Source organism: Homo sapiens, chromosome 2 (genome assembly GCF_000001405.40).
Source record: "Homo sapiens chromosome 2, GRCh38.p14 Primary Assembly".
Taxonomy (NCBI): Eukaryota; Metazoa; Chordata; class Mammalia; order Primates; family Hominidae; genus Homo; species Homo sapiens.
The window spans coordinates 7,784,319-7,906,214 of NC_000002.12; the positions used below are offsets into that span (position 1 = coordinate 7,784,319).

At 41.2% G+C, this 121,896-nt stretch overlaps 4 long non-coding RNA genes across 4 annotated transcripts, besides 7 other annotated features; 1 reads left to right on the forward strand and 3 right to left on the reverse strand.

Moving 5' to 3' along the window:
- Positions 1–12,779: 12,779 nt before the first annotated feature.
- LOC105373408 (uncharacterized) lies at positions 12,780–79,122 on the reverse strand. The gene is made up of 4 exons (XR_922750.1): positions 79,030–79,122; positions 44,038–44,218; positions 40,170–40,306; positions 12,780–12,946 (listed from the first exon to the last, which is right to left on the reverse strand). It is a non-coding gene; the product is annotated as an uncharacterized LOC105373408 (long non-coding RNA).
- Positions 56,855–57,043: a silencer, noted in NCBI's record as "fragment chr2:7981304-7981492 (GRCh37/hg19 assembly coordinates)". NCBI's record gives its function as "represses an EF-1alpha promoter that drives an FKBP-Casp9 reporter gene in an ReSE screen in K562 erythroleukemia cells {active_cell/tissue: K562}" and the evidence as "EXISTENCE:reporter gene assay evidence [ECO:0000049][PMID:32094911]".
- A 3,941-nt stretch (positions 79,123–83,063) lies between the features above and the next one.
- Positions 83,064–84,996, reverse strand: LOC101929861 (uncharacterized). The gene is made up of 4 exons (XR_922753.3): positions 84,793–84,996; positions 83,670–83,867; positions 83,425–83,499; positions 83,064–83,313 (listed from the first exon to the last, which is right to left on the reverse strand). It is a non-coding gene; the product is annotated as an uncharacterized LOC101929861 (long non-coding RNA).
- Positions 88,066–88,579: an enhancer, noted in NCBI's record as "OCT4-NANOG-H3K27ac hESC enhancer chr2:8012515-8013028 (GRCh37/hg19 assembly coordinates)". NCBI's record gives its function as "activates a minimal SCP1, AML or CMV promoter by ChIP-STARR-seq in naive and primed H9 embryonic stem cells {active_cell/tissue: H9 hESC(naive and primed)}" and the evidence as "EXISTENCE:reporter gene assay evidence [ECO:0000049][PMID:30033119]".
- Positions 88,580–89,093: an enhancer, noted in NCBI's record as "OCT4-NANOG-H3K27ac hESC enhancer chr2:8013029-8013542 (GRCh37/hg19 assembly coordinates)". NCBI's record gives its function as "activates a minimal SCP1, AML or CMV promoter by ChIP-STARR-seq in naive H9 embryonic stem cells {active_cell/tissue: H9 hESC(naive)}" and the evidence as "EXISTENCE:reporter gene assay evidence [ECO:0000049][PMID:30033119]".
- Positions 89,094–89,607: an enhancer, noted in NCBI's record as "H3K27ac hESC enhancer chr2:8013543-8014056 (GRCh37/hg19 assembly coordinates)". NCBI's record gives its function as "activates a minimal SCP1, AML or CMV promoter by ChIP-STARR-seq in primed H9 embryonic stem cells {active_cell/tissue: H9 hESC(primed)}" and the evidence as "EXISTENCE:reporter gene assay evidence [ECO:0000049][PMID:30033119]".
- Positions 93,724–94,238: an enhancer, noted in NCBI's record as "OCT4-NANOG-H3K27ac-H3K4me1 hESC enhancer chr2:8018173-8018687 (GRCh37/hg19 assembly coordinates)". NCBI's record gives its function as "activates a minimal SCP1, AML or CMV promoter by ChIP-STARR-seq in primed H9 embryonic stem cells {active_cell/tissue: H9 hESC(primed)}" and the evidence as "EXISTENCE:reporter gene assay evidence [ECO:0000049][PMID:30033119]".
- Positions 94,239–94,752: an enhancer, noted in NCBI's record as "OCT4-NANOG-H3K27ac-H3K4me1 hESC enhancer chr2:8018688-8019201 (GRCh37/hg19 assembly coordinates)". NCBI's record gives its function as "activates a minimal SCP1, AML or CMV promoter by ChIP-STARR-seq in primed H9 embryonic stem cells {active_cell/tissue: H9 hESC(primed)}" and the evidence as "EXISTENCE:reporter gene assay evidence [ECO:0000049][PMID:30033119]".
- Positions 94,753–95,267: an enhancer, noted in NCBI's record as "OCT4-NANOG-H3K27ac hESC enhancer chr2:8019202-8019716 (GRCh37/hg19 assembly coordinates)". NCBI's record gives its function as "activates a minimal SCP1, AML or CMV promoter by ChIP-STARR-seq in naive H9 embryonic stem cells {active_cell/tissue: H9 hESC(naive)}" and the evidence as "EXISTENCE:reporter gene assay evidence [ECO:0000049][PMID:30033119]".
- Positions 95,144–107,950, forward strand: LOC105373409 (uncharacterized). The gene is made up of 3 exons (XR_922752.2): positions 95,144–97,207; positions 99,114–99,241; positions 106,955–107,950. It is a non-coding gene; the product is annotated as an uncharacterized LOC105373409 (long non-coding RNA).
- On the reverse strand, positions 102,449–115,337 carry LOC101929551 (uncharacterized). Its single transcript, NR_110256.1, has 6 exons — positions 115,288–115,337; positions 113,291–113,464; positions 111,747–111,854; positions 105,168–105,241; positions 103,457–103,491; positions 102,449–102,744 (listed from the first exon to the last, which is right to left on the reverse strand). It is a non-coding gene; the product is annotated as an uncharacterized LOC101929551 (long non-coding RNA).
- Between the last annotated feature and the right edge of the window lie 6,559 nt (positions 115,338–121,896).

Genomic DNA, 121,896 nt, shown 5'->3' on the forward strand with positions numbered 1-121,896 from the left:
ACACTCCTAATGTAGGTCAACTTATCCATCTTTTCATAGGTAGTTTTAGTAAATTAAAAAGTTTGAAAAGTTTAAATACTTGGTTGTGAATCAAAATGAAAAACGTGAATCAGAAAAAGTGAATTCAAAAATTATACATTTTTCTAATTTTTAGTATAACCTAGATTTAAAGTAAAAAAGCTATTACTTATAGTTTCTATACCTATTCAATATCTATGAACCATGTACCCAAGATGGAGAGAGTCTAGCCAAATACTTCCCTCCCCTCTCAAAATTCAGTTGACTTTTTAAACGAGGTATTTATTAAACCACCTCCAGCTGTTTGTCTTGACGCCAGCATTCTGCCACTCCGGTGTCTATGAAAAAGAACTGCAGCCCCTCTGCCCTGTGTGTTTAGATTGGTAGTCCTTGGCTCTCAGGCTTCCCTCCAGGTCCTCACTCTTTACTTGCTCTCATGTTATTTCTCATCTGCAGATTCTGAAATTTTGGCTTTTTTCTTGAATATCTGCACTGTTTTTCCCTTTAGATATAATGATAGTCATTTCCCCAGCTTTGATCCTTGGTGCCCCAGAGATGTATCTTAACATTCTGTTTGTTCCTACTCTGCTGTTATATATAATCTTTAGTGGATACTGCTGTTGACTTTCCAGCTTGTAATTTAGTTTTCTTCTGATGCAAGGTAAGTTAGAGAATTGAATTCAGATCACATTGTGGGAATGATATTTTTTGGGTGACTGTTGAATTCATAAATTGCAAAGGCCACCATCCTAGGGTTCACGTTTGTTGGAGGATATATGGCAGGTAAGTAAGTTGAGGTTAAATCATGAATTTCAAGCCAGGGACTTTTAGGTTTTCTATTCTAAGAGAAGTGGAAGCTATTCCACAAATTTCATAGACTCTATGATGATCAGATTGGCAGAGGTATATCATCCTAGATGTATCAGGTTCTGCTTGGATGTGTGGGGTATGTGAGATCTTGGAGCATTGGGGTATAACCTGAATTTGGGGAGAAATCAAAGCAAGCTTGAACTCTCAACTTTATTGTCAAATAAATAAAAATTAAAATTAAAAAACGAGTAATTGCCCGGCATGGTGGCTCACGCCTGTAATCCCAGCACTTTCGGAGGCCAAGGAGGGTGGATCACTTGAGGTTGGAAGTTTGAGACCAGTCTGACCAACATGGAGAAACACCGTCTCTACTAAAAATACAAAATTAGCTGGGCATGGTGGCACATGCCTGTAATCCCAGCTACTTGGGAGGCTGATGCAGGAGAATCGCTTGAACCTGGGAGGCAGAGGTTGCGGTGAGCCGGGATCGCACTATTGCACTCCAGCCTGGCAATAAGAGTGAAACTCCATCTCAAAAAAAAAAAAAAAAAAAAAAAGTAATTGAGCCCTTTGAGCCCTTTACCCAGTGAAGAAAGAGCAGAGTTGCTCATTCCCTTTGGCTTCTCTTGAAAGAAAAGGTGAGTAGCACAGTTATTTCTTCATAATCTCTTTAAAGGGCTACTTGTAAGTACATTTCAAGTAGCACAATAGTGATGAGCCGACGCTGTGTATTACAATCTGCTTTTACTTACTACAACCGAGTCCCTCAGTCCAGTTGCACAATGCCAGCCACTTCAGCTTTCCCATATGCAAATACGATTCAGGAGCTCCCTCTGCAATGGGATCAAGTAAAAGAAAACATTTTTTACAGTTAAAAGAAAGCAATTTATATAACCAGGAATTGAAGATGCTTTAAAATTTTAATAGTAAGTAGGAATAATACTAATTTCTTAAGAAAAAGTAGGACAGGCCAGGAGCGGTGGCTCACGCCTGTAATCCCAGCACTTAGGGATGCCAAGGCAGGTGGATCACCTGAGGTCAGGAGTTTGATACCAGCTTGGCCAATATGGCGAAACCCTGTCTCTACTAAAACAAAACAAAATAAAATACAAAAATTAGCTGGGCGTGGTGTCAGAAGCCTGTAATCCCAGATTCTCAGGAGGCTGAGGCAGGAGAATGGCTTGAACCTGGGAGGCAGAGGTTGCAATGAACTGAGGTCACGCCATTGCACTCCAGCCTGGGTGACAAGAGAGAAACTCAGTCTCAAAAAAAAAAAAAAAAAAGAAAAAAGAAAAGAAAAGAAAAGAAAAAGTAGGATTAATTCACTATTTATGTTTCAAGTGCTATTCTAAGGACTTTATAAACAGCCTCTCTAATTCCACAATAGTCCCAATAGGTAGTTGTTATTATTCCCATTTTATAGATGAGAAAGCTGAGTTCTGAGGATCATTACATAGTGGCTGTGGCAGGTGAGATCCAGCCACATTGAGCTTGAAACAGGGTTGTGATACTGAATCTGCCTTCCTCGTGGTTCAGCAGATGGAATCCTTTATTTAGAGTGGAAAGAAACAATTGTCATCTTTAGGCATCAGTCTGTATGAAATTAATATTTCCCACCTCCCTCTTCTCATCTGTAAAGTGGGGACTAGGGAACATCTTCAGCTTATTTCCCAAATTCTCGTTAAGGACCACCTGAGGGAGGATAAACAGCAGAATGAAAATAGCAAAACACAACATGACATCTTGGAGCTCTGTTCTAGCTGATCCACAAACATTCCACGACACTTGAGATCTGCTGCTGACTTGAGTGAGCGGATATCTTCAGGAAATAATTAGCCCTTCCCAGTAACAAAAGAGTAGGTAGGGCTCTGGAGTTTGGGCACCCAAACACAGAACACTGGGACTAGAAGGTTTTGTGAAGAATTGAAAAAAGAAGTTATCATTTATGGTATTTTAAATCTTTCTTTTTAATCAACATACATGTAATATTTTTCCAAAGTCAGGTTTCTCTTCAGATTGGTGGTGGTATTTACCATTTCTCTTATTTTTATTTATTTATTTATTTTGAGATGGAGTCTCGCTCTGTCGCCAGGCTGGAGTGTAGTGGCACAATCTCTGCTCACTAAAACCTCCCCCTCCTGAGTTCAGGCTACTCTCCTGCCTCAGCCTCCCGAGTAGCTGGGACTACAGGTGCGCACCACCATGCCCAGCTAATTTTTGTATTTTTAGTAGAGGCAGGATTTCACCATGTTGGCCAGGATGGTCTCGATCTCTTGATCTCGTGATCCTCCTGTCTCGGCCTCCCAAAGTGCTGGGATTACAGGCATGAGCCACCACACCCGGCCGTCAGCCATATTTACCATTTCTAATCTACGACGTAAGTAATCTCCATAAACCACTCTACCTCACGTATGTTAGTGAGGCCCCATACACTGAACATTGTCCATCAATTGTTTCTCTATTTGCTGTTAAACATTTTAATAGGGTCTTCTCAAAACATAACAAGATGCTTTGATATTTTTGTTTGTTCTTAAAATTAGGAAATATGAAGAAAGAAAAGAACTGAAGTGAGCTACCTTGGGGCCTTAGAGGGAAGGCCAGCAGTATTGTCAACCCATTTGGTTCTGCCAAATCATGATGAAAGTAATGGCCCAACCCGGCTGAGAGTAAGCCCCTGTGTTTCTCTGCAGCAGATGACTGAGAAGCAGCCAGGCTGGTCCCCATTCTGAGCTGCAGCCCAGCCTGCTCCTGTTCACTTCCTCTGTCGTTCTGGGAGGTTTGTCAGCTTGCACCTCTTCAGCTCCTTCATGCTGACATCATGTTGGAAAAGCCACTTTACTTCTTAGAGATTCAAATAACCCAAGCCTTGCTTGACTTGCTTCTCAGGACAACAGAATAGACACCAATCAGAAACTCCATGGCAGTGTGAACTGTTTTTACCTTCCAGGCCCTGCCTTTCTCTGCTGGCTGTCTTCATCGGGATCACACCAGAACTTCTAGCTTATCACATCTTTGCTTGACTAACTTCAATTCATCCTCTAAGACTTAGCTCAGGTATGACCTGCCCTGGGAAGCTCCTTTGAGACCCTCACTGCCCTCCCAGGGCCATATGCTGATTTTCTCTATGACAATTTTACATTAAAGCCGTGTGCCCATTTTGCCTACTAAACTTGGAGCTTGTTTTGCAGAGGGAAATTCCCTAATGATCTTAATGGTACTCTCTGTTAGCCTGAAGCCTGGTATCCTGTAGACATTGATTCTTATAATAATATTGATGAATGAATAAACAAATGAGAAATTGTGAAGATGGGGCATTATCTTTCTAATGATCATCACTGTATTTGGTGTAACCATTCATATTCATTTAATGCCAAGATATAGTAGCAAGTGCAAAGGTATACTGCCAACTGTGTGAAATGCTATTGATAGATACTTCTGCTGAAACCATGTACATTATATGCTAATAAAATAAACTAAAATATGTCTTGTGTTCCTCTAAGTGCTTTGCAAATATCAACTCATGTAACCTTCATACAACCCTATGTGGTATATGCTATTATTAACCTCAATTTTCAGATGGAGAAACAGGTATAGAGAGTTAAACACCTAGTTCAAGACCGAAGAGCTACAAAGAAGACAGAATTGGAGTTCAGACAGTCTTTGCTCAGGGTACGTTCTCTGCCCAGGCAGGGCGGGCATTCCTAGTGGGTCCTTCTCCCTTGCCTCTTTGAGGTGACTCACACCCTCTTTGGAGCAATTGCCTGATTTTATTGAAAGTGTCCATTTTCATTTTGGCTTGGTCTAGTAGACCGTGAATTCTTTAAGAAAGGTCATATTTCCCCACATCTTTCAGAATTCCTGGCACGTAACGGGTGCTGATTTTTGTTTGTTTTTTGTTTAATGAGTAGACGATCAAAGATTCATTGAGTTGTGGAATCATCACATACCTCTGGAAGAAGCTGAGAGAAAATTTTGCGAGTTGCAAATGCCAGCTTAAGTGTTCAAATTGGTGCTTCCCAGCTTCACCACAGGGATGTCCTGTGTCCAGTGAGATAAGAAAAGTAGTTCAACAGAAAGTGACCCTCTTGTTAAATGTTTATGAAATGTAAAACATGGTAGTAATGGTCCTCTTTTACATCAGCTAAATAAATTATGTTCTTGGTCCACCCACCAGTGGACTTTTATGTCTTGGTTTCCTAACTACAAATTAATTCTGAGTAACATCTTCACTCAAACTTCCTGATAAAATAATCATATGCAATATAAAGGGGCCTTGAATTTTCCCTTAAGATTATAATTTCAAAGTCATTCTAGAATTGAGAGGAAAGAGAAGGGAAAGAGGGAGAAAAGAACCAAATAGCTATTTCAGTAAAGAGCACTTTCCTGGCTTTGGAGAGAATACAACAAAGGAGTAATCCTGCAATGGGTGAATACAACAAGCACAAAAGTTACAGTCTATGGACTCAGTCTGTAGGTGAAGACTGTGGTAATGTAGGAGGCTACATCGGTGATCCAGGCTGGCTTTTCCAAAGCCTGCTTGTGAAGATATTGGATTCCAAAACCTGAAAGATATTAGAGTCTCCTAAAGCTTTGCTCTGCCTGAGGCTTGCATTCCCCTGTGAACTCAGAATTTAGTGAATTTAAATCCACATGGACTTTAGGAGGCTTTGAGCTAGGATGAAACATGGACTGTCATTTTGAAGGTTTTTGCAGATATATTAATTTATCCTGAACTGCAGATGCAGGCACATTCAAGAGGCCTAACCTGTCTATCTCATCCAATTAGGGACCAAAGTGTATTGGAGTTCACATAATTCAGTCTCCCATCTCTATGTAGATACTTCCCAAACCACCCAAGGCTGAATGTAAAAAAGTCAGTTGGCAGTGAAGGATAAGACTACATCCTCTCTCCTGGAGCCTTTTCCATGTTCTTTCAGAACCTCATGGCTATGCTGCAATCACCTTATTTAACTCTTAAGTGGTAAGCAAGTGTCCTTAAAACAGGCCCAATCTGGGCCAGGCATGGTGGCTCACACCTGTAATCCCAGCACTTTGGGAGGTCAAGGCAGGAGGATCACGAGGTCAGGAGATCGAGACCATCCTGGCTAACATGGTGAAACCCCGTCTCTACTAAAAATACAAAAAAAAAAAAAAAAAATCAGCTGGGTGCAGTGGCAGGCGCCTGTAGTCCCAGCTACTCGGGAGGCTGAGGCAGGAGAATGGCGTGAACCCAGGAGGCGGAGGTTGCAGTGAGCCGAGATCACGCCACTGCACTCCAGCCTGGGCTACAGAGCTAGACTCTGTCTCAAAAACAAACAAATAAGCAAAAACAAAACAAAACAAAACAAAACAAAACAAAACAAAAAAAATAGGCCCAATCTGAGTCCACACCCTTCCCTGACATTTCCTTCCAGGATAACTGTATTCCCATCTCTCCAAATCTGCTGTCTTTATTTCTTCTTAATCCTTCCCCAGATTTACTCTTTACCTGATGCAAGCAGGAAAATTTAGAAAAATGATATTTTCCAAAATATGTATCTCTCTAATTAAAAATGTGGTAGTAAGGTCAGTTTGGTAAATATTTGTGGAGTTCCAACTCTGTGTCCGACAGTAGAAGAATACGAAGAATAACAAGTCACAGCCACTGCATGAAGCGTAAAGACATTAAACCAAACATACAGAAACAACTGCAATGTAAATAAGAACTCTAAAGGTTCTAATGGGAGAGAACTCATACACTTAGGCCTGTGTTCCCCAAGGCATGCTCCATGTATCTTCTGCATCAGACTCATCTGAATGTTATTGAAATGGACGTTTTGAGAGTCTACTCCAGACCTGTGGAATCAGAATCTCTACAGGCAGGACTTGGAATTCTTTACTTTAATCAACACCCACAAAACCAAACGTTTTGTTCTCTGAATGACTCAAGAGAGTCAGAGATCTGCTTGGAGGCAGTAGAATTAAAGATGGTTGCAATTTCAAAAATAAGAAATGCAAGAAAGGGATTTTGTGCAGAAGGAGCAGTAAGGCACCGCCGGGCGCGGTTGCTCACGCCTGTAATCCCAGCACTTTGGGAGGCCGAGGCGGGCGGATCACGAGGTCAGGAGATCGAGACCATCCTGGCTAACATGGTGAAACCCCATCTCTACTAAAAAATACAAAAAATTAGCCGGGCGTTGTGGCGGGCGCCTGTAGTCCCAGCTACTCCGCAGGCTGAGGCAGGAGAATGGCCCGAACCCGGGAGGCGGAGCTTGGAGGCACCGAAAAAAAGCCTTGGGAAGCATCCTGGGAAGGAATGCACTTTGGCTGGAACATACTGTATGTGAAGATGAGCCGGGCAAGATGAGCCGGAACGTGACATTGGGTCTTCTGCCCTAAGACTATTACTTGTTTGAAGACTGCTAAAGGGCAGACTGCACTTCTGTTAAGTTTGGTTACGACTCTAATCTCATGAGGATATTTAATTTATTTTTCACTTCAATTGGTTTCTTAGCATGATATTATGGTATAGTGAAAACAACTTCAGTTTTTTATTTCTGATTTTGTTTTCCTTAAACCAGCATTGATGTAAATTCTAGCCCCATCACGTATTAGCTTTATGATCTCATGCTAAATCAGAGCCTCAGTTTGTGCACCAACCAAATGGACATAACAACAACCAGTTGTCTTTAGGGATTAGCAGTAATGCACAGTAGTGACCTGGGATATAAGAAGCACTCAATAAAGGGAAGCTATCATTGAAGAATTATTGAACTTTTAGGACATCGGGAAAGAAGCTTGGTTTTTCCTGACCTCTCCTTGGATCTAGCAAATCACCTTACGATTTTTATCTTCAGATTCAACTGTCTACCTGGTGTATTTACGATCTCACTGAATTTCAACTTCTGAAACTCTTTTAAAGCCATGTCAGCCAGGGACAGCGTTGAGTCCTTGTGTTAGGATGGCCTGGTGCCAAGGCAAATGTTTAAGCTTGGCTGAGGGCTTGACAAGTTGCATTCAATGAATGTTCTACGTTTTAAAGAAAATGAAAACCCAGGAGCTTTTTTGGGAACAGAGGGTTGGCTTCTCAGCTGGTGGATAATAACCACACAGGTGCACTGCCTCCCAGTGACGCGGGGTGAACATTTGACCCATAGAGCCTGGTGAAGCCATCCCTGGGAAAGCCTGAAGCAAGTGCAGCTCTGAGTGTGTGCAGCTCTGTTTGACTTGGCTGCAGTCCCCACAAACCTGGTGGGGGGTATAGCCCAGAGGAAAACAGCCTTGACACTGACTCTGGTCACTGCCATGCTCTGGGCCACCTGTGGGTTTCACAACCCACTTTCCCTTGCCCACAGCATCCCAGCCAGTTAGTGTGTATTCCCAGAAAAGAAAGATCCCATTGCTCTCTTGCTCCAATGCTCAGTATCTGCCCAGGGTCGACGCCTAAAGGCACTCACCTGTGTACACCTCTGAGCACAGGCGCTGGGCCAGCTGCACCATCAGAAATCTTTGTTGATTCTGAGTCTCTCTCCTATTTCCAAGCATCAATAAATATACAAGTTCTATTGCAATGGGGAAGAAACTAATGTTCAGTAAGCACCTGCCTCCAGCCAGGTGCTTTCACAAGCAGTACTTTGTTTAATCTTCTAAGCAACTGTATAAGAAAGGTGTTAATATATTTATTTGATAAAGATGGTGAGGTTTCGAAGTCTTAAGTAACTTGAAAATGAGACATCAGAGGAGAAAAGATTTGGACTCAGCATTCTGACCCTGAGTTCATGATCTTTGCCTTCACTATGCTGCCTCAATATGTTCTAGAAAGAGCAGTGGGTCAGGGGAGGAGAAATCTGGATTCTAGCCCAAGTTCTCAAATTGGCTAGAGACGAATCGCTCCCTCTATTTCAATGTCTCTGACCCTATTTATAAATGGAGGGTATGGACAAGCTCCCTCTAGGGCTCTTCCAATTTTAATGTATATTTTGGGCTTGCATATCAACCCCTGGGACAAAATATGGGTGTTGGGTATTCTTTGCTTCTGTTAGTCCCTGCCAAAAAAACTCCGTGTGTGTTCTGAGAGACCAGTGGAGAAGCGGTCTAGATGTCATTGCACTGTGGGCTCCATGGTTAGGGAGGACTTTAAGATATGGTGGGCTCTTTTCAGCCCCAATACAGACAGCACAGCCTCTAGTAAAGGTTGTTTACACAACAGGAAGAAGCAGCAACACTCCTATGCCTCCAAGGACAAGAACAAGGGTAGACACTTGATAGACTTCAGAGTGGGCCAGGCCCTGTTGTGGGCTTTTTACGTCTGTTGGCCTCCTTCACCTTTACAACCAAAAGAGTTGGTTTTCCAATTTTGCACATATGTTGAAAAACCGAGGCACAGACATGTCCCACACACAGCTCACAGAGGAGGAGCCAGGCGTTGTACCCTGTTAGTTGCTCTAACCATGACATTATATGTGGTATTTTGACAAAGGCAGGCATGTGGAAACTGCCCATTCAGAAACTTGCTCTATATTTTGAAAAAGGAATAAAATGAATGGTGATTGTGCAGCTGGGGCTCGGTGGCCACCCCACCTATGTCATTTCATTTAATTCTCACAGCACCACTTCATTTAGTTGGCATCTTGGTGAAATCATGGCTGAGAAGTTGGAAAAGATCTGTTTTCAGGGAGCAGAGGTTTTACTGCTGTGGACTTTCTGAACACACATCCTGTGCTCTCCCAGCCACCAGCCTGCTTGAATGGGACAGAATCCCTGGGTCACCCTCTCTTTCTGTCCGGTGACAACCTTCCCTGTTTCTTTATGGGATTCGAAGGTAGGAACGGATTGATCTGTATCACAGTCTTCAGGACTCATTCTTATTTGGGGAGGAACTTCAAATACAGGATGGGAATAAAGGACGTTAGAAAGAATCCTACGGAGCATAACATTTTTAACTATGGATTTGCTTATTTCTCTGCATATCCCTGTCTCCATTAATCCACATGGATTTGAGTGCAGGAAACATCTTTCGTTTCTGCCCTCCAGACCCTAGTGTAGGTCACTGCACAAAGCCAATGGTCCCATCTCCCTTTCTCCTGCTCTGTGAGCAGGTGCTGTGGCTCCCCAGGGTGCAGGTGAGAGGCTGCACAGGAACGCGCGTTCCACTGCCTGCTGGGAGCCGAGAATCTGCATTCTTACATCCAAGACCCATCAGAACAGAGCTGATTATCTTTGCCCAAAAGACCACTGGGAAAACTTCAGAGGTGAAGGATCAGTATAATTGGCTGTTTTAAAATGTATTAAGGTACCAAAAAAGGTGGATTAACTCCGTTTCTGAGCATACATTCAGACAGCATTTTGGCTTGGATTTTATTTATGGAATCATCATCTTACTAATAAAACCAGATTGATTGAACGCAATCACAGCTTGTATTTTCAAGGTAATCACTTCAGAGGGACAGAAAGACAGGGAACACAGTTTGGGGAGAGGGAGAAAGAGGAAGGAAGATGAAGAGGAAGAAAGAGAGAATGTTGCAAAATAGGAACTCACTTCACAGTATTCCTGACTTTCCTCCCCAGGTGCAGAAGAAGCCACACATGCCTGGTGTTCAAACCTATTTTTAGCCATGGTTTTTAACTTTGTAGCCTCATTCCATGTAATCACATGTGTCTCTAACCTCTACTTACTTACCCAAATGTATGAGAATCTGTTCAAAGAAGTACAATTTAATCTCATTTGAAGATTAGGCAATTGCCAAATTGTTTCAACCTGGTTGAGAATGACAACCAGATCTTCTGGGCTGTTTGGACCCCCTTAAAATTATATACCAAGTTTAATCAGAAATCATTCACCTTCTTCTTAAATCATCGGGACATTTTTTGAAAATGGAACGTGCCCAGCATTAGAGTTGAAACAAAGCCCTTGTGTTGTTTGTTGATTTAAGGAAGCACAGCATACTTTTGGAAGTTATTTGAACACAGGTGCACAGGGAACCCGGCAGCTTCCATGCACCTTTTGGCTCCATCCCAGGTCCTGTGTCAGCAAGGCCTGTGGCCTGCCCAACACATGAGGAAGCTTCTGATTTTAGTGAAATATGGATGTTGAGACGAGTTTGGGGTAGGTGTTTCCTAGAATGCCAAGGATGATGATGAAAGATCAGCTTACTTAAAAATGCATGATTTCATCCCATAGATATGGAAACCCAAGATGGCAGAAAAGAGAAAGCTTAATGGTGTGTGTGTGTGTGTGTGTGTGTGTGTGTGTGTGTGTGTGTTTGTGTGTGTTTCCCCAGAAATAGACACAAGATAGAAACAGCGTGTATGAAGCTGGGTTAAGGCTCTGTACCTAAAGAGTCACTGAGTTGGAAGGGATGTTATAGACTCTAATTCAGAGGCTTCTAGATGCCAGCCCAGGAATTAATAACAAACAGACTGCTTAGCAACAGCCTGGCTTGCTTCTTGAAAAGTCATATTCCTAGGTCCCATTTCAGACTTGAGGAATTAGAATCTCTAAGAAGCCACTTGAGGATCAATGGGTTCTGAAGAGCTCCCCAGGTTCCTCTAATGCATAACGTGGTTTAGATACTCTTTATTTAAATCTCTTACCTTATAAATGAAAAAAGTGAGATGCTGAGACATTGGCAAAAGTCACTCAAGGCCACCCATCTGGTGAGCAGGGAGCCCTCTTATGATCCAAGTCTCCCCATTCCTGTTGCAGTTTTCAGAAAGGTTGGAGAGGACACGTGTGTGACGTTGGCTTGACTCAGGTTTCACTTTGAAACCCTTTTGTTTTTTTTTAAAAAAAGGAACCTCTTCTCTTTTGGCAGGCTGCCTTCGCTTCCCCTACAAATAATTCTGTCTTTCAAACAAAGCTAAGCTTTTCTAAAGCTTAGAAAATCCATCCTAATCACAGTGTAGTTTCCCTCTTGTAAGTTTTATGAAAAGCTTAAGCCATTTTCTTCTTGCTGGGCTGTGGAAAAGGGAAGTTGTCTCATACCTCCTAGTCATTGTGAAATAGCCAATGGAGTAGTTTTGTGGGCATTAATCCTTTCCATTTATTTCAGTTGTCTAAAAATGTAAAGAATGTTTATTATGACCTAGGGCAGGGGTTGACAAATTCGTTCTGGAAAGGGTGGGTGGTAAATATCTTGCTGGCCATGTGGTCTCTCTCACAACTACTCAGTCCTGCCATTGACATGTCGCCAGGGACAGATAGCCTGTACAAAAGCGAGTGTGACAATGTTGCAATAAAACTTTATTGACAAAATCAGCTGATCTTTTGAGAGAACACAATCCAACTCACAACAGGGTCCCTGATTCTCCTTTTGCTGTTATCTACACAAGACCTGAGGACACTCAGAAGACCCGGCACCTTCCACCCCACTCCTCACCCACCCAAACCTACAATCTGGCTTGGGAATGTCATGGGGGAAACCCCAGCATGGGGTTTGCCAGAGGTCCTTACCAGAGGAGGTCCGGTAAGTTCCAGTTCTGGAACTCAGTAAGGGAGAGCATAAACAGGCTAGGCTATCCAAATGGAAGAGTCCACAAACCCAGTGAGGGAGGTGACTGAACCTTAGACAAGGCCATGACACCCACAGATCAGGAACCTGCTCATCAGGTGAGGAAATGCAGACCCTCTGTGGCTCGTTTGGAGGATGTTCTTGTAGAGCTAGGTCCACTCACCCGTCAAAAGTGCAACACTTACCTGTTAAAGGGTGTTGCTTCATACTTGACCACACCTTAATATGCACATGCAACTGTTACCATGAAAGGGCTCTGTGACATTCTTATGGATCAGAAGCAAAGAAAACAATATGTTTGATTGAGTTCCAGATTTCCACTGTTTATAATATGTAATGAACATGATTGTACATAGATTTCGAAAAACAATCAAACAATACATTTCATCGGTTTCCAAATTTTCCACTGTTTATAACATGTAATGAATATAATCTTACATAGATTTTGAAAAATAGTGTGACTGTTCCTTAGGATAAATTCCTAGAATCGAATTGGATTCAGAATGGGAGACATCCACATACCAAGCACCAGAAGCCACAACCTCTGAAGGAAGCATGGACTAGTTGAAAAATATGAGACAGCCACGGAGGCATCCAGCAACCTACACAGCTTCACCGTTTGCTTGGATCTGAAACAGAATGGCAGACGTTGGTTTGGAGATTGGGAAGCAGAGAATTAGAGGAGGAAGTCAGAGTTAAAGTCTTTGAATATTTCACTGGGGGTGGGTAGGATTCTCCAGTCAAGATAAGAAAATTGTTAGAACAAAGATAATTTAAAAAAAAAAAAGATTAGAAAAAGAAAAAGAAACCTGCCAGAAAAATTAAGTTTCTCTTAATTTCTGACAATTCTAGTGGTTTTGGACAGGGTTTTGGAGACGGAGTTCTGTACACATCAGAAAAAGGGGGAGCTTGGCCAACAACTGTTACGATGAATGGGCTCCATGATATTCTTACGGATCAGAAGCAAACAAAACAATATGTTTGATTGGTTTCCAAATTTTCCACTGTTTATAATATGTAAAGAATATGATTTTACATAGATTTTGAAAAACTGTGACTGTTCCTTAGAATAAATTCCTAGAATATAATTGCTGATTCACATAGCATGAATATCCTAAAATAAGTATAATAGGTATTGTATATTTGCATTTTAAAGATTTTCAAAAATGTATGCTCCAATAACAGTACCTGAGGAACTCTATTTTTTGATCCTCTACTCAAATCATTTATACCCATCATTTCTGAAATTTTCTTAATTTAAACTTCTTAGAACAGAGGAAATTTCTTTTTGATTTGCTTTTTGTTTATTGGCACTTCCAATTTTAAGTATTGTATCTTTACATCTTTGACTACTTTCAATGGGTTGCTTATTTCTTTTTTATTTTGTTGGTATTTTACATAGAAGGTAAATAAATCATCCTCTTGCAAATACAACCTCCTTTTGTCTTTGACATTCTACTTCATTTTATGAGTTTTTTGCCCTTCAGATTTTCTTCACATTTGTATGTATTCAAATGTCTCACTTTTTTTTTTTTTTTTTTTACTTTGTGGCTTTTTAGTTTTGTATCATACTGAGAAAGACTTTACCATTCCTAATTATTTATGCTTTAAATCATGTTTTTATTCCCTTTTAAATCCATTAATCATTTATTTTGATCTAAGAACTGAGATGCAATCCAGTTTTCCTGACAATTTTCTCATGATTATAACATCTATTTTTAGATACCTACAATGAATATCAGTCAGGGTTCCCTCAGTAAAACAGAACCAGTGGCATATAGATATTGAGGTCTATTGCAGGAATTGACTTATGCCATTCCAAAATCCATAAAGCTGGCCATCTGGAGTGGCAGGCCAGAACTCTTAGGCACCAGCTAGAGCTGATCCACTAGCTGAATTTTTACTTCAGAGGAGTTTCTGCGCTGCTCTTCAGATCTCTCAAATGATTGAATCAGATCCACCCACATTAATCTCCCTAATGAATGTCAACAGATCGTGGACTTTAATCACACCTACAAGATACCTTCACAGTAACACCTGGATGAAGGTTGGACTAACTAGGAACTGTAGCCTAGACAGGTTGACACACAAAATTGCCCCTCGCACTTACCTCTGCTACTTTCTAATGGACTGCCATTTGTTATGATTCTTATTTACTATCTTTGCAATAACGTTTACAAGTAAGATATTCTATTTTGTTTTTTTGTTTATTTTTGCATTGTATGCTAGATTAACTTTTAAAAACAAACATAAAGAGCTTGCATAAAAATGAAATCTTCTCTAAATTGGAAGCTTTTAAAAACTTGGTTTGGTCTTTGTAGGAGTCTGGGTCTAATCAGAAGACAGAATCCATGCAACAGGTTAAACAGGGAAGTTCAATATAAAGAATTACTAACTACTACAAAAGAGTAACTGATGTAAGGAAACTCTCTGGTACACTAGGACCAAGAGAGAGTACCCAAGTAAGGAAAAAGTTGGAAGGGAGTCAAACCTTGTTGGAGAAGATACAGTTTAACCCCCTGGGTGGTAGAGAAGTTCATAGTTTAGCCAGGCCCAAGCTGGCCAGCAATCTCTGGGAAAGCAGGAGGCCTCCCTCTGAGTGTAGGGTGTGGGTCTGGGGAGAAGGCAGTCCCAGGACAGGTGGGACAGTGCACAGAAGGAGTGAGTGAGGAGGGGGTGGGGGCCAAACTTGTGTGACTGCATCAGGAGGGGGAAGAAAGAGACATGGGGCAGGGAGGTGTTGGGCAAGGGACAACTGCTCCATGTGACTCTCTGGACACAGGTGGAGCAAACAGGCTGCACAGCACAGGAGTTTGCTGAGGTTGTCCAGGCAGCATGGGGCAAGTGGCTCTCAGTGTCTGTGGGTCATTGCCTCCCAGGCTGGGGGTGTGCACAGGGCTGCGTTCAAGTTGGAGGATGGGGCAGACTCCCTGGGTGTCCTCACACCCCCCAACCAAGGGCCCCACCTTCTCGAGTAATCACAGAAACCCAGCTGCCCTGCATGGCCCCTGCAGTGTCTCTATTGCCTAACACCCCTGCTTACTTTAAAAGGGAAAGGAATCCCACTGTGGGTCTAGTAGGTGCCTTTGGATCTAAGAGGCAATAAATTGATGACTGACACAGCCACATTGTGGAGAGTGTTTGTTAGTTTTCTCCATAAATATTTTCCTTTCTCTGCTTAAATCAATTTTGTGATAAGCTGGAAAGTTATTAACTTTATATGATCTCCAAGTTGTCTATTTAGTTATTGTTTTATTAATGTAATTATTAACATACATTTTATTAATATAATTGTTAATAATTATTGCATAATATCACTTCATAATTCAATTAATTTTTGCTGAGGCTAGTTGTTCATAAACTACCTTTCCACTAAGGACCACAGCCCACCCACCACTCTGCTCAGTGCTCTGGCCTCCTCTGTCCATCCTGCCCTGCAGCTCCAGGCATGGGTCTTTGAATCTGCTGTCTACTCTTCTGGGAATCCACTCCCTGTCTATGTGATATGATTTGGCTCTGTCTCCACCCAAATATCATCTTGAATTGTAATCCCCATAATCCCCACATGTCCAGGGAAGTACCAGGTGGGAGGTGATTAGATCATGGTGGTGGTTTCCCTTGCTGTTCTTGTGATAATGAGTGAGTCCTCATGAGATGTGATTGTTGTACAAGGCAGTTTTCCCTGCTCTTGCTCTCTCTCTGTCACCTGCCACCATGTAAGACGTGCCTCTTCCCCTTCAGCCATGATTGTAAGTTTCCTGAGGCCTACCCAGCCACGTGGAACTGAGTCAATTAAACCTCTTTTCTTTATAAACTACCCAGTCTCAGCAATGTCTTTATAGCTGTGTGAAAATGAACTAATACAGTAAATGGGAGTCGGACAGGAGTGGGGTGGAGCGGGGCACTGCTATACAGATAACCAAAAATGTGGAAGCGACTTTGGAACCAGGTAACAGGCAGAGGTTGGAACATTTTGGAGGACTCAGAAGAAAACAGGAAGATGTGGGAAAGTTTACAATTTCCTAGAAACTTATTGAATGGTTATGACCAAAATGCTGATAGTGAAATGGACAATGAAGTCCAGGCTGAGGTGGTCTCAGATGAAGATGTGGAACCTCTTGGAAACTGGATCAAAGGTCACTCTTGCTATGCTTCAGCAAAGTGTCTGGTGGCATTTTGCCCCAGCCCTAGAGATCTGTGAAACTTTGAACTTGAAAGGGATGATTTAGCCTGTTTGGCAGAAGAGATTTCTAAGCAGCATAGCATTCAAGAAAAGAAAAAGCATAAAAGTTTGAAAAGTTTGCAGTCTGACCATATGATAGAAAAGAAAAACTCATTTTTTTCTAGGGAGAAATTCAAGCCAGCTGCAGAAATTAACATAAGTAATGAGGAGCCAAATGTTAATTGCCAACACAATGGGGAAAATGTCTCCAGGGCATGTCAGAGAATTTTGTGGCAGCCCCTCCTATCACAGGCTCAGAGGCCTAGAAAGAAAAAAATAGTTTCCTGGGCTGGGTCCAGGGCCCCTGTGGCTCTGTGCAGCCTTGGGACTTGGTGCCCTGCATCCCAACAGCCAGGGATAAAAGGGGCCAAGGTACAGCTTGGGCTGTGGCTTCAGAGGGTGCAAGCCCCAAATCTAGGAGGCTTCCATGTGGTGTTGGGCCTGCAGGTGTGCAAAAGACAAGAATTAAGGTTTGGGAACCTCTGCCTAGATTTCAGAGGATGTATAGAAATACTTGGATGTCCAGGCAGAAGTCTGCTGTATGGGCTAAGCCCTCATGGAGAACCTCTGCTACAGCAGTGTGGAAGGGAAATGTGGGGTCAGAGACCTCTCACACTGTCCTTGCTGGGGCACTGCCTAGTGGAGCTGTGAGAAGAGGGCTGCTGCCCTCCAGATGCCAGAATTGTAGATGCACTAACAGCTTGCACAGTGTGCCTGGAAAAGTTGCAGACACTCAATGCCAGCCTGTGAAAGCAGCCAGGAGGGTAGCTGTACCATGAAAAACCACAGAAGTGGAACTGCCAAGGCTGTGGGAGCTTACCCTTTGTGTCAATGTGACCTTGATGTGAGACATGGGGTCAGAGGAGATTATTTGGAGCTTTAAGATTTAATGACTGCCCCACTGGATTTTGCACTTGCATGGGGCCTGTAGCCAATTTATCCCATTTGGAGTGGGAGCATTTATCCAATGTCTGTACCCCCATTGTATCTTGGAAGTAACTAACTTGCTTTTGATTTTACATGCTCATAGGTGGAAGGGACTTGCCTTGCCTCAGACTTTGGACTTAGACTTTTGACTTAATGTTGGAATGAGTTAAGAGTTTGGAGGACTGTTGGGAAGGCATAATTGTGTTGTGAAATGTGAGGATGTGAGATTTGGGAGGGGCTAGGGAGGAATGATATGGTTTGGTTCTGTGTCCTCACCCAAATCTCATCTCAAATTATAATCCCCATAATCTCCATGTGTGGAGGGTGGGAAGTGATTGGATCATGGGAGTGGCTTCCCCAATGCTGTTATAGTGATAGTGAGTGAGTTCTCATGAGATTTGATGGCTTTATAAGGCAGTTTTTCCTGCTGTTGCTTGCTCTCTTTCACCAGCTGCCATGTAAGATGTGCCTTGTCCCCTTTCACCATGATTGTAAGTTTCCTGAGGCCTTCCCAGCCATGCAGAACTGTGTCAATTAAACCTCTTTTATTTATAAATTACACACCTTGGGGAATATCTTTATAGCAGTGTGAAAATGGGCTCATACACTATGTCTGCATAGTTCTCTATTTCCTGTAGGTCTCTTCTCAATGGCCACCTTGTCAGAGGGAATGTGACTACCTAACCTGATCAAATATCATCCCCATCATGTTCTCTCCCTTCCTCTGTCTTACTTTAATCCTCAGCACTTTTTGCTCTCTGACATATTACATGTAAGTTGTCTGTTTGTTTATCTCATCTACCTCTGTTACTAGGACATATGCGAGACAAAGCAGGGACTCTGCTCCTGTTTACTGCTGTATCCTCAGTGCCTGGAACTATGACTGACACATGGGAGAGATACAATACATTTTTGTGGTTGAATAAATTTCACCTGTTCTTGGATCTATTGGGAGAATGGGGTGGATAGAAGCCATTTGGCAATATCCCATGTAGTTAATTCCCTGGGGAAATTCATGAAATATTGCAGGAATAAAGGTGGTCCATGAGATGTGGCCCTAATTGTTGTGCTGGTGGTTGGAGAGGAGCTCCGGGAAGCCTGATGTTGCTTACTGCCAGGCCCTCTTAGAAGTTAGCAACCCTTTATCTACACAGTGGAGCATTGTGTCTCACCTGTTTACAATCTGTTTCTGTGCTTGGGGATATGGCAGAATAATATGAGAATTTCTGGTATAGACCAACCTGGTCAGACCTCACAGCCTTTGAGCTCCTGGGTTCCCACTGTCATTTCCCTGATTGCTGCCTCTCAAGCTGTCAGAACACTCCCTTGCCTCTGTGTTTTTCCCTGGCCCCTCACTCACATTCACCCCCAGTAGCTACAACTTAGCCCTTCTCTAAAAATACCTGTGGGGCCATTCTATGGTCTGAATGTTTGTGTCTTCCCCAGATTCATATGTTGGATATATTGAAATACCCAATACGATGGTATTCTGAGATGGGTCCTACGGGAACAAATGAGGCCATGAGACTGGAGCCCTCATGATTGGGGTTTATGCCTTTGCCAAATAGGGAGCTCCCTCACCCTAAGAAGGCAGCAGTCAGCAACAGGGAAGAGAGCTCTCTCCAGAACCTGACCATGCTGGCACCCTGATCTCAAACTTCCAGTCTCCAGAACCATGAGAAATAAATTTCTACCATCTATAGGTCACCCTGTTTATGGTATTTTGTTATAGTGCCCTGAACAGACTAAGACAGGCCACAGAAAATAAAAGCACGAACACTCTATTCTTGTGTGTCCTCTGTATTAGGAGAATCTCCATGGTCAGTGCGGCATGCTCTCCTCTCTAGTTCATTCCCTGACCTTTCCAGCCTATGAAGCCTGGGAACATGTGTGGACCAAGGCCTCCTGGTGAGTGAAAAATGCAGAACAGGAGTCTGGTGAGCTGTGAGCAGCCCGACAACTTTGGGAAAGAAGCATGCACCGGGACATTTCTCCTGGCCTTCCCTCCCCAACCACCCAAGGCTGCAACTGATGTGATTTTGGAAAATACTCTTGTTTTGCAGTCCAAAACATTCACAAAAGGCATAAAATTGACTTGGTGGCTTCCCCACAACCCTCCCCCGCTGGGAGATTCCTCTTTAAAAACTTACATATGTTCTATCTTATTGTTTTACTTAAAACAAGGGAATTTGAACTTACGGTATTATAATTGACTTTAAAAACTCAACTCAGAATTATTTTTGTACACATATTAAACTAATTTACTAGCTGAAAGGTCTTGACCAAAGTGGTCCAGAAGAACATTGATTTTTTTCCCACTTCAATTTCCCTCTCATTGGAAGATTTCTGTTTTCTTGTAAGCAAAATACATTCAGAAAAAAATTGCAACACTATTTTCAAAATCATATTAATTAAGCATAGCTAGTTTTGCTGTATTAATTTCCATCTTTTTAGATGCATTGTAAAGATGTGAAATGCTAGTCTCACAAAACTGGGCATTGGATAAAACTTGAGCTGAATTAAGCATCCATAAGTTACCTCTAAGTAAACTCTGGTACTATTAGGTTAGTGCAAAAGTAATTGTGGTTTTTTTTGTCATTACTTTTAAAAAAACATGGCAAAAACTGTGATTACTTTTGCACCATTCTAATAGAATTGTAGAGTTAGGGAATTTTAGAATTGAGAGAAGAATGCTATAAAGGATTTGTGAGCTCATCTAATTCAACCTTGCATTTTACTCAAACAAGACCAAATCTTTCTGGAGCAATAAATGCCATGCATCCCCCACATTTCTATCCCAATGGGCATGAGTTTGAAACTCAGATGGAGAGTAGGGTCCCAGGCCTGAGTTGGGCATGTGTGCACGGGCAGGGAGGAGGTGCGTGGGAGGTGGGGACGATTGGTCTGCACAGCCAAGAGCCCAGTGTCATCCAGGATGCAGCTTGACTGACAGCCAAGATGATGGATGGTGGCCATATCTGCCCAGGACTCCCGGGGAGCCTCTGCCTGTGGCTCCTGCATTAACATTTGAGTGGAGATTATTTAGCACCAGGATTCCAGAGTACCTGATGGCTCAGACCTCCACAGAAAGCCCACATTGAACACACACACACACACACACACACACACACACACACACACACATGCGTGGGTGCTTCTATTCTGCTCTCAGTCCCAGACATCCCCATAACCCTCTCCAGTGGGTGGTTTCTGGTCTTCCACAAGGTGTTGAGAAGGAACAGTGGTGACCTGGGCCATGGAGATTCATTAACCCAGATGTCAATGGACACAGGGCATATTCTGGTTGCTTTGGCCAGAGGTAGGGATACTGTGGTCAGTAGACCCAGAGTGAGGAGCCAAAGGCAGTGTCAGGGTAGAAGAGGACTGCAGGGGGCCAGGCCACACAGCATCAGGTCCATTTACCCAACTAATTGTCAAGGGGTTGCCTGCCTGGTGGCCTCAAAGCCTCTGGTCCTCCCTTCCCTGTAGGATGACAGCCACAAGAGCCTGGGATTGGAGGCCCCCAGAACACACCTTGCTCTGAGGCTGAATCTGCGGGAAATGCCCGTCAGGTCCTGGCCAGTGCCCTTGAGGAAGCTGCAGTCTGCGCTGGCAATAAGAACACCGCATCTAAGTGAAAGGACTGGTGTGTAGAGCGCTTCCAGAAAGGCCGACTCTAGAGAAGGCAGGTTTTATCAGCCAGTGCCCAGAAAGCCAAAGCCACTGGCCTAAGGAGCCACAGCTGACGAGTGGTGGCCTGGGCCCCACAGATGCTAAAGGTGATGGGCAGCGGTGGGGGCCATTCATAAACCTGCAGGGCCCATGATAAGAATATGTTAGTCCAGGCACAGTGGCTCACGCCTGTTATCCCAACACTTTGGGAGGGCAAGGTGGGCAGATTATTTGAGGTCAGGAGTTTGAGACCAGCCTGACCAACATGGTGAAACCCCATCATCTCTACTAAAAATACAAAATAATAATAATAATAATAATAATAAGCTGGGCATAGGGGCGCATGCCTGTAGTCCCAGCTACTCAGGAGGCTGAGGCAGGAGAATTATTTGAACCCAGGAGGCAGAGGTTGCAGTGAGCTGAGATTGCACCACTGCTTTCCAGCCTGGGCGACACAGTGAGACTCCATCTCAAAAAAAAAAAAAAAAAAAAGAATGTATTAATATAGAAGCCCATTTGACAAAAATATCAAGCACACCAAGAAATTGTTAACTAAAGTAGATTTGATCCACAAACCTTAACAAATAAAACTTCATAATAGAGATGAAAAATTGCTTGGTTTTCATATAACTGAAATTCAGCAAAATATTAAAGATGACTGAATTTCATTTTTGCTGTGCATGTCTGGGTGTTTCATTGATAGGATGATGATATTTGAATAAGTAAAAAGATAAAGACAGATAATTCACCTAAATTTAAAAGATATTTTCCTCTGTAATGGTTGCCTCAGTTTCTCTCCCACAAACAGATGATGATACATATTAGCTCACTCCCTAACCGATGCTGACTATATGAGAAGAGGTTGCACATCACTTAATGTTGCTGCTGTAGGTATTTACAATGTCATCAATATACTAATTTTCTTTGGACTTCATTTATGGTACTTTTAGTCATGAAAAAGTTATTTCTAATTTTGAAAAGGGTAAACAATATCAAATATCAAAACAGCACAAAAATATAGACTCTAAAAGAGTACTGACAGTGGGGAGGTTGACAAATATGACAATGGAATGAATGGAGGAATAAACAGGCCTATGGGCATAAGACGCTATATTGTAAGAGTGGCAGAGGTATGGTACATTTGATAAATGTTGGAACAAAGACCATTAAACTGGGAAAATATTCGGACTGCTACCTCAAGTTTATAAGGCTTGGAGAGATTAAAGGGTTAATATCCTCAAATAAAGATAATTTGGCTCATTTCTTTGTATTTTATATGCTTTTATTGCTTCTCTAATTGAAGCAGCTAATGATTGTGTTAAGCAATGCTGATAGCATTTCACTTTACAGGTTTTTAGCCAATATTGTCTGGAATGCTTCTAAAGTTTCCCCATTAAGAGATATCTGTCATTATTTTAAGAAAATATCTATCTGTTCCAATTTATCCATACTGATAATAACTTACAAGGTTTATGAAATGTATTTTTAGTGTCTATGGAAATTTCCTATAAATGAGATTATTGGTCCCTTAGGGCAATTGTTCCCAACCTTTTTGGCACCAGGGGCTGGTTTTATGAAAGACAATTTTTCCATGCATGGTGGGAGGTTGGGGCAATGGTTTCAGGATGAAATTGTTCCACCTCAGATCATCAGGCATTAGATTCTCATAAGGAGTGTGTAACTGAGATCCCTCGCAGGTGCAGTTCATGATAGGGTTTGTGCTCCTACGAGAATCGAATGCTGCCACTGACCTGACAGGAAGGAGAGCTCAGGTGGGAATGCTAGCTTGCCCAGTGCTCACCTCTTGTTATGCAGCCTGGTTCCTAAACGGCCAAGGCCCAGCACTGGACCTCAGCTTGGGGGGTTGGGGACCCCTGCTTTAGGGTGTATTTATTTTTGAAGACTTTGAAATTTATTTCCAAAGATTCCTCCAGAATTTTAAATCAATCTAGATTCATGTCAAATGTTTCTAATACTTTAGGTTTAGAAATACCTAAATACTTCAGATTTCTGCAGTTTATTAGAAATAATAAATTTTGATGTATATATTCTTCCCCTTGCCTGACTACACAACACCAAAGAACTACCAAATTCTCTGCGGATTTTTTTTCTTTAAACACAATAAGATACAAATATGTATATGTATTTCTACCCCTTTGTACCAAACAGTTAAATGTGTATTTGAAATATTTTTGTTTGTACCTATAGAATATCTTCATTATGCGTTTTTACAGATGGATAGAATTCTGTGAATAGAAGCAATACAAATTATTCGAATGCTACTATTGATGGGCATTTAGCTAGTTTTCAGTACCTTGCTGAAATGCAGCTGAACATAATTCTGTAGGTACAGCGCACATGGTAAAAGGCAGCGCGCATGGTAAAAGGCAGCGCGCATGGTAAAAGGCAGCGCGCATGGTAAAAGGCAGCGCGCATGGTAAAAGGCAGCGCGCATGGCACCTGGCTTCTTGGGTGGCTCCTGACAGCGTAGATGATGAAATTTGAAAGTGCAACGAGCTGAGCTCCTGTGGGTGAACTTTGACCATTTGAAGCTAGGTAGACCGATTCTGCCTCTTTCTTCTCTCAGGAAGGTTCTGAAGGGTCATTTCTCCTTGAAAATCTTCTCGAGAAGTATCACATGTCGCGTGAACACAAATGCTAAACACCTGAGAGGCCAGCACCGCCTTCTCGCCTACTGCAGTGCTGAAATTGTCCCTTTGTCTCGCTGATTTTTCCTCTCATTTTCACAGCCTGGGTCTTGAAACAATGTCAGCACTTTAATCCTTGTTTCAGGCTCATCTTTCAAGAAAACTCAGGCACAGGAAATAGTCTTACTTATTTTTTATCCACTTGATATATCATGGCTGGTGAGATAAGAGAGAGGAATTAATGTCTGTTATCCCAGTATGCTAAATTTCGTGCTGTATCTCTTCTAATTTCTACTTTGTAAATGTTGCTGATATGATACTTTATGCATAGATTTTCAAAACCGCTCATAAATTTACTCGGCAAGCATTTTTATTGAGGAATTGCCATGTGTCAGAAATTGACCAAGGACTTAGAATGTAGTGATTAAAAAAGTGGTTCTAATCCCTAACCCTAAGTATCTAGATTCCAATGTTTCTTCATTGTGGAGAGTATTATTTAAAAATAGAAGCTCATCAACTTTGGGTCATTTTATATTTTGTGCAATGAATTCCATCTTGCCTGGCATTAAGATCATTACCACTAGTTATATAATTCTTGCATTTACCATTATGCTATGCCCATTCATTTAATTTCAAGTTTCCTCAATCACTTTGCTTAGATGTGTCTTTTTCCACATTATAGAGTTGGATTGTGTTTTGTGTTTTCTGATTCTTTCTCAAATTTTTTTCTTATAATAGGAGAGATATACTATTTACATTTATTGATAAGAAAAATATACTTGAACTTGCCTCTTTTATTAGTCAGTTTAACCAGAAAAAAACAAACCAGTAGCTCAGATATACATGAACATATTTTTGTAAGGAATTGACTTATACAGTTGTGGGACCTGGCAAGGCAAGTCCAAAATCTGTAGGGCAGGCCACCAGCAAAGACAGGTTGTGATTCACAGGCCAGAAGAGCTTCTGCTGCTCACAGGTAGGATCTCTTCTTCAGGAGAGCCTCGGCTCTGCTCCTGGGACCTTTCAATGGATTGAATCAGAACCACCCAGATCAGCTAGAGTAATCTCCCTAATTAATGTCAACTGATTGTGGACTTCAATCACATCTACAAAATACTTCCTTAGCAACACCTAAATGGCTGAATGACTGGGGACTGTGGCTTAGACAAGTTGACACATGAAACTCCTCTGACATTTTATGTTACCTTTTCTGATTTGTTGTTTAAAATTATGTGGTCTACTTTCATGATCATTTTTATTTTTTGTGGTTTTTCTAATACTTAGAAAAATCTGTGTTTTTCTTTCATGTTTACCTTTAGTGCTAAACTTTAATATAACACCCCTAGTCTCTATTTACTTAGACAGTATCTACTGTTTCCTTATTGTAAACCATGTTGAAAATAATGTGTACTTTGCCCTTCTGGTCATCTTTCTCTGTTCAATCCCCTAATTTCAGTCCATGAAGTCTTTGCTAACGTGGACTTTTGTCTTGTCAAATATGCTTATACTTCTGTTATTTGATTTTTCATCTTTAAATGATACGATCCAATAGCCAGCTATCACAGCTAAAGTCATCAAAAAATTGACTCTGCCTCACCTTTCTTCTCCTTTTCCCTCCCAATTTTGTCATTTCTCGGTTGCCTAGGCATATGAAATTTGTAGTTCTCTATATCTCAGCAATACTCATGGGAATTTCTGTTTCATGTCTACAGTTCATTCTATTCAATGTTCACCACTAGGGTGACAGTTTCCCCCATCACTTCTTGGCTGCAGTTCATCCTCTAGTAATTTTATTGTGCGGGTTCTTGGCAATACTGTAGTCATACTCCTGGTGTTCTTGTTTTTCATAAAGTTTGCCTATAGTTTTAATATTTGAGAGACAGATTGGCTAGATATCAAATCATTGGTCCTCACATTTCCTGGAGGAGTCATGTAGGTGCTGCCTCACTTTCCTCTGGTGTTAACGATTTTGGGGGGAAATTTGAGATTACATTTTTTTCCATTCTTATTGTGATGTTTTCCCTGGCTGCCCTAAGAATTCTTCCTTTATCTTTAAAACCGTTAGCTTCATTCGTGCAGGTCTCAAAGTTGACCATTTCACATCAATTTCCTCTAGCACATAATGAAGACTTTCCACACATAGATTCAAGTATTCTTTCATTTCAGGAAAATAAATGTTTTATTTCATTTTATTTTTTTGAGACAGAGTTTCGCCCTTGTCGCCCAGGCTGGAGTGCACTGGTGCGATCTCCGCTCACTGCAAACTCTGCCTCCGGGTTCCAGAGATTATCCTGCCTCAGCCTCCTGAGCAGCTGGGATTACAGATGCCGGCCAGCAAGCCTGGCTAATTTTCTGTATTTTTAGTAGAGATGGGGTTTCACCATGTTGGGCAGGCTGGTCTCTAACTCCTGACCTCAGGTGATCCACCTGCCTTGGCCTCACAAAGTGCTGGGATTACAGGCTTGAGCCATCATGCCTGGCCAATAATTGTTTTTTTTAATAACATTAAATGTCTGTTGTATTCTACTGTGGCAGTGTGTTCTATTGCTTCTTTGGAGACGCCAATGTGTATGTTAGCTCTATTTTCTAGCCTTTTTATGGCTATTATTTTCTTTCTTATCCTTTTTAGTCCTTTGTTTTCATTTCTATTTGTTTTAGTTTTGTACGTTTTTCACATCTCTCATTTCTAGCCGTGTCTCTTGGTAGATTTTGTGAAGTACCTATTTTCCCACACTTCATTTTTATGATCTTTCCATTTCTTTTCTTCTACTTTTGTTCTCAAGTTATACTAGTAACTTTTTAAAAAATCTCCTTTTATCAGCTTTCAATTATTTCCCTCCAGTCTTGCATTTCTGAGCTGTGGTCTTTCTGCTCAGAGTAAACTGTTTCAAAGCCTTGTGTTTCATAGGGAAATGGGAACAACTTTCTTTTGCTATATGGCAATACTTTTTCTGGTAAGTCATCATATATCAAGTTTTTTTACATTTATTTATTGTTAGATCATTGTTGTGTCTTTTAACACTTAGCATTGAATAGGTTGGATTTTCTTAAGTCGTATTCACAGGAATTTCTGAGAGTGGTGGCTGTTGGGGGAGAAACTAAGACTAGCAGGCTGACAATCTAGGGTTCAGAGCTGGAAGGTTCAGTAGATGCCCACTGCCACAGAAACTGTTTTTCTCTAATACCTCAGGTGAGTCATTCTCTACCCCTAAGTTATCTTTGCCCTGATTCAAAATAGATACAGAAACAATTATTCCACCATCCTTGCTCTCCCCAGTTTCCCGACCCATTGTTGCCACACAGGCAGCAAAATATGTTCTTTTTGGGGTACCCGCTTGCCTTCAGGAGTGTCTTTTGCTGGCCTATTCTAAGGTCACCTGCTGGGTCTCTCACTACCACTGACCTTCTCCTCCTTCCTTCCTTACACCAGTGTTTCTGCATGATCTTGGAGGATTTGGGCAAGCTTTGTATGTATTTAGAGATCTGTGGATTTATATGTATCATCAAGTTCCACTAAAACTGGAGATTATATGCTTGTTTTTGTTTCATTTTGTTTTGTCTTTTAACGTTCTCCCTGCTGCTTTGGTATAATGTCCATGGGGAGAACCGAAAAACGCTGACTTGTACCTGTGTTCACCCAGGAAGTTTCTTCAGTACTTTTGACACAAAACTTTTTTCACTCATATTATCTGTTGTGTAATGTTCCAAGGATTTAAAAATTTAAATTCCTCTTGTTTAAAGAAGTACTTTTTAGACTTTTTGATTATATCTTCAGGTAAAAAGTATAAGTGCACTCTACCCTGAGATTCATACATTTCCAAATATACATACACATCTATAACAAATAGCAACCAAATAATTCTCAGTTTTGCCAGTATACTGCACTAATATTTTCTTTTTTCACTCTGTTCTACTTTTTTTTAAATGCTTGTAATGCCTCATTAAATTCAGTTTATGATTCACTAGTGGCTTATTATCCTCTCTTTGGAAAACTTTCATCTGGAAGATGTATTTATTCTGTACCTAATATTTATTGAGCATCTTCAATGGCTGACATACTGTGCACATTCAAATATAATTTCTATCCTCATGAAAATTTACAGAAAGGCAACTAAATGGTTGAGTATTAATAAGGCAATTGTGAAGAGGATGATAATTGTACCATAACTACCTTATATTTACATAGCCTAATAGAGTTAATAATTTTGTAATTTATATCTAATTAATTTTTTAAAACACTGTACCAGTTGGGCAGGGATTATGTTGTTTCTCAAGTAACATTTTTTAAGGCTCAGGAATGTTGTGACTCACTCAAGATCACACAGTCATATGGGCGGACTATAACATATGTGCTTTGATTCTTAGTCATTGCTCTTTATATCCCATTAAACACAGAATCGATTCCAACAATTAACTATCAGAGAATATTAAACATAGATAAAATAAAAATTGATTTTAAAGAGTGAAATACCAGCACTGCATAAAAATATTTTTTATTCATCTTCAAACATTAATTCTAGGAAGCATACCTTAAAATGCTTGGGTAGTTAAGATAACAACACACACACACACACCCCTCAGAGGTGCTCTCTGGAATGGAGATATGGTTAGCATTAAAAGAAAAACTTCAGCCAAATTAAATTTAAAGGAGTTTGAGCAATGAATGATTCATGAACTGGGCAGCCCACAGAATCACAGCAGATTCAGAGAGACTCCAGGGATACCTTGTGGTCAGAACAAATTTACAGACAAAAAAGAAAAGTGATCTACAGAAATTGAAAGTGAGGTACAGAAACAGCTGGATTGGTTACTGGTGTTTGCCTTGTTTGAACACAGTTTGAACACCCATCAGTCTATGAGTGATTGAAATATGGCAACTGGGATTGGCCAACACTCAGCTATTGTTACAGGCGCATACTCCTAAGTTAGGTTTTCAGTCTTGTCTACCTATTAAGCTAAGTTACGGTTCATCCACAGGGACTCAAATATAGAAGTATGGAGTCCTTTGCAGGCCATATTTAGTCCACTTTAACAATGGTAACTATGTTTCCCCAAGGATTGCTACCAGCTGACAGTAAATGCTCAAGATCAGTGGAGAAAATGGACTGAGTGATACGTTCTGTGGACATATATTTATGGAAGGCAGCTTGAAGGAGGTAATGAGAGTTGGGGATCTTTTGTAATGTATAGAGTTTGATATCAGCAAGAAGGCACAGGCCTAGACTCTGCTTCTAGAATCTCAATCTTCTGGGAGTGTGGCTCCTTGGTGAATGCCATTGTAATGGAGACCAACCCAAGAGAGCTGACCTCAAGCCCTCTGAGGAAGACGGACCGATTCAAAGGACTGCAAATGACCCACATATCTGAGCAGAGGGTCTTTTAGGGTCAGGGAGTATTTGATATAGGGGAATCAGACTAGCAGAGCCAAGACACCTGCATGGAAACTAGCAGAGGCAGTGGAGTGATTTTCATTGGAGAGCTAAGCCTTTCCAAGGAGCAGTAGACCCTAACCAGGATACCTGTCCCACCTGCTTGTGTCAAGCTTCTTAGGCCTTCCAGATCTGACTGCCTTACTTGACCTGCTCCCATGCTCACATCAGCCATGTGAATTGACCAGTCATAGCTTGGCTTCCATCCCATTTTTGCCTAAGACCAGTATCAACTCCCACAAACCAGACACCCTTGAAAACTCCAAGCTGGTGTCCTCGGCTGTCATAGTCCATCAACGACAGTCTAACAGAGAAGATTTCATCCATATCTGCAAACTGAGCTGAGGGGTTGAAAATAAGGAGGTTATGAAAGAAAACAATAAAGCAAAGATTGAAAGGCTCTGCAGAAAAGGAAAAGAGAAAACAAAGGCTAGACACAGGTTGTGTTTTCCTTCAGAGAGCCTGCATAAGCATCTCAGACTTCAGCAGGATGTCCAGATGTCGCCGAATGAGAATACAGCCAAATGCAGTTCATGAACTTGCTCACGTTTTCAGCGCTGCCGCAGCTGTGACCTGGAATTTAGCCTTAAACTATGGCAGTGTGACTTTCAAGGGAAACGCGAACATTTAGTTACTGGCCAACAGCTTTTTGCCAGTGATTCATTCACAACATGGGGCAGTCCTACTGAAGTGAAATTTTATTATTTAATTGATATAATCCAAAACTCCATGAAGAGTTCATTCATTCATTACTCATTTGCAAAGTAGTTTGTTCTTCTTCTAAAATGGAATTTCATGACTATATTCCCAGAGACAGGATCAGGGTCTGGCACATAATAGGCATGCAATAAATATTTTATTGAATAAATGAGTGAATGAACTCAAGAGATTGTTGTAAATGCCTTTATGTGAGATACAGCCAATTCAAAATAAACCCATTCCCAGGCTTCAAGACATTAGGTATGGGAGGCAACCACATAAACTCTAGAATACAGAAGGTAAGTGTTTCTTCTAGATATGGTTTGGATTCGTGTTCCCTCCTAAATTTCATGTTGAATTTTAAGCCCCAGTGTTGGAGGTGGGGCCTGCTGAGAAGCGATTGGATCATGGGGGCAGACTTCTTATATGTGGTTTAGCACCATCTTCTTGGTACTGTTCTCATGATAGTGAGTTCTCATGAGATCTGGTTGTTTAAAAGTGTGTGGCACCTGCTCCCTCTCTTTCTCTTGCTCCTGCCCCTGCCATGTAAGATGCCTGTTTCCCCTTTGCCTTCTGCCATGATTGGAAGCTTCCTGAGGCCTCCACAAAAGCAGAAGCTACTATGCTTCCTGTACAGTCTACAGAACTGCAAACCAATTAAACCTCTTTTCATTAGAAATTACCCAGTCTCAGGTATTTCTTTATAGCAATGCGAGAACGAACTCATACGATCCCTGTCACAAAATCTCTCTCTGTCCTCCTTTTTGCTTTCAGTTAGTATATTTGCTGTTGTCTCTAAAATCTATACCAAAGTGCAGACCATTTCTGAAATTTTGACCAATGTATCAGGCTTCCTGTAGGGTTCCTTTTTTTTTTTTTTTTTTTTTAGATGGAGTTTTGCTTTGTTGCCCAGGCTGGAGTGCAGTGGCATAATCTTGGCTCACTACAACCTCTGCCTCCCAGGTTCAAGCAATTCTCCTGCCTCAGCCTCCCCTAGTAGGTGGGATTACAGGCATATGCCACCATGCCTGGCTAATTTTTGTATTTTAGTAGAGTTGGAGTTTCGCCATGTTGGCCAGGCTGGTCTCAAACTGGCCTCAAAATCATCCCTAGGATGCTTTTGAAGTGCGCACACTCTGCTCCGAGTCTTCACTACTTTAAGAAGGTCTTTGCCTCCCTCAGCACTGCTGCCCTAAGAGAATTTGCTGGCCGCTGTGGGACCAACAACCTGGGCAGAGAACACACACTGTAACGATCCCGCTCTGTGAGTTAGATTTTAAGCTTGAGATCCTGCATCTCTTCCTGGATAGGGCAAGAAGACATTAACATTTCTTGTTGAAGTCACACCCCGGCCACATCCTCTCTGCCCCCACCATGGACTTATCTTCTCCTACCTGTACTGTGTGTGCACATCTGCCCTGTCCACACCTGTCTTATTCCATCTGTTTTTGCTAACAGCTATTATTCTTCATCTGTATATAGTTTACATTTATATAAATGTAAATTATATATAAATCAATATATATTTTAAAAATTTATTAATTGATGATTATCCAAATGAAAGTATTCCAAATTTTATCTGATTTTCCACTAAAGAGAAAATAAAAGTGATTCATAATGTTTATTGAGTGCCTCTCAAGGTCATGGACTTGTGTAGCTGCTGTGACTGAGTAGAGGAAAGCAAAGAAGGTCCTTGGCCTAGGAAACCTCGAGATAAGCATGTGGAGGGGCAAATCAGTGGCAAGTAAGCAAATAAATAAGCTAAGTTGTGGCAGCAAGGGACACGTGTTATGATGGAAATGAAGGATGCCATAGAGGGGAGAGGTGACAAGGACATCAGTGAGTTGGCCAGGGAAGTTCCTCCAAGGAGAAGACGTTGGAGTTGAGACCCACATGATTCGAAGAATGGAAATGTAAGGAAAGAGACTCCCCCAAAGGGCCTGAGGCAAAGGTGAACTTGAAGTGTTGAAAATCCTTGCAAAGTCTGGAGGCTGGGGCTGGAAAGAAGAGCAGGAGGAAGTGTGATGGGAAAGTCGGCAGGCTAAGAGAGACTTTGGACCACAGCACAGAGAGAGAACGCTGTGCTGATTCTTGCGGGAAGCCACTGGGGACCTTGAACACAGAGTCAGGGGCAAGATCTGATTTATATTTCCAAGAAACATCCTGGCTGCTGATTGATGCATAAATGTTAAGAGTACAAGAGCGGAAGAGGGGACCGCACTGTGAGGCTGCTGTAGTCCTGGGAAGAGATGACGGATGAGTCAGTATGGAATTACACGCATGCACACACACACACACACACACACACACACACACATATGTATATATATTTTATTTTACTGGACTGGCATAAACCTAGATGTCATGGGACTTTATGAAAGGATTGAATTATTTCCAGTTGAATATAGGTGGTTAGTATTTCCACCATGAAACAAGTACAGAGGCTTTAGCCCTATTCTCCTGATTAGGAAATGCCCATATCTTATTTCATGGGTCCTGCATGACTTCGGTGACCTTTGCTGAATTAAGTTCCTTTAAGGTATCATAAAAAATGTCACCTTGCAAATTTAAAAAGCAATTTTTTGAGGGAAGGTAAGTGGACAAATACTCCCCAGAAATGTGCTTAATGACAAGATTTATTCAAGAGTATCCTTCCCCAGAGATAGATTTTAGGTAAAACTCCAAGCTTATTGAATAATTATCAAACACAATCCATAGCTTCTAAATTGTTGTGGCTTTGATGTGATATTTACAAACTTAATGGTAAAAGTCAGGAGAGTTGGGTAGTACCCAGAAATAGGATACATGAAGGAAGATGAGGCTTTTGCTGACATTGGTTGCTGAAGACTTTACCGGCATTTCATTGTAAAGAGGTGGAGCATGGAGCTATGTGACACCAGCAATTCACAGGCACAGCCTGAATTGATGTTCTGGGCCTTGTCTCAAAAGAAAGACTGCATATGAATGTGTAAAGCGAGGCTTGGCTGAGACAGAGAGATAGAGACAGATTTTCTAAGCACCTGAAGCAGAATCAGATTAATGTACCAAGATAAAATTTTTTTAGAAAAGGGTAGAAAGGCAGGATGAATTATTACAATTTGTCTCACTTTGACCAAAGAAATGTGGGAATGGATGCATTCTCTCTTTGGTGGTATTTTTTTTTTTTGATGAATAAATTGAAAGAATAAAATCTGGTTTACTTCTGGTTTGGATAAGGTAAATGAACTCTCTTAGCCTTGGTTATTTATGCCATTGTTGAATCTGTAAATTGTACCTATTTTGCAAGGTTTTTGGAACAATTAAACTGTATAAGATAAATGAAAATACCTTACATATCATAAAGTACTGTGCAAATATAAGCTGCTGTTATGAGCTTCTCCCTGTGTTTAGTCTTAAAATTACACACTGGGTGTCTTAGTCTGCTTAGGCTGCTATAGCTAAATACCTCAGACTGGATGGTTTCAACAACAGATGTTTAATTCTCACAGTTCTGGAGGATGGAAGTCCAAGACCAAGGTTCTGTGACAGTTGGTTTCCACTGAGGGCTCGCTTCCTGGCTTGTAGATGGCTGCCTTCTCACTGTATCCTCATGCGGATGTCGGTGGGAGGGGAGGACAAAGGGAGAAAGAGAGAGAGAGAGAGAGAGAACCCTGGAACTCTGGCATTTCAGTTCTTACAATGACACCAGCACTGTCTGATTAGGGCCCTTCTCTTATGACCCCATTTATTCTTGGTTGCCTCCTTAAAGGTCCTACCTCCAAATACAGTCACATTAGGGGTTAAGGCTTCAACATACGGAATACTACTCAGCCATCAAAAGGAATGAATTAATGGTATTCACAGCAACCTGGATGAGATTGGAGCTATTACTCTAAGTGAATGAAGTTAATTCATGAATGGAAAACCAAATATCGTATGTTCTCACTCATAAGTAGGAGCTAAGCTATGAGAATGCAAAGGCATAAGAATGGCACAATGGACTTGGGGGACTCGCGGGTAAAGGGTAGGAAGGCGGTGAGAGATAAAAGACTACAAATTGGGTGCAGTGTATACTGCTCGGGAGATGGGTGCACCAAATTCTCACAAATCACCACTAAAAACTTACTCATGTATCCAAACACCACCTGTTCCTCAATAACCGATGGAAATAAAAAAAAGAAAAATTAAAAAAATAAGAAAAATTTGACCCATATCAAGTCCCAAGGCTAACTGGAGAGCCCCACTCTTTCTCTTCTCCAACTTCATTTCCATTCTTTCCAGCCCATCTCCACCATAATGCAAAGTAGTCCCTAAGCAGCTTCCATTTGCCTTTCCTGTTATGGACCAGAGAATCCGTGGATATGGAGGCTGGCAGCAGGTATGAGCACACGGGGCATGTGGAGGTCACAGAATCAATGCTCCTTTACGCTTAAAAACAAGTCATACCCACAAAAACCCAGTGAGTTCTTTGCTTTGTGTCTTTATAGATGTGTCCTCAGGCAGCCCCACTGTTGCCTCTTTTAATTAAAACTAAGTACTTAATTACTGGAGTCGTCTCTATTAGTATATTTTATCATTGTCTTTATAGGGCTATGTGTTTTAAATCCTAACAAAAAGAGCCATGTTATCTGTTCTGATTACATCCATTTCTAAATTAGAACTTTTATATATATATAAAATTAATATGTTACAAGTAGGAATGATCTACAGACAGAATTGTGGAATAGACTAACGGATTGCATGCAATTAATCATTAACTCAACAAAATAAGCTCCTACATATCAGTAACAGTGATGGGCACTGTTACTGTGGTGGACCAAATAGACATGAGTCCTGCCCTCATGTGACTACACTGCACTATGATAATTCTTCAGTGAGGGAAGTAGGGTGTTCAAGAACATAAGGGGATGCGTCCAACTCAAACCCCAGCTTCCTCATTCAGAAGAAACACAATTTGATGGGTTTATACTTGTAAATTCTGAAAATTTTATTCTGGTAACATTTTATTTTTCATTTTTATTTAATTTTTGTTTTTTGAGACAAAGTCTCACTCTGTTGCCCAGGCTGGAGTGCAGTGGCATGATTACAGCTCACTGCAACCTTGACCTCCCAGGCTCAACCAATCCTCCCACCTCAGCCTCCCAAGTAGCTGGGACTACAGGTGCATGCCACCATGCTCAGTTATTTTTGTATTTTTTTGCAGAGACAGGGTTTTGCCGTGTTGCCCAGACTGGTCTCGAACTCCTGGGCTCAAGCCATCTGCCTGCCTTGGCCTCCCAAAGTGCTGGGATGACAGGGGTGAGTCACCGAGCCTGGCCTTTAGTAACATTTTAAATGAATCATTTTATCCTAGATGCACACGTGCACAAACAAACTATAATATTTTAAAATTCTATTAATGAATTAGGAGTTATGCTACGTAACAGCAATTTGCTTGGGCAATGAGCTGTGGTAAATTTCAGATTCAGTTCAGCTTCAACACTGTATATTCCTAGTAACTTGGGTCCTTATTAATTATATTTAGTTGCCACTCTCTTTCCTAAATGGTAATTATATGCACACCCATTCATTTCGTTTTTCTAAAATGAAATGGCAATTAGAGGGAGAGAAGTCTAGTTGAACAAGCCACTGGAGACATGAAACTTCTAATGCATGGCTGAGCACCAATAGAAGGTGAGCTCCCATCTTGATTGGAAAACTACCTCTTCTGGAGCCTGGCAACAAGACTCCTGAACTTCAGTGTCTCAACCCTGATAGTCCACATAGTAACCTTCCACTTGTCCTTCCCTTACTGAACTTCCTTCTGTCTCATGAGCACACCAAGCTTGTCCTTTCCTCAGGGACTTTGTACCGGCTCATTCTGCTGATGTCAGCTCCAGTGCCACTCCAACAGCTTTATCCTGATCTTCCTCCGCGTTCTAATCTCATCACACTATTCCGGTGTCTTTGTGGCATGTATGACTCACTAATATGGCATTATGTGTTTACTTATCTGCATACTTAATGATCTGCTTTCTCTAATTAAAATATAAGCTCCACAAAAACTAAAACAGTGTTTGGTACACGGTAGATACTTCAAATATGTATTGAATGACTGAAAGATAAAAATCAATGAAATGCTACAGCTGCATCCTTTTCTTGAATTCTGTCAGATGGTCCCTGTTGTGGCAGAAGTATATATTTCCATGACTGTAATTATTTGATTTTGTTTTAAAGAAGTCTTTACCCAACAGTTACGGAATATGTATTTTTCTCAGGCACACAGAGCAATTACAAATATTCACCACATGCCGTTTCCTAAACAAGTCTCGAATACCAAAGCATCAGGATCATCACATGTAATATATTGCATGTCTAAACACAAACATGGCTCTAAAATATAATTAAAGGACAATAACAAGAAATAACCTAAGATATGTTTAGAAAATTTAAACCACACTTTAAAATTGATCGTAGAAGATTGCATAAGGGAAATCATACAATACTTGGAAATGAATGGTAACAAAATACTCTAATTAAAAATTTGAAGATATAGCTAAAACAGTATTTTAGGAAAAAAATGTGTAGTCTGAAATACATGCTAGAATAAAAGGCTGAGATTTCAGAAAGGAATCAAACCAAAGAAAATAAAGGCAGTAAGGTAATAGGTAAAAGATGAGATATGCAAATGAAGATCACTATAGCCAAAATCAAATCTTAGAAAAAGATAGTAAAAGAATACTGTGGAGGCCTGTCTACCCTAAAATGGACAACTTTTCATTATACAAACATCTCAAAAATACTATTGAACAAAATTAGGTCAAGGAAGAATAGAAACCACAACTTGTTTAATAACACATACTTAAGAAATTTTTAGTTAATAATCTTTCTACAGAGAAAACATCACACTCAGGCAGTTTTCTGGGTGGGCTCTACAAAATGTTAAGTAGATTATTTTAGTCTTACACAAAGTCTTTAAGACAACAGAAAATAAGAGAGCACTCACTATGTCCATTTATGAGATGTAAAAATTTAAGGTTTCATATCAAAACCTTAATAAAAATCATATAAGAGAAGCAAAAGAAAAGTAAACTGCAGGCTATTTCATTCCTGAATGAGGATGCAAAAAGTTCCTTAGCAAAATATTGGGAAATTGAATCTAAGTAATATACATAAAAATACAATAGACCAGCCAGGCACGGTGACTCAAGCCTGTAATCCCAGCACTTTGGGAGGCTGAGGTGGGCAGATCATAAGATCAGGAGTTTGAGACCAACCTGACCAACATGGTGAAAACCCACCTCTACTAAAAATATAAGAGTTAGCTGGGCATGGTGGCGCGCACCTGTGATCCCAGCTACTCAGGAGGCTGAGGCAGGAGAATCGCTTGAACCCAGCAGGTGGAGGTTGCAGTGGGCCGAGATTGCACCACAAGACTCCAGCCTGGGGAACAGAGCAAGACTCCATCTCAAAAAAAAATAAAAAATACAATAGACCATGCCAAATTTGTTATAATTCAGGAATTAAAGGTTGAAATGACAACATTACAAATGTGTTAACAAACTTACCATATATATAGATGTCAAAAGGAAAAATATTCATACTAGTTGCAGAAAAATTACATATAAGATTCATAATCTGCTAGTATGAAAACTGAGTACTTTAGAAATAGGAAAACCAGAATCTATAGCAAATATCATACGTAACGGTGAAAATATAGACAGTTCCCTTTTACTCAGAAATCAGACAGAGAAGCCCTTATCCCTGTTCTTATTCTACATTGCTCAGGAAGATAAAGCTGGCAAAGATTGTGCCCAGAATTCCACCTGCCCACCCAGCTCCCTGGGTGCAGCTCCTGGTCACAGCTTGAGGTCTCAGTGCCTGGGTCCCAGGCCCCAGGTCACACAGTTCCAGGGTCCCAGCGCCTTGGTCCCAGCCATAACCAGGAAGGAGGTGACTGATTGAGCCCAGGAGGGGTGTTGGACCTCCCAACTGCACCCTGTTCAGAATCTGCTCACCCTCTAGCCTCCAGATGAGCCGTGTGCCCAAGGTCCAAGGACATAAGCAGCAAGGGTTTGCTGTGGACATGACAGTTGCTAACTCCTAGGAGGTCCCAGGAGGTCCAAAGCACTAACAAAGCCTCTGCCTACCCATTGCACCTGAGCTGAGCCTGAAAGACTAAAGTCCGGGATGTCCAGAAGTCCCAGGCCTGCAGAACTGTCTACACTTGATGCATATTTGAAAAAGCTCCTGTAGAGGCAATCCCCCAAATCCCTTGCAAAGCGGGAGCCTCCACATGGGGGCTTTCCCCGTCTAGGAGTGTGGAGGCCACAGTCCTCCTGGACCACTGTGCCCACCTGGTGCTGAGCAGCAGCAGGAGCAGCCACCAGGGACCTGACTGCCCTCCAGGACTGCTGTCCAGCCAGGCAGAAGGGGTGGTGGTCCTTATTTGATTGCCCCTTAATCATGTTTTATATGTACAGACATGGAGTTGCTTGAATGCTGGAATTAGGTCCTATCCTGGTGTCATGAGGCTAGTCCAGTCCAGGTGCATAGTGGATTGGAGATCAAAGGATGACATTTCAGCCTCATGGAAAGTTCCCTCTTTATTCAGTTCTTCCGCAGAAGGAAGAGCAATTGATTGGAAGGAAGGGATCACCCGGGCCTCCAGAACTAAACCCAATGTTGTTTTCAGACTTTGGTACCTGAAGAATCATGAAGCCAGTACAACAATGACTCCTCTGCATCTCATAGCCAGGGCATGAAGGGGTCTTCCCTGGGCAACAGCTCCCTATTTTCACCTGTCAATGCAGTGTCTACCTGCTATCGCCTAAAAACATCCGTCCCCATTATAAAATCCTTCGGCACCAACCCACATTTAGTTTTCCTTCCTGACTGAAGCATGCCAGGGTTGCCCAATCTGCCGCTGCTCCTTTCCCATCTCAATCCTAATTAATTGATTAATCCTAATTAATCCTGAATTAATGTTATTCCAAAATTTAACCCCGACTTTTGCTAATTTGGGCATTTGTCCATTTGCTCATGGTGAAATCTGGACAATTGCTACATATTTTTGAAGACTGGTGAAGCGGTGTTACAACACTTGGCTTTAGAATGGGATGGGTAAGGAATATATTTGGGAACACTTTTGGCCTGAGTTTTATCATTTGGAAAATGGGATTAAGGCTAGCTATCTCCTAGAATTGTTGAATTCTTAAAATCTATATGTACAAACATACTTGCAAGGTGTAAGGCTGGAGTGTCCACCAGCACAGTGCAGTGTCTGGCTTATAGTACAAATCCAGCACATGCTGGTATATTTCCTCTTTTGACCCTCCACGCAGACGGAGGAGTGAGGACGGCCACCCCCACCTCCGTGCCCCTCCATCATACTCCACAGACACTGGAAAGCCCTCCCTCAACCACTGCCATATTGCCTTCATCTTTTCCTTTTTAAAAAATCTCACACTACACTCTTGCTGTTCTTTGAGGACAATGTCCTAGGGCTGTATATCTCCAAGGGTTGAAGCAATGCTGGCATGTACCTTGTGTGTAGTAAGTGTTTGTTGAATGAAATAAGAAGCAAACACATCTTCCCAATGGGTGAAGAAATCTTTTCATCATGGGAAAGATTCGAGTCCTTGTGTGTTTGGCAAAATGTTATCAATACATTTTCACATAAAGAGCTTTTTATCCCTTGAAATTATAGAGTGGGTTAAAAGTTTCATAATGGTTGGTTATTTTTTTTTCCCAAGATTTCCAAGTTTGTATGAGATGTTATTTTGGACAGTATTTTAAATTAAGTTCTTGATTTGGTATAAAAATATCATGAACCTCAGATGTAGCAAAGAACGCAGCTATTGTCAAAGGGTAAGCACTGTAAAATGAAACAAGTAGTATCATCTCCAAAACTCTTGTGCTAATTCTTCCAGAGCTTGTTCTGTGGGGAGAAACACACTGCTATGGAAACCACTAAAGAGAAGCAAAAAATTCTTTGTAACTAGGAGCTGGGGCCTTTAGCTTTGCAAATTAGTGCCAAAATACCACTTATCCATCTGCATCCCTGACAGTACAAAGATAGTAAAACATAGCACCTTATCCTGTACTTGCTCATGCAGATGGAGAAGTGTCTGAATGTGATAAAGACCATGTCTAGGTTTCTCCTGGACACCAGGATCTGGAAGGAGAACCCCACTGTGAGAAGCAGAGGTAGGGAGCACTGCATTCAGGCACATGAGATGACATTCCCAAAGGGCTTTTGCAAACCAGAAAGCATGGTGGATGTGATTTTTATTACCCTCCTGTGTGCTCCTGAGTGCTCTGCGTCTAGCTGTGCACGATCAAGCAGAATGCTGAAAGCAGCCCTTGTGTGTCTTGCATTTTCTGTGAGGAAGCTGCACCTACATTAACTCCTCTAATCTCTAATAGCACAACCTGTGGAATAAAACAGAGCGACGTGAGCATAGATTTTTACACATAGCAAGATGTGTCAGTTGCCAGTGTTTGCCTCCCCACTTGGACCACCTACTGGTGTCTTTAGGTTTCTTTGTGTTTTCCCTAATGCATAGGATGAATAACCAAATGGGAAACATAAAGATAGACATTTCATGGCTTGTCAGCCAAATAAATTAATATTCTTGCAAACATAGATGTCAAGCATGACCAAAAATAATCATGCTAACTGGGGCCACATGGATTTCCCTCAAGTAAAAAGTACCAATTAAGTTCTATGGAGATTATTTTTATTCCACAGTTTATCAAACCATTTTTTTTTAACTTCCTCAGCCATTTCTCCCTTTCTAAATGTCCTTAAATCTAATAGGTCCAGAAACAGGAGAGGGGGACAGAGGCATCCTTTCACTGATGAGTGGAAGGACAGGAGAGGTAATCCCTGCTAGGGTTGGAATGGGTCCCCTCCAAACTTCAGGTGTTGAATCTTAATGGTCAATGTGGTGGTAGTAAGAGATGAGACCTTTAAGAGGTGATTAAGCTATGAGGGCCCCTCTCTTGAGAATGGAATTGAGGCCTTTATAGAAGAGACTTCAAGCAGTATTCAGCTCACTTGGCCTTGTCATGTGAGGACACATCCTTTGTATCTTCTGGAAGATGAAGTAACAAGGTGCCACCTTAGAAACAGACCAGACACCAAATCTGCTGGCACCTTGGTCTTCGACTTCCCAGCCTCCAGAACTGTGAGGAATACATTTCTGTTATTTACAAATTATTCAGTCTCTGGTATTTTGTTATAGCAGCACAAAACAGACTAAGACAGTCTCCATACCATCCTCAGCCTAAAGAACCAGCTTCTTGCTCAGGTGGAATAGATCTTCTGGAGGGAAGCTATATTTCTACTAGAAAATCAGTTGTATTTTCACCAATCACGAAGGCTCTTCCAGACATCAGGGCAGTTGTAGAAGTGCCTGGAGAATGGAAATAGGCCCTTTTCCGGAACGCCCCCACACAGGCCAGTGGGACATTTATTTCCCTCTCTGTGAGAGACCTGTTTGGTTGGGAATGAGAGGAATGCTGTCTGACTTTTATACCCACTTCCGGGGAGCAGCCAGCTCCCACATGAGAAAGAAGACTTTGTACAGGGGCCAGGACCCTCACTGGATGCCAGAACCCCAGGACTTTCACTACACAAACATGTACATTCTGAATCATTCCTAGCAACTCTTCACGCAAAACAAACAAGCCGAGGAAAGTACCTCTCAGATGCACAAGCCAAGAATTCTAGAAACTCACTTTCCTAACCCCAAGTCATCTGCAGAGCACGCCCACAGAGAGCACCTGGGTGTGCGGCACTGCTTTTCTCTGGTGTTCACAGCTTTTAAAGACAGCTTTTGGGAAAGTATGTTCTCATTCATAGCCGATACAAAAGGTCCTTACACTTTTCTTATAGTTTAGTCATTTTGTAATTGTAACTGATTTTTCTTTGATGTTATTTCTTTTTGAGTCATATGAAGAAAAAAATAAACTTTGGTTTAAGCTTGTTAGCTTTACTTTTGTACAATAGCACTTGTCTTACTGAACCACATAATGAAATTAGAAGCTGCCAGATGTCAATCAGCGTGGCCCCAGGTACCATGTCCTTTTGTGTATCTGTGTGTATGGAATATATTTATCACGTGCTTATTGTGTGCTGGGAACTGTGTAAACTTTTTAATGCATTATGTCAAATTGTAATAATTACTCTGAATGGTGTTTTGTTAACCACGTTTTAGAGATGAAGAAAGTGAGGTTTACCTACAAGCAAACTTGTCCACTGTCATAAACTCATGATTGGTCCAAAAGATTTAGCAATCAAATCCTTTGCTCTATCCAGGAGAAGTTGCAGTTATATTTTAAGCACTTACAGAGTCCAGCGTTGGCAGATAGATACTTTTCATCATAATACATAAGTATCCATCTATTAATACTTTAAAGTTTTTAAATTAGTTTTCTGAGACTGATGTAAAAACTTACCACCAACTGGTGGTTTAAAATAACAGAAATGTGTTCTTTCATATTCTAGAGGCCGGCAGTCCAAAATCAAGGTGTCCTTTTAGTGCCTCCAAAGCAACAGATACTTTCTTCCTTTGCCTCTTCCAGCTTCTGGCAGCTCCAGCTGGCCTTTGGCTTATGGCCGCATCACTCCAATCTCTGCCTCTCTGGTTAGTTGCTTCCTAGTATTGTGCCTGCCTTTCGTCTGTGTGTCTCTTATAATATGCTTGTCATTGGATTTAGGGCCCACTCAAATAATACAGATGATCTCATCTCGAGGTCTTTAAGTTGTTTACATCTGCAAAGATTCTGTTTCCAAGTAAGGTTGCAGGTTCCAGGGAATAGGATGTGGGCATATGTTTTGAAAGGCTACCATTCTACTATGTAACACTACATTTTTAAACGGAAATGAACATTTAGCAAGTATTTTTAACACCTACCATATTTTTAAATATATGTTATCTTTCTTGAAATGTATATTGTGAAGTAGCTATACATTAATTAATAGAGAAGGATTATTTAATTCCTGAGTTATAAGCCCTTTCTGGTTTTAATATTTTATATATTCTACTGTTCAATTTCGTTACGGATATTTATACCTTATTGTTTAATTTCATTATAGATATTAGCATATCAAATTAAGATGATCTATAATTTTTCTATAATTTATTTTTCAGATTTTAGTATAAGGGTTATGCTATCTTCATAATTAAATAAAATAAAATTTCTTTTTCTTTCCCTACTCGCCATCATATTCTATGGAATATACTATGAAACACCAGATTTACCTAAAACACAAATGCATGAAAAAACATAATTTTAGAACTGTCTCGTTTCAGGACACTCATTAAAGTGAATTCTTTGAATTTTTTAAGGCCTTCCATGTTTATTGGTATGTTCAAATTATTTACCTGCTTGAATCCATTTTTAATCTATACTTTTCTAGAAAAACAATCAATTTCTGGCTTTTCAGAATATTGGTAGGAGTTAAAGTTATTTTTTCAACTAGTTTCAACAACTGTCCTCTGTACATGTTGTTAGAGACTCTTCTTCTATCTGACTTCTTTTCTTCTTTTTTTGTTCAGTGTTCCTGTCTAACTATATGGATGTTATATTAGAGTTTACATTGGATTATTGCTCTTTTATTCTTCTTGACATTTCCTAAGTGTCTTCTTGTTAAAATACTATATTTTAATGCAATTATCATATTTAGAATTAGTAAATAAACAGAAACCATTTCCCTATCATTTTATCTCTTTTCCAGTAAATTTTACTATAAAAATGTGATACCCTTTAAATTAAAATTTTTAACAAACAAAATCTCTATTTTCTTCCTTTGAACTTGGAGCCCTGGCCCAGTCCATCCTACAGACATGGTGCCATTTATCTTGGCCTTTTACTTTGTCACCCCCTTAATTCTACCAGAGGTATTGCTAACATCTCCAGTTAATAATTTCCACTAACAACGCAGAACTCAATTAGCATAATAAGCATTTCCCATCTGCACTGAGCACTCTTCCCGTCATCAGTCTGGAAACTAACTACTGTACAGAAAAATCATGGGGAATAATTAGAATTAGCACACACGAGCCACTCAACACAAAGCTCTTGCCATCCATTGGGCATAATCAGTAGGTTACGCAAACGTGGTTATTGTCATTTCCACTCAAACTAGAACATACGTGTGGAAGAAGATGACTTTGGAGTTTGATAAGAGGTTCTGTGGAGACTTGCCCAGGAGATGTCAAGCAAGGCAATGGCCTCCTGAGGGAGGAGCACACACCGCAGTCAGCCTCGGGGCCACCAGCCCAGCTGGGGCCTCTGCTCAAGTAGTTTTCTCTCTTACAGCTTTGGGACCCTCCTCTGGAAGAAAAACGAGTGACTGAAAATGAGTGAAGGCTTTCCCCAGTGCTGTTCCCAACAGCATCCAATGTGTAGACCCCTACATGCAAAGAGACCCCAATGCCTTCTCAGTTCCACATGCTGTCGATGCCTCAGATCGTCCTGGTTGCTGTCTATACTCACCTTGTTGACTACCCAAAGATATGGACCTGCTGAATTCTTGACCTCCATAAAGTCAATGGTCTTCACCCCATCCGCATTTTGGCCATCTTTTCCCTGGCCACCTCTCAGACCTTTGCACCATCCCAAAGCACACTGCCTTCTAAATGTGAGATGTGCCTTGTTTACTTTTTACTTCTGATTTGATTCCTAATTTTTTGTTTTATTGTGTGGATACTATGCATATAAAAGAATATAAAGAAAGTGTACATGTATATAAAAAATATAAGCATGTCACCCAGCATAGTAAAAACACTTTTATCCGAGATTTGGAGGCCACATGTGATCATTCCCAATGCAAAACCTCAACCTCAGTACCAAAGATAAGCATCACTTTGAATATTTTACTATTATTCTCCTGCATTCTTTCTAGTCTTATTATTTCCCTAAATAATTTAGTGTTGTGTGTTAGAATTTTATATGAATGGTTATCATACCGTATGGATGTCTTCTTCTGTGTCTCGTATTTACATTCAATGCCGTGTTTGTTATTTGGCCATGATAATGTTATCAACACAAGTAATTCATTTTTGCAGCTGAGTTTTTCATTCTATGGACACATTGTATAAGTATATAACGATATATTTCTCTATTGTCCTGTCATTGGACCTTTGCATGGTTTACAATTTTTGGCTATTAGAAATAATGCTGCCATGAACATTCTTGCTCATGCACACTGGTATGCACTGGGGATATGCCAGGAAGCAAAGTTGCTGGGCTATAATAGCCTATGTGCATCTTGAAATTCGCAAGACAATGCCAAACTGCTTCTCCACACTCTCATAGATATTTTGTACTTTTCCCAGCATTTAAGAATCCTCATTGCAGTCAGGCACAGCGGCTCATGCCTGTAATCCCAGCATTTTGGGAGGCTGAGGTGGGTGGATTACTTAAGGTCAGGAGTCCATGACTAACCTGTCCAATATGGAGAAACCCCGTCTCCACTAAAAATATAAAAATTAGCCGGGTGTCGTGGCAGGCGTCTGCAATACCAGCTACTCAGGAGGCTGAGGCAGGAGAATCGCTTGAACCCAGGAGGCAAAGGTTGCAGTGAGCCGAGGAGATCGCGCCACTGCCCTCCAGCTTGGGTGACAGAGTGAGACTCTGTCTCGAAACAAACAAACAAACAAAAAGTATCCTCATTGCTCCACATACTCCCCAATACTTGGTTTTATTACTTTTTAATTTGTCTTGTAAAATGGTGATGTCTCATTGTTATTTTACTTTGTATTTTCTTGATTACTCGTTAAGAGTGGTCATATTTTCATGCTTTTATTGCCTATTTGCTTTTTCTGTTCTATGAAATGCCATTCATGTCTTTTGCTTATTTATCTGTGGGTGGTCTTTTTCTCCTGTATTGCTTTTGCATGTTTATTCAGTTCTCTTCTGCCATTTAAGTATTAGTGTTCTTAAAGCTCAGTCTTGGGCTCTCTTTTCTTCTTAAGCTTCTTTCTTCTCATATAATCCCATCTACTCTCAGTTACCATCTAGTCATACCATATGTATGCAAATTACTTCTGATTTTATATTTCTAGACAAGATCTAATTTCTAGCTTCACATCTTAAATCCAACTATTTCTCAGTATGCTCACTTGGATGTTTCAAAGGCGTCACAATTTTAACTTCAAAACCAAAATTATTATTTTCCTCCAAATCTGTTATTTTTAGTGTTCCCAATCTCTAAGTGTTGTACAAGGCAGAAACCTAGAGGGCATTTTGACTTTCCTCTCTCTCCCATACATAATTTCTCAGAAAGGTCTATCAAGTTTACCTCCAAACCACTTCTCAAGTCTATGTTTCTTTCCATGCCCTCTGTAAAACCCTAGTCTAAGCTATGTCACCTTTCAGCTATGGCCACAGTTTTCTACTAGCCTCCCTGAATATATCCTGTGTGTGTCCATTTAGTTCTCCACACTAGAGCAAGTGAAATATCCATTTTAAGTGCACAGTTGATGATATGGGAAACATCAACAGCTTCCCATCTCTTAGAATAAAGTCTGGCATTGCTAACATGTGACTGAGAACATAGTCCATTTCCTGGCCTCTGCCTACGTCACCTCTTGTGATTTCTCTTGCTCCTTGTGCTCAGCTGCACCAGACTGGTTTCCATTCCTTGAAAATCTGCGTTTTTTTTCTGCCCTCATTGTTGGACAGGCTACTCTCCATTCTTAGAATGATACCTACATGGTTCCATTGTGCTTTACTTAGTTATCACCTAAGAATCTTAGCCCAAGCACAACTTCCTCTGAATGTCATTCCCTGATAAGCCTGTCTGTTTTATAAGCTCACCAGGAATTACAGTCATTTTGTATGGACATCTTATGCATCTGGAAATATGAATATCTACCCTCCCCAGGAGTTCCGTGGGGGTGGGGAAGGTGTTTGGTTTTGGTCCCCATTAAACCTAAACCTAATGCAGTGCCTGGCTCATTATAAGAACTTAATAAATATTTATTAAATTAATAAATTATACTCTCATATCATCTGGTTTTTAAAAGATATATCAGGTTTTATTTTTTGTTGTTACTTGGTATCACTGATCTGTAATAAAGCCCAACTCTGCACATATATGTTGTAAAATGTTTGAAATAAGATCACAGGGCGCAGGGGGAGGTGAGAGGGAGTTGGTAGGCATTTTGGTGTGATTTCTAAAATAGGTCCTGGGAAAACACGTGGTAAAATGAAACTTAGAGGCAACTAGGCCACTCATCAAGTCACTGACTCAGGAACTTGGAAGGGCATCTACCGCGTGGAACATCAAACTGTTCAAGGTGAAATAGGTCAATCCTGGGGCTGCTTCTTCGTTTTTGTTTTGTTTTTGTTTCTGTTTTTATATAACCAACTTATTCTCAAAGTTCCCTTATACATTATTCTGTTTCATTTCATTTTGTTTTCATTCTCTTTCACAATTATGGAGATAAGTTGGAAAGGAAAAGTAAGAAGAGATATTCTTTTCAAATTCAGAGTCTTACATGAGACATCTAACATTACTGTCCTGTGAATTCTAAGCAAATTAGAAATAAAATAAGATGATGAAATTTGGGATGGCAGAGAGTCAAAAATTGAGATCCACTCTGGGTCAGAAGAAATGTCTGTAGAATTTCAAGATGTATCAAAGGGAAATCATAATAAGATCCAAATAAACAGGACAAAAACAATACCAGGTATTGCAATTACGCTAACCTAATTAGGATGAATAGTTAAGACAAAATATTTAACTGTTAAATGGGTTTGCAAATCATAAATATAAATATTGTGCCTAGCAAAGGGAATGGTGTGAAAAAAATATAACAAAAACTTAAGTGGGTTGCCGTATTCAATAATTTCCTCAATCATAAATACAGATTGTAAAGAAGACATTCTTTAGAAGACTTCAACTCTTTTGCAGTAAGAAGACTTTGCAAAATTGCAACTGAAAGATTCTACTAGATTATAATTGGTCAAGCTGGTGCTTTACAACCAATCAGAAGGGATAGGCTTCATAAAGTTCTGTAATTTCAGAGATTTCAGAGGAGACTATGTTCATTTCCAGCACACATACATGCACCTTTTCAAGGACACATACTGGCTGTGTTACCAGAAGGAGCATGGAATAATGAAAAAGAATATTCTCTGCCATGTTATTCCTAAAGGATCCTCTGAAACCTCAGGCAATGTATGCCCAGTGCCTGTCCTCAGCACAATGTGAAATTGGCTTTTATTATTAAAGGGCATGGTTCAAGTAGAACACATAGGATGTCCCCTGGGTCAGGGCAATTAAATTGTCCTAGTCAGGAGAAATTAGTTTCTCCTGGATGGCGGATCCAAAATTTAGTTCCAGGTTCCCCAGGTGCCCCCTCTTCTTAGTGATCTCCCTGGAGAGTGCATTCTTATTAAATTTCTTGTGCACAAGTTCTCATATCAAGGTCGGCTTCTAAGGAAACTGCCTTACAAAAGTGACCTGAAAGTCTTATCCATCATACCAATTAGTATTTGTTTTAAGTCAAAGAAATGTATCTCTAATTGTGGAATTGGGTCTATTCACAGAGGTAAAAGAAGGGGTTCCCAAAGGTCCAGAAAACCATCTGACATAACGATTACCACATACAGGTAAAAGGCTTGTCCCATGGGGAAGGCACAGTATGGAAACATGGACTCCGAAAAATAACAAAAGAATAAATAAATAATAGCTAGTCCCATAGTCCAAATGTCAAATGTTAATAAAGTATCACCCAGCATAAGCTGAACTTCATTGTGCTGCTGGTACTGTGTTAGTAAAACCTCCCGTGCAGAGTCACCCTGCCAAAGAGGCAATGTGGGCATGCTGCATTTCAGCAAAGGATGCTTCGGACAGACTCAGGTCCCATCAGCGTCATCACAGTGGCTCCTGATGGGCTCATATGACAGAAATGAAGGAGACGGTTAGAAGAACAAATGATGCTTCTCCAGCAAGGGATACACTATGTGTGTGGCTGAAATCCCAGAGGTTGAAGAATAAACCTGCCTGCCCATCTCACATAGACCTGAGAATGAGAATGAAAATAATGGCCTGAAAGGGTTGAGGTGAAAGATCCACTGTAACAAATGTGGGAGCAAAAGGAAAATGGCCCACGTTAAGCAAAACTCCATGGTCCAAGTCATTTCTGTGCAGGAAGCAAGCCCCTGGGATAGAAGGGACAGACAAACAGAGCCTTGATCTCCTGTTGGAGAATGAAGAAATGACCAAAGATCAGGAGCCAGTGCTATGCAGGATGCAAGACACGGATGTTGTCCACTGTGAATGCTGGTAGACAGTGAAGCTAATGTCCCCTGTCAGAGACTGGAACTGATGCAGCGTGGGAATATCAGAGATGTTAGAATCAATGAGTGCACTGAATAAGAGGTGAGAGGCTTTAAAGAATTGGCAAAGAAAATTCCTCAATAAACATTTGTCCCACTGTAGCACTTTTCTTAAATTAAGGTAAAAAAGGAACTTTTGATGCCACTCAAGGGGGAAATTGTTTTTACAGGTGTGGTTTTCCAGCCCATCACCCTTACTTCCCACACATAGGAAATAGAAGCATGATTTCCTAGTTAACCATTTGATGAAGGATTCATTTTCTGTTGACTTAAGCTCGTAGGTCTTTATCTATGTATGCCCAGCCTGGGCTGACTGGCACTTTATTTTGCTGAAACGAGAAGATATATATTTTATTTATATCTTCCCCCCAGTGCAAGTGACTGAATGTTTGTGTCCCTCAAAATTCATGTGTTGAAGTCTTAACCTCAGTGTGATGGTACTAGGAGGTGGGGCCTTTGGGAGGTAATTGGGAGGTAATTAGGTCATGAGGGTATATCCCTTATGAACAGGATTAGTGCCGTTATAAAGGGACCCCAGAGAGTTCCCTTGCCCTCTTTTGGCCATGTAAGGGCACAATGAGTAGTTGGCAGTCTGCCACTCAAAAGAGAGTCTTCATCAGCACCCCACTATGCTGGCACTCTGATCTTGGACATCTCAGCCTCTAGAGCTCTGAAGAATAAATTTCCATTGTTTATAAGATACCCAGTCTATGGTATGTTGTTATAGCAGCCTGAACTCTGACAATAGATAATATTAACTCTCCACTATGGTCTGTAGCTGAAAACAGCCATGTGGGTCTAGGGTACTGTTTCTCCAATATTGCCTGAAGACCATCTGCATCAGCTACCTGCTTAGCTGGAATGGGAGACGTTTGACTCCCTTCCCAGACACAATGAAGCAGAATCCACCTAGTGGGCTCAGAGCTCTCCATTGTTAATCAGAACCCCCTGTTGATTTCATGTATTAGGCTTTGGGAATTTCATGTCTATCTGAGAAATATTATTACATATACCTGAAAATTGGTATTTAGCTTGCAAACTGCTATAACGGTAATATATGAATATGACATCTGTTTACATTTTCTACATTTTGTGGATAGGAACTGTTAACTTCTAACTTCCCCCAAAAGGGCACCAAAACAACCCATTGATATAGTAAAGCTGAGTTTACTGCTTGCTGCAGCAAGGAATCCACTAAACCATTATGACAGCATCTAAATAGCATCTGAGGGGAGTTCTATGGTTTTGGCGAGGGTTGAGTTTCTGTTTTAAGATAAGTCTTTTCATGCTATTAGGAATGGGCTAATTGGGATTATGTAAAGCGCATGCATTATAGTTTGGGACCAGTGGGTGCAGCAAAAGGAGACTTTGAAGAAAGTTTCCAAGAATAGGCCATTGTTTGGTGAGAAAACAGTTATTTACTGAGACTAGTTAAGCAATCTATTGCCTGAGATGGGGATAAGGACTCAGTTGACAAGTCTATTCTCCAGATAAATATATTTTTGAGAAGACCCAGATACCATAAAGTAATTTGTAAGTTTATCATCTCGGCAAAGGTTTCCTAGAAGAGAAAAATTACATTAATATAGACAGTCAAAGGCTAAAGTCTTGCTAATGTGGACAGTGAACTGTAGAGTTGCAGATGCCTTAAGTTCGTCAAATTGGGAGTTGGAGTTGCCTGTGTCTTATTAACTCTATGGAATGTTCTGTTGGCTCTGTATCAGTGTCAGTGGAGTAAGACCCAGACTGCAATTTCAGGAAGGAAATCAGACCTGAACCTGGCACTCAGAGATGCTCTTCCAACTGGCGTTAAGCAGAAATAAATAGAAGACAGGATATGCTTCATTGCGTCTCTCAGGTCTAATGTCTGTGGTAATAGGATAAAGGAAATTGAAATGTTTGGTCTCTGATTTCTCTGTGGGAAAGGCTGGAGAATATTTCATTTTTGAGATGTGCTACTGGTCAAGGACTTGCTTTGTCACATCACTATTGTGGCTGCAAATTTCAGGGTTGCTATATTTTTTAAGCAACATCATCACCCAAACCTGGTACACTTTATTTATCACTGCCTGTGAACTTGGATGGACAAGAGCGATCTTAGTTTATTTTTTGTTGCTATAAAAAAATACCTGAGGCTGTGTAATTTAGTTCATAAAGAGGTTTATTTAGCTCATGGTTCTGCAGGCTGTGCAAGAAGAATGGCAGCAGCATGTGCTCGGCTTCTAGTGCGGCCATTTGTGCTGCACTGAAGCATGACAGAGAAGTTCAAAGGGGAAGTGGGAACATGCAAGTGCAAACAGAGACCGCACCTGATGGGCTTCCTGCCTTTATAACAACCCGCTATCCGGGGAATTAATTTGTTTCTCAAGAACAAATCCAGTCTTAGGAGAGCCAGAACTCACTCACTACCCTGAGCCAACACCTCCCACGACACTGGGGATCAAATTTCAACTTGAGATTTAGTGGGGACAAACAAACTATATCCAAACCACAGTAGTAGCTAAGCATATTATTGAGAAGGGAAATAAACCAACGTAACTAATGAGCTAACTTCAGAGTGGGATTGGTAGGTAAACTTAAGTAATATTTGGTCCTCACTTATTTCATAACTCTAGGTCATAACATCAAAGAGCCATTAATTCACAAAGGCGTGACCTGTACTCTGCATGCCTGAACTTTGAATAGTAGTTACAAAGAAAAAACAGAGTGTGCTTGGAGAATGTGTCTATGCAGGCGGCTATAGGATTTTCTTATATTCCAGAGATGTTATGACCTACGTGAGGATAGCAGTACCTTGATGAATCCTGGATGTGGCAGCTGAGATAAACAGGATGGCAAAGAACAAAATTGCTGGAAGGTGTTTGCAGGAACAGTGTTTCCCCAAGTTTTCATGTAATGGTACACATAGAAAGTAGTGGTATTTATAAAATCTACTGGTCAGGTTCAGGAATTTCTGCCCTGAGGACAGGAGAATCAATAGCTCAACAAACCTATGCACATTCAAGAACTCAGGTTGGAAAGCTCTGATCTAGAACAAAAGAGTTTCTCTCTGGATCTGCATCCGCATTCCACCATCAGAGAACAGGAGAGGAGATAGAATCTCAAGTTCAAGAACATTCACGGAACCCCATTTTTAGGTGGAAAATGGTAGCTTGATTGCTTTAAAAATGATATAGATGGAAGAAAGGCTCTGCTTCTGGTTGATTGAGTTACTTTTTTTTTTTTTTTTTTTTTTTTTGTAAGTTGGCCTTTCTCTGTCACTGGAGAGGTGAGAAGGAAACTCCATTGCTGTAGTGGGCTTAGGGAACAGGGGAAAACTTTGCCTTGATCTTACATCTGCTGAATAAAAGAAGAAACCCCTTTGTGGCCATTGAAATTTCATTTGGTTTGGGGGATTAAGGCCTCAGCTTGTCATCTAAGTTGCCATTGTTTGGTGCAAGATCAAATGCACAGCTGGATAGTTTGGGAAAACTGAAGCTAGAGCTCCATGTCCTCACTTTCTCACCAAACAGTGGCTTTTACAAGCACTCATTGCTGCTTGGGTTCGGGGGGCATGCAGAAGGAATGCTGATGCCTACGTCTCCGAGGCTTGACCCAGGGAGGAGACATCATGCGATTACCAATAAGCTCCTTCAAACTGAGAGCCCGTAGGATGCCACCATCACTGACAACGGCTACTTGGGTTTTCATTGCTTGGAGAAGACAATTGCTGTTCATTGTGCCCATTGAGCAGACATGTTTGTGGGCATGCAAGAAACAGCATATAGTAATCCTTGGACTTGATTATATGCACATTCTTTTTTCCTTTTTAATTACAGTAGTCTTCTGTGACACAAGTGGCACTTCTGTTACTCTCCTGAAGGAGGACCCTCTGAATCACCCTCGAGGACAGGCACTTGCTCTGCACAGACTTCCCTGTTTGGAGAGCCGTCTGTGCATCCAGCTTCCCACTCTCCCCAGGCACCAAACAATGAGGTTCTGTCTAAGGCTTCTTGAATTTGTCAAACCAGGACAGTAAGGAACTGAATTCTATGACAGCAAGTGTTTTTAGAAACAAAAAAATGAAGGTCAAACTTGGGTATTCTAATTCATTTTCTTCAAAGCAACTAGACATGGTAACAAAGATCTCTCTTTTTCTCCTAGACACACACAGAGACCACACTTAGTGAGAAGCAACATTAAAATTGCTTACACAAATTTCTATAAAAGCAGGCTTTGAAGCTTCAAGTCATTGCACTGTCCTCAGTCCATGATATTTGATTCCCTTTTCTTTACATACAATTTCAGTAAGTAAATTTAGTATATATGTACACATGCATATTTATACATTTTATTTCACACAAAAATCCTGTGAGCTGGTTGTAATGATTAATGTTATGTGTCCACTTGACTGGGCCACAGAATGCCCAGACATTTGGTTAAACGTTATTCTGGGTGTATCTGTGAGGGTGTTTTGGGGTGAGATTGACATGTGAATTGGCAGACTAGATAGAGAAGACTGTCCTCCCTACATTGGGTGGGCTTCATCAGTCAACTGAAGACCTGAACAAATATCTGAGTGAGAAGGAATTCCCCTGCCTAAGTGGCTGTTTGGGATGTTAGTTTTTTCCTGCTTTCAGATTCTAATTGAAAAAATGGCTCTCCATGGATCTCAAATCTGCCAGCTTTTGGACTAGAACTCACAACATCAGAAGGTTCTCCTGGTTCTCAGGCCTTTGGATTCTAATGAGAACTATATCACTGAACTCTCCTGAGCCTCCAGTTTGCCAATTGCACAAGCCAATTCCATATATATATATGCACACACATACATATACGTGTGTGTGTGTGTGTGTGTGTGTTTCTCTGGAGAACACTGACTAATACAGTGGTATTATTCTTCCCATCCTAAAGAGCTCAAAAAGGCTTTGTGGCACCCTAAAGTCACGTAGCTAGCAAGCTACATCTAGTATTCAAATTCAGTGCTTTTCCCATTTCACCGCAGCTGCCATGATATCAAAGCCCCAGCCCCTCTACTGTAAGGTGTCCAGACCATGTGACTGTCTGCAAATCTGGTACAAATGCAGGGTTCCCTGAAGGTAAACGTCCACAATCCAACAACTCCACTCTCCCCAGGCATCTCCTTTAGAAACACACACCCCTACTCATCAAGAATGATTGATTTGTCTTCTCAGTATCTGCATTTTCCCTGAGCATGTGTCCAGCTCTTACTCATAAATCCTCAAGCACCACCGCTAAACATAAGAGAGGGACCCCACTTCGTCACCCCAGAGGAATCCCAAGGCCCGACTGGGCACAAACATGCTTACTAACCTCATGCACACAGTTACCACATGATTCATAATCCAAAATAAGACCCTTTGGAGAAGAGAGTGGAGAGGTGCTATAAATCCCAACACTAGGACAGCAGATATAAATGGTGACTCTCCTGGGTAGACTGGGAAATACAGTCATCCTGTTTATACACCTAATGTCTATTGAGCATCATGTTAGCAAATGCCGTGGCTTTAACATCCCTGAAATAGAGGATCAGCATGTTCTGATAATCGACACTCACATTTTCTCCTTTTCTACCTGAAAAATAATGTACCAAATTTCAGGTGGTGTTGCTCTAAGGACCTAAAATTCATTTTTAACAATCCAGTCAAAATTCATGTGTGTGACATACACATACACTTGTTTCTTTCTATCCCCTTTAAGTTCAAGGAAAGTGCTGTATCTAAGGAAGTTGCTTTGGATTATTAGAAAATCATCAATTAAAGATAAATGGTCAGGAAAGACATTTCAGGACTTGCCCATTCAGGAAAGCATGTATAATTGGGTGAACCTAAAACTTCTCGTGGAGTTGTAAGTGTTCCTCATGCTCCCCAGACACCTGGTCAAGGCTTCTGGTGCCCTGTGTCTGAGAGAGGTTGGAAAAAATTTCCTTGCCCATTTTTTATCCTGCCTTTGAATGTGAGAATAAACAGGGCTGAAATCAAACATCAATAATTTATTCAAAAGGTTTAAATTTCAAAAAGAGGATTGACTTATTAGAACCAGTTTTGGCAGTAAGAGTGAAAGTTGTTGCTGTTGTTTTGTTTTGTTTTGTTTTGACATTGTACAAAGAAAATAAAATGAATATAATTCAATTTCTCAGTTCCAAACATGTTTCCACAAAAGTCAAGTTGAAATGTTTTTCCATAGCATTTAAAAGAGTACAGTAATAGCACATTAACAAAAAATAGGTCAATGGTCATGACAGATTCCAGAGTACTCCACAGGTTTTACATAGGTGATAAGCTATAGGGAAAGTAGAAGCTATTCTAGAAATGATGTTTAAAAAAGTAATTATTAATTCAGAAAACAGTCTTGAGTTATATTTCTACATTGTACCATTCACAAAAAAGTTGTTTGTAAAAAATCAAATAAGTAAATTAGAACTATAGAAACATTCAACAAATATAAAAACAGACAAATATTAAAAACATGTTTATTATGTTAGTTTAGAAAAGGGATTCATAATTGAAACAATAAGACAATGTCTATACAGTAATAAATGATTGCTTTCTCTACATTAAAAGGTAGAATTTTTATATGACTAAAGATGTCATGAAATATTTAAGTACAAAGGAGAGAGCAGGAAAATAGAAAGAAATCTTGATTATTAATAAAAAATATATGAAAGACTCAACAGAAAAAAATGGGCAAAATGAGTGAATAGGCAATTGTCCAAAAAAAAAAAAAAAGAAGAAAAGAAAAAAGGCACGCAAAACCTTACAAAATATATGGAAAAATAACCCATCTAAGAAGTAAACAGAAAATTTACATAGAAATCCAAACTAAAAAGCAATTTTAGATCCATAGAATTGACAGTTTCAAAGGATTGGCAATGTTTAATGTTGACTAGAATGAAAAAACTGCTGTTACTCTCACACAGTACTGGTGGGAATGTAAATTGGTCTTTGGAGAACTTTCAGGTAGATTGCATTAAAATGTTAATGCAAAGATACCCAGCACAAGGCTATCTTTGCATTATTTTGTTTTGTTTTGTTTTGTTTTGTTTTTTGAGATGGAGTCTCGCCCCATCGCCCAGGCTGGAGTGCAGTGGCGTGATCTCGGCTCACTGCAAGCTCTGCCTCCCGGGTTCGCACCATTCTCTTGCCTCAGCCTCCAGAGTAGCTGGGACTACAGGCGCCCGCCACCACGCCTGGCTAATGTTCTGTATTTTTAGTACAGACGGGGTTTCACTGTGTTAGCCAGGATGGTCTCAATCTCCTGACCTTGTGATCCGCCAGCCTCGGCCTCCCAAAGTGCTGGAATTACAGGCATGAGCCAGCGCGCCCAGCTTGCAGTATTTGTTTAGCGAAGAGTTGTAAACAACCTAAGTATTGGCCTTAGGTAGAATAGGCTAACTGCTATAATAAATGAAACCAAATGGTAATGACTCAACAGACAGTTTACTTCTTGCTCAGTGACTGTCCTGATAGATGTATGGTCAATGGGCTGCACTCCTGCTTTTTTTGTTTGGCTCCTTTTATTTTAGGGCTCAGCCAACCTGTGGAGTTTTCTGAGTCCATATCCGGCTGGGGGAGAGGAGAGACCACGGAACAAAATCCCAAGGGGGTGTAAAGGGGCCAGGCCCCGAAGCAGCATCTACAAGGTCTCCACTGGCTAGCTGCAAAGCATGCTGGGAAATGTGTCCATGGCCAAGGGAAGTAACGTTTGGTGAACTCTAAGCTGTCTGTGCCTCAGTGTCTAACAGGGGAGAAACATCTAACTGTAGGACAACAATCCATACACAGAGATTGAGGTGAATGTACATGTATCCTTTCAAGTCAGAAATAAAAATGAAAACGCAGAAATAAAGAAAATGATGCCATTTATTGTAAAATAACATCATTATCATATTTATTTAGAGACACATGAATGCATAGGACATAGTGAGTAAGGACGTACTCGAATGCAGTGGTCCCCAACCTTTTTGACACCAGGAACTGATTTCGTGGAAGACAATTTTTTCATGGACTGGGTTGGGGGGATGGTTTCAGACTGGGGTTGGGGGATGGTTTTGGGATGATTCAAGAGCATTACATTTATTGTGCACTTTATTCCTATTATTGTCATACTGTAATATTATGATGAAATTATTATACAACTCACCATAATGTAGAATCAGTGGAAGTCCTGAGCTTGTTTTCCTGCAACTAGATGGTCCCATCTGGGGGTGATGGGAGACAGTGACAGATCATCAGTCATTAGATTCTCATAAGGAGCGTGCAACCTAGATCTCTTGTGTGCACAGTTCACAATAGGGTTTGCACTCTTATGAGAATCTAATGCTGCCACTGAACTGACAGGAGGCAGAGCTCAGACAGTAATGCTTACTCACTGCTCACTTCCTGCTGGGTGGCCCAATTCCTCCTGCTGGGCGGCCCAGTTCCTAACAGGCTACAGACTGGTACTGCTCTGTGGCCTGGGGCTTGGGGACCCCTGCCCTAATGGGTAGCAAAAGTTATCTCAGAGACTTTGTTGGGATTCAGATTGTGGTCAAAGGGAAAAGGAGAGTGTGCACTTAGAAGTGATATTTGAATAGTTTTCAATAAAATGAGTGTGTTTGTTCATTACTAATATAATAAAAAATAAGGTTGATAATGATGGTGTTCTACAGCTCTGATTTTGGGGGAATTTTGAGGCCATTGGGAAGTGATATGTGGATTTTTTCTTTTTCTTTTTTTTTAATTAAAATTTTATTTTTATTTTAAGTTCCGGGGTACATGTACAGGATGTGCAGATTTGTTACATAAATAAACATGTGCCATGGTGGTTTGCTGCACCTAACAACCCATCATCTAGGTATTAAGCCTAGAATGCACTAGCTATATTTCCTAATGCTCTTAAGAAACAACAGATGTTGGTGAGGTTGAGGAGAAATAAGAATACTTTTACACTGTTGGTAGGAATGTAAACTAGTTCAACCATTGTGGAAGACAGTGTGGAGATTCCTCAAAGATCTAGAACCAGAAATAGCATTTGACCCAGCAATTCCATTACTGGGTATATACCCAAAGGAATATAAATCATTCTATTACAAAGATACAGGCATGTGTATGTTCACTGCAGCACTATTCACAATAGCAATGTAATAGAATCAACCCAAATGCCCACAATGATAGACTGGATAAAGAAAATGTGGTACATATACACCATGGAATATTATGCAGCCATAAAAAGGAATGAGATCATGTCCTTTGCAGGGACATGGATGGAGCATTTTCCCTTTTTTTTTAACTGCCTTTTTCTCTTTTTTCTCCCATACACAAGACTGTTAAAACAAGTGGCTCAAAGATAAGTTTTGCTTTCTATTACACCACAACGTTTCTCAAAATACTGTTTCTAGAACTCATCTGAGCTTCTATATCTGTGGTTTCCAAACTTCAATATGCTGCAGAATCATAGGGGGGCTTATTAACACAGACTTTGAGTCCTATTCCACCAAAGTTGTAGATTCAGTAGTTGGGGATGCACACAAGAATTTGCATCTTCAACAAGCTCTCAGGTGATGCTGGTGCCACTGACCTGGGATAACACACTGAAAACCATGTTGCATAGAAATGTGCATGTTCTTTGCTTTAGATGTCTTGCTTGTATACCACCAGCTATGCTTTCATGAAGTTTATTTACTTCCATTACATCTGTATGGTGTAAATACCACATAACAGTATTTTTCTGAGCATCTCTTCCCAACTACCTGTTCAGTGACATCACCTTGATAGGTTGAAATCAGCCAAAGCAGGATGTTTATAGCATGGAAATCAGCAAATGCCAGAAAGTCAGGGTTCCCCTACTACCTCCCACAAGAGACAGTTGTTAAACATTTACTAACACACTGTTGATTACACAAAACCATCATTGCTGCATAACTCTTTAATATGCATGTCCGGGGTTCAAACGGGTGCTGGCTTTCTGGCTTAGACACCCTAAATTCTCCTTACTCCACCTAGAAAGGAGGCTGTTGTCTGGCTAAGATATGTTTTTGAGCTTGGTAAAACACACTTTCTTGAAAAAAAAGGAAAGGAAATAAAAACCGAAGGCCGTCCAGTTTGGGGTGCTGGATAGTTCTCTTTCTGCAGAGTGTGGACAGGGGCACGGTAGGAACAGCCATATTTGTTGCTGTGGTCTACACGTCTTCTTCACCATATCATAGAAATGTAACTGAACTATCAGGGATGTCCATGCAAGCCTTCACAGTGCTCATCTCAAAGCCAGTTCTTCCCAGGTAAAGCTGTCTCTGCTTTCATTTTCTTGGCTCTCTCTACCTCTTTGCATTTTAATAATTGCTGAGCACAAAAGCATTGCTCTAATACCAACACTGATGTTTCTGGCTCCCTGGCCGAATAAGTTGATGAAAGGCTTTTTAAGGTCCAGGAGAAAGATCCTGACTGGGTGTGGACATCAGACAGCTCAGACAGCTCACTCACTGTCTACACCATGGCATTGGCCAAGCGATGGATCTTCAGTTTCCTCCTGTGTAAGATGAGGATAATAGTACCTAACTCAAGAGTTGTGGAAACTGGGATAGATCATTTAAAAATATGCTAGTAGAGAAGCTGGCTACATTAAAATAAGCTTCTTACTATTGCCAAAATATATACTAGAGTATCTTCTTTTGAGAAACTCAGGAGAATAATTTTCTGAAGAATGAAATTAGGATAGCCTCTGAAACCTGAATGCTAAATCCCATTGTAGTATTTAAGTTGTCCAGCTTTATTCCTATGTGGCATTAACTTTCCATGTATAAAGTTATAGGAAAGAGCTCCTTGCTGAGGCCCTGGCTAATACCTCTTTGTGTCTGAGCACTGACACCTGTGAGCATCAATAATCACTTTGTTCACTCGCATTATTAAAGGAGAAATGTGCCTATGAGAAATCCAGAAGGTTTGCTCTATTTATTTGGGAAGACAGAGAATGCCTTCTCACATCTTGACATTTTAATGACAGGATAATATAGTATTATCCAACCCAACTTGTCCTGACTCGTTCTGCTTAGGTTCAGCAGGAAGAGCCCACTGAACACCAGGAATACAGTTGCATCAAGCTGCTCTGCATGCTCTGTCCGAATCAGGTTTGGAGACACCCAAAGCATTTTTCCTTAGAGATTGCATTCCTGTTTTGAATCCGAGTCCTCGTATTCTAGACCTGGCACAGACAGTAGAAATCGCTCAGCCCAACCAGATCATTTTAAGGAGGAAGGAACAAAGCAGAGGGCAGGGATAATCCCTCCCCTCCCATCACAGCTAGGGAGCAGCCGAGCCAGCATTTCACGCCAGGCATCAAAACAGTAGTAAACCTCAAAATTTTGTCAGCCTTGTTCAAATTTCTAGAAATTAGTACTGGGATTTTTACATCAAACAAAGCGAATTCTTAGATGAGAAAAGCTAAGACTAATGTCAAGAACCATAAAGGTCTTACAAATTGTATATCCTGGTAAACTTTTCGAGAACATAGATAGTAATGATTGTAATAATATTAACTGATAAGCCTATGTACTATACATATCATATGTACTGTACAAATATATTGTTATACTGTTCTGGGCTTATTCTATACAATAATACACTTTAATTTTCACAATAATACATAAGCTACGTATGATTATTTCTATTTTAGAGAGAAAAAGATACTAGTAGAAGTCTACAGAATTGAAACATCAGGCTGGTTAGTGGGAGAGCCAGGATTTGAACTTGGCATTTGTTGGAAGCCAGAGCCCATTTCTTTCTTCTGAACTGTCAAGGACAAATCTTTCCATGACTCCCCTCAGAACTCCATCTCAGAGTGAAATCTGTGTCCAGACAATGCTGATCTTTCGTTTTGATTGTCTTCCTGCCTCATTGCCTTTCAGGCAGTGGACAGCATCCTATTACTCATAGAGCCTGACTTTGAAATGAATTCAAATATCCCAAGCACTTCTGAGGCATGCAAGGTCTTTCTGTTTAAAAGATTGTATGCTTAATCACTTCCATGAGGCTGGGACATCTTGCAGAGGACACGCCAACTGAAGTCAGAATACTGATAAAACCTCAGAAACCAGAGCAAGGGTCTCTAGGGACCAGGGTGTGGAGTGAGGGATTGGACTGCAAAGGGGAATTGGAAAATTTCAGAACATCTTGATACAAATACTCTACATTTTTATTGTGTTATTCGTTACAGGACTATTTACATGTGTCAAAACTAATCAAATTGTACACTTAAAAATTAATGAATTTTATTGCATGTAAATTATGCTTCAATAAAGTTTATTAAAAACAGTCTTCAAAGTTATAATCCCTAGGCTATAATTCTTAACAGCCTTTGAAAATCCAAAAAGTATGCCTCTGCAACAGTCAATATTTCTGTAGAAAGTAGATGGCACACCCAAATGAGATAATTTTAGTATAATTCAGTAAAGGGATTGTTTATAAAGAAGCAGGCAAGGTGTAGGGTGAGCACGAGAACAGTCTAATTTCCTGGGCTAGTAACATCCTAGAGCTGCCAACCCTTCCAGCCTGAGAGGGGAGGGGTGGGAGAAATTGCGCCCCCAGAGAGGTCAGCAGTGTGGGAAGGCCACTAAGCAGGGGTGGGGGCCTCAGGAGAGTCAAGAGATCCAGCCAGACCCTGAGCCCATCAGAGAGAGGACAAGGGCATAGAAATATATATGTGCAAAATTATTACGTGTTACAAAAATTAAGTCACTAATTATTAGATTGCAATGAGTTAAAGACATGTATTGCATTCCTTTAAGGAGCCAGTATATATAGACATAAAATTTAATACATTACTAACAGTATACTGAAAATAATTTGTTTTACACAAAAGAAGATGTCAAAGGAGAAACAGAGTAACAAACAAGATGAATAAACAAATAAGATACACACCTGACCCTTCTCTAACTCTCCTTATGCGGGTGCTCCTCAATACCCAAGTTCAACCTGAAGCCAGAGGCTCCAGAGGCATTCCCTAAGGATGTGTCCTGGGGCACGGGCTGGACTTGGAAGGAGGCAGAAGGGTCTGAAAGGCAAACAGAGGGTGGCCAGCATGGCCTTGCTGAGCACCTGCCGCTATTTGATTTCCAGTGCTCTGGGGGCATCAGCTCTCCCCCAACCCCCTACCCACCTCTTTCTAGTCTTGCCTTTAGTGAAAAGGTGTGAGGGGTGCTCATTTCTCTGATACAGTCCATTCAGGATTCGATCAGGACAGATCAGTGGGTGTGGGATTTCCCTAAGTGGGCCCTTGGCCCCATGATCCCTGCAGAAGGTGACTACCAGAGCCAGGAGCCTCCTCTGCAGGGAACAGCTCCTCATGGGCATGGACCACGAGTGTGAGGCCACTGCTGCTCACCAGCTTCCAAGATCAAAGCCGCTGGGGTGCCAGGATTTTTAAATAAAAAAAGATGGAGAGATTGCTTTGGAAATCAGTGTCATCCATGGTTCCGTTCATTCTTTGACGCTTATAACCTATCCATCAACAATCCTAGTGGCTCCACAGAACACATCCAGAAAATGGCTTCATCTAATCTCCTCCATGGCTTCTAGTTTAAGTGAAATCCCCATAATTTCTTACCTCAATGATTGCAATCACCCCTTGATCAACCCTGAGCCTCTCTATCCCCCAACCTCCTTAATTCTATTCTCAACAGGACAACCTGTGGAAATCATTCAGAATGAAAATCCAATCACGACACTTCTGGACTCAAAAGCTTCCCTTGGCTTTTCATCTCACACAGATACAGAAGCTGAAATTCTTAGAATGGTTCATCAGGCATTTTTTTTTTTTAATTTTTTTGTAGAGTCAGGGTCTCACTATGTTGCCCAGGCAGGTCTGAAATTCTTGGTCTCAAGCTATATTTCCTGCCTTGGCCTCCCCAGTAGCTGGGATCACAAGCGGGAGCCACTGCACTGGCCACCAGAACTGATGTGTGATGGTGTGTAAGCCGTACCCATACCATTACACATCAGTTCTCTCTGGCCTCATCACTTACAACTCCCTTCCTCACTCACGCTGCTCCATCCACACTGCCCTCCTGGCTATTTCTGGAGCATCTCAGGAACGTTCCTAACTCAGGGCTTTTGCATTTGTTGTTTGCTCCAACCTTATAGAAAGCATAGCTCTCACCTACCTCTTTCAGGCCTTTTCTCCAGTAATGTAGGCAGAAGTGCTTTGTATATTTACTCGTGTCATTAATTAGAGCATGACCCTGCTCTCCAGTACAAATTTTAAAAAGCCACAGATGTCTTCTATACAAATTCATGAACTTCAGGGATCCCTAGAAGCTTCCTCATGTATTCCCTTAGTTTCAAACGATTTCAGTAAAGCATAAAAACATAAAGACGTACATTCACAGAAACACACACATACACAGTTTTGTGTGTGTGTGTGTGTGTGTGTGTGTGTGTGTGTGTATGTTGGCTTCCTGAAACCTTGCCCAGAAGCAACTACTCTCATCTTCAAAACAAAAGTGAAGGGCAAAAGCCTGACTCACTCTACAGAAATGCTTTCCAGGCAACTATTCAGAAATACCTGAATCAATAGCAACCTCAATGATCGGGTAATGTTTCTCAGTATAAGTCTTCTTGTTTCCAAAGAAACTTTCTTTTTCAGTAGCTCTCTGCAGCTGAGCAAATGCTAAAAGCCACTGGTGAAACCTATTACCTGACGCTAATAGGGTTTGAGAAAGAAGCAGGCAGTGTTACTAATATCCTCATTCTGGACTCTGAGATAAGAGCCCTTTCTATGCTGAGCTTTGTTGTGAGTGAAATTTCTCATCCATGCTGCAGATAAGATGTCCCCGCTTGTTGAAAGCATTCCTGAGCTTCCATTTAACAAGTTATGAATGGAGCTGTCTGTGCTGCAAGCTCTGAGAAGCTGTTTATCACCTTCTTCCCCAGACGCTCAGTCACCTCTGCTTTTTTATCTTCCCTGGGTCCTGAAACCATAAGTGTGATCGCTTCTCCTTCACCCTCCATACACCCACCCTATAGGTGGGGGCATTCATTTGAAAGGTGTTCCACTTGGGGCCACCAAGACGAGGACCCCTTCCTGCAGTTACCCAGGAGGCTCTGATGCTGGCCTCTGGATGATGCAGTGTTCTCTGCATGATGCTGAGGCCTGGACCTTGCTGTGAGATAAGAAACAGTGACCATGAAGTAAAGCATTAAATGAACACAGGATATCATGCCTTTAATTAAGCAATTTCAGCGGCATGCATTCCCACTGGCCACTCTGCACTCCAGGCTGACTTGGAGAATTAGTTTGATATTCATAAAAAAAGATGTTCCCAGTGAGCAATTCTATCAAAACGGGTTCTTGTCTTTTCTTTTTGTCCCTACACACCATCCTGCCCCACATCCAGTGGCTTCCTAGCTAGTCTGTTTCCATCTCACTTTCTTCAAAAGCACCCACTACCCACAGGCAGGATCCGTCTCCTGGGGCATTTCCCATCATGGAGTGTTAGTAGAGACCACAGCATGGGCACACAAGGGCATAGGCCACAGCTGCCAGCCACCTAGACAATTACCTTCATCCTTCTCCATAGTAATTTTTAATGTGTTTGTCCTTTTATGACAGCCCTCTTGGTGTTATGCTGTATTGAGTTGCTGAGCCACCATTCCCACTGTTGGACTGAGATGCCAGAGGTTAGAGATCATTGAACAATTTGTATCCGCAGGCCCTTGCTCCTCAGGACCATGTCTTATCTGTAATAGTTTCTCAGTAAGTATTTGTTGTAAGGGTAGATGTGTATCCAGTGGATTAAGTGAGCTAAACTCAATGAGGAGACAAATATAAAAAGCTTGATTTCTTTCTCCAGCCTGTGCCAGATCTCAATTACATATAATTATTTTAGATAATTAAGAGTCATCGTCAGCTATTTTAAAAGACTAGTACTGTCTAATTGGAACCTTCCAGTCCAGGGAGATGTTCCTCTCCCGGAGCCTCGGAGGAAGGAGTGTGGGCTCTTCCATCTTTCCTCCTCCTCCTCCTCTCTCCCCAGCTTTATGCTGCCTCTGGCTGCTCCAGGATCTGCACAGAAAGCTGGGAAAACAGCAATGGAGGCAGAGTACTGAACTGACTGCTGGCATTGGCCGTTCCCTCTTGCCACCCTGGGTGGAGCATGGGAGCCACTCTGAGGGTTGAGGGTGGGATCCATGCCTTAGCTGGCCTCCTACGGCCCTGCTTCCCGGTGGAGACTCACACCTCCTCACCATGGCAAGACACCGGCCACAGGCTGCCCACTGTGCCCACCATCCCTGCCCTGACACCTTGGCGGCTGTCCTCAACTCACCAATGCAAATTCTCCAGGCATGAAACAGAAACCAGGCAGGCATCACTCTTGACATTGGGTGCACTTATTAAAAGGACACAACTCCTGTCTTTAAAGTGTTTTTACTTGGTTGGGGCATTAGGCACATGATCAGACCATTACAGTAGACTGTGATCCACATTGTGATGGTTATAAATGTGGGTCTGGGGAGACGAAGGAGGCCACTAACCATAATAGAATTCCCGTCGGACACACTGGCTGCTAAGATCTTGAAATGCATGCTTTACACAGCTTGGCAAATCACCACTTCTCCAAGCTCCCTGAATCTCTTCTCCCTAGCCCCACAGCCCCTCGTCTTTCTCCTCTACCTGCCTTGGAAATTTCAAACAGCACCTAAATCCACCAACTAATGGGTACATTCCTGGTACCGCACAGGCCTCTGGGACCCCACATCAGGACAAAGGCTGTGATCTATTCTGTTTATTTGGTTCCTGGGCTTCAGTGGCTGATAGATATTTTGAACATCGCTCTTGAACCTAACCCTATTCTGAGGGGCTTGGGAGCCTGTGCATTTTCCACCACTGCCCCAGGCAAGAGGTATGGTGGGACTGTGCTCCTTCCTGTTTCTTCTTCAAAGCATCCTTCTGGAGAGTTGCACATCCTCACAGAGACAGGGGCTTTGTGAAATACACCATCAAGCACAGATGAGAATACGTGGCTTCCTACACTTGCTGCTGTGTCTCCCAACAGGTAAAAGGTCACAGGATAAAGAGCCCTGGGGCCATCCTAAGGGATGCTGTCTTCCTCTGCAGCCTCCCCTCCATTAGTTCCAGACAGTCTTCTTTCCAGGTGTGGGCTCATTTTCTCCAGATGCATGATTTCATCTCTCAAATTCATAATTGGAAATATTTTTCCATTTCTACTTTCCAGGAGATTTTTTATTAGCAGGGCTGGCGCCAAGGGGCTTCTGCTTAGTTCCCAGCTAACCAAGAAACCCATCAGGAACATGGTCCCCAAGACACCTGACAGCGAGCCCTGATTATCCTGACTGCACCAGGAGGCAGTGAGCAAAAGGACTGCCTTCCATCATGTGGGTCCTTGAGATTAGGAGGCAGTGAGTAAAAGGACTGCCTTCCTTCCCATGGGTCCTTGAGACTGCGAGGCAGTGAGCAAAAGGACTGCCTTCCATCCCGTGGGTCCTTGAGATTAGGAGGCAGTGAGCAAAAGGACTGCCTTCCATCCCGTGGGTCCTTGAGATTAGGAGGCAGTGAGTAAAAGGACTGCCTTCCATCCCGTGGGTCCTTGAGATTAGGAGGCAGTGAGCAAAAGGACTGCCTTCCATCCCGTGGGTCCTTGAGATTAGGAGGCAGTGAGCAAAAGGACTGCCTTCCATCCCGTGGGTCCTTGAGATTAGGAGGCAGTGAGCAAAAGGACTGCCTTCCATCATGTGGGTCCTTGAGATTATTCACTTTTTACATGGAGGCCCAGGAAGGTGAGAGGCTCACCTGAGTTTTCATAGGAAGAGAAAAAATGAATTCCAGTCCTCCTGGTTCTTTAGGATTTGGGAGAGGAAGATGGGCCCAAAATGACAGCTACAATTTTCTTATTTTAAACATAATGCAGACTAAACATGAAATTTGGAAAGCACAAAAGAATGAAAAAAAACTTGTTAAGAGATAGATTACTGAGATTATTAAGAAACATATAAAGATATAGATATTAAATGGGCATAGCTTATTAAGGGAGATTTAAAAGAATATTCAGGTCATTTAGTTTTTGAATTTTTTTCCATGTTTCAGTTTGTAGATCCTCTGGTTGTATGCCTATTTGAATGTATTATGCTTTCTTTCTATTTGTTTTGCTTAGTTAGATCTGTCAGGGTTTATATGCTTTATTATTTTCCTTGAAGACACAACTCTTGATATTTACGTATTTCACATTTCTTTTTTTCTAATTTGTTAATGCCTGCTTTTGTCTTAAATATATTCTTCAACTTTTTTTCATTAATATAATATTGTTCTCTTACCAAACATCTGAGTTAAATGTTTTATTCATCATTAAAGCTTAATAATAAAAATACTTAGGATTATAACAGTAACTTGGAGTAGAATATTTATGCTTCTCCAATGTTTATACATAATAGCCTCAAGGCTATTATTTTTTAAATAGTCTGTATTAATTTTTTTAAATCCTTCTTTGATCCAGGAGTGATTCCAGAGGCAATTTTTATATTTTTAAAATGTCTAATGATTAAGACTTTTGTTTGCCCTTTTGTTATTAATATTTTCATTTACCCATTTTTGAATTGTTCATTTCTATTCATCTTTTAGTTGACTATGATATTGTTTAGTTTTCAAAAATAATTTCTGAATGATCTTGTTTCTTAATATTTTTAATTTCTGTTATTGCATTTGTAATTCCTTCTATTAGTTTTTTGTTATTGCCAATAGAAATAGAAATTACCACTAATTTAGCAGCATAAAAGAAGAAACATTCATCATGTCAGTTTCTGTGGGTCAGGGGTCCCAGAAGCGTGGCTCAGCCAGGTCCTCCACCCAGGTTCTCCCAAGGCTGCAGTTAAGGCATCTGCACGGGGCTGGGGCTCATCTGAGGCTGGAGCGCCTCGCCATTTCCCATGGCTGTTGCCAGGATTTGTTTCCTTACAGCTGTAGAAGTCTTGGTGGTGTGCTTTTTATAAAGCCAGCAGGAGAAACTCTAGAAAGGGGCGAGACCTCCTTTTAAGGATCTTCACCTAATTAAGTCAGGCCCACCCACAATACTCTCTATTAACTCAAAAACAACTGATTTGGAACTTTAATTATTATGTGCAAAATTCCTTCCTCTTTGCTATCTAACACAATAGAATCCTGTGTGTGACATCTCACCGTAGTCACAACCTACCCCCTCCCACTCACACATCTGGGGCAGGAGGTCAGGGTATTACAGAAGGGAACAGGAACCTAGAGGCCATTCTAGAATTCTGCCTACTTCATTCCTTATTTTGCCCATTTCCATTGTAATATGTTTCTCCTTTCATGTCAGCTTTGCCTCTTCCTTTGGCATTTTATGCCAGTTTTATAGGTCCCATACATTTCCTTAAATGTTGATGAAAATCCTTAGCCCACACTAAGAGAGTAAAGAACATGTCTGTTCTGACCCTGGTAGGATTCCTCTCTCACACAATTCTCCGGATTCCCACCATAGTTCCTACATTGCTCTTACCCAGATATGCCTTATGGAGAAGGCTCCTCCATGTTTTAGACTTCATCTTACTAGTCCCAGTTAATCTTTGACTATTGATTATGCACTACATAAAGATATTTCTAAATCCTGTTTCAAGCTTGCCAATTTAGTTGTACACAAATATGAGGTAACTTTCAGTAGATATGGCCAGACAGGTGAGTTTTCTCTGCAGCCATAACCTCTCTATCAATTTTCATGGAAGTACACCAGCATATAGATTGGCTTTTGTCATATGCAAACACAGAGCAGCGTTGCTACCTGCATTCAGGGCTCAATGGAATTCCAGCTCTGTCTATTTTGTGCCCCACTAATACTCTGCATTAAAAGCTTATATGAGGCAAAAGCAGTAATATTCTAGCCACAGGAATGACCTGACTATAAAGATGAACCAAGTGACCAAGAGCTTTTTTAACTAATACCTGAACATAGACACTTAGGAAGTAAGCTGAGTTGCTATTCCTAATGATGAAGACCAGAGGGCTCCCCAGCTACTTAACTGTGTTCATATAAGGAGGAGAAATGTCTCCAAAACATCTTAGATAATTCATGTATCTCGAATACAACAAATTTCACTGATAAAACAATTTTTGACCTTTTTTTCGAGTAATGGCAGATTTGGTAATTCAAAGTGACCCATTTACTGTAAAGAAAGTAGAAAGGCTGGAAATATATATGTTTTTTAATTGTCTTGGTGGCATTAGAAATTTGTAAGAAAGTAAAAAACGTACCGGGTCCAGATTATGGAGAAAACAGATATGCAAAGGGCTAAAAGCTCAACTTCTCGAGCCACTTATCCTTTAGGAGTTTGGTCAATATGGAAAAAGTTGGCTCTGAGGGCAAGAAATTGAACAGTATGTTTGACCAATTCATACAAGACCATCGGGTCCATAACTAACATGCAGATTACTTGCATTAGAACTCAATGAGCTTTTCACAAGAGTAAGGAGGCATCGCACAGAGATCCTCTTTATAGGAAAAGAATATCATCCTAGTCTCAAAAAATTTATACAAACAATATTTCAATTTAAAAAAAACAAGTGAAGAAACAAGACAACATGTACAAGAACTAAAGAGAATACAGGCCAATTATAAAACTACAGAGCTTCCAAGTATTAATCAGACACATATTTTAAAATAATTATGATTACTATGTTACAAAATGCTAAAACAAACAAACAAATACATACACACAAAAAAGGACTGAGAGTTTTGGTAGAGAAACTGAAATACTATAAAGATGACATAGCAGATTTATTAAAAAGAAACAAATAGAAAGTTTAAAAATCAAAAATATTATAACCAAAATTACAAACTCAATGTATGTGATTAACAGCTGATTAGACATACTGAACAGAGAATTAGTCAACACAGAAAAGATAATAAGCAACAAATTAGACAAAATGAAATTAAAATAAATTCATGAAGTAGGAATCCCAGAAGACAAGAGAGAGCAAGTGACAAACTCAATATTTGAGGAGATAATGGATGAAAAAATTTCAAAAGTGAAAAAAGACGTGAAGCAGGAGATTCAAGAATCCGTAAGAACCTCAAGAAGAATAAATGAAAAGAATGCACCTTGAAGGCTTTCACAGCAAAACTGCTAAAAATCAAAGCCAAAGAGGAATTCTTAAAAATGGATTTAAAAAGAGAGATTACTTTCCAATTACTTAAAAAATGGACTGACAGTTGACTTTTCAGTTAAAAAAAGAAAACCAGAAGTGACTAGAGTGATATCTTCAAAGTACTGCAAGAAAGAGCTGCAAGGCCGGGCGCAGTGGCTCACGCCTGTAATCCCAGCACTTTGGGAGGCTGAGGCGGGCGGATCACGAGGTCAGGAGATCGAGACCATCCTGGCTAACACGGTGAAACCCCGTCTCTACTAAAAATACAGAATATTAGCTGGGCGTGGTGGCGGGCGCCTGTAGTCCCAGCTTCGGGAGGCTGAGGCAGGAGAATGGCGTGAACCTGGGAGGCAGAGCTTGCAGTGAGCTGAGATCGCGCCACTGCACTCCAGCCTGAGCGACAGAACGAGACTCAGTCTCAAAAAAAAAAAAAAAAAAAAAAGTAGAAATAACTACAAACATGAAACGTTATATCATGTAAGAATTATCCTTGTAGAATGAAGAGATTTTCATTTAAACTGCATCTGAGAGAATTTGTCACTAGCAAACCTAAAACAAAGTAAGTGCGAAAGGTGTCTTAGGGAAAAGAAAATCCAAGTGGAGAGGTAATGATTCAGATAGGCATGAAGAAGCACAAACATTATGAATATATAGATAAATGTGTCTACACAAAAAAAAGTGATAAAAAAGTTAAAATAAACTCTTCTGGAGAAAAGACGAAGTGAGAGGTCACATCAACTTGTCTTAGGAACCACCATAGCCTTAGTTCTGAAACAAGGACACAGGAAGAAAGAAAAAATTGTAGGTCAATTGCACTGTTGAATATAGATGTAAAAATCCTAAATAAATAATATGAAACAAATCCAGAAATGTATAAAATGATACTATATTACTACTAAGTTACTTGTATTCAACATGCAAGATTTAATATGTTAAATCAATTAAAGTTGATGGTATTAAGATAATCTAGGAGGAAAATCATGATCATCTCAAGAGATGTAAAAAAATGGATAAAATTCAACATTCAGAAGGAAGGAAGGAAGGAAGGAAGGAAGGAAGGAAGGAAAGAAAGAAAGAAAGAAAGAAAGAAAGAAAGAAAGAAAGAAAGAAAGAAAGAAAGAAAGAAAGAAAGAAAGAAAAGAAGGAAGGAGAAAGAAAGAAAGAAGAAAGAGAAGGAAGCCAGGGGAAAAAAATATCTGAGCAACCCAGGAGAAATCTTGATAAAGGGTTATGGGAAAACACTAACAGTGAATATTGCCTTCATTAGTTATTGACTGAAACCCGTCTTTTCTGACCTGAGGGAAGTTCTATTGAACTTTTTGCTGTAGGTTCTAATCTAAGTCAAAAGGAGAGGCAAGAAATTAAAGTTATATTATTTAGAAAAAAATTAAAACACCATTTTTCAGAGATAATTTGATTGCCTGCCTACATAGGAAATTCAAAAGAATCTACAGATAGAATATTATAAATAAATTTAGTGAAATATTAGGTATAAAGTGGAAACAAAATCAATTTTACTTTTGTGTATCAGCAATCGGGAGCTAAAATTAAAATTTTTAGAGAAAAGTTATAATTTATAATAGAATAAAAATTAAATACATAGGAAAAATAACAAATATATACACATACAATATCTGCATACTAAAACATAAATAAAAAGATATGGTAAAGAAATTCTAATGAGAAGATATACCATGTTCACAGATTGGAAGACTCAAAATTTTAATTAAATATTATGGTTCTTCCCAAAATATCTGAAAATTCAGCGCAATTCCAACCAAAATCCAAACAATATTCTTTTGTGAAACTTGAAAAGTTGATTCTAAAATACATATGGCAATGCAGTGGAACAAGAATAAGGCATTCTTGAAGAAAGAACCACACAGAAAACCTTACTCTAATAGCTATCACAATTTATTAAACACTTACAGTAAAGAAGAGATGGTGATATGGGCACATGGATAGACAAGACACCAGCGGGACAGAAAAATCAACCAAAATTAATGTCTACTTATGTGGACACTGATTTATGTTAGAGGTGAAACTATAGAGAAGAGGGCAAAAAAAAAAAAAGGTATTTTCAATAAACAAAGTTGAGACCAGTTATAAAAATAGATGAAACTTGATTCTATCTCATACCATATTAAAATAGAGAATGAAAGGTAAAACCAAAACTGTCTTCTAGAAGATAATACAGTCCATAGGATAATATCTTCATGTCCTTGGGGTAGAGAAGGTTTCCTTAACTAGAACACAAAAGGCACTAATCTAAAAGATAAGGATGATAAATTAGCCTACATTAAAATTAAAATTTTATGTTAACCAAAAGAAACCATAAAAGGAATTTTTAAAGATATTTGCTTCATATAAGCAATCATCAAAAGTTCATACCCATTATAGGGAGATAATTCTTACATATTGGTAAGAAAAGACCATGTGATGGAAACGTGGCTGTGGGACTAGTGAGTGTGGCTGGTCCCACCTGCTCCGGTTAGCACAGATATTGCACAGGTAGGTGCCCATTGATGGTGATTGAAAATCTTCCACTGTTCTTGTTACAAGTTTCCTGTGCTTGGGAACCTTCTTGTTTAGACTCCTCTTGTTGACCTGTCCTCTTAGCAGCCTGTGACCCATTGGGAGTCCCACTTACTCCTAGCAGCTTTCTGAACAGTTATCTTGTGAGACTCTGGGAGGATGACTTCCCACCAGCTGACTGGACTTCACTCTCAGCCATGGCTCAGCCCTGCCCCTTCTACCACCGGCTGGCACCACAGGAAGCTGAGGCTTGCAGCTTCGCAGGCTGTGCACAGGGGTCCAGGGCCCACCTCAATGGTCCCAAATGCATCTCCATCCCATATTTATAGATAGTGTCTGCCTCTCAGAAGAGGTCTGGCTCCCAAATGGAAAGATGGACCAAAGGATCTCATCTCTGCCTTCCTCAACTTTCTCTCTCACCTCCATCCCTGTGAGTTATTCCATGATAAGTTTTAACAGCCTTGAGTCCTGATAAGCAAAATGCAAGCATTGAGAGTTTAGCTAGGACCCCTTTTCCTCTTGAAATAACTATTGCCTGGCTACAGAATTCTAAAAGTCTAGTATGAAATTCGAGATGAGCAAAGGTTCCTGGTTCTAGGTGGCCTTGGTTATCTGGGGCAGAAAGTCAAGTCTTTCAGCTTAGCTCTCCCAATGAAATGGCTGCAGATGTGTGAAGGTTGGGGGTGGGGGAACTAAACATAGAAAAAGGGAAAATTATGGAGTGATATTTCAAATGACCATGCTCTCTGGGAATGTATTCCACAATATACCCTTAGACTGCTTTACTTCAAAGCTGAAGAATGACAGAGTTTGCCTACATTTTTCTGACTCTTGTCATCTGGAAAGTTCATGGAAAAAATGCAGCACCAGCTAGAGGTTAGCAGAACTGACTCAACTCCAGGTTGATACTTGTTTGTGGATGAGCTTGCACGACTTGCTTAATCTCTTTGTATTTCAGTTACTCCATCTCTAAAGTGGTGACAATGGGATCCACTTCAGAGGCCTCTTCTGAGGACTGATGATGTAATGCAGGGACAAGAAGCTTGCATGCCTCCTGCCAGCAGACCCCTGCCAGTCCCTTTTTGCCTGTCTTGCGTCTTGACCCAACTCTATAATGCATTAGCAAGTAATGTAAATTCCTTAAAGATTTCAAAGACAAGAGTTTTAAAACAAAGCTTAATATCACATGCAGCGAAACTTTTCCATGTCTCCACCATACCATTTTCCACCCAGCAGTGAGCAGCTCATCCTTAAAGCACACCCCCACTCCATTCCTGTGCCCCATTCTTCTTCCACTTCAGTGCTCACAGGATACCCCCATGGATGGTCAGAAAAATGATCCAAAACATGGAAATAAGTCTAAGAGGTGGAGACTGTGGCCTCTCCATGTCATATGCTGGCAGAGGCCACCTAAACATGACCTAGAAGGATGTACTGAGTTTCACTGTTTCCTTTCAATTAGAGGCCTCAACTTCGTGAAGTTGCATGTTAACTTGCAAATGTTTGCTTGTTAAATATATAAATAATTCTTATGTGAAGGAACATATACTTTAACTTTTCAGACTGGTGGCTGTGTTGGACATTAGCCAGCTCTGTACTCCAGCTGTGTCTACGTTCATTTTGAGCTTCTTAATGCTCTTTGAATTAAGTGTAGCATCTCACTGTTTACCCATTCATTAATGGGTCAAAGAGAATCTTTGACATGTGCTTATTCTATATTTACTTGAGAATAGTGACTTTAACTGTTTGAAGATTATATATTAATATCCTTTCACAACATCAAAAACCCTTTAGGAAATTACCCTTACCACCTCCCTTCTTACAGTCTATTTCCTCAACAACTATTGTTTTGGGAAGTAGCCATCGCTCATTCCAGATCTCTTTTGGAAGCCCTTCAGGGATCCGTAGCTAAGGGAGGAAGGTCATCTCCTTATCATTATCCTTTTCTTTTCTTTTTTTTTTTTTTGAGATGGAGTCTCGCTCTGTCACCCAGGCTGGAGTGCAGTGGCACAATCTCGGCTCACTGCAAGCTCCGCCTCCTGGGTTCACGCCATTCTCCTGCCTCAGCCTCCCTAGTATCTGGGGCTACAGGCGCCCGCCACCACACCCAGCTAATTTTTTGTATTTTTAGTAGAGACGGGGTTTCACCGTGTTAGCCAGGATGGTCTCGATCTCCTGACCTCGTGATCCGCCCACCTCAGCCTCCCAAAGTGCTGGGATTACAGGCATGAGCCACCGCGCCCAGCCTATCCTTTGCTTTTCTAGGTCATGTTTGCATATCATCCTGTAACATGAAAGGTCTTACCTTTCTAAATTCCTCTTTACCTGTATTTATTCCCTACCTATGGCCCTTTCCTTTCTAAAAGGAGATGGTTGCGTTTCCACATTTGGGAAATGGGTTGTATTTCCACTTTTCTGGCCTCCACTTCTGCGTTTTGACACTACACATTGCCAGGTGGCATTGGTAGCTCACAGGTCACTCATTTCTTGTTTGGGGAAGATAAACTGCATGCTTGCTTGGTAGTAGGCTTCTTGAGGTAACCCAAGTCCTTGACTTCCAACTGGCTCTGGTCCTTCTCTATGTGAAAGGGCCAAACTACATCAATGGTCACAGCACAAAAACCTAAATTATTAGCATAGTTAATTATCCGTGGGAATTGCTGGTACCCTAGAATGTGTGTATGTATGTGCATGTGTGCATATTTCAACTTTATAACCTGGGGCCAGGGTAGAGGGTAAAATGAGTTTTGTGTGTGTGGTTCAGTCTATTTCTTCAAACATTCTGAATGATAATTAGCTTTGATTTTTCCATCTATTCATAATGATAGCAGAGGGCAACGCACAACAGAAAGGGGGTTGCAAGCTTTCCACTTAGCAATTAATTCTATTATTAAATGCTAAGAAAAAAATAAGTGCCTGCCAGCTGTAGCTTTATTATGTTTTCCCAGAAATAATAATGAGAAGGCTGTGAAAGTATATTATTTATTTCTCCCTTTCTCCTCCACCCTTGTAGGAGAAAGAAAAAAGCCACGGGTGGTCATTTCTTCACTATGAAAATAAATTTCTTCATTCTGCCATTAGATAGTGGCTTAGACAATGTCTAGAGAAGGGGGTAGGTGCCCAGTGGAATGCTTATTTGTTTTGTTTTTATTCATTTATTTTTAAAATGGAACCTCTACTCTGAGCCAGAATGGGGATTAGGAAATGTGGATACTTGGAGCCTCCTCTGTAGAGGCAGGTACACACCTGTATTCAAGTAAAATGTGGTCAACGCCAGATTAGGAAAATAAACAGCACCCAGGGCACAGAGGAGAGGTGTCCAGTTGGTAATAATATCTGAATTTTAGTGGAAATGTCAATCATCAGTCAGAAAACAGCTATTGATTTTCTTCTGCTGACATTATGCCTGTAAGGAGTAGGTTCTCAATAAACATGAAATGAATGAACCTCAATCTGATCTAGATCTATCTTTTCTTCAGCACATGATGAAACAGTGTGAGGCTACACTGCACATCTCAATTCAGCCCTTAACTTGACTCCACAGGGAAGGGGGCAGTGGTTTTTGCCAGCTGAGAGGCGCACATTAATGTTTGCAAAAGGAAAGCAAGTTCAAACCAGAGTGCTTACTAATTTAGGCATAACGCCAGGGGGTTTAGATTAACACTGTTTTATTCTCATGGGACATAAATAGGAAACTGTAACACATTGGGACTAGTGTTGGACTTGGGGTAACTGAAATCTGATATCCTGCATATACTAGCTTTGTAACCTCAAGTGCATTATACATCCCCTCCAAGCCTCAGTTTTGTTATCTATAAAATGGGTGAAATGATGTTTCTTTTATAGGGATATTATGAGAATGAAATTACATGTGGGAGAATTCTGGCATATTGTAAGTCACCAACAACTATTTTTATTTGTTTAAGTCTTGTATTGTTATTGTGGTTTAAAAATCCATTTCTCTTTCCTGTTATTTGTGGGTGCTGCCAAAAATCATGCTCAGTGACACAAACTCAGGCCTCCTTCATTAAATTCCCTAATTGAGAGTATTTCTTCCTCTGGTTGGTTCAATTCAAAGCCTGTCATGGGAGCTTGTAAATGAGTCAAGAATATCTCATTTTCTCTGTTTCCAGTTCAACCTGTGGGGTACAAACCTCCGTATTCCTGCATGATGAGCGTCACTGTATCTGTTTAAGTGAAAGGTTACTCTACTATTTGTGCTTGGAGCCAGTAACATTGGACAAAATTTGTCCTGATGATCATTCTCCTAGGCACAGCATTTCATATGTTGTTTTAAATTAAATTTGCATGTTTTTGTTGGGGAGAAGAGGTGCACCCTTCATTTTGCTACAGTCCCACTACTCCCTGTGCATCTGATCTGATTTGATTCCTATAAGATATCACCTTCCAGCTTCTGTAGGCCATTGGAAATTATGACCACTGCTCTAAACTATGCCCACATCTAGTCACACCTACCTGTAACACAAGAGCCTAACATATGAGTTTGGGAGAGGGTTGATTTAATACCAAGACAGTCATCTACAAATTTATCTCCCTGCTTCAAGTCTCTATTTCTTTAGTGCCTTCTCCTCATGGAAAGTGATTGAACTTTCAGAAATGAATGTATTGATGCTATTACTCCTCTACGATAAGCTTTCAAAAGTTCTCTGTAACCCAATTTATACTTCCCTGCCCACCCTCAGGCACTGCTAACCTATGCTTCAGATATTCTAAATGAGTTTCCTTTTTCAAGCATGCTCTGGACGTTCACAACTACATGCCTTTGCGAATAGTCTTCCCTGTGCTTGGAAGACCCTCTCAGAATTTTTCAATTAGCAAGCCTCCCTCAAGATGCAATCATAAGCCTTGCAAAGTGTTTTCTGATTGACAGCCCAAGCATCCAATAGCTCCTCCTGAGTTCTCACAAGAGTGTTGGTTTCCTTATGATGATTATTTTCATCCTCCATCTTCTCTACAGCACACATTCCTTAAGAGAGGATATCTCTGTAGTGTCTCATAGCACAGGGCCAGGCACCCACGGAGCTTGTAGCAGACAGGGCTCCTTGTGGACCACTGCCTGCAACTCCACATTTTCCCTTCCCTCCCTCCTAACAGAGCTCAGTTTTGTCAGAGCAGAACTGAGCTTCAGCTACAAACATGCCCAGCTCGAGTCCTGGCTAGGAAAGACAGAAACCCTTTGCCAAATAAAAAAGCAAAGTCTTCCTAGGGGAAGGCTCTTTTCCCTTTAGTCCAGAATGTGGTGCCCTTCCCGGAAAAGCAACACTGCACTGCATGCAGAGGACAAAAGCCACAGTCAGGGACGGTGGTGCTGGAGGGCGAGGATCACGGTCCCTGGTGACACCTGAGCAACTGCACTCAGCTTGGCCTTTTACCTCCAGACTTTTTATTTTATATTAAAAGCATACCATTAAAGGCTTAAACCAGTTTTCATTGAGTTTTCAGCTACTTGCTGTCACGTACTTTCCCCACTGATAAAATGGTCAGCACCTTTCGTTTCAATATCAAACGATATTGATCACTCATTCAATAGACATGTGTTAATTCTTGGGACAGTGAACAGGACCAAGTTCCTACCCTCATGGAGTTTATGTTCTAGAGAGGAGACAGTGAACTATCCTGTTTGTCAATGTATAACACAGGAAATCAAATGATGCAGTGGCTCACGCCTGTAATTCCAGCACTTTGGGAGGCTGAGGCAGGCGGATCATGAGGTCAGGAGTTCGAGACCAGCCTGGCCAACAATGGTGAAACCCCCTCTCTACTAAAAATACAAAAAGATTAGCCAGGCATGGTGGTGCACACCTGTAATCCTGGCTATTCAAGAGGCTGAGGCAGGAGAATCGCTTGAACCCAGGAGGCAGAGGTTGTGGTGAGCTGAGACCATGCCCCAGCACTCCAGCCTGGGCAACAGAGGGAGACTCTGTCTAAAAAAAAAAAGAAGAAGAAAAAAATCAAATGTCAAATAATTGTTAATAAATGTCGCATAAAGAAAAGAAAAATAAGCAGGATAGGAAAGGGAGAGTGACGGGAGAAGAAGGATGGCAGGAGGAAATCTAGAGCAGGGTCACTGGAAGGCATAGAGTGAGCTCTGTATCTACCTTTGGAAGCATCAGTGCAAATGGCTCGATGCAGGCCTTCGTTCCAGGAAGAGTAAGAAGGACAATCCGCTAGAGAACAAAGCCTGACATGGAGCGAGTGGGGGGATTATATCAGAAAGAAGAATGCAGGCTGCTGGGCTATAGATTCCATGTGAGGTCACAATCTATGTGTGATTAGAAGCTGGGGAGTGTATTGATGAGCTGTGGCCTAATTTGCTGATATATATTTTCCCATTGATTATCCTGCTACGTGGAAAATTGATGGCAGGGGGAAGCAAGATTGGGAGCAGAAGACGATGTGGAAAAGTGGCCTCCTTCAAGCTGTATTTTGGAGGTAGAATCAGTAAGATCCACTAATGTGGAGCTTGAGAAAAATAGAGGCATCAGAAATGATGCCCAGATTTTGACCTGAGCTCTTCAGTGAATGTTGGTGACATTTTCTAAGATGTGGAAGAAATCAAGAAATTAAAAGTTATTCTGGACATGCTGAATTTGAGATATCAACTAGATACTCAAATGGAGACATCAGGAAATCAGAGACCAGGAAACAGTTTGGGGCTGAAGATGGAATTTGGGAATCTTCAGCCATAAAGACCAGGGACTGGGATGAGGTCTCCTAAAGAGTTAGTATTATGAACACTCACATAAACTGTGGACCCTGAGTGATAATGATGTGTCAATGTAGGTCTATTAATTGTAACAAAGACCACGCTGATGGGGAATGTTGATCTGAGGTGGGGTAGGGGCTGTGCCTGTGTGGGGGCCGGGGGCATTTGAGAACTCTCTGTACTTTTCATTCAATTTTACTGTGAGCCAAACTGCCTAAAGAATAAAGTCTATTAAAGAAAATTCAATTAGGCCTTAAAATAGTGTTAGAGGAGAGTATCAGAGGAGAGAAGGATAGGGTGAGTCGTGTGTTATGAAGAGCTTCAGACATCTGAGAGAGAAGCAGCAGCTAGGGAAGGAAGCTGAAAAGGAATGATCAGTGAGGGTAAAAAGAAAAGGAGTGAGTACAGGGTCAGGAAGGCCAGTGAAGAAAGCACTTTAGGAATAATAAAATAAATTCCTTTTTCAGGTGAAAGAGATGAGGATTGAGAATTGATCATCGTCTCCTTAACAAGGAGCTCCTGTTCAGTGGAGTGATGGGAACCAAAGCCCAGTAGAAATGACCTGAGATGAAAATGAAAGGCAAAGCAATAGAGAAGCAAGTGTAGACAGAAGCATAGAAAGAAGAATGCAGGCTGCTGGGCTACAGATTCCATGCGGGGTCACAATCCATGTGTAATTAGAAGTTGGGGAGGGCATTGATGGGCTCTGATTTGATTAGCTGATATATATTCCCACAGCGATTATCGTGCCATGTGGAAAATTGATGATAACAGGAAGCAAGATTGGGAGCAGAGGATGACAGAGGTTGTGAAAAGTGGCCTCCTTCGAGCTGTATTTTGGAGGTGGAGCCAGTAAGATGTACTAATGTGGAGTTTGAGAAAAATAGAATAATTATTCTCAAGGAATTATGCTGTCTAGGAGAAAAGAGAAATAAAGCGGTAGTCAGAGGGATATGTGGACAACACAGCAAGACCCCATCTGGCCAAAGAATAAAAAAATTATCCAGGCATGGTGGTGTGCAACTGTAGTTCCAACTACTCAGGAGGCTGAGGTGGGAGGATCACTAGAGCCCAGGAGGTCGAGGCTGCAGTGAGCTGTGATCATGCCACTGCACTCCAGCCTGAGTGACAGAGCAAGACCATGTCTCAAAAAAAAAAAAAAAGAAAAGAAAAGAAAAGTATTGAAAATGTTCTGTACTACTAGGAATGATCCAGTAGAAGAGGTAATAATAGTGATGTAGAAGACAGGGCACCATTTCAAGAGCAGAGTCAAAATTTACAGAACAGGATGAAATCTCATAACCAGGAGCAGGGTCTGTTCATTCGTTATAAATGGAGAGTATGTAAATGTGAGCACAGGTGGATTCACATGCTCCACACTGGCATGGCTCAGTAGGTGTTGCACAGTGATGGAGGGATAGACAGAGTGATGAATGGATGGATGGAAGGACAGACAAATGGATGGATGAATGTGGCTACATTTTCTAACTCTCAAAAAATTTTGTCTTAGGATTTGTCTCAATGAAGCAAAAGACTTCCCCAGTTATGAGTCCCCAATTAGCAAATATCTTCAAACAAAGAAGTTTTGAAAGAGGATTCTTTTTAAGAGATTTCTAAAACAGAAAAATGTTATGTGTTTCCTGAGGTTTCAACTTCATCTCTTCTGACAGGGAATTTAAAAATATAGGTGAAAAGAGGAGAAAGAGTAATCAGAATGGAATTATAAACACAATAAAACTGTAAAAAAAAGAGAAAATATGTTGAGACTTCAGGGCTAGGTGATTTTTGTGTACCATTGTTCTGAATGGAATATTATACAATTAGATGTAGTGCCAATACATTTCCCAACTACAGCTTTGAAAAAAAAGTTAGAGTAAAAATGACCAAATTAGCATTTTATGATTATTTCCAAGAGGGAGAAAAATTGTGTTATATGGTTTTGTGGAATAAATTTTAAAAGTGTTTATTGAGTTTTAAGATTTAGTTTCAAAATAACTGAGTTAATGGACAAGTTGGGAAATATAAAATTTTGTTCAGGAAAGTTTTTTTGAATTAGCCAATAGCAAGAGTAACCTGAAGGGAATTTCTCAAACTTTTAATGATTTATTTGGAAAAAAAAATTAAATAAAATCAACATACTGAACTTGAAACAACAGGTAAACTATAGTAATAATCTAGTCATAATTATCCAATTATCAAATCTCAATTCACCCACTTATTAATTGAATGATCTTTCATAACATTTTGAACTTCAGGTCATTGATTTGCAAAATAGGATGAATACTAACATAATACATATTTATAAGGTTTGAAGAGTTAACCTACATAATGCACCTGGCAGATGGTGCTATATAGTAGGGCAAGCTTGTCCAACCCATGGGCCGCGAGCTGCATGCAGCTCAGGACAGCTTTGAATGTGGCCCAACACAAATTAGTAAGGTTTCTTAAAACATTATGAGATTTTTTTGCTATTTTTTTAGCTCATCAGCTATTGTTAGTGTTAGTGTATTTTATGTGTGGCCCAAGACAATCGTTCTCCCAGTGTGGCCCTGGGAAGCCAAAAGATTGGACACCCCTGTTGTAGGGACTCAAAAACTGCTTATTTAACTCTTTTTCATTTATCTCTGTTTTCTTTACTTCTTTTGCCTTTACTTCTATAATCCCATACCTTGTAAGGTGCCAGAAGTACTGATGTAAATAAAAGTGAAAAAAGAATGCTTTCATCAGCATCCTTCTCTAATAATCTATTTAATCTTTCTATAATTCCCACACAGCAAAAGACACATATGCCCCCACACACAGGCACAAAAATGCACACACTCCCTAAAGCAGCCATGGTATATTCCTTACATTTCAGGTAATGGCATTGACAGCAGGAAAAACATTGTTTATTTTCTGTTTTGACTATTTGACTTTAGCTTCTAGAAGCATTCACCCCATGCAAAAATTTACTAGTGTTTTCATGCATTTCACTGAAATTATGAAAAGTCACTCTGCAGTAACTTCCCCCTACGTAATAAAGAGAAAGACTAATTTTGCTGACCAATGACAGATTTCAAGTCCTGCCCCTCCTTTCCTCTTTGCACACATCTGGACAACCCCGTAAGCACTGGTGCTTCTGCCCTTCATCATCAGGCAGATGGGCATTTCAAACAACATGAACACCTGCCTGGGAGGGTACTCCCACCCTGGCTCTAACCCTTGTCCACAGTGAAAATCCCAAATGCTTGCACTTCCTTGTTTTGCTCTTGACCTTCTCTTTGGAGAAACTCTTTGCTGCTTGCCAAGTGAATAGTAAACTTTATCACACATCAATTGGTGCCTATGTGTCATTCATCCCAACATCTGCAAAATCTCTGAGGGGCTGTCCAGCAAACTACGGAAAATGGTAGGTGCCCCCTCCCAAAAAGAAATTTGCAAGTGTTGTTTGCAATTGATGTTTGCAAGTGTTTAATTAATTAATTAATTAAGTATACCTCCATTCATTCTGCCTGCTCCAGGGTTTTTACGTGTTTGGTTTCTTCTGTCTTCAATATTCTACCCCATTCTTCTCCTGACTCTTCTTCCAGATAAACTCACCTTCACTCTTCAAAGAAAACTTGCTCAGCTTCCCCAGTCCAGAGATTCCTGTGTCACAAATTCTCATAGATCTCTGGTGCACTGAGATTACAATAAGCTAAAATATAATTACATGTTTATTAGTGTAAGCATTTGATTTGTTTTTTTCCTCCTCCATTTGATTACCAACTCCATGTGGTAGTGACCATCCCCGTTCTTCATTACTAACCTGGCATTCAGCATGGTACTCAGTATGTAGACATGTGAGCAAAGACTCTGCATTAGCCATTAGAACACATCAAGGCTGAGGAAAGAAAAACATTGTACTTGTCATGTATGTGTGTGTGTGTTTGTGTGTGTGCATAAACACAAATACAAGTACATATATGTGTCTTGTGTGTGGGTAAGTGCCCGTACACACACACACACACACACACACACACAGTCAATTGCAGTCAACTTAGTATTTCTCACTCTCTTGCATGAAGCTCAGACACCTCCCTCAGATGAGCCTCAGGTTGGCCCCAGGACATTAGGAAATGAAAGCAGCAGAGGAAATGTTTTAAATGTGTGCCTCAGAGGCAGATAATTGATGTGGTTCCTCCTTATGCATTTACAGGTTGTGTAATTTGGGGCAAGTCAGTTAATCTTGACGAGAACCAGCTTCCTCATCTGTAAAATAGAGATTAGGAAAGTCTGATAATAGAGAAAATAATAATAATAATAGAGATTACACAGTGCTATTGTGGGGACTTGAAATTATGTATGTAAAGACTTGAAATTATGTATGTAAAGCAAACTGTGCCTATTTTAATTAAAGTCTCCTGTAGTTGGGTTCATACTCATAGCAGCCCTAAGCCATAAGTCAAAAAGCAGACATGAACCAATAGGCCTTAATGTATAGGACTGAATCCAAAGACTCACCTACTTTGAATTCAGCCTTCCTTACATAATTCTTTCTAAAATATGTACAGGAACTTCCCACCTGATCTTCCCCTTCAGCTTCTCTGAGCTCTGGGTCATGGGGGCGTGCAGCACCATAGTGAGGGACACTCACCTATCTGCACCCTATCACTGAGATTGGAGAGGGTGACAGACAGATGTGAGACCAAGATTTTTCCCTCAACTTCCCATTTGTCCTCTCTTTCCCATGTCACATTCATCTTTCTTTCTTAAGCACCAGATCTGATGACTTCAAACTCAAAGGCAAGCACATACATAACTATCTTAAATAGACTGTATAACCCATGAGGTCAATAACAAGACCTATATCTATATCTAAATAAAGCATGAGAAAGACTTCTTATCACCCACAGTGATTCTGCTTTTCTTATCAAACTGTATATAAATGATCAAAAAACGGTGACATGCCAGGAGAATTTGGCAAATGTGAGATGCTGAGAGCTCGAGAAGGGTGGTTAAGAGAAAGATGTGGGAGCATTCTTACAAAATCATGATCAACCATGTGTGCTCTGATAAGACTACCTTATCAGAAGTGGTCTTATCAGAGGTAGGGTACCTTATCATCCGAGCTGTCTCTGTTCGGGTGAGGTTACTAAGTGGGAGGTGTTGCTGCTGATCTCTCCAAGGTAATTACCTGCTCTCGATTTCTCACCCCTCGATCCTCACAATTTCTGAACTCAGCATCCTGAGGCCTTTCCCTGGTTCTTGATTCCTGTCACCAGGCATCTGGAAGCATCAAGCAGGCCTGGGAGCCCTTTCGTTTTTCCTGAAAACACAACAGAGCAGGACCATCTTTCCATAATGATGGTAGATCTGTGGATTGTGCCCCACTGCCCCAGATGACTTAGCTAAGCTGGAAATTCTTTCCCAGAATCCACTTCTCTGAATTTTCAATTATTCTACAAAGGAACTCTGCATGTAATTTGGAAGCCAGAAGAGAAGCAGCAGCTGTGTTGCCACCTGGAGGGTTGTTGTGCATCCAGGTGCTCCTCTGTGGATTCCCCTGGGGGATTGTGGGCAGTGGCCAGGCCCAATGCTCCCAGCTCCCACCTGACCTTCCCCTTCAGCTTCTCTGAGCCTTGAGTCAGGTGGTTGTGCAGCTCCTTGGTGAGGGACACTCACCTATCTGCACCCTATCACTGAGATTGGAGGGGGTGACAGACAGATGTGAGACCAAGATTTTTCCCTCAAATTCCCATTTGTCCTCTCTTTTGCATGTCACATTCATCTTTCTTTCTTAAGCACCAGCTTTGATAACTTCAAACTCAAAGGCAAGCACATACATAAGTATCTTAAGTAGACTGTATAACCCATGAGGTCAATAACAAGGCCTATATCTATACCTAAATAAAGCATGAGAATGACTTCGTATCACCCATAGTGATTCTTCTTTTCTTATCCAACTGTATATAAATGATCAAGAAATGGTCACATGCCAGGAGAATTTTGCAAATGCGAGATGCTGAGAGCTTGAGAAGGGTGGTTAAGAGAGAGATGTCAGAGGATTCCTACAAAATCATGATCAACCATGTGTGCTCTGATAAGACTACCTTGTAGTGTGACCCAAAACTCGTCCACAAAGTTGCAAAAATCTTAATGTGAATGCATTTATAGTGGCATCAATCAAGAGATGAATTAAGATGTCTAGCTCAGCAAAGAAGAAACCTAAACATCACAAGCTAACACAGGACATAAGAAGAGGTAGCCACAGGGAAGACAGATGATCCACAGGTGTTACAGACAGGGTGCTGGACTAACTAGTTTTTCCCATTGGGAATATCGGGTCAGGATGATCTACATCTCTATGGGTGAAATAAATTCCAAGGGTCATATGAATTACATTTATTTACCCACATCTGATGACTGATGTGTCACAAGATTCTGTATCCACTTTTGTCCAAGTTCTTGACTTAGCTCCTGCCTCCCAGCCCTGTGTTTATGCTGTAATTCAAACTCTCATTGCCTCTCACCTGAGCTACTATAAAAGTATCTAAACCAGTCCCCTCATCCAGTCTGTCTGTCTCTTCTTCCATTCCATTCCCCTTACAATGCCCCATTTAACCTTCCTCAAATGCACCCCTTGTCATGTCAGTGACGTGTCCTTTGTTCCTCCAATACCTAATACGGTGCATAACAAATCATATTTTATAAGAATCTGTTGAATAAAAGCTGACATTAGAAAATTTCCAAATGAAGGCATTATATATACATATATGTGTGTGTGTGTGTGTGTGTGTGTGTGTATACACACATTAATGTATGAAATGTTTTTTCTGCAAATAAAGAATGCAGTAAAATGCAAATAAAGTGACAATTCATGTTACCATCAGAAACACAGCTGGCTGGAGAAAAAAATCAGTGAAATTTATCCCGCATCTCCTCTTACAAAATCCTTTTATCTTTCATTAAGGTACCTCTTTTCAACCTGTTCTCATCCCTGTAAATCAACCATTCCTATGTGTCTTTTGTTTTGCCCCCTCTTCACCTAAACTATCTTCAGAAAAATCCCAGTAGGTGTCATGTCTCAGGAGAGTGGAGATATTTTATGTATTATATTTGACTTTGGGAAAATGGGCAGTGAGAAACCCAGGAGAGAGTTAAGAAAGTATTTAGCAATATCAACAGACATTTGGTTTCCTTGAAGATGTACTCCAAGAGTATGATACATATGAATAAACAATCTTGGGAGAACATTTTGTTGGCTGAGTTGCACCCTCTGAAAGCATATATTCAAGTTCTCACCCATGAACGAGATCTTACTTGGAAGCAGGTGTAATTAAGTTAAAATGGGACCATGCTGGACTACAGTGAGCCCTACACCTAACGTGGCTGGTATTTTTAGAAGAGAGGAGACACAGAGACAGGCCCAGGGAGAATGCCCATGAACAAGGAAGCAATGATTGGAGCATTGTGTCTACAAGCCAATAGTCACCAAGCATTGCTGACCCCCACCAAAAGCTGGAAGAGGCCAGAAAGTATCTTTCCCTACAGCCTTCAGAGAAAATATGGCCCCAGCGCTGTTCTGAACACAGAAGATACATCAGTGAACAGATGAGAGGGAAAATCCATGTCCTTATGGGTTGTAGTTGATGAAAAACTTTGCTTTTTAGGAATAATCAAATTGACAGCTCAAGCATTTTGTCTAACTTATTTTCTGTCCAGTTATAACTCTAATATAACTCTAATATATATATATATATATATATAAGATAATTTAACAAATTTTATGAAGATGTATGGATAGGTGTGAGTCCATATAACTCAACTGTGTAGAGTAGGATAGCTCTGTACTGGTTCTGGGGAAAAGCGGGCAGGGGGTTCCTAAAATATGCGGAAGGCATTATATTGCAAAAGAGAAGCTTTTAGGAAATGGCCTCTGGATGCTTCTGTGGGTTTTTTTCTGCTCTTTCCCTAAAGATTGAATATTGTTTAATATGCTCTTTCTGGCCAAACACCTGTCAAATTCCTATTTTTAGTTGATGTTAATTAGGAGCAAGAACTAATACTCTCTTAATTAATTGGATGTCTTCTCTCCTCAGTTCCTCTGCTGCTTCTCCCTCCACTAGATAACCCCACACACAACTGCTGTAGGGTTGAGGAATCTATTAGTCGGAGACCATGAGGATCATAAATACAGAGCTTCACACACACTTAGATATTCAAATTTATTCACATGTCCTTAATTAGTAATAATTCTAATTGAGTTTGAGTCTGCTATCTTGAAAAATATGCAATTTGTTCAGCAAGTGCCCACCAGTCTCCTCCAGTGGTTTTTTTTTTTTTTTTTTGTCATACATGAATTACTGAAACATGAAAACAACATCTCTCTTTTTCAAACCATCACACTCATTATTCCCTCGCAACTCTGGAGGCATCTTTTCCACTGCCGGCTCTCCTAAGCAAACTACACTTTGGGAACTAAGAAGTTCTGTGTGTGCTTTCAAATCTCTTTACTGTAGGAGCCAAAGTTTTCTTTGTTCACCAGTTTTATAACTCTATTCCTCTCCTACATTAATCACAAATAATCAGCCACTCATCTTTAATTCTTTTACCTTCTAAAAACTCTCACATCCTTACCTCCCTTCTACCCCTTTTCCTGAAAGTTTTCAGAAGTTTCTTAAGTGATTTCCAACCATCCTCATCATACTATACTTACAGATCCTTCTAAAATGCAAAACTGGTCATGGTTTTTGTTTGTTTGTTTTCTTAAAATCTGTAAATGGCTTCTTTCATGTGCGTCCCTGTGAAGAGACCACCAAACAGGCTTTGTGTGAGTAACATGGCTGTTTATTTCACCTGGGTGCAGGCGGGCTGAGTCCGAAAAGAGAGTCAGTGAAGGGAGATAAGGGTGGGACCGTTTTATAGGATTTGGGTAGGTAAAGGAAAATTACAGTCAAAGGGGGTTTGTTCTCTGGCGGGCAGGAGTGGGGGTCGCAAGGTGCTCAGTGGGGGAGCTTTTTGAGCCAGGATGAGCCAGGAAAAGGACTTTCACAAGGTAATGTCATCAGTTAAGGCAAGGACCGGCCATTTACACTTCTTTTGTGGTGGAATGTCATCAGTTAAGGTGGGGCAGGGCATATTCACTTCTTTTGTGATTCTTCAGTTACTTCAGGCCATCTGGGCGTATACGTGCAAGTCACAGGGGATGCGATGGCTTGGCTTGGGCTCAGAGGCCTGACATTCCTGCCTTCTTATATTAATAAGAAAAATGAAATAGTGTTGAAGTGTTGGGGTGGCAAAAATTTTTGGGGGGTGGTATGGGGAGAGAATGGGCGATGTTTCTCAGAGCTGCTTCAAGCGGGATTAGGGGCGGCGTGGGACCCTAGAGTGGGAGAGATTAAGCTGAAGGGAGGTCTTGTGGTAAGGGGTGATATTGTGGGGATGTTAGAAGAAACATTTGTCGTATAGAATGATTGGTGATGGCCTGGATACAGTTTTGTATGAATTGAAAAACTAAATGGAATAAGAGAAGGAGAAAAACAGGTATAAAAGGTCTAAGAATTGGGAGGACCTAGGACATCTAATTAGAGAGTGCCTAAGGAGATTCAGCATAGTCCTGCCAGCAAAGATTATTTATTTACTTCAAGAGTTAAGAGTGGCAGTTTGGGGATAGCATGAGGAGATATCAGCTGTGATGGTTTAGGAAAAAACAGTGTAAACTGGCAGTGTAAACAAGAACAGGGCATGTATGAGTAGTTGAGAACGGTGAATAGGAGTATGACTAGACAGAAGATGGTAGGGATGACAAGTTTTTTGGGGCACAGTCTAAGTTGGTCTGGTGTCTGGTATGAGAAGCGTCTATACAGGAGCTTAAATGGGCTGTACCCTGTGGCATTCCGAGAACAGGCCTGAATTCTGAGAAGGGAAAGTGGTAAAAGTATTGTCCAGTCCTTTTTAAGTTGGTGGCTGAGCTTGGTGAGGTGTGTTTTTAAAAGACCTTTAGTCCATTCCACTTTTCTTGAAGACGGAGGACCGTAAGGGATATAAAGCTTTCACTGAATACTAAGAGCCTGAAAAACTGCTTGGCTGATTTGACTAATAAAGGCTCATCTGTTATCAGACTGTATTGAGGTGGGAAGGCTTAACTGAGGAATTATGTCTAACAGAACGGAAGAAATCACTGCGGTGGCCTTCTGAGACCCTCTAGGAAAGGCCTCTACCTATCCAGTGAAAGTATCTACCTAGACTAAGAGGTATTTTAGTTATCTGACTCAGGGCATGTTGAGTAAAGCTAATTTGCCAGTCCTGGGTGGGGCAAATCCTGGAGCTTGATGTGTAGGGAAGGAAGGGGGCCTGAATAATCCCTGAGGAGTAGTAGAATAGCAGATGGAAAACTGAGAAGTTATTTCCTTGAGGATAGATTTCCACGATGGAAAGGAAATGAGAGGTTCTAAGAGGTGGGCTAGTGGCTTGTACTATAGCATAACCTGCCTTTGCTGGTGTGTGGAGATTAAGCCTGGTGGAACCGCCATCAATAAATCAAGCGTGATCAGGCTGAGGAACAAGAAAGAAGGAAATTTGGGGAAATGGGGTGAATGTCAGGTGGATCAGAGAGATACAGTCATGGGGGTCAGGTGTGGTATCAGGAATAATGTGGGAGGCCAGATTGAAGTCTGGGCCAGGAACAATGGTAATTGTGGGAGACTCAACAAAGAGTGAGTATAGCTGAAGGAGCCAGGAAGCAGAAAGTATATGCATCAGGTATGAGGAAGAAAATAGATTTTGGAAGTTATGAGAACTGTAGAGAGTGAGTTGAGCATAGTTTGTGATTTTGAGGGCCTCTAAAAGTATTAAAGCAGCAGCAGCCACTGCACGCAGACATAAGGGCTAGTCAAGTTTGGACAGAAAGCCTACAGGGTATGGTCCTGGCTCTTGTGTAAGAATTCTGACCACGCTAACCATGCCTAGGAAGGAAAGGAGTTGTAGTTTTGTAGAAGGTGCTGGGGTTTGAGAGATCAGTCGGACACGATTGGCAGGGAGAGCACGTGTGTTTTTATGAGAATTATGCCAAGATAGGTAACAGATGAGGAAGTAATTTGGGCTTGATTGAAGTAATGGGGGCTGTCTGTGAAGCTTTGCAGCAGTACAGCCTTGGTAATTTGCTGAGCCTAATGGGTGTCAGGTGAAAGCAAAGAGAGGCTGGGACGAGGGGTGCAGGGGAATAGTGAAAAAAACATCTTTAAGATCAAGCACGGAATAGTGAGTTGTGGAGGAAGGTATTGAGGACAAAAGAGTGTACAGGTTGGGCACCACAGGGTGGATAGGCAAGACAATTTGGTTGATAAGGTGCAGATCCTGAACTAACTTGTAAGGCTTGTCTGGTTTTAGGACAGGTAAAATGGGGGAATTTTAAGGAGAGTTTACAGGGTTTAAAAGGCCATGCTGTAGCAGGGGAGTGATAACAGGCTTTAATCTTTTTAAAGCTTGCTGCGGGATGGGATATTGGCGTTGAGTGGGGTAAGGGTGATTAGGTTTTAATGAGATGGTAAGGGGTGCATGATCGGTTGCCAAGGAGGGAGTAGAGGTATCTTATACTTGTGTGTTAAGGTCGGGGGATACAAGAGGAGGATTGGGAAGAAGGGCGGCAATGAGATACAGCTGTAGTCCAGGAATAGTCAGGGAAGCAAATAATTTAGTTAAAGTGTCTCAGCCTAATAAGGGAACTGGGCAGGTGGGGATAACTAAAAAGGAGTGCTTAAAAGAGTATTGTCTAAGTTGGCACCAGAGTTGGGGAGTTTTAAGAGGTTTAGAAGCCTGGCCGTCAATACCCACAACAGTTATGGAGGCAAGGGAAACAGGCCCTTGAAAAGAAGGTAATGTGGAGTGGGTAGCCTCCGTATTGATTAAGAAGGTGACGGGCTTACCTTCCACTGTGAGAGTTACCCAAAGCTCGGCGTCCATGATGGTCTAGGGGGCTTCCGACACGATCAGGCAGTATCAGTCTTCAGCCGCTAAGCCGAGAAGATCTGGGAAGGAGTCAGTCAGAGAGCCTTGGGCCAGAGTTCCAGGGGCTCTGGGAGTGGCTGCCAGGTGAGTTGAATAGTCCAATTTTCAGTGGGGTCCCACACAGATGGGACTCGGCTTAGGAGGAATCCCGGGCTGCGGGCATTCCTTGGCCCAGTGGCCAGATTTCTGGCACGTGTAGCAAGCTCCTGTGGGAGGAGGTTCTGGAGGAATGCCTGGCCGCTGCGGTTCAGGCATTTGGAAGTTCTTGTGTGCTGGAGATGTGGCTGGGGTTTGTCTCACAGTGGAGGCAAGGAATCGCAACTTTTTTCTATTATTGTACACCTTGAAGGCGAGGTTAATTAAATCCTGTTGTGGGGTTTGAGGGCTGGAATTTAATTTTTGGAGTTTTATTTAATGTCGGGAGCAGATCGGGTAATAAAATGTATTTTGAGAATAAGACGGCCTTTTCACCTTTTAGGGTCTAGGGCTGTAAAGCGTCTCAGGGTTGCTGCCAAACAGGTCATGAACTGGGCTGGATTTTTATATTTGATGAAAAAGAGCCTAAACGCTATCTGATTTGGGATAAAGAAAAAGGAGCATTCACCTTGACTATGCCTTTGGCTCCAGCCACCTTTTTAAGAGTAAACTGCTGGGCAGGTGGGGGAGGGCTAGTCACAGAACGAAACTGTAAGCCAGACCAGGTGTGAGGGGGGAGGTGATAAAAGGATTACAAGGTGGAGGAACGGAGGCTGAGAAAGAATTGGGACCTAGCTCGGCCTGGCGAGGAGCAGCCTGGGGAGGAAGGGAGAGGTCAGATGGGTCTGTAGAAAAGGAAGATTAGAAAGACTCAGCGACGCTTGGGGTTGGTACTGAGGGGACAGGCGGGAGGGAAAGAAGGAAGATTTGGGACAAGTTGCACTGGGCACAGGGACTAGGAAGGGACTGAGTGTGTAAAAGAATGCCTGGAGTCAGGCACCTCAGACCATTTGCCTATTTTATGACAAGAATTATTTAGATTTTGCAGGTTGGAAAAATTCAAAGTGCCATTTTCTGGCTATTTGGAACTACTGTCGAGTTTGTATTGGGGTCAAGCGGCATTGCAGAAGAAAATAAGGCATTTAGGTTTTAGGTCAGGTGTGAGTTGAAGAGGTTTTTAATTTTTGAGAACACAGGCTAAGGGAGAAGAAGGAGGAATGGAAGGTGGAAACTTACCCATAGTGAAGGAGGCAAGCCCAGAGAAAAGAGTAGAGACACAGAGAAGGGGTTGTGGGGGGGTGCGGTTCTTGCCCTCCAGAAAAGCAGAGAAGGGGTTGGGGCATGGAAATAAGGGATTGGGGCACAGACATAAGAGGTCAGGGTGCAGAAATAAGGGATTGGGGCACAGAGATAAGAGGTTGGGGTGTGGAAATAAGGGATTGGGGCACAGAGATAAGAGGTTGGGATGTGGTAATAAGCGATTAGGGGGTTCTTGCCCCCTAGGAAAGCGGGACTTGCTACTAAGGGTGAAGGAGAAGGGGCTGAGGGGTACTTGCCCCTGCCCCAGAAAAGCAGGACTTGCCACTAAGGGTGAAGGAGAAGGGGTTGAGGGGTACTTGCCCCTGCCCCAGAAAAGCAGGACTTGCCACTAAGGGTGAAGGAGAAGGGGTTGAGGGGTACTTGCCCCTCCCCCAGAAAAGCAGGACTTGCCACTAAGGGTGAAGGAGAAGGGGTTGAGGGGTACTTGCCCCTGCCCCAGAAAAGCAGGACTTGCCACTAAGGGTGAAGGAGAAGGGGTTGAGGGGTACTTGCCCCTCCCCCAGAAAAGCAGGACTTGCCACTAAGGGTGAAGGAGAAGGGGTTGAGGGGTACTTGCCCCTCCCCCAGAAAAGCAGGACTTGCCACTAAGGGTGAAGGAGAAGCGGTTGAGGGGTACTTGCCCCTGCCCCAGAAAAGCAGGACTTGCCACTAAGGGTGAAGGAGAAGGGGTTGAGGGGTACTTGCCCCTCTCCCAGAAAAGCAGAGAAGGGGTAGAGACAAGGAGAGAAGGGGTTGGGGTACTTGCCCTTCCCCAGAAAAGCAGGACTTGCCGCTAAGGGTGAAGGACCAAGGCAGGCGTCCCTGCGTGGTCTGACACCCTTGAAACATGAGTGTATAATCAGAGGCGTCCCTGCAATGATTAAACACCAAGGGAAGGCTGCCTTCCCAGTCCATGACCGGCGCCGGAGTTTTGGGTCCACGGATAAAACGTGTCTCCTTTGTCTCTACCAGAAAATGAAAGGAATTGAAATTAAGAGAAGGGAGAAATTGAAGTGTGGCACCAAGATTGAAAGGAGAAAGAGGTTGAGGGATAGTGAGGGAGGTTGGAGAAGAGAGTAAAAAGAGGCCGCTTGCCGGATTTGAAATTGGTGAGATGTTTCTTGGGCTGGTCACTCTGAGGACCTGAGGTCGTAGGTGGATCTTTCTCATGGAGCAAAGAACAGGAGGACAGGGGATTGATCTCCCAAGGGAGGTCCCCCGATCCGAGTCACGGCACCAAATCTCATGCGCGTCCGTATGAAGAGACCACCAAACAGGCTTTGTGTGAGTAACATGGCTGTTTATTTCACCTGGGTGCAGGCGGGCTGAGTCCGAAAAGAGTCAGTGAAGGGAGACAAGGGTGGGGCCATTTTATAGGATTTGGGTAGGTAAAGGAAAATTACAGTCAAAGGGGGTTTGTTCTCTGGCGGGCAGGAGTGGGGGTTGCAAGGTGCTCAGTGGGGGAGCTTTTTGAGCCAGGATGAGCCAGGAAAAGGACTTTCACAAGGTAATGTCATCAGTTAAGGCAAGGACCGGCCATTTACACTTCTTTTGTGGTGGAATGTCATCAGTTAAGGTGGGGCAGGGCATATTCACTTCTTTTGTGATTCTTCAGTTACTTCAAGCCATCTGGGCGTATATACGTGCAAGTCACAGAGGATGCGATGGCTTGGCTTGGGCTCAGAAGCCTGACAGCTTCCATTGTTTTTGGGATAAATCCAAGCCTCTGATATACAAGTGTCCTTTACAATCTGTCTCCTGACCACTTTCCCAGCTTTATTTCCCCTCCCCTCTACAAGGTATCTTCACTCTCACACTTCATACTTCCTGGGCTTACTGGAGTGGATGCTGTCCTATGGCCCAGATGCACTTTTAGGACCGACACATTCATTCCCCGGCTGCTGGGATTGTTGGTGGCGGACAGCGTACAGGGAAATCCTTCCCCAAGAATTGTCCCCAGCCAAAGGAAGAAACCTGCCTAGCTTAAAGCAATACCTTTTGGGGCAGGAGGCGGGGAAAGATAGGAATTGAAACTTATGAAGGCTCCGTGTGTCAAAGCCTGGTCCTTGCTCTAAGCAGGACAGTGTTGCAGGCTGCCCCACCCCCAGAGCTTCCTGTTGAGATTGGCTTGCATTGCGACTAATCATGGTTCACATGCTCCCTCTGTGCAACCTTACTCGGTGATCCCGGGGGAAATTCCTCAAGAAATGTATTTGCATGCAAATCTCCATTTCAAAGATCTGTGCCCTGGGAAACCCAGCTGAAGTCACTTAGGATTTCTATATTATTATATAGTGCACCTTTTCACTACTAGGTTTCTAGATGGCCTTTATCTGGGCTGCTCTTCTCCCACTCTGCCTGTTTTCTTTAAGGATCTTCTCAATTCTTTCCTGTTCCCTCTAGAAAGAGTTGAGCAATGCTCCTTGTGCACAGCTGCACTCTGTACATGCCGCAGGTAATCATCTGATTGCCTGCTTTTCTGCCTTTCCTAGATTACATTTCTTTAGGACAGAAACTACTTAGTTTCTTCTCTGTATCCCTTGTGCTAAGACTAATGCCTATCACAGAATAATTTTTCAATAAATATTTGCCACCTAATTAAATGAATGAATGAGCCTCCAGCTGAAAGAGTTCAAGCCTTGGGAGATAAAAGCCATGCAGCTTAGGAGGACAGAGCAGAAATCTGCTGTCTGTTTAGGCAAATAAATTCATTGACTAATCAATTGGACTTGAAGGATTCGTAAATACCTCAATAATGAGGAAGTAATGTAAATGGAGATTTAGCTTTGGTTGAGTGGGAGCATGAATTAGTGGTCCATCTTTTTAGTAGCCAGACAGGTTGAAAGTATGGTTGATTTTTATTTGAATGAATTTATTGATTCCATTATTGATTTTAATGGTGATGCCAGTCATTGTGCTAAGTTTTACATAAGGTGAAAACTAAACCTAATTAAGGCCCTGCGAGCATGAACTGAATAAACTGCAATACAAGGTTGAGTGATAAGTACCACAGGAGAAGAACATGTGAAAGTTTACAAACTGAGAGATCTCATCAGGCAAGTGACAATCCTATCCAAGGCTTAAAATAGGAACCAGGCCAGCCCTCCCTTGCAGTGCAGGATTCAGACTGAGAGTCTCTGATTGGTAAGTACTGTGCTATGTCTTGCATTAGAGGTTGTCGGATCAGCACAGTAATTCATCTCAGGTAGTGCCTGAAGAGCTAACAGGCATTGATCAAGACACTGAAAGCTCAGCTAATGAAAGGTGCTAGCCACTGGTGCAATGGAAGCTCCTGCAGAATGCTTTGCTTTGGCCAGGGTGAGCTTAGATTGAATTTGTAGGTATAGAGCTGTTTCTCAAGGACAGCTCATGGACCATGTCAACTGTATTGTTAAATCAAAATCTCTAGGAGGTTTGAGCACTAAATCTACATTTTAACAAGTTCCTGGTTATTTTATCCATACTGAGTTTAAGAATTAAGAATTTTTGGTGTGGGGACTTGGTGAATTGGAAAGCAGGAACAGCTTCTTTCTCTTCCTGGTGTGTGCGCATTCCTGAGTGTGTGTGTTCATGTGTGTGTATTTAAGAACAGTAATGGGGGCGTTGAAGAGGTTGGAAGAAAGCCATTAGAACAGCATATAATTGATTTCAAGTACTATTGTATTAAATATCAACAAAACAGCTTTAGGCTTTTGTTTGAGTTTAATGTTTGGTCTTCCTAATATAGTAGATTAATTATTTCAATAAAACAATAAAATTTCTATGAGAGGGTAAATGGCATAACAATACACTCCTTCTCAAGTGCAGAACTTGAAAACACCATTCCCAAGCAGAATATAAATGCATTTTTTGGTGTATTATTCTCTGATATTTCCTCTTTTGAATAGCAGAGAAAGAAGTATGTGTGTGGCACTGTGGTTAAATATGGAATGCAGGCTCTAAAGGATTCCTTTTCCTCTGAAAGTCTTAACAGGCGCCTCACCTTTCTCTGGTTTTCCTTCTAGTCTCATGCAAAGACTAAACAACAACAATCAACTCGATAAAATAGTGTCCATAGGCCAGCTTAGGTTAGGCTGGTTGCATGGAAAGAATGTGACTGGGAATTCATATCCTAGAGTCAAGCCAGAAACTTAATGATTAAACAAATCACTTCCTTGAACGCAGTCTTTTTCCAAGGTTCTGTTAGCCATACTCTCAGGAAGCTGTGAAGTAGGGAGATCTACGTGGGGGTCTCTTTGTACTGAGACTCATCAGCATCTCGGAAAGCAGAAGGGCCTGAATTATTGCAGGCACAAGTGGGAGGCTGGGACAGCATTTCTGACTTCCTGGTGAGTTCTAATTTTCTTCTGAAATCACAGAGCTCCAGTAACTGCGGTCTCCCACAGGTTCATTTCTTGTCAGTATTGTTTGCATGAGTAAAATATCACCACTACATCCAGCCCAAAGGACCCGGTTACTTTAGTGGGTGGATGTCACAATCCAGAGAGGAACAAAGGGGGTTTCTATCTGCTCGCTGAGTGGCAGGGCAGAGGCAAGGCAGGTGCACAGAGATGAGGTCTAAAAGACTTCCTAAAATTGTGAGGCCACCCACTTGACTTTCGCTGTGGTAGTCCTACCAGATTGCAAGACCAATGCAGGTTCCTAGTGCTCTTAGGGCAATGGGACACCAGGCTACTTCCTGGGCTGAGACAGAGAGGCAGTTCTCAAGTACAAGGCACCGAGGATGCTCACATTTATTCTTGAAGCTCTTTCTTTCCATGGCTTGTGCCTTGGTACAAAAGCTCTGTAAAAGAGCAGATCAGGGACATTTGGTACGGGTCTGTGCAGGGACTCTGACACCACCACCAGCAGTGGTCACAGGTAAGCAGGGCTGCATCAGGGTATGAAGCCCAGCCCAAACGGAGGCAGTGATAGGAGCCTTGCTGGTTTCTGTGACTTCAAGAACAGAGCTGCAGTTCTTTATATATGTGCAGTCAGAAACGAGGCTGAGTCTGGTGGGGCAGGATTGCAGGGAGTTCCATTGTGTTGGAGATGGGAAGGCAGGTGAGGGCTGATAGCTGAGCAGGACAGACAAGTGCAAGAGGAAATCAAGAGAGGGCATGAACCCTTCAGACTCCCATGGTCAGGAAAGGCTTCCCAGAGAAGAAGGCTAAATCTTGAACCCATAGGACAGGAGGGGTATCCAGAAGTAAGGGGGGCAGCCTCAGACATTTGTGTGTCTTCAACACTAGCCTGTCAGCTTCCTGAGGTCAGGGGCCATGCCTGGCCCACCTGGGATATCCCACAACCAGTGCTAGGAGGGACTGGCCAGTAGGGGTCCAGAAAGTGTCTGCTGCAGGAATAAATGAGAAATAGAAAGAGGCTGGAGGAAATTGCTAGGACATCCCTAGCCTGAAGGGTTCACCTAATTGCACTGCTTAAGCCAAGATAGACAGGCAAGGTCCACTTTCACCAGAGTCAGATCTAAACTCCTTCTGGAAAAACTGGGAACTTGGTTCACAGGCAGAGAAGTTACACCTGCTTAGTGGAAGCTGAAGAGGTCACGGTCTGCTCCAAGAAAGATGTGGGATGGAGGCCCAGGGAGAAGGGAGGAGACCCCTACTGCAAGGAGCAGGGAGGACTTGAGTGTATGGAGTGACCACTCAGGAGAAAGTCCAAAGGCTGCCACCAGGACCCCCGGGGTCCAGTGGCCACCAGACCCTCCTTGTAGATGTTCCCTTCTCAAATAATCTCTTGTCTTCCATCTCCCATTTCTAGACTTTGCAAATAAAAAGTCAAGGGATTTTAGGAGAGAGTTCACCGGACAGTTTTAAAGATAATTAGAGGCTCAGATATGACCTGCAGAAAAGATTGGGGGCAGTAAAATCTCTCCTCAAGGAGCACTAAGGAGAGAGTCAATGTATTAATAATAAATAACACTTACTCAGGCCTTACCATGAAGCAGGCTGTCATCTAAATTCTACACATCATTTCATCTCCAATGGATTTTAAAGTGGAGATGATTGTGTGTTGTGGGTTGAACTAAGCTCCCCTTGACTCTTGCAATTTGTATGTTGGAGTCCTAACCTCCAATACGTCAGAGTGTGACCATATTTGGAGATAGGGTCTCTACAGGGATGGCCAAATTCAAAGGAGGGCATCAGGATGGGCCCTAATATACTGTGACTGATGTTTCTTTGAAAAGGGGAAATTTGGAGACAGACATACACAAGGAAAATTATGTGAAAAATACAGGGAGAAGATGTCGAAGACACAGGAGAAGACAAGCCAGGGAGAGGGGCTTAGAGCAGATTCTCCCTTGCAGCCTCAGAAGGAATCAGTCCTGGTCACACCTTGATCTCAGACTTCTGGCCTCCAGAATGGTGAGACAATAATTTCTGTTATTTAAGCCACATGGTCTGGGGTACTTTGTAATAACAACTCTAGCAAATAAATACAGTGTTGAATAGTCTTATTTTACAGATGAGTAAGCTGAGGCTCAAAAGGCTAAGTAACTCATCCTCCATCACAGCAAATCAATGGCAGAATCTGGATTCAAACTTAAGTCAACTGACTGTACAGTCCATCACACATTGCAGCCCCTTGGTTGTTATGGAGACTTGAGAAGTAGATAATGACAACTGATATGTTTTGGCCATGTCCCCACCCAAATCTCATCTTGAATTCCCATGTGTTGTGGGAGGGACCCAGTGGGCGGTAATCGAATCAGGGGGCAGGTCTTTCCTGTGCTGCTCTCATGAGAGTGAATAAATCTCATGAGATCTGACAGTTTTAAAAAGGGGAGTTTCCCTGCGCAAGCTCTCTTCTCTTGTCTGCCACCATCTGAGATGTACCTTTCACCTTCCGCCATTATTGTGAGGCCTCCCCAGCCACATGGCGCAGTAAGTCCAATAAACCTTTTTTTTTTTTTTTTTTCCAATTGCCCAGTCTTGGGTATGCCTTTATCAGCAGAGTGAAAATGGACTAATACAAAAACCTAGGTGAATCTGCATGAAGTCTTAACGAGGAGACCAGTGAACACCCTTAGATGGAGGTGAACTATGAGGGAGGAGAAACTCCATGCATATGGATTGTCAAACATCAGCACTAGGGAAGTTGCAAAATTCGCACCCTTTCAAATAAAAGTTACAAAATGAGATAAACAAATGAAACACTGTCACATCTTGCAGAAAGAGAGGGGGATGAATAGGATGGTCTCCTCTAGGGGCCATTCAGCTCTGGCTTGTCCTGGCCTAGCAAAGAGCAAGGGGGCCTGGGAAGTGACATCTGGAAGCCAGGAGCCTGGGGGTGGGGAGGGAACTCGGGGGGGAATCTCCTCCATTACCCAGCCTGGGGCCTTGCCACATACTTACAGGAAGAGGCTCGACTCTGTCGCAGGCCAGTGAATACCATCCAGGAAGCCTAAGGGCTTGATTTTGTTGTTTTTTCCTTGATTCCTAATCTTGGTTTCTTATTCTGTGCTTTATAATACTTTTATCTATAATAATTACAGATTAATACGGTAATTAGAGTCTTTAAGTTACCTTTATTTTATATTTTTCATAGCAACAATACCAATAAGAATTGTTGTTTTCTAATTCTATTATTCACCTATTAGCTGGCTTTCTTTGCTAAAGAACTTCTTCCCCTCCACACTTTTTATTTTTCTGCCCTGTCTGTCTTATTAATATTTTGAATATTGCTATGGGCTCATGCATTTTTATGCATTCAATATGTCAATTACCATCGTCTTCCTTTTTCAAGCTCCAGTGTCCCAAGTTAGGACATCCAGAGCCCTTCCCTCCAGTTTCAATGTCCTTTGACATCATCCCCTTAGACACTGAGTGCTCTGAGAGCCCCCTTGCTTTCTGGCTTTGAGGAACACACAGTCTTCAGCACAATTACTCAGGCCTGCATTGCAGCACGGAAGAAGACATAGGAAAAGTCTAGCTGAATGGCCGTGGCTGTGTTATTATAAAACTTTATTCACCAGAAGAGCCTTGGCCCTTGGCATGGTTCACCACTCTTGCTCTAAACAAGTCCTCATCCAGTATCTTTTCTCCTTTTGTTGTGAATCATGTTTTGGTGCCATGAGAAAGGGATGCTACCATGAAATCACAGTGCATTCAGACTGCCCCCAACCACGTCACTAGTTTTCCAGCAGTACACTTGGTTATATCTAACAGCAGAATAGCAGGATGTTATGAAAAGAACACAATATTCAGAGAAGGCCTGGGGTTAAGGCCCTACAAGGTCATCCTCCAGGTGTGTGATCTGGACACACCTTGCTACCTTGCAGAGAGGGTGGGAAGTTTGAATTAGAAAAGTGGCTTGTGCATTACACAGAGAGACGATCATGTTCTGCCAGTTCTTATCATCGCTACCATGTTGGTGATGGGGCTAAGCAAAACAGAAGACTAGACAGGAAAAGTCATGTTCAGAAATATGACTTTTTATAGTGGAGATGATTGTGTGTGTGGGTTGAACTAAGCTCCTCTCAACCCTTGCAATTTGTATGTTGGACTCCTAAGATATAAATTACAGTTCTCCCACTGAGAATAGAGAATTTATCCTCTCTCTCTCTGTGTGTGTGTGTGTGTGTGTGTGTGTGTGTGTGTGTGTGTGTGTGTCCTGTTCTTCAATGTCCAATAATTGTGTCCAGGGAAAATAGAGAAGTACAAATGTCAGACTCTCAAAAAATAACAGAGTAAGGGTTCTAGGTTGTAAATGCCTCAGTTCAAATCTTGGCATTAGTGCTTGCTTCTGGGTAAAATTGAGTATATTTCTCATTCTCTCCTTGCCTTCAGATTTCTCATCCATATTCTGAATATTAAAAGCACCTATTTTATAACTTTGTAGTAAAGGAAATATCCACATAAAGCATGTAGCAGAGTGTAAATCCTCATCCCTCTTCTAAAAGAGGCAGTTTGGGCATAGGGTGGCAGGAAGAAGGGAGAGGTTCTTTACGGAGTGTGTGATCCGCATGAGATGGCATGCCGAGTGCCATCTTTGCATGGCTTTATTTTTACTTTTAAAGATGAGAAAGCTAAAATGGAATGTCTAAAAGAGTATACAGGTCCTAAAGCCACACAGCCAGGGTGATGGAAATATGATATGATTCAAATCCAGACTCAGCGGCCCTAAATACTGTGCTTCAATCTTTAAAACCCAAAATACATGTGGACCAATGTTTGGAGCAACAAGAGGCTGTGCCTTTCTACATTGTCTAACTTTAGGGAGAGAAGCCTTCAAGACACGGAGAGACCTGGCCCCATGGAGAGAAAGAGCGATTCACACCTAGGAAGGTATAGTGTAGCCAGCAGTGCTCAGGAGACAGCACCAGATTTTTGCTGGTGAGAGACTTTTGATTCCTTTTCCCTTTGGGGCTCAAAGCTTTGATAAATACAAACACTCAGGACTAGACATCATTGCCTGTGGTAGTTCCATGTTTTATATTCACCTAAACATTATACTAGCTTCAAGCCTCTATTATTTGGTTGGAAAGGCAAATCTGGATTTAGTAAAAGACAAGTCAAACCCTTATATTCACTTTTGGTCATTTGCGCATCAGTGAAAACAATGAATAGAACTTCTAATGGTAAAACCCTTCGATGAAGCACAAATATTTATTCTGGGCTGAGTCATATCTCAGGAAAGCAGGCCTGTCATATCTGAAAACTGCCCCTGCCCAACTGTGAGTTCCAGGATTGCATCCACTTCATTCTTGAGCAATTAAGGGCAAAGACTATCTGCCCTGACTGTGGCCTCTTTCCATAGTCCTCAGCACTTAGAGGGGCTCAGCAGATCTTTATGGAATGATGAAATGATTTCCTAGTCACTGTGGTTTGATTATCCTTCAGCAGCAGGTCATTAGGGTTACAAATATCTAAAAGGACAAGATTGAATGGACAGTCTTTAGCACTATTATATTCCTAAAATTTCTATTTTTCATTATTACTATTCGTAACCATTTTTAAAAGTACAAATGAGACTCAAATGACAGTCAAATGCCTGCTACTTAATAATTTCTTCTTAGAGCCCACGATTGCTCCAGAAGGCTCTAAGATAATTAATGTACCCACTTGGCCATTTCTCCTTCAGCCTCCTCCTTATCCCAGGCCCATCTCCTCCCTACCATCACCTCCCTGCAGGCCAGTGTAGCACGAGCACACAGAACACAGCACGTGGCACATAGAACACAGCACACAGCACACACTATTCAGCAGAAGCTTCCCTGACTGTTCCTTCCAGACACCAGTTAGGGGCTGAATCTCCACTGCCAGGGAGGAGCAACCAATTACTGTGGAAATGAGCAGACTCAGTGGCTTCTCTGAGAAAACCTTTATAGTTATGAACAAGACAATGGCAATTACATAACGTTGGTCGCTTTTAATCAGTCTTGTTTGTGTGAAAGAAACCCTGAAATAGTTGAGCTGTGACAGCTTCTGGCAGGCAGTAGGCTACATGGCTTTCCAATAGCTATTTGGTTAATTAAAAGCGTTTCAGGCATTTCTTCATCTCCTCTAAATAGCTTAGGTCACTAAGAGGAGGGATTAGGCCACTCCAGTTCCATTTCGCACCACATCTTTCCGACTTACGTTACAGACCGCTTAGATACTGTAGGCCAACCAATCTTCAGGAAGGTTCAAAATCAGAGGGAGAAAAATGCACAGAGAAGCTAGTTTAGGAAATCAGATAATTAACTTTAAATCCTAACACCAGTTGAATTAGAAAAGACAAGACACGTATTTAAAATTTTTTAAAGTTAACCCATTTCAAAGGCACTCTTGTAGATGTCAGGAACATCACTGGTTTCCTTTGTTCCAAGGGGTAAGGAGATATTCGTGTTGACAGAACCTTGAGCATTGCTGAGCACAGAGCATCTCAGATTTATCAGAAGTACAGCCAGTGATCAGAGCTCCCTGTGTGTGGAGGCCATACTGATTTTGATTGGCACAAATGATTCCTCATTATTGTGGTAGTCAATAAGAAAAATGTTAAACATAATAAAACTCAAATAATCTTACATTTTTAGTACAAATGAGATTATAGTCCTCCTTTTAGTTGCTTATCATTTTTTAGCAAAACAACAAGTTGTCTTATTTACCTTTCAAATAATTAAAAAAATTTCAGTCTGCATTGAATGAGAATACTTCAAAATTATGGCTCATCAAATCATTCATTAGTCCTTGTAGATTGATTTACTGCCTACCCTCAATGTGTCAGGTACTAGCCTATTAGGTTGGTGCAAAATAATTGCGGTTTTTGCCAAAGGTAAAACTGCAATCACTTTTGCACCAACCTAATAGAAGAAAAGAAGGCTACAAAATATAGTTTTACAACATCCCTGCCCACAAGGACTCCATAAGCTAGTCAGGAACCCAATAATTTTACCAGGTGTTGATTGCTTCCTATTTGTGGGAAGCAGAGGAAATAGACTGACAGCTGTCTATTGTTCTTAAGCAAGATAAAATATACCAATGTCTTGGCATCCCTTTAAGAGGGTAATTAATACCAGCTAGCTGCTGTAACAACTACCATATCTGCATGGCTTAACACAGTAAAGGTTTATTTATTTTCACTCAAAGTCCCTACAGGTCAAGTGGCTCTCCTCCATTGTGTAGCCACAGCATCTGGAAAATCTGGAATCCAAGGGTTCAGTGGTAGAACAAAAAGATGGTAGAGGAAGTACAGGCCTGAAAGTGATATACATCATTTCCCCTCTCATTCCACTGAACAGAACAGAGTTATACGGCCCCAACCTAACTGCAAGGAAGACTAGGAAACGTACTTTTTCTGAGACCCCAGGAAAAGTCACAATATAGAGAACACAAGGTTGCCCCTCCTGCAGTCTATTGCAAAAGACCAGACACCTGCAAAGATAGAGGAGGTGATGCAATGCTTACAAAGATCCCATTTAACAAGGTATTTGCTTGTAACTCGTGCTTCTTTATTTTCTGTTCTATTTTTTGATAAAAGATTTGAGCCTCACCTTCCCTTACTTAAAATACGTGGAGTTGCTCCTGTATTCCTGACCAAATCCTGATATAATAATTAGGAACATGGATTTTCATGTCCAAGAGACAAGAGTTGACATAGCAGCTCTCCTACAAGGGTGGAAATGTTAATCCTACTTATCTCATAGGGCTGTTCTGACAAATAAGGAATAAAAGTACACTGTAGACTGTACAAAATCAAAAGAAAATAAATATTCCATCTAATGAAAAACTACCGTTTCCGAAGGTTATTTCTTCTCCATAGCTTTAATAAAATGACCTTTTAAAAGACCCTTTCATATGAGGTTGATACCTCCGAGAACTTTATCTTTCCGTAGAGGTCTTTGAAACTTCTGTTCCACATTCGTTCCTTTGTTTTGTCCAAACCTGTAAAGGAAGAGACATACGGCCCGAGGCTGCATGAGCTCCCCAAGACCATCCCTCAGCACAGCTTGGTGAGCCCAAGAAGGCAATAGGATCTGATTGCAGAGGAGCCCAGTTAGAACCCCTTTCCTTGTTTGGTGTAAAATGAGATTTCCTGAATTTAACATCCTGTAACTTTGGTTTATACAGCTGAGACTTCTTATTAACGTCTGAGATTGGTTTGCGTCCTGGACACAGGCTGCATACCATTACAGAGGGATTTATTTGACTCCTCTGAGAAGGACTCCATTTTGTCCTCCAAAAGCATTGCTTTTCTCAGGTTTATCCAGGAAAGCATGGGTGGCCCTTACATAATCTGGAAATTAATTGTTGACTGTGGAAAGAAGGGGTCGTAGGAAATTCCTAAATTCTAACCTGAGCGCCAAGTCCCAGATTCCTTACGTTATTCTTAAATATCCCTTGCAACCTCCCCTCCACCCCGACACATGCTTTTTGTCCATTTGTTTGTCTTTGAGCCTTATGTACATAAAACCAATGTATTCTTTGGAAAATGAGTGCGAAGACTTTGTGTTTTTAAATTTAAATTAATGGTCTTGTGCAGCAAGTACAGTGGGCATATAACTGATTTTCCGGGGAATGTTGAGAGTGAAATGGGCACCTAGTAATATTCACTCTGCGATAACAGTCAAAAACTGGGACTATCCTTGCCAAACTAAGACTTGTGTTCACCCTAAACATAAAATAAAAGTCTTTTAAAAAATTTTGATACAATGTTACATTTTTTCAATTTTTACATATTCAGGTCATTGAATAGCATCTCATATTACATATATGTCATGATGTCTACCTTATACGAAGCTATAATAAATGACCTCATGTGCTTTTCAAAACTAGTATCCTTCTCATTGCTTGTGAACTTGAGTTTCTTTTACATATTTATTAATCACTAATGTTTCAAGGCCTATAAATTGACTATTCATAATCATTGCCCATTTTTCTGTTGTGTTTCCCTTTCCTTCCTGATTTACGTGAGCTCCTATGAATTCTAGATGTGAATTTTTTTGAAAATTTAAGATTTTATAACTGTTTTTCATTAGTATCCCTTCTTCCATGTTTGTCTCTGACATTCTTGGTTAAATATATATTTTTAATTTAGAGGTAATTATATTTACAGCTATCCCTTATTTACATTTAAGTTTTCCTTTTTGGTTTGTGCTTTTGAAATCCTACTGAATGTCTTCCCTCATCTCAATGATGTACTTCCTCATTTTCATAAGCTTTAAATCTTTACATTTTACATTTAGGCTTTTTTTTCCATTTGGAGTTGATTTTTGAGGTGTTGTGAGTTGGGAATCTACCTTTAATTGTAAAACTTTAGACCCAGGTTTCCCAATACATTTGCTAAACCTCTGTGCTTTCACTACTTCACTACACATCAAGTTTGCAGGTTTCTCCATCTGTTCCTGGCTTGTATGTCAATTTCTGTTCTAAAATACTATTTGTTCGACAAATGTTTGGAAGCATGTCGTCTTATCTGGTAGGGCTATTCCCCCATCTCTTTTCTTCATTTCCAAAGTTTCTTAACTATTGAATGTATTTTGAATTGATTTTCCAATTTGCCAAAACCTGCTACTGAAGAAATTGCTTAGAATTGTATTGAATTGATGAATGGATTTTAGCAAAACTGATTATTCATAAAATTAACTCATCCAACAGGTAGCAGCAGCAAAAATGGCAAAATGAGGACTTTTGAGAATTCCTTTCTCTATGGAAACAAAACCCTGGGGGAAAATGGTCTGAATCAACCTTTTCAGAACTCTGGAAATTAGCCCGAGACTTGAAGCAATTCAGGTTGCATTTGTATAAGAAAAGTGACAGAATCTCAGTAAGAACAGCAAGCTTTGAAGGATTTGAACTTGCCCAGTTGCCTTCCTTCTTTCTCCATCTCTGCAGGGGACTTAAAACCAACATCCCACACTCATAATGAAAACCTGGCAGGAGGCAGAACAGGATTGGAGCTGCTTCAAAGCCTTAGGTCCAGAGAACTCATCACCTATGCAGATCCTCAATAAGACTCAAAGCTGATTCCGCCTCAGAAACCATGGAGACCCAAAGCCAAATTCAAAGTGCTGAAAGTTAACTCATCCAATCAGTCAACTCTTGTACAGACCTCCTTTTTTTTTGTTCTTGGAGTTTGTTTTATTCTAATAAAGGTGTTTTATATTGTTGTTGTATTATTCTTAAATACCATATTTTAGTTGCTATTATAAATGGTACTTCTATTGCCGTTTTGTCTAACATTTTCTGGTGGTCAAATTTCTAGCTAGTGTGGAAGAACACTGATGGTTTTTACTTATTGATTTTCTCTCTGGCAATCTCACTAAACCTTATGATAAGTAATAAACCTTATGATAGTAGAAAAGGTTGATATGATATGATAGTAGTAATCCTCTGGATTACCCATCCCCTCTTGATAATCTCTGTTGAAATAATCACATTATGTGCAACTAATGACAATGTCACTGCTCTTATAGTCTCTATGTGCATTTCTTTTTCTTGTCTTACTGCTTTGACTCATTCAGTTGACTGCCATTCACAGAACAGATGTGGAACGGTTGTTTTCGTTATCATGTGCCTAAAAAGAATGTGATTAAAATTTGCCAGTTCAATATAATATTGGATGTAGGGTTTTAATAAATAACTTTCAACAAACTGCAAGAGTCATCTTCCCTTTCTAGTATTCTAATGGCACTGGTTTTTTAAAAATAATAAATTGGTATTGAAGTTGTCTTATGCTTTTTTCTGTATCCATTTCCATTAAGATAATTATTTGGATTTTTTCTACTTTTCATTATATGATATATTGAATAATTATATTTTCTGAGGCTGAACTCTCCTTGAATCTCTGTTACAAATGCTGCTTGTCATGAGATACTATTTTTCATGCTGTCGTTAAATTAGTAAATTAATTTTTATTTAGGATCTTAAATCTACATATGTAAGTAAAACTGATTTTTTTGTTCTTATAATATCTTTGTCTAATTTTAGAATCAATCTTATAAAGTGTGAAGCCTCACGAAGTGTTTTGAGATGACTTCACTTTTTATATTATATGGGACAAGTTCCATCAGATACGGATTACCTGTTTCCTGGAAGTTTAAAATTACATAGCTACCTATAGAAAATTATATCGTTAATATTTCATTTTCTTTCATGGTTACTAGTCTGTACATATATACACATATTTATATGTGTATATATACATATATACAAATAAATTTGTATTGAGCATACATATATATATACACACATATATACCGAATTTGGCTTCTCAGAAATCCATCTATTATCAATGAGATTTCCATTTTATTGGCAGACAGTTTTTACAGTGTTACTATACGTTAAGTTTAGTAATTTGCTTAATTTACTATCATTTTCCAATTTTCATAGTCCATTTTATTTATTACCATCTTCTCTCTAACTTTGGGATCATTTTTATCAGAAATCTAGCTGACATTTCAGTATTTCCATTTCATGGGCTGAAGGATTTGTTAATTATCTGGTGTGTGTTTTTGTGTGCTTTTTTTTTAAAGCAAAGATTTTTTGACTTGTACGAAAGTAAGATATAGACAAACTAGATGCTAAAAGAAAATATGCAAATAAATACTCACTATGAAAAGTGAAAAATAATAGGAAACATTCTAATATATAATGACAATATTTCCTTCCTTTCATTTCTTGCCTTTGGAACTTTTTTAAATTTTTATTTTTTTTTTTAGACGGAGTCTCGCTCTGTCACCCAGGCTGGAGTGCAATGGCCCGATATTGGCTCACTGAAACCTCCGCTTACCAGGTTCAAGTGATTATTTTGCCTCAGCCTCCCAAGTAGCTTGTAATACAGGCATGTGCCACCACACCTGGCTAATTTTTTAATTTTTAGTAGAGATGGGATATCGCCATGTTGGCCAGGCTGGTCTCAAATTCTGGGCCTCAGGTGATCTTCCCGCCTTGGCCTCCCAAGGTGCTGGGATTATAAGCATGAGCCCCCATGCCTGACCCCTTTGGAACTTTATTAAATTAATGTTAGTACTTCTATCTTCCATATCTTTTAACTTTTTTCTCAATCATCATATTACTTTATTGCTTTTGAATGTATGCTGGAAGACATTATTTAAATTCAACTTACAAATTGATTCTTCAGCTATATCTATTATCTATTCATCTGTAAAAATCCATTCATTAAGCTCTTTATTTCATCAGTTTCATTTGTCATGCCCAAAGACTTCATGTATGCTTGTTCTTGCTTTCAATATCTTTTTTATTCTGAGAATATGTGTATATGTGTATATATATATACACACACACACACACATTTAGAGCTCAGAAAAACGACACTCCAAAAAGAAGGCCGCTGAGCAGTGAAAGTTTTTCTCTTTCTCCTGACCTTCTGTCTCTCAGTCTTTAGCCAGCCATAGAAATGAAAATCTCTCTTTCCCAAGGTGGGTCATAGAAACCAAAGTCCCACTGTCCCTAAGCCAATCATAAAACCTGGAAATATTACATAAGTGTTGTCTCTGCTTTTTTGTGTAAAAACTGGCCATAGAGAAATTATCTGACCTACCTTGTTTGACTGTAGATCATAAGACCCCTAATATGGTTTGACTCTGTGTCCCCACCCAAATCTCTCCTTGCATTGTAATAATCCCCTCATGTCAAGGGCAGGACCAGATGGAGATAATTGAATCATGGGGTCAGTTTCCTCCATGCTATTCTCATGATAGTGAGTGATTTCCCACGAGATATGATGGTTTTATAAGGGGCTTCCCCTTTCTCTCAGGACTCATTCTCTCTCCTGCCACCCTGTGAAGAGGTGCCTTCTGCCATGATTGTAAGTTTCCTGAGGCCTCCCCAGCCATGTGGAACTCTGAGTCAATTAAACCTCTTTATAAGTTACCCAGTCTCAGCTATTTCTTCATAGCCGTGTGAGAATGGGCTAATACCACCCCATTCCAGAGAGGGTCCTGCCCAATACTCAGAAGGAAAGAATGCAGGCTCAGAGAGGCTAAGAAGAGTCCAGATAGGGCTTGCTGGGTGTCCCCACTCTGCCTATTAGCATTAGATCATATACTTTTGGTCCAATCATATTTCTATACAGCTGTTCATACTTTGTTGAACCTAAGCATAAAAACAAATTTCCTCTATATCTTTGCATCTTCATTCTGAAGGCTACTGTGTATATACATTAAGTAAATTTGTATGTCTTATCTCCAATTAACCTGCATTTTGCAAGATGATTTTTCAGTGAACCTTCAGAAGACAATATACATATTTTATATTCTTATTCTATATCATTCTGTTAGTTTTGATTCCTCAAGTATTGATATTTCTGTTTATTCGATGGTTCTCATAATGCTTTGGCCAGAGGGATTTCTTGTGAGATCATCTTTTATTCTCATGGGACTACTAGCTGCTTTGTTTACAATGTGTGCTGGATGATGGAGTAAAAGCATGCCTTTAGTTTATTTTCCTTCAGGAAAATTTGGGGCTGTTCCAGGGAACAGAGTTCCCTGTGTTACATTCTAGGGTCTGGACTCTCCTTACTGCCTTCTCCCCACCATAGAACTTTCTAGGATTTCCTTTCCAGGCGCTGCTCTGTCCCCATGGTTATCAACCTCTCTGTCATTACATGTCCCACTTGGTGGAGGTGGGGCTCAGGGGCTCTGTCAGGCTGGCCAAGTCTGCTGTACCATTTGCTGAGGACTCCACCCATGCTGTGGTCTAGTTCCAAATTAACATCACCCACCCACCTTGGGCGAGACAGGGCTGACCCATGTTTTATTCTTACTCTGTTGATGTTAAAGCACTGACAGAGATCCATTCAGGGAAGCAGGAGAATAAAAGCAAAACTAAACAACCAATGCAAAACAAGTCCACGCCTCCCTGGCTGTGGGTGATGATTCTCTCTGGCTCCAGGCTGCTATCCAGTTCCTCTTCTACCTTCTGCTGCAGCCATGGGCACTCAATGATCTTCTCTCCTGCTAAGGGCTCCCTACAATCTTTATGTCAGGTTTATAAGATTCTGATGTCATTGACCTCCATGTATCATGAACGGCCTCTTAAGAATAGAGTAAAGACACCCATATCTTAAGTATCTCTTCTACAACCTCTAGTGCACTATTTAAAATTCTTAAAAGAATCCAGGATACAAGATGCAGGTGGTGATGGTCAGAATGAAGGGCCTGGAATAGAGATTCCTAAAAAGAGGTCACATGAGGAACATTTGGAGGGATTGGTGAGCTGGCAGCCATATCAACCCAAGGCCCACTCTTCCTGCCATGGTTGGTGGGACTCAGTGTTTAGAGAACAGCTGGTACAGGCTTGAATTCTTAGATCACATGCTGGTCACATTGCATGGCTTTGCTGAAGGTGAAAACTTGCTTTCAATATTAAAACTAGACAGCGTAATCATTGACAGACAGCAGTGAGATATCTGGTGGAGTTAAGATACCTTGGGAATAGATGGCTGCGTTTGGAATTTATTTGATGTGCATATGCAGTCTGTCATCTTTCCAGCCAATCCCATATTGCTGTCTTGCCTCTTCATTATCTCCCCAACCTGAGAGATTAAAGAGAAGCATTTTGTTTGTCAGCTCAGAAGTAAGCACTGTCCATTACCTGATAAGACTGAAGCAGGGTTTAACAAGCCAATTTGAACCAAATAGAAAATGTCCTATCATGCTATCAGCTGGTCTCTTTGTTTGCGCATACTGTCCCTGTGTTCTTGATAATCTGGTAAAACCCAGGGAAACTTAGTATATATGGATTAGTCAGAAATGAATGCTCACTTTGGAAGCCTGCTAGAAGAGGTCAATGCATTTCTCTACAGGAAGTGCCTAGATTTATAACCTACAGGATTGAGGACAGTGAAAATAAGAAAGGCATTTCATGTAAATTAGAAAATATCTCCAGAATCTTCTGATTCTATCTCAAGTGAGAAGCCAAGTCCAAAAAGGCTGGAGACCAATTTCTAATTATCATCTTTGTATTTGTATAAGCTTTGACATTTTGGGGAGGATAAAAGTATGTATGTGCCTATGAATATCCAGATGTTAACTCCTCTGAATGAACAAAGACAGGGCTTCTCCCATCAGCTGGGAAATTCAGTAGGTGAAGTAGAACTTAGTAGAGCCTGTGTTTAGAGCCTTAGGGGATGTTTAAGAACTCTACTACTGGCTGGGTGCGGTGGCTCATGCCTGTAATCCCAGCACTTTGGGAGGCCGAGGCTGGCAGATCTTGATGTCAGGAGTTCGAGACCAGCCTGACCAACATGGTGAAACCCCATCACTACTAAAAGTACAAAAATTAGCCGGGCCTGGTGGCGTGTGCCTGTAATCCCAGCTACTCAGGAGGCTGAGGCAGGAGAATCCATCTACTCAGGAGGCTGAGACAGGAGAATCCCTTGAACCCGGGAGGTGGAGGTTGCAGTGAGCTGAGATCGTGCCACTGCACTCCAGCCTGGGTGACAGGGCAAGACTCTATCTCAAAAAAAAAAAAAAAAAGGGAAGTACTCTACTACTTCATAATGTGCAAGATCTGCACTTGCCTTCTGTCCATGAAGAAAGGGACAGAGAACTAATGGTCACCGAGACATGCACGTGTGATCAGCACTGTGGTGAGTGCTTTGCACACATTTTCACAACTAACTACCTAAGAATTTTGTGAGGTGTTTTATACCTTCCATAACCTGTAGATGAAGAACTGAGACTCCCAGATGCATTTGACTGCCCACAGTACTAAGAAGCATTGTGTGCATGTTGCTAAAGACATACAAGACATTATTTTCTCTCTTTACCTACAAAATCTCCACTGAGCTTTCTTGGTGACAAGTCTGAGGTACAGCACGTAGGTAAACACTGACTTAATGTGTCTCAACTGTTAAGGAAGACATAAAGGTAAATGGCAGTGATTAGCCATTGTCACCATGCTGTTTGCCCTCGTGCTGAAATTGTGTGTAGCAGACAGGCTCTGAGTGGCTCTATTTCTCATACATACTTTTGTCTTTAATGTGGGTGCTCAAATGTGGCAGAACAGCTGTAGAGTGACGTGATCAGCCAAATGGTCCACTGCGGATAGAAGCGAAAGACTGTAAGACAGGTCAGGAACACAGAACTATTGGTCGTCCCTTCCAAGTGCGGCATTGGTCTTGGCTTCTGATCCAGGTTGAACCTAGATTTAAAGAAAAATTTAACCATATTGGTTTGTTAATTAGGAATCTCAGATACAGCCATTGTTGTCCACTGAGGTCCTCAGCAACAGAAAACATTGAAGAAAGAGGCGGAGAGTGAAGAGAAAGAGAGAAAGGAGGAGAAGGAGAAAGAGGCAGAGAGAAAAGGAAAGGAAGGAAGCAAAGAAGAAAAGAGGAAGCGAGGAAGGAAGGAAGAAAGGAAGGAGAAAGAAAAGAAAGAAGAAAGAGAAAGGAGAGAAGGAAGGGAGGGAGGGAGGAAGAAAAAGAGAGAGAAAGAATGAATAAAGGGAGGGAAAGAGAGAGAGACGAAAAGAGGGGCAAGTCACTCTTCATCTCTGTGTGTATATAGATACATCTTTGCCCTCGTAGAATTTACTGCCTCAGGAAATTTTCAATAAAATGTTAAGATTCAAATGGTAGATAAATGAGGCAAATATGAAAGGTCCCTTTATACACGGGAGAAAATTCAATAAATTTAAAAACAAAAAATTTTCTTGGCCAATAATCTAATAAATAATAGATTTAAAACCATCTTGTGATACTAGGCATAGATAGAAAAATTTGCATGCACACGTGTATGTGCACGTGAACACACAGAGACCCCCCCACTCTGATATTGGTGAGACTGGGCTGAATTTAGCATGCACCAGCTCCTGAGAGCACTTTCCAGTCCAATAGCATAACAAGAAACCAGAGCCTTCTTTGATTGTTGTTGCTCTTTTCCTGTGACCAGGTGATCCCATCATTTGGAATTTTACCTAACGAGAAATTTAACAGAAGCAAAAGTCTATTCAAGCACATTTCTTGTATCTAAAATAATACAAATTCCCCATCAATAATTGGTTAATTACTGTATGTAAAAAATGCTAGATTTTTCAACAACCAAGAAAATGTTGGTACATTTAAAGACTACATGGAACTGCTGGGCATAGTGGCTCATGCCTGTAATTCCAGTCCTTTGGGAGGCTGGGGCAGGTGGATCACTTGAGGCCAGGAGTTCAAGACCAGCCTGGCCATCATGGCAAAACCCCATCTCTATTAAAAATACAAACAACAAACAAACAAACAAACAAAACCGCATGTGGTGGCTGGCGCCTGTAGTCCCAGCTACTCAGGAGGCTGAGGCACAAAAATCTCTTGAACCCGGCAGGTGTAGGTTACAGTGAGCCGAGACTGCATCACTGCACTCCAGCGTGGGCAACAGAGCAAGACTCTGCTTCAAAAAAAAAAAGAAAAAGAAAAAGAAAGACTTTTAAAATGCCCAATCATATATGTTTTATTGATACCTAATGCACTTATGAAATTGCCTAGCTACTGCAAAATACATAAGCTTTTAAACATACCTGCTGTAGAAAAGAGTTCTTATGATATAGAACATGCCTTGAGGTTAATTTTGAAATTTGAAAGAGCATAATTTGCATATTATAGCCCGAAGAAAATAACAGAATTCTCTACCTCACACTCTTTCCTTCCTCCTGCTCCTACTCATACACCCTTCTTTCACCACCGCATCTCCCCTCCCAATAAAATCTAAGCCATGTGACTTTTTTCAACATCTGCTTCCTTTCTTTTCTTTCACAGAAAGCACGCATGAATAATCAGACCGCACTGCTGCTGTTAATTGTAAAAATCATTAGTAAACTTCCAGGTGCTGTTTACTATATAAGCATTGTAATTTTCTATCCTAAAATCAGCAACTCCCCCACATCATTGTCTGCCCCAGGGCATGAGCACTGTGCAGCTTTGAGGTTGTCAAAGGCAGTTGCAGCCCCATTTACTGGGACTGAAAGAGATCGATCCACACCTGCAGCGTTTGAGGCAATAATTCCTGATATTAACCAGACCTCATGAGGAGAGGGCCCTTTTGCCAGCCTCCTCATGATTCAACACTCTCCAATCCATGTGGAATCATTGAATATGCTGTGATTGGCTGATACCCACCACGTCCATTCTTCCCCTTTCTGCCATCACTCCACCTATTGTCCAAAGATTCTGGAAAGAAACCTGTAGAGAAGAGAAAGCCAGTTTAGATGCCATTTGTCTCTAACTTGTAAGCCCGGCATGCCTGAATTTTTGCAATTGCAAATAAAGTGCAGAGGAAGAACAAACTCAAGAAACCTCCAGGGCCCAAACTGCAAGATGCAGGAAGAATCCTGGAGATTCTTCCTGGAGATTAACTGAGAGAAGAGATCATAGCACAGAGAGGAAGTAACTTGCCCAATGCCATACAAACACTGCCTAACGCTTTGGTTACACAAAACAGATTACAACTTCCATCTGTTTCCTTGAAGGCACCTGTGGTTTTCCTCAAGAAATTCAAGATAAAAGAAAACAAAGCTTGAGTTTACATTTTCCCAGGTACTACAATGGCATCCCTGGGTACACCTGCTGTTCTTTCTCTGGGGCTCCCAATTCCTGCTCTGCTCCTCCAGGCAGGATTCTACACAGCTTTCCAGTAACACTGCAGGAGTGTCCCTCAGGTGGTCTGGGTACACCTTTGCCTATAACCTGCTGCACTGTATATTCTTACAGCCATAGCCACTATTTTCCTGCACTGTGTCATCTGTTTGCCTGCTCCTATTTCAGTGGTATTCGAAGTGCCTCTGATAAAAGTGCTTTTCCTTCTTTTTCTTTTTATATTTTTGGCCTAGTTCAATACCTCGGTGAATGAATAAAATTCATTAAGAGAGCATTTATAATATCTAATGTTTGAATGAATGTTGGAGATACAAAGTTCTTAGAGACCATCTAACCCAACTTCAAAATTAATTTCTGCATCACAGGTGCAAGAATGTTCAGTGACTCTGCGAACTATGTTTGCACTTTGGCATCAATTCCACCTCCTGGAGTCTTCTCTACCACTTTGTCTCAGAGACAAAGCCTAGGACGGCATTTCTTAGAATCCCTTCCCCATAGGCTTCCATGAAAAGGAAGGAGGCCATGTTAGGAGGCCACGTTCTCCAGCAGCTGTGGCGGGAAGAAGCACAGGTGACTCATAGACCAGTGTGGGGAGGAAGCAGATGGGATGGTCTCAGCAGCTCCCAGGCAAGCTCCTCCACAGCTCCTGCTGTAGTGTTGCAAGCTGAAAACTTTAGCAATAACTTCACTGTCCTTTGTTCCCTGGCTTTTCCAAAATTTTGCTAGGTTTTATTTCCTTGCATTAAAATCTTCCCATGACGAAAGAGTCATCTTTTTAATGCATGGTGCTGGGTCAGTTAGATACACAGAGTTGAGGTGGAGGATAAATCCTGACCCCTCCCTCATAAAAACAAAATCCGGACAGTTCAGATCTACATGTGAAAAGTAAAACAATAATGTTTTAAAGAAAACATACAAAAGCATCTTCATAACCTTGGGGTAGGCAGACCTTATACAAGACACAAAAAATTGCTAGTCATAACACACAAAATGATAAATAGAACTCCAATAAATTTAGAAATTTAGTATTCTCTGCATATCAAAAGACACCATTAGGAAAAGTCAAGCCACAGAATAAGAAAGGATATTTGCACAACACATATCTGAGAAGACTACCCAGAATATATAAAAATTTACACAAATCAATAAAAAAGACAGACGTCTCGAAGTAGGTACCTCAAAAAGAATATCTAAGTGGATGAAAGCATGTTAAAAACTTCTCAAATTAAGTAACTATTAGATAAATGCAAATTAAAACCACGATATACACAAGAGAAAGTCTATAATTTAAATGACAGACAGACAAAGTATTGTGTTTGGAGCAACTGGAACTCACCTACTTTTAAGAGTAAGTTGGTACAACTATGCTTGTATGTCATTGGAAAACACTGGAAAACTGAAATTATCTACTCAAACTGAACATCCATCCCTCCTACATCCTAGCAATTCTACCTCTACATGTATATTAATAGAAATGTACACACATGTTTACAAAAGACATACGACTATTTATAGCAGCAATATTTGAGTAGTTCATATCACAACCCATCGATCAATCCATAGAATAGATAGGCTGTGATGTATTCATACATGTGCCACTATAAAGCAACGAAAATGAAATAACTATACATTTTCCCAACAAATCATAATTTTGATGACTCACAATCAAAATAGCCTGGATACAAAAGAATACATGCTGGATAATCCCATTTACATAAAGTTTTAAAAATCAGAAAAAAAAAAAATCCATGGCTTTAGAACTCAAAATAGTGGTTACTTTTTGGGAGGTAATGATTAGAAGGAGGGGGACTTCTTGTTAATGTCGAACTCCTTAGTCTGGATTCTTGTTACATGGCATGTTCAGTTTGTAAAATTTCATTGAAATTCACTGTTAATATTTGTGCACTTTTAAATAAATTTTATACTTTAATTAAAATGTTACATTAAAAAAATTCAGCCTGGGGATACCTGGAGTGTCTTCTATTTTCCTGACTGACAGAGTAAATTATTTAAAATTTATAGTTAATAGGTTTCAGGGCCATGGTTATGAAGATGGTGGTGATAATTATGACAACAATGACAAATATCTTCAACTACAGTGAAAATAGCACTACTGTTTATTAGGTGACAGACAATATGTTGGTGACTTTTTGATAACCTGACACTGTCCTGGGAAGCAGGAATTGGAATTCCTGTTGCACGGATTGGGAAATTGAAGGTAGCTAATTTGTTCAGTCGCCCAGCTCCTGTCAGGGTCAAACTTGACTCTTGGACAGAATCTATTGATTCTATGCAGATTTCCCACTTCACCAAAGAATGGCACGATTTTTCATCTGTAACTCAGAATCCCTTCTCAGTTTGTAAATACTGAGTCACTCAAACTGACGCCCCTATCCACAGTGACACGAAAGTGCTGGGAGTTCTGTCTGTCTGAATGAGGCAGAGATCAATGCTGATGGGATTTCTGCCCCCACTGTGTAGGGTCCCTCATGCATTTGTGGTGCTTTGTAACAACCCTCATCAAAGTACATAAGAGATGCAGGATCTGCCAATTCTAAGCAGCTCTTCCCATCTTTTGTAGGAAGAACTTTCTCACATCCCTGGTACTGGGCAGGGATGAGAACAGCCTGTGGGGCTGGCAGTTGCCTGTCAGGGTCTCATCTACAGAAATGTCTTCTCTTCTTTTCATCCTGTTAAATTGGAGATTGCGAATCTCTAGAATCAGATAAAATGTTATTTTCTCATTTGGTAAAAATGGAGAACATTTAATGTCTCATAAAGCTGTAGGAGAGGGTTTGGTAAAATGAGCATTTTAAACCCCCACCTCAAGGAGTATGTGGAATACCAAAGAAGAGAATTTCCCTTCAGGGGCCTCCATCTCCTCTGCATAAAAGAAAGGAAGATGGAAAGTCCTCCTCGCAGGAAGAGGAGTCCTCCATCTCACAGAGTCCTCCATCTCCTCACAGAGTCCCCCATCTCACAGAGTTCCCCATCCCACAGAGTCTTCCATCTCACAGTCCTCCATCTACTCACAGGGTCCCCCATCTCACAGAGTCCTCCATCTCACAGAGTCCTCCATCCCACAGAGTCCCCCATTTCACAGAGTCCTCCATCCCACAGAGTCCCCCATCTCACAGAGTCCTCCATCTCCTCACACAGTCCTCCATCTCCTCACAGAGTCTCCCATCTCACAGAGTCCTCCATCTCCTCACAGGGTCCTCCATCTCCTCACAGAGTCCTCCATCTCCTCACAGAGTCCCCCATCTCACAGAGTCTTCCATCTCCTCACAGAGTCCTCCATCTCCTCACAGAGTCCCCCATCTCACAAAGTCCTCCATCTCCTCACAGGGTCCTCCATCTCCTCACACAGTCCTCCATCTCCTCACAGAGTCCCCCATCTCACGGAGTCCTCCATCTCCTCACAGAGTCCCCCATCTCCTCACAGAGTCCCCCATCTCCTCACAAAGTCTCCCATCTCACAGAGTCCCCCATCTCCTCACAGAGTCCCCCATCTCACAGAGTCCTCCATCTCCTGGCAGTCCCCCATCTCCTCTGCATAACAGAAAGAATGAACTGCAGATGGAAGGAAACGGCACTTTGAAGGAGGCAATTTGGCTTTTTCTCGTCCCTGGTGAATTTACTCTCTTGTTTCTCTTGATGACAATTCTCAATATTCACCAAGATTGTAGTTCCTCACTGGACCTCCTTCATCTGTTCCAGCATTCGATCTTGAACTTCTACTTTAGAAGAAGCTGAAGCCAATAGGCCATCCCAGCCCTTCTGCCCATATGCCTCACCATCCTCATCCCTTTTCTCCTGCCTCAGGGGCAGAGGATGGCCTTGGGTTCTTCATACAGAACCATTCTCCATGCCCTCAATCCTCCCATCTTCCTTTAAGGACTCTTTCAAGCAGTTTACAAAAAAGTGCATCTCTTCAATCCCCCAAACTGAGCCACTTTTTCATGTCTCGGTCTTGAGCCTGAATTACCCTCCAAACTGACTCCTGCTATGTTGGCTTACCATCCAAAACCTCTCCCCTACTAACTTCTCATCTAAACTAGTCTCTGGCGAGGCCACCGTGATCTTCTGCCTGCTTCTGGACACCCTTTTGAGTGGGTGTGGTGGAGCCTGCACCCTCCACTTTGCTGTATCTGCTTCCACCAAACTTGCGTAATTTCAAAATCTACCTGAAACTTGTTATTTTTTTTTCCTGGCTCACCCTCTCTGCTGCAGTGACACAGTGGGTGACTCTGCCTTTCCAGAGGCTCCTCTAAGTGCCCTTCTGACCAGATGATTGGAGTGGAGTGCCTTTCCCTGCTGGACTTCGCCACTTCCTGCCCCTGAATGCTCATCATCCCTGGCCACTCCCCTCTGTCCCCTGCTCACACAGCTCAAATAACCTAAGCCTTTATTTTCCCCCCAGACCTTTAAGCTTCTATATCCATCTCTTAGCTGGATATTTTCGCCTGAATACCCAGATCCCATAGATCAATGAAGACGACCATGCGAGAGGAGAAAAGAGACGAGATGGCAATACCCACAGCACGTTTCTATCCTCCATGCTGAGCACGCTATGTAGTTAAGAAATGTTTGTTGAATGAATGAATGAGTGAATGAATACATGTATAGCCAAGTGAGCTCGGAAATACTCAGAGGATACCTTTTCCTGGTCCCTGTCTGCCATCACTGTGACTTTCCCCAGCCACATACAGGGAAGTGTAGTTCATCTGATGGGCAGTTTCAAAGCAGATGAAATTAGCCAGAATGCCGAAGACTGCCTTTAGTATAGGCACACTTTTTCAAGTTTTCATCAGTTAATGCATTTTCCCCTCTCTTGTAATGTAGCTTCTAGCTTCCAAAAAACTGTATTTCGGAAAATGTTCCTAAGGAGACCAGGACTGCTCATACGAGACCACCTCAGCTGAGCTGTTGTTAGTAAGCCCGCAGCCTGCTCTGCTCTCCTTAGCTGTTTCCTCGTTTAACATCGCCACTGAACACTTGCTCTATACCATTAGGCGGCCGCTCTGGAGGAAAATGAAGGATTTGCTGTATAATGTATTTTTTCAAAGAGATTATTTAAGGCACGATTTCTGTTTATGGTCCCAAGATAAATTATAATCACCTTTGTTTACCTCATATTCCTTTCTTAATTAACTGACAACCTATTAGCATACATTTTTTTATCCCAGGAGCATTAATTATACATAATTTATATCATAAGCATTTATTTCATATCAGTGGGATGAATAAAACATTTACCTGCTTATAGCTACTTGAGGTTAACATTTTTATACAAAAAACTCACCTGAGACTTCCAATCAAATTATCAGATTTTTAATTTTGTGTTACATAATGCTACAGTACTGGTCACTGTAGCATTTTATTCCACTCTAGGCTAAACAATCGTTTAGCAGAGTGCCATGCTGGCAGCATTAATTAACCAATGATACATGCTTTGCTGCACAATGAGATGCAGATAATAAAAGTGTAAAATTTGCTCATATGAGAGATGGAGTCCTTCCTGGGATTGTAATACCAATATCAGCCCCGGTGAAGTTACAAAGATCTCCAGGCCTTTTGTGTCATAGTTTGCCAGACTGCAAAGGATCATAGAGGTCAAAGGGCACATTATATTGTCGTTTTAAAGGTGAGGATTCTGAGGGCGAGAGAAGGCAAATACCTTGTACGGCCCGATGCACCAGCAAACAAGTGCCAGAGATTTGAACACGGTGCGAGCACACTGGCCCGGTGCCAGGACAGTTCCACCTGTCGACACAGGTGTGCTCTTCTCTCTCAAAACATGGTAAGCTTTGAATGTTTGCGTCAGGTGGAATATCGTGCCCAGGTGCTTTAAAATGAGATGTACATAAATTAGTCTTTGGTTCAGAAATGTCACAATCTTTCCTGTATGGGGCGGCTTAGGTGATGTCAACAAGGGATTTTTTTAAGCCTCTCAAAAGATGAATAGATTGTGACTGTAATGCCATAAGAAGCC